Below are 124,581 nucleotides of genomic sequence, written 5' to 3'. Positions count from 1 at the left end.
TTATGTCAAAAGATACCCCTAAAAGTATCAAGTACTAAAAACTGATATAAACACATTTCACTTCATTTTTCGCTACAATATGTTCTGCTAGTCAAGAAGGTCCTAGCCCTGTAATCAATCCAGTGACTATGAAAATTATCCATTTTGAATGTACAGCTCAGTGTATGTACTACCAGAAAGTCAACACCTATGTGGTAGTAGGGAAAGAAATGGGTCACTAAGGAGAACAAAGGTTAGTATATGACATGCATTATACGTAGCTACTGCAGTTGACATAAAAGCATGTTTTAACGTCAAATGGCAACAATATCAAGTCTGTGATATTAGCAATGAGATGTGATGTCTGAAGGTGATGTGAGTAAGTTAGTTACTGAGTCAGTCAGTCAATCAAATAAAATTTTGTAATTATTTTATTACCATTAGTTAAAAGTGTTTTGGATCATTTTGAAGCTAGTTTGTATACCTAATGAATACTGTATGATGTAGCAAATGTACCCTTTATATTAACATAGTTTCTGTCAAGTATATACAGGCCTGCATCAGATATGTCAGCACAATAAATGTATAATAGGCTAGAGTGCTATTCCAGCATGATACTAGCATAATTATATAAGTGCATATTTAAACTATTAATAACATAAAAATAGATTGATACTCCCTAATAGAGCAGCCATGCAGTGGAAACTGTAAACTGCAATAGAGATTGCACATAGCTCCTTAGCTCTCTAACACTTTGTAGTGAATATTCTAGTATTCACTGAATAAATGCTCCAAAAAATGTTGCTAACCTAGGAGTATAAAACAAGCATAATGGAAACATTGAAGAGCATAGTATGTGAGTATTTTGGGAAATTCCTGAAAGAATTTTGGGCAACATTTTGAGCATATTTTACTCAGGCCTAATCAATTGTGACTTTCCTCTCATAAAATAATTATAGTTAATGACAGGTAGTGTATTTTGTATGCAATAAATTCAAACAAACATTCATTTATTCATTTAATACAGTATCCTAATTCATGTATAATGTACTTTAATTGAACTGTCATTATTATTCATAATTAGGATAATTGACCTTTAGGTAAGGTTTCAAATGATCCACTCTCTACTATCTAGAAAATTTATGGTTTTACTGCTCTATTTTATTTTACTGCAGAAAACTCTGGACTATATCTCATCAAATATTACACATAACAAATGCAACAACAAGTATAAGGGAATTCACTATTACTCACCAAACTTTTGTCATTTACAATATCAACTGATCTACACTATACTCTGTATAAAGGATGCTTTTAAATCTTCCTATTATTGTTTCTAACTATTTCTTCACCTATTTTATCCCTGAAAATTATTCCCTAAAATATCCTAAAGTGATTCCTCAAATACAGATGAATAAATCTGGTTTCTTCTGCAACTGTAGAGGCCATTACAAGTGACTAGCTTAAAATATCAAGATACTGTAATGTATTTTTGGTTGACTGCCTCATTAGGGTATAGGCGAATTCTCTGTAGGAGTATCTCAATCTCTTAATACAATTTATTGCAGCATCGCTTGAAAAGTGTCTCCAAGAGATTTTTATATTACACTGCAAGTAAAATTATTTCTGAAAATTGTTCAGAATTATTTCTGATTTTTAGCAACTACTAAATTCCAAGTCACCAATTAACAACAGATACCAATTATCAGCACCTATAAAGTATACAGACTACAGTGTATATCCACTAACACTGTGGGCTATCATACCCTTTAAAACTTTTCTTACATTTCATTCAATGATTATTGTTCCTAAACTGCTCTACAAGCTATGCTGGTTAACCATGATGTTGCACAAAAGTAATTTAATTTTGTATTGGAAACCACTATGCTTTTTCCCTCTAACCTTATTATCTCTTGAATGGTTGGCCTTATCTTCTGTGAAATCCAAGAACTGTATATCCCACAAATTTTTACAAAGAACTAATGAGGCACCAGAGAGGTATTATTACACATGAATTTGCACAGTCTACTGATAATTGGTCAGTGACTGTGCTGATCATAGGTACCTCATGTTGATAATTGGCACATGATAAGCATATGATTTCACTTATAACATGCATGGGCGATAATTAAATTTGAGACTGAAGACTGCTCTAGTGAATAGTTCAAACCACAACTTCATATGTCATTGCAAATGATGCTGATAAATGAGAACTCATGCTATTCTGGAAATTCTTCAGACATATTCTGTGGATCCATACTATGTACATGTGCTTTAATATTGTGTATGCAAAAGTTCCACACTTTGCTACTAGCTACAGTATAGTAGTTTTTGTTATTCAGGTTATCACTTTCTTGATTTACAATTAATAGTTGGTGATAAAAACACAAGTAACTATTCTCCATACCAGTACAAGTGATGTTAACAAGATCACATGATCCAGTGGCGGATCCAGGATGGGGCATTTGGGGCAAATGCCCCCCCCCCCCCCTTCAAGAAATTGCATACAAGATCGAGATACTCTAATAGAGCAGTCAATTACTCTAATAAAGCAGTCACAATATTCATGAGGCAGTGTAGCTTACCTATGAAGCTATAAATAGGATTTTATTTTACATAACAGACGTGATATAGTTGGTAAGGATAACTAGCTATTATTGTTGTGACCTTTTTTTTTTTTTTTTTTTGGTCTTCAACTGGTTTTCAGCAAGTTTTTTTGGTCTTCAACTGTTTTTCAGAAAGGTGCCCCCCTTCTTTCCAAACTCTGGATCCGCCCCTGTGATCACCTTACAATATTTACTTGATAGAACTACACATTTAGTATCCTATCTGCTCCTTGTATCACTGATGTGATTAATGGATTATAGTAAAAGAAACCACCACTATTAAATACTGATCAATTTCAATTCTAAATGTTAATTGTATCTTTGGCCATCATTAAGAAATTCTTGTACATAATACATCCATAAAATTATGGTAATGATAAAATATACAATAATGTGTGGGTAATTTCACAAAATGTTTTAAAATGATAATAATTATAATAATGTTGTGCAGTATGGTGATGAGCCATATTACTGTTGCATGGTGTCTCTTTTCATTAATAGAATAACCGGACCCCCCTTCATCATGCTGCAAGTGGCAATTCTCCTGCTGCGATCAGGATGCTACATGAATATGGAGCAGACATCAATTGTCAGAGCAACGTTAGTTGTTAGTATACTGTAAAGTGGTAAAATTTGATGAATTTGGTAATTAATAAACAGAGTTCTCATTCAACCTCCTTATTGGTTTATTATTACTATTTCCTCAACAATTAAATGTTCTCACTATTATTGGTTAATGTTAAACTGAATCTCAGTATCATATATAAATATGGTGAACATGTGATCTCTCCAATAGTTTTGTACTGGGACAACCACATTGTGTTGTTAAAATCATGTTTACATCTGAATCCTGCAGAAGCTTGTCCAGTCTTTAGCGAGGGGAAGCACCATGCTAGTAGGCATAGTATGGAGCAGGTGCTTGGCCTCCTCAGAAGCTAAAGATATTAATTTTACGCATTTCAGGGTAGAAAATTTTGGTTTATGTGCAAATAACTAAATCTTAGCAACATCTAAATCACACAAAGTTGAACATGAGATGTACAAAATCAATAACAAACGGACTCAGGCTAGGCTCAGTGTGCCCATGGGGCTACAGTTACAAGTTTTTATACTCAGCAAAAACTGTGTAGGGGATTCTTAATAGTGTTGTGGTGACTGTTCTATTAATTGTTCTACTAGAGTATCTTGATCTTGTATAAAATTGTATTTATATTTGAAATGAGATATGCACCCATGTGACCCCTGTGTATTAGCCACTGACTAATTGTATCGGATATTTTTGTAATATCAAAATCATTGGTAGCTCCAGGAATATTGTTACCTGGTTTCCAATCCATACCTTTGGTAATTTCAAGGTCAAACTACATCATTGCATAAAAAGAAAGCTGTACTTTTGTAGTGATGTACCAATAAGGATGTTTTAGTTGTACTGATTTATCTGCACCTTAAAGAACCCATACCAATTATACCAACCTGATATTTGTATTTGCACGCACAGTAAGTGTAGATAAAATAATTATTACTAAAGGTGTACTGATATGACAATTAGCATGCTCTGATATGATTTTTTTAAGAAGTGTAGTAGGAACTTTAGCTACTAAGCATATCTATACCTGGTTACCAAAGGTGGTGCGGTCATCTATTACACTACCCAGACAATTAGACAATACTAGGTTTGAACCAATATCACACTTTGAAAATAACCTGTTATGCTTTTGAGCAGTGCTAAATAAATCCAGCCTATTATGCTCAAAATTATGCTTTCAAAATCAATTTTTTATTAAAGTATATTCAACCTTTCCTGACTACTGCATTAGTGTACTAAGTGACTGCTCTATTAGAGTGTCTTAATCTTAATTCTACAAAGTGTAAATAATCATCAAAGAAACACAGGGGTGTAGGAAGATATTTAACTTATGGGTGCAGTGGTAAAGCTGAAGACCAAAACAAAAAGAAGATTTGAGCTGATAGCAATGACTGCATATTCTATTGCTGATAAGCAAATCAATATTTATAACTATGTTGACTACAATACTCTGAATAAATACTGTGACTGCTTTATTAGAGTCATTGACTGCTCTATTAGAGTATCTCGATCATTTCAGTAGTATACAGTACATTGTGATGACACCCGTTAGTTATGCCACTGGAAGTATTTATGGGTGCCCAAGCACCCATGGCACCCATGCTTCCTACACCCCTGAAACAATTGAAATAATAGCACTGCACATTTTCTTGATATACTAAGATGTAGTGTGCTCATGTTTTGCTGTCTTTTTGGTCCATGTAATGTGCATTAATTAAAAGTCTTGAAAATAGTCCTATTATGCTGGCACATATAATGTATGATACTTTTGTTAGCCTATTATGCTTGAAATTGTACTAGTATAGTAGTTAATATACTCACGGTGTGGTGCGCCAACTTCTCGGGCCACATGACACACTACCGTGTGTCTTGATTATGTTACGGAACTTCATCATTCTAACTGAGTATGACCTTATACTGCTATAGCTTTGGTGTGCAGTATTTAAGATATAGAATGCCAGTACTTTATCACCTGGGCATGCAGAATGAATCCATGCTATGCATATTTTGTAGTTGTAATGTTTTGATTGTAGGTCGTTCCAATTGTATCAGTGGATTCATGGTTCCTATATCAGTGGGATATTACTTACAGATGTCTATATATGTGTGTCTATGTGTTATTCTGTCTCAGTTTCCACTAGGTATAGTACAAGCTTCATCCCAGGGGCACATATAGCTATGCATTATAATTAATGTACTGTTGTTTGCATAAAATATAGAGTTTAGATTCATTAAAATATTGAAAGTCTCTCTCAGTGGCTGGGGGCTGTGCCCCCAGATCCCTGCTTCTGGTAACTCAGTACTGCTGTTAGAGCCCCCCTTCAAAAAAATCCTGGCTATGCCCCTGTATACAGTCATTGCATAAGAAAGAGAATCCTCCAAGTACATTCCATTTACAAAAAAGTCTTAGTATGTGGCATGTCTTTTAGTGAAGTGAATTAGCTATAAATTGTGTGTTTTAGTGATAAAAGCAACAAATTTGGCACAGAGGTATAGGATCACCTTACAAACAAATCTGGATATTGAGCCAATGCAGACCATGCCCCCTTTGATTTGTTCCACCCACTCAACTGCACTAACAAAATATCAATGTTTAATTACACAATAAACAAAGAAAATGACAAAGTGAACATGAACTCTCTACCATATGATATAGAATTACACTAATTTACCTATTTTGGTATAGCAGACATGGCCAAAACACACTCTGTGTGTAGTATTTCTACCGAGAACACTGTTGTGACAGTATAACTATGAGCAACTGCATTATTAGACTCTCATCACTTGTGAACTCATTTGGTGTTTTATGCAATCATGTAGATGCTCTCATATACTTTAATTCATTTAAGAAGTGTTAAACTCAAGAACACATACTGTATAGGAAATATCTATGCAACCATAATTGCTATATTATACTGTACATATGGCCAAGGTAAACTTTGCAGTAATGTGTTAGACTATAAGAAAACCATTGCATGTAAATGCATAGCTATACATGTAGTGATAAACATAGCTATCTGGTTAATAAGGCCATTGGGAGCCCCACCCATTTTTAGATAAATCACTAAAACCATTAATTAGAAAGGCAATACAAAAATATGATGAACCTTGTCTTTTTACGTACATGATTTGTACAGTTTACAGATTCTGTAGCCTATACACTAATATCATACCTAATTCACTGCCATACAAGTCCCTCTAACAGTGACTGCCCCATACATGGCCTCCCTAACAAGTAGGTCTCTCTGTTGTTCTAGAGCCAACCTGTATAAAAAGGGTGTGGCCTTCAAAAATCTTGGGTGAAAATGTTGTGAAATCAAAGGTGGCGGCCATGAAATGGCTGCAATGATGTTGATGACAATAAATTTTAATTTGTGCATTAATAAAATTTATTGTCATTGACAGCATTACAGCCATGAAATGGCTGCCACCTTTGATTTCACTTTTTTTACCCAGAAAGTCACACACTTTTATACAGTTTGGGAAGGTTGCACTCTTTTTATACACTTTGGCTGTTTTTGCATGGATTTACTAGTCCTGTCATACAAACCTCTGAATAATGTGAGTATCATGTTCCACTGGATAATTTGGTGTATGATACAATAGTAACAGTGTAGTTGTGAGCTCTGACAGTGCATTTCAGGTATTCCATGCTGACCACACCCACAAACCTGGAATCAGTGTCACAACCTGAATTTGAACAGCTGGGCAATGGAAAATGCTGCAGGGTTTGTGTCTTAACGTGGGTCTTTTAGATTGGGACCTTCAAATATCATGCTTGAAACAGATTCTTTCTGACAGCCCACTGCATGGAAACTCCAATCCCAAAAAAAGATTTAACTTTCCAAAGTAAATGTCCAGTTATGATCAATTTTTGCTGCACGTGCATGATGAATGACATCATTGTTTTGGCTGGTAACTAGCTACATTTGATGCAAAACAGGTATAAGTTATCTGGTGAACATAATGTATGCAAGGAAACAAGTAAAATTTATTAATATTTTGTCCCTTTCAGTATATAATGTAATTCACTGCCACAGTAGCTATAGTGTCTTCAAATCCATGTACTGATGCCAGAACTCAGAAGAAAGAAGAAATATTTTAATGCCATTTGAGGAAAATATTGGCCCTGGCGAAGGCCCACGCCAATGCCTGTGAGTGTCATAAACTAGTAACAGTGATAGAGTAAGCCAACCACCATCGGTTCAGATGCGATGTTTCTTTAAACCACCAAAGAAAATTTCTGCTCTTGCTATATGCCTTTGGAGAGGTCTAGACCATAAACTCTTGCATACAAAATTCCAGACCAGCAGCTTTCTTCGTCTGGCTGCAGGAGCTGCAAAAGTGACTGTCCGAATGTTCTCAATTCTCGGACAAAAATATGTAGCTATATTATCGGTCAAGTGGCACTCATAATACTTATATAATATTACTAATGATTGCTTTTAATGGTATAACTAAAAGTGGGTGGGGCTTCCAATGGCCTTATAAACCAAATAGCTACATATGTTACTAAATTTTGCATGCAATGTTTTCTTATAATCTAAGTCACTACTGCAATGTTTACCTTGACCATATGTTAGTACATGTAAATATTACAGGACGTTATATAGGAGACGGTTAAATAGATACGGGACCAGATTTGCAAAAGGGTACCTTTTCACACATTTTACTGCCAGCAAACAAAATGATGCAACACTTGACTCCTTAAAGTGATTAACTTGCTCTTAGTTTCAAACTGCATTAACTGCACTCATGGAAAATTTCAGGCAATTATATGCAATAATAAAAAAGTTATGAAGCTTCAAAGTTAAAAAAATGGGTCAAATTTTGTGTGCCTTTTCACAAATCTGGTTACATATTTCCTAGGATGTGTAGTATGTGTTCTTACCTTTAACATGCACTTCTTAAATAAATTAAAGTATATGAGAGCATCTACATGATTGCATAAAACATCATGATAAGATCACAGGTGATGATAGTCTAATAATGTAGTTGCTCATATTTATACTGTCACAGCAGTGTTCTCGGTAGAAATACTACACACAGAGTGTGTTTTGGCCATGTCTGCTATACCAAAATAGGTAAATTAGTGTAATTCTTTATCATTTGGTAGAGAGTTCATGTTCAGTTTGTCATTTTCTTTGTTTATTGTGTAATTAAACATTGATATTTTGTTAGTGTGGTTGAGTGGGTAGAAGGTAGAACCTATCATAGGGGGCGTGGTTGCATTGTCCAATATCCACATTTGTTTGTAAGGTGATTCTCTACCTCTGTACCAAATTTGGTGCTTTTATCACTAAATGCACAATTGTTATGTATTTTTCAGTTAATCCACCTCAATATTTGTCCTAAACAATGTTGAATTGCAATCAAATCCAGCCTGTAGTATTAGCTATAATTGAATTGTACTGGTCTGAAGGAGATATGAGAAAGTCAGTCAGTCAGTCAGTCAGTCAGTCAGTCAGTCAGTCAGTCAGTCAGTCAGTCAGTCAGTCAGTCAGTCAGTCAGTCACTATTAGTGTGTGTATTTTGTATCAGATGTGTTCCCTCTCATATTATAATTATAGTGAAGTGTTAATTATCAACTTAATATAAGGAGAATTGTGTTTGCATATAACAATTTAATCATTAATATAATTATGCAATAGATTCATATAATAGAGTGTATAAGCTCGTTCACAAAGTACTCTAATTGAACAGTCATTTTAGTATTAGACCCTTTTTGTGATGGATTTGGTGGATTTTGGAGGTGTCTAAGTTATTTAGATCCTTTTCATGTTTATTACACACACCTGCACTGGTAGTGCCGGCAATGCATCAATTAATTTTAAACCTGTGACTGTTGTTACGAGTGAAATGATGGCTTGTTTCTACTAATTGCTGTTACATTTCTCTGTTACAAGCAGCTGTCAACAGTGTTAAGGTACAACAACTACATAAAGGGTCTAAATAAGTTAGACATCAGACCACAGGGGTCTAACTTCTAAGTTATTTAGGCCCTGTAGTAGTGCCTGAGCAAAGCGAAGGCGCCACGACACAGGGCCATCGGGTTACTAAATCACTTAGACCCTGTGGTCTGAAGTCTATTATTTAGGATAGTTGACCTTTAGGTAAGGTTGAATTCAAATAATACTAATCAAATAACAGGTCATAGCTAAAATGAAGTTAAACAATAACCATGTTGCTATTCAATAACTGATAGCTGATAGATGTGCAGTGAGTAGACCTGCTTCAAATATGCCAGCATAATAAAAGCGTAATAGGCTGGTGTGCTATATCAGTATAATGCTAGCATATTAGGTGGATATTCCATGAATATAGATCGATATTCCCTAATAGGGCAGTTAGTGGAAATTGCAAAGTGCAATGGAGCATTCAAATGCATTTTAGATAGTTCCTTAGGTCAATACTCGCTAATAGAGCAGTAACTTTGTACTGAAATACTCCAATAGAGCATTCACTGATTAAATGTTCCAAGATAATTATAAGAAATGTTGCTAACCCAAGAGCATAATGCAAGTATAATGGTTACACTGAAAAGGCTAACAGGGGAAATTTGGAAAATTCCTGGAAGCATTTTTGGCAAAAATATTTTTGAGCATAATAATATTCTATATAGCAGTGAGTAATTTATAAGTCATATCGCTGTTATCATTCTTTCCTTTGATATAATACTGTAGATCGGGAAATTTCCATGTTAAAATAATTTCAAATATAGTGATGTTATACGAAATTAAATCACACGAAAAATTTTCTACTACAAAATTTTCCTACATTGTACCTAGTGTAAGCTTACAAGTTAGCAATCGTAACCAATCATAATTTAGTGCAATTGACTACATTTGTAATAAATATGATATTCCCCCAGCCAGTGTACTTTACTATTTTTATATTCCTTTCAGATAGGAATACAAGCTAGTCTCATATGCCTGGACATGCGAGACTATAAGCACAATCCAGAAATGCTGCTAGCTGGAGGTCCAGTGTAGCATATGTAGCTACACCTGCACCACTAACTAGCTATTGTTTTTAAAAGCAGTGAAGATTAGCACATATATGTGCTTGTCTGCAAATAGTGGTTGACGGTGAGGTGGACGAAGAATTGTTCTGGAGTTTGCTCGTGACTCAGTACTCTTTAATTTGCAGGAGCTAGCTATAAAGGATAGGTATACACATCACACCAACATAGCTAAACCTTGGGACTTTCCCAGAAACTTCTTATAATATGCTTGCAATTGTGTGTATGTGACAGCACGATAATAATGATAATGATATTAATAATAATTGTGTGTATCAGATATATGTATAGTGACTATGTAGCTAGCATGTAATAGCTTCAGCTGGTAGCATTAATCTTCTGGTTAATTTGTATTACGCTCCACTGACTCAAGGATCCACTGCTGATTTTAGCTGGTGGTTGTCAGTTTACCTGTGAAGGTTAGGAGAAAACAGTATGAAATACAAGTGGCAGTACATGTTATATATTTTTGTGGGTGTAGCTTTAGCAAGTAAAAGTTGTGTAACTTTGTGAAAGTAATTATGCACATTCATAAATTTTTGCATTAAAATATTTTCGTATACATCTTTACTTTTTGAAATTAAAACACTTCGGATTTTTAAACATACGGCAATTTTATTACCCAAAATTTTCCTGATCTACAGTATGTGCAGCCCTAGCAGTCATCAACTATGTTTCAAATAGAGTGTAAACATGTTGCAAGAAAATTGTTAAGGTTGAGTAAGGATCATATCATACAAGATCTATTTTAATGCTCTAAATTCTTTGATGTGATGAAAGAGATGTATGGTTAACCAATATGGCTTTGATCCTTGAAGCACACTGACAATGATTAGTGTTATCATTAATGTCTGCGTGTTCTTTTACTGCTGCCATTGATCCGTGAGCTGTCCTTATCTTACAGTCAAGCATCTTACTGTACATTTACCACACCACAATTGACCCACTAGCAAACATCTTATAACAGTGGTATCATTAATCTACAAAGAAAAGGCTTCAATGATTACAAGACCATTGGAATATGTATGGTAATGACCCACCTGTTCTATGCATATTTTAGGAGAAAGCTGATGAAAAACATGATTAGTATGTCCAGTCATCAAGTACTCCATTGGGTAAAACTAGAGTTTGAGTGAGCTTTGTTAGTGCTAGAATCTTATAAATTATAAATTTATAAAAGTAAAATGCACTAACTTTGCACATGGGTGAACAATTTTCACTGTGACAGTGCTTTATCCATTGTAAATTGTACTATATTTTTGTCGGATCTACCTGCTTCATCCTCTGAATTGTCATAAAGTAAGTATTGATAGAACATTAATATTTGGAGCCTTGTGTACACTAGTTCACTACGTAGCTATTCAGACACAAAGGATTTGTTCAGACTTCAGCTGTAACTCAGCTTCTACCACCTTTAACTTCCAACTGAAAAATATTAATTTCTTTATGTGCTACATTTTTGAAACGTACAGGTGAATTTACCGCTCTACCAAGCATACCCTCCATACTCAAAAATGCTGATCCATATCCAATAAGTAATAACCTCTGTAATTTCAAATAATTTTTATGGCAATGCAGTGCCTAGCCATTTTAGTTGCAAGGGTGTCAGAGTAGGTATGACCAATGAGGTCAGAGCTTCACCGCTTTTTGGCTGGAAACAAAAAACTTTCAAACCTGTAGCCAAAACCAAATGTAGTGAACATGCAATACTTACTAATTGTAATTGTAATTAATTGTAAATTTAATTACAATTATGACAGAAACAACATTTAACCTGTCCGTCTTTCACTCAAAATAGCTTTATGTCAACTCTGTCCATATTAAGTGCTTCTAAAAATAATTAGCATTATATTTAGGTTTGGCTTCTTTTGCAGCTACTTTGGAAACACTCCTTACAGCTTAGCTATTAATAAATCTTAAATGATAAATTGAATGAAAGTGCTTTTTGACAATGTCCAGTTTTGTCAGCAGATAGTTAACTAGCACCTTCCACACAGTGTCACAACCCAAAATTGCCTCAAAATAGCATCTCAAAATGTGCAATTTAAAAATTTTTCCTGGGGTAGGCGGCATGCCCCTAGACTGAACTTTACCACTTTCACTTTTACTCTGACACTCCTGCAGTGTGATATTTTTTACATTATGACTGAGTCATTTATGTCAAATAATAATAGCCATCAGTTACAGAAAAAAAAACATATTAAACTTTGTGGCTTCAGCTTTCGATTAATGTCATGGAATATATCTCTGTAGTTTTTCAAAGACATGTTATTCTGATGGCTGTATCAATCTTTATGGTCTATGGCAATCATTTTGAAGATAGTTATACTGAAACTATCTATCTAGCAAGATGTGCTTAGTATAGCACTAATCATGCAGCACCACTGTACTCAAGAGTTCATTATCTCCAATAAATAATATCATGGGCTCTTGATGTACTTTATTCACCAGTAAATTAATTTATCTAAGTTTTGACTTCAAGGAGTGAGTATTATCATTACTTGTAGTAGCTCATGTGGCCAGTAGTCTGATGGAGTTATATAGCTGTTCTAAGTGTTTTATTAGTCTAAAGTTTTACAGAGCTTGTTCTGCATGACCACAAAGCCAATTAATCATGTAAGGCCTTAGTTTATAAATTGGTACAAGCCTAGTACTTTGTTTTAAAGAAATATTTGTTTGTTGATGTTCTATTTGTTCTGTATGGTCCACTGTAACTGAACTTGTTACTCTATGAACAGCCACTGTTGACAATTTTCAATAAAGCTCCTATTTGGTGATTATTAGTTTCTCATCCACCGCCCGCATCCTTCTTAGGCTACCGCATGGTAAACCATTATTAACTCTGTGCATGCTTGGAAGAACACGTGATACGAAACCGTTATAATTTTTTGTTGATGAATGCTACAGTGCACTGTGTATCGCCAGGAGAACTGTTGTTTTCCTTAGCTAATTGCTGCAGTGGATCTACCCAATTGCAATCGTGTTCTCAGTATCGACTTCATCAAAGCAGGCTTTCAGTTGACTGTCAAAAAACAGTTGGCGATACGAAAAGTAGAATCAGCTGGTGAAGGAAATGTTTGTAGTAAGAAAGAAAGACAATCAGTTGGACAAGGTCTATACATCAGTGTGTTAATATTATAAAATAATGGCCTAATGGTAATACCCTCCCGCCCGCATCATAATATTTAGAAAGGCTGGATGAGAAACTAATAATCACCAAATAAGGGCCTAAAGAAGTCACTATAGTTTCATCATCCTTCAGTTGGTGTTAACTAATTTTAACTCTGTAATCTGATTAATTACACCAGCTATCATTTTAGTGTTAAGGTGAATCAACTAGATATGTAACTATTTCCAAGAGGTATTATGATATTGTAGTTGAATACACAAAAGCTTTGTGAAATAAATACAATAAACAAGAAATTATAAGCTATGTGTAGTTATAACTCAGCCAAAAGTTATCTCATTATTATTATTTTATTATTCATAGTTTTGTACCCATTACACAGTAGTGTTAAGTACTTCTAGTTTACTGTACTGTAACACAGTGTATGTTATATTAGAGTATTTTGTATGTATCTAGTGTAGCTCTACTCTTATACCAAATTTTGTTCCAAATCAGAAGTAAATATTTAAGTCATACACAAGTCATACTTTTTACAGTGATAATAAGCTACAGGCGCTTAATACAATGATCATAACGTATGAATGCAGTCTTCTACCAAGACACAAGTTGTATCATCGGATTCGCCATGAACAAGCGAATCCATTGCTGGGTAAGTTTTGTCTTCCAGGCCTGTCCTATGACCAGCAGCGAAGGCGAAAACGTGAGAAATAAAGTGACAGTGAACTGCTCGTCCAACGCAAGGCAGACTAACGCTCATATCTTCCGTCTCCTTAGGCGTACTGACACAAAACAAAGATATTGGAACTCCTCTTGCTGTGGGGATCATGATGCTACCAAGGAGTTTGGTATTATCACTTTACTTCATTGTGAAACAAGCGTTTTAAACTTTGGCCTTCTGGAGATAGCTCTTTCCCTGAATTTCCTCATGCAATAAAACGAATTAATCCTGAAAGCAGTGGTTTGGAGCTTTTAGGATCTCCTGTGTGGGGATCACCTACTTTTTTTGATTCTTTTTGGTCTAGTAAACTTGAAAAAAACTGCATCTCAGTATTCAGGAGAAGCTTGCAGAACTTGGAGATCCTCAAATTGAATTGAATTTGCTTAGGAGCTGTCTCAGTGTTTGCAAGATCACTCACATATTGCACTGTGTCCCTTCTTCATCATTAGGCTGCTTTCCATCTGTGTTTGACTCTAACCTACGCAACTGTCTTAGTAGAATTTTGTACTGTAGCATCTCTGATAATGCTTGGTCTCAAGCTACTTTGCCATTCCGGTTAGGAGGCTTGGGTTTGCGTGAGTCCCAACGCTCTTCACACCCAGCCTTTTTGGGTTCCTGTAACTCAGCCCGGATTTTGGTGTCCCGTTTAGCACCAAATTTTGATGTGACTTCCTTTTTTCCAGGTGAAAATTGTGCTATCTCCTATTTCCAAAGTCTATCCATCTTGCCTTCTAACTTTACTTCCCAAAATGACTTACAGGCTTCCCTTGATGATCAATTATTTGCAAGCATTTTCAACACCTCCACAATCTGTGACCAAGCTCGTTTACGTGCTGTTGCTCACTCCTCTGGTGTCAGCAGTGGCTGGCTGAAGGCCATCCCTCAACCAACATTGGGTTTGTCCTTTTCTCCACATGAGTTTGTTATCGCTGTCCGTTTATGGTTGGGTGTTCCTCTTTTCCCATTGTTACCACTTTGTACATGTTTGTCTGTCATAGATCAGTTTGGTGACCATCTTCTTGGCTGCTCTCATGGCCCACTACGTATCCAACGCCATGATGCTCTTGTTTCTATAGTACATCATGCTCTACTGCAAGATCACCCTGGTGTTCTCCGTGAGCAAAGCATTGCCTCTCGTCCTGGGGACATTTACCATCCTGATTTTACTCTAGGCCATCTTGCTTACTTTGACCTCTCTGTCAGGTGCACAACTCAGCCTTCCTTTATTTCCGCTGCTGCATCTAAGGCTGGGGTAGCTGCTGCTGCCAGTGAGGAGGCTAAGGATGACCATTATTTGGAAACTGTTAACAACCATGGTGGTGAATTTTTTTCCCCTGGTTTGTGAGTCGTTTGGTGTTTGGACACCCTTTGCTTTATCAACCTTATCCACGATTGCCAACCGTTCCACTGTTACAAGTGGTATTCCCAGACAGTTAGCAAGGAAACAATTGGTTCAGCGCTTACGTCAGTTACTCTCTGGCGATATAATGCCAAAATGATCCTGAGGCATTATGGCTTATGCCCAGAAGATGGCATAGACTTGTTGAACTAAGTTATTAATTAAGGTTGTTTTGTAGTTAAAGTACTTAGTTTGGTAGTTAAGCTAGTTGGAATTTTGTATTATTACTCCAGTGACGTCTCATTTTAAACTTTATGGAATTTTTTTTGATTTTGTAAACATTCCACCCATTACATCCTGTAAACATTCCACCCATTGCGTCCTGCAAATTAATCCTGCGTTTATTGCATTCTATACCAGCTGTAAAATCAAGACACACGGTAGTGTGTCGTGCGGCCCAAGAAGCCGGCGCGTAACACCCGTGAGTATATTGACAGGAAGAAAGAAAACGCAATTTTCGCACCTCCGTAGCTCTGTGCTTCCTTGATGAAACAAGACGATTTTTGCTGTGGACATTCCCTCCAACAGCAGTACTCCACATTCCAAATTTGAGCGAAATCGCTTCGCGCGTTCCCGAGATATGCGACTTCAAAAATTGGCTCAGTTTCTTCGTTTTTTTCCTCTTCTTCTTATTTTTCTTTTTCTTGTCGCACACTTACAAAAACTGCTATAAAACGCGAACGTGTTATCCGATTGCCTTGAAATTTGGCACACAGAAGGGGGATATAAAGGCGCATCTCGGTACCAACTTTGGCTGGAATACGATAAACAGGCAAAGAGTTATGAGCGATTATTGACGAAAAATAACACCAATATGTTGTCACGCCTACAGGGTAAACCGCGTATGGGAAGAAGCTGAAAATCGGTGGGTGAATAGGTTAACTATTGAACCTCAAACCTTTTGTGGTTTGAAAGAAATCGAGCTAAAAACCAGGAAGATACAACGAAAAAACCAACAGTGTGTAACAATTACGCAATCGAGATCAGCTAATAAAAAAACGACTGCTTGCCACGCCTACCAGATAAACCGCTTAGGGTAATGCTTTGAAAATCGTTGTACAGATGGAGTAATCATCTTAGAAAGGCTCATCAATGGTGTAGAAGAATCAGACTTAAAGCCACGGAGTTATAACACGAAATCCAACTTGGTGCGGCAAGTGCGAGATCGAGATACTCTAATAGAGCAGTCATCCTAATAGAGCAGTCACCCTGAAGAGAATTCAAGAGATCAGCTAGAAATAAGAAACCTGTATAGAGATCAGCTACACACAAGTCACCCTGTAGAGAGATCAGCTAGAAGAAGTTACCTTGTAGGGAGTTCATGCAACTATGGAAAGAGATAGTTCAGCTAGAAAAAATCACCTTGTAGAGTTCAGCTACAAAGAAACCACCATGTAGAGAGTTCAGCTACAAACAAATCGCCCTGTGGAGAGATCAATAGAAGAAGTTACCTTGCAGAGAGTTCAGCTACAAAGAAACCATCATGTAGAGAGTTCAGATACAAACAAATCTCCCTGTAGAGAGATTAGCTAGAAGAAGTTACCTTGTAGAGAGTTCAGCTACAAAGAAACCATCATGTAGAGAGTTCAGCTACAAACAAATCTCCCTGTAGAGAGATCAGCTAGAAGAAGTTACCTTGTAGAGAGTTCGGTTTCAAACAAATCACACTGTAGAAAGATCAGCTAGAAGAGGTCACCTTGTAGAGAGTTCAGTTACAAAAAAACCACCATGTAGAGAGCTCAGCTACAAACTAGTGACCTTGTAGAGACATCAGCTAGAAGAAGGTACCTTGTAGAGAGTTCAGCTACAAAGAAACCATTCTTTAAAGAGCTCAGCTGCAAACAAATCACCTGTAAAGAATTCAGCTACAAATAAATCACTCTGTAGAAAGATGAGCTAGAAAAAGTTACCTTGTAGAGAGTTCAGTTACAAAGAAACCACCATGTAGAGAATTCAGCTACAAACTAGTGACCCTGTAAAGACATCAGCTAGAAGAAGTTACCTTGAGAGAGTTCAGCTACAAAGAAACCATTATTTAAAGAGCTCAGCTGCAAACAAATCACCTATACAGAATTCAGCTACAAACAAATCACCATGTAGAGAGATCAGCTAGAAGAAGTTAACTTGTAGAGAGTTCAGCTACAAAGAAACCACCCTGTAGAGAGATCAGCTAGAAGAAGTTACCTTGTAGAGAGTTCAGCTACAAAGAAACCACCATGTAGAGAGTTCAGCTGCAAAGAAATCACCCTGTAGAAAATTCTGCCAAAAACAAATTGCCCTGTAGAAAGATCAGTTAGAAGAAGTTACCTTTTAGAGAGTTCAGCTACAAAGAAACCATTCTGTAAAGAGCTCAGCTGCAAACAAATCACCTGTACAGAATTCATCTACAAACAAATCACCCTGTAGAGAGATCAGCTAGAAGAAGTTAACTTGTAGAGAGTTCAGCTACAAAGAAACCATCATTTAGAAAGTTCAGCTTCAAACAAATCACCTGTAGAGAGTTCAGTTACAAACAAATCTCCCTGTAGAGAGATCAGCTAGAAGAAGTTACCTTGTAGAGAGTGAAGCTACAAACAAATCACCCTATTGAAAGATCAGCTAGAAGAAGTCAACTTGTAGAAAGTTCAGTTACAAAGAAACCACCATGTAGAGAGTTCAGCTACAAACTAGCCACCTTGTAGAGACATCAGCTAGAAAAGTTACCTTGTAGAGAGTTCAGCTACAAAGAAACCATTCTTTAAAGAGCTCAGCTGCAAACAAATCACCTGTACAGAATTCAGCTACAAACAAATCACCCTGTAGAGAGATCAGCTAGAAGAAATTACCTTGTAGATAGTTCAGCTACAAACAAATCTCCCTATAGAGAGGTCAGCTAGAAGAAATTACCTTGTAGAGAGTTCAGCTACAAAGAAACCATTCTGTAAAGAGCTCAGCTGCAAAACAAATCACCTGTACAGAATTCAGCTACAAACAAATCACCCTGTAGAGAGATCAGCTAGAAGATATTACCTTGTAGATAGTTCAGCTACAAACAAATCACCCTGTAGAAAGATCAGTTAGAAGAAGTTACCTTTTAGAGAGTTCAGCTACAAAGAAACCATTTTGTAAAGAGCTCAGCTGCAAACAAATCACCTGTACAGAATTCAGCTGCAAACAAATCACCCTGTAGAAAGATCAGCTAGAAGAAATTACCTTGTAGATAGTTCAGCTACAAACAAATCACGCTGTAGAAAGATCAGTTAGAAGAAGTTACTTTGTAGAGAGTTCAGCTACAAAGAAACCATTTTGTAAAGAGCTCAGCTGCAAACACATCGCCTGTACAGAATTCAGCTACGAACAAATCACCCTGTAGAGAGATCAGCTAGAAGAAGTTACCTTGTAGATAGTTCAGCTACAAACAAATCTCCCTGTAGAGAGATCAGCTAGAAGAAATTGCCTTGTAGAGAGTTCAGCTACAAAGAAACCATCATGTGGAGAGTTCAGCTGCAAAGAAATCACCACTGCCCAAATTTCAAGGCAATAGCTCTTTCCAATCTGAAGTTATCAATTGTCAAAGTTGGCAAATTGGATGTGTGTGGAAGGCCCCTTTTTGCAAATCCGGTCACATATGTATTATATATATAATTTGTACATTTACTGATAAAATATTTAAAGTATATCTACTTCATCTTTACTTCTTCCTGTAGTAAAGAAAAAAAACATAGGTTAAAAAAGTCCCAAAGCTGGCCATAGGCCGGCTTTGGGGTATACAAATGCAAAAAGAAATGAAATCTAATCCAAAACAGCCAAGCTGTAAAAAAAGTGTGCGGCCCTCAGAAAGGCTATGGTGAAAAAAGATGTGAAATCCAAGGTGGCGGCCAAGAAATGGCTGTGATGGTAGGTTAATGGTAAAAATTTTAATAACGACAATTCAGGTGAATTTTTGTGCCGCTTCACAAAATTTACCTGAATTGTCATTATTAAAATTTTTACCATTAACCTACCATCACAGCCATTTCTTGGCCGCCACCTTGGATTTCACATCTTTTTTCACCATAGCCTTTCTGAGGGCCGCACACTTTTTTTACAGCTTGGCTGTTTTGGATTAGATTATAGCTACTGTAGCTACTGTAGGCTTGCACAAACATATGGGATTCTTGCAGATCCGGTCACAGTTACTAAATTCAGTGGCGAGCTTCTCACATGGCTATATATATAGTGCTTATCCATGCGATATTCCACAGGTCTTGTACAGTACATTGAGAAAGAATGATCTTGTGAGAAGACACGAGCACTACTTGCATGTGTATACTCGCGACGTTACCTGTGAGCTGTACGGTATAGCCAGTAAGATGTAGAAAATGGTATAATATCAATCAAGAGTTTACTTGGTGGCTGCCCACCGGTAACTGCAGGCCAGGTAACAATATCTTAAACAGTGTGACTCATCCAAAAATGCAACAAAATATGAATACAAGATAGACATACATATTATGCTATAAAAAATCAGTCAAATACTCTAATACAACAGTTGCCATATGCAAGAAAGACTTCTCCAATAGCATTCCACTTACAAAAGATACATAGTATGCCATAGCATGATGCTGCAAAGTTTTTTGTACTGAGTAGCAACTGTCTTTTGTATATGTCATGAAAATATTATTACAGTATGGTAGTGTTGTATGTTAGGGATCATGGAGGTTTGTATTCTCTCACAAAAAAAATGTTGACCAGAAACCAGCCTCATAATGCCTCCATTATGCCTCCATGATGTCTTGGTGATATAATCAAGCCCAAGTGTTTTCAGTGCAATCGATTGCAAAATTCTTGCTATAAAGTTTTAAGTAATTTTTATTCAGTAGAATTTTCTGCTAACTGTTTAACACTTCAGATAATCATAACTCAATAATGGTAAAGGCTATGAGCTTGATGCTAGACATCACTTCAGCTTGACTGATCACTTTTAGCTTACCACAACACATACAATACATGAATCACAGAATTACCTTTGTCCTCCTTTGTGTCCCATTTATTTTTGTGGTGTTGATTCATGGTAATGTAATATGGCTTCCCTCTGCTTACTGTCACATAATACCAAGAGTTCATAATATATACTAAGGAGAGTATCCTACTTTCATATACCCCTGTAGAAAGGCGTATCGTGAAGTTATGACGTAACGACAAGATGTTGTGGTTTGTGACGTACAGGAAGCCGTAAAAGTGCAAGAATCATTAGCACCGTTTCACACTTGCGACGCTCAGGATAGCCATATTCGCGAATGGCCTAGTAAGAAACGCCTACGAAGCGGTCTTAACCCATGAAGGAACGATTGTAGTTGGGTGAGAAACGCTTAGAGCTGGAGTTAATTTGGTTGCTGGCGACGTTGGTAGGCACGCGTTCAATCGCTACCATGTTCAACTAATGACATCATTAATTATACAAAGAAAAACGGGCGAACTCAGAAGTGTTACATCATAACTTCACGATACGCCCTTCTACAGGTCTATATGAGAGTAGGATACTCTCCTTAGTATATATATATCTAATCAAAAACAGCCAAGCTGTAAAAAAAGGTGCGGCCCCCAAAAAGGCCATGGTGAAAAAAGATGTGAAATCCAAGGTGGCGGCCAAGAAATGGCTGTGATGGTAGGTTAATGGTAAAAATTTTAATAACGACAATTCAGGTGAATTTGATGCCAAGACCAAGTGGCACAAAATTCATCTGAATTGTCGGTATTAAAATTTTTACCATTAACCTACCATCACAGCCATTTCTTGGCCGCCACCTTGGATTTCACATCTTTTTTCACCATGGCCTTTTTGGGGGCCGCACCTTTTTTTACAGCTTGGCTGTTTTTGATTAGATATCACTTCTTTTTGTATTTGTATACTGCAAAGCCAGCCTATGGCTGGCTTTGGGGCTTTTTTAACCCATGTGTTTTTTTATTTACAACAGGAATAAGAAAAGAACTTATAGAAGATTTTTAATACTTCAATTACTTTTGACTTTATTAGTAATTATACAAATTATATACATATATTTTTACATGCCCATTATTCCCCACAGTATATTTTTTAGCAGCTGATCTCTCTACTGGGTGACTTAAAATATAGCTGAACTATATACAGGATGGTTTCTTTGTAGCTGAACTCTCTACAAGATAAATTCTTCTAGCTGATTTCTCTACAGGGTGATTTGTTTCTAGCTGAACTGTCTACAGGTAATTTGTTTGCAGTTAAACTTTCTACATCCATGGTGGTTTCTTTGTAGCTGAACTCTCTACATGATGGTTTCTTTGTAGCTGAACTCTCTACAAGGTGACTTCTTCTAGCTGAACTCTCTACAGGGTGATTTCTTTGTAGCTGAACTTTCCACATGATGGTTTCTTTGTAGCTGAACTCTCTACAAGGTGACCTCTTCTAGCTGATCTCTCTACAGGGTGATTTGTTTCTAGCTGAACTCTCTACAGGTGATTTGTTTGCAGCTAAACTCTCTACATGGTGCTTTCTTTGTAGCTGAACTCTCTACATGTTGGTTTTTTTGTAGCGAAACTCTCTACAAAGTGACTTCTTCTAGCTGAACTCTCTACAGGTGATTTGTTGGCAGCAAAACTCTCTACATCCATGGTGGTTTCTTTGTAGCTGAACTCTCTACAAGGTGACTTCTTCTAGCTGAACTCTCCACCTGATGGTTTCTTTGTAGCTGAACTCTCTACAAGGTGACCTCTTCTAGCTGATCTCTCTACAGGGTTATTTGTTTCTAGCTGAACTCTCTGCATGTGATTTGTTTGCAGCTAAACTCTCTACATGGTGTTTTCTTTGTAGCTGAACTCTCCACATGACGGTTTCTTTGTAGCTGAACTCTCTACAAGGTGACTTCTTCTAGCTGAACTCTCTACAGGTGATTTGTTTGTAGCTGAACTCTCTACAGGTGATTTGTTTGCAGCTAAACTCTCTACATGGTGCTTTCTTTGTAGCTGAACTCTCTACATGATGGTTTCTTTGTAGCTGAACTCTCTACAAGGTGACCTCTTCTAGCTGATTTCTCTACAGGGTGATTTGTTTCTAGCTGAACTCTCTACAGGTGATTTGTTTGCAGCTAAACTCTCTACATGGTGCTTTCTTTGTAGATGAACTCTCTACATAACGGTTTCTTTGTAGCTGAACTCTCTACAAGGTGATCTCTTCTAGCTGATTTCTCTACAGGGTGATTTGTTTCTAGCTGAACTCTCTACAGGTTATTTGTTTGCAGCTAAACTCTCTACATCTATGGTGGTTTCTTTGTAACTGAACTCTCTACATGATGGTTTCTTTGTAACTGAACTCTCTACAAGGTGACTTCTTCTAGCTGAACTCTCTACAGGGTGATTTCTTTGTAGCTGAACTCTCCACCTGATGGTTTCTTTGTAGCTGAACTCTCTACAAGGTGACCTCTTCTAGCTGATCTCTCTACAGGGTGATTTGTTTCTAGCTGAATTCTCTACAGGTGATTTGTTTGCAGCTAAACTCTCTACACGGTGCTTTCTTTGTAGCTGAACTCTCTACAAGGTGACTTCTTCTAGCTGATCTCTCTACAGGGTGATTTCTTTGTAGCTGAACTCTTTAGGTGGTGATTTTTTTGTAGCTGAACTCTCTCCAAGGTGACCTCTTCTAGCTGATCTCTCTACAGCGTGATTTGTTTCTAGCTGAACTCTCTACAGGTGATTTGTTTGCAGCTAAACTCTCTACATGGTGCTTTCTTTGTAGCTGAACTCTCTACATGATGGTTTCTTTGTAGCTGAACTCTCTACAAGGTAACTTCTTCTAGCTGATCCCTCTACAGGGCGATTTGCTTGTTGTTGAATTCTCTACACGGTAATTTGTTTGAGGCTGAACTCTCTACATGGCAGTTTCTTTGTAGCTGAACTCTCTACGAGGTGACTTTTTCTAGCTGAACTCTATACAGAGTAATTTGTTTGCAGCTGAACTCTCTACATGATGGTTTCTTTGTAGCTGAACTCTCTACAAGGTAACTTCTTCTAGCTGATCCCTCTACAGGGCGATTTGCTTGTTGTTGAATTCTCTACACGGTAATTTGTTTGAGGCTGAACTCTCTACATGGCAGTTTCTTTGTAGCTGAACTCTCTACAAGGTGACTTTTTCTAGCTGAACTCTATACAGAGTAATTTGTTTGCAGCTGAACTCTCTACATGATGGTTTCTTTGTAGCTGAACTCTCTATAAGGTGACCTCTTCTATAGCTGAACTCTTTACATGGTGTCTAGTTTCTACCTGATCTCTCTACAGGGTGATTTGTTTGCAGCTGAAATCTCTACAGGGTGATTTGCTTGTAGCTGAACTTCTTACATTGTGTCTAGTTTCTAGCTGATCTCCACAGTGTGATTTGTTTGTAGCTGATCTCTCTACAAGTTGATTTGTGTGTAGCTGATCTCTCTGCAGGTTGATTTGTTTGTAACTGATCTCTCTACAGGGCAATTTGTTTGTAGCTGAACTCTTTATAAGGTGATTTGATCTCTCTGCAGGTTGATTTGTGTATAGCTGAACTCTCTAAAGGGTGATTTGCTTGTAGCTGAACTCCTTACATTGTGTCTAGTTCCTAGCTGATCTCTCTACAGGGTGATTTGTTTGTAGTTGATCTCTCTGCACATTGATTTGTTTGTAGCTGAACTCTCTACAAGGTGATTTGTTTGTAGCTGATCTCTCTACAAGTTGATTTGTGTGTAGCTGATCTCTCTGCAAGTTGATTTGTTTGTAGTCGATCTCTCTACAGGATAATTTGTTTGTAGCTGAACTGTCTATAAGGTGATATGTTTGTAGCTGATCTCTCTGCAGGTTGATTTGTTTTAGCTGAACTCTCTACAGGGTGATTTGTTTCTAGCTGATCTCTCTACAAGTTGATCTGTGTGTAGCTGATCTCTCTGCAAGTTGATTTGTTTGTAGTCGATCTCTCTACAGGGTAATTTGTTTGTAGCTGAACTGTTTTTAAGGTAATATGTTTGTAGCTGATCTCTCTGCAGGTTGATTTGTTTTAGCTTATCTCTCTACAGGTTGATTTGTGTGTAACTGATCTCTACAAGCTGATTTGTTTGTAGCTGATCTCTCTGCAGGTTGATTTGTTTCCTACTGATCTCTCTACAAGTTGATTTGTTTGTTGCTGATCACTCTAAAGATTGATTTGTTTGTAGCTGAACTCTCTGCAAAGTGTTTTGTTTGTAGCTGATCTCTCTACAGGATAATTTGTTTGTAGCTGAGCTCTCTGCACTGTGATTTGTGTGTAGCTGAATTCTCTAGAGAATGATTTAATTGTAGGTGAACTCTCTACAGGGTGCAAGACTTGTTTATAGCTGAACTCTCTTTAGTGTGACTTGTAATGTTCTGAATCTCTACAGTGATATAATTGTAGCTTAATTCTCCACAGGGTGACTTGCTTCTTGCTTAACTGTCTATAAGATTAACTGTTTGCAGCTGAAGTCCCTACAGAATAACTTGTAATGTAATAGAATTCTATAATGGAGTAAATAAATTAGCTGAATGCTCTATTAGGGTGACTGTTCTATTAGAGTATCTCGATCTCGCATTTGCTACACAGAGTTGGCTTTCGAATCATAACTCAGTGGTTTGTAATCCAATTCTTCTATACTACTGCAAGGACTTTCTATGAAGATTATTCCAGCTATACACCGATTTTCAGCTCATTGCTCTTAGCGGTTTGCCTAGTAGGCGTAAAAACTAATACTTTTTTATTACTAAAAATCGATCGCGTAATTGTGACACCGGTTGGATTTTGTGTCATATCGCCGTGGTCTTAATCTCGATTCCTTTCAAACTACCAAAAGGCACTCCTACGATGGTTACTCCATCTACATAGCAATTTTCAGCTCATTCCATGAAGCGGTTTACCCTGTAGGCGTGACAACAAATCGATCTTGTTTTACGCGAATAATCGGTCATAACTCCTGAACCATTCATCGGATTTGCACCAAATTTGATGCTAGGATGCGGCTTTGGACTCCCTTTCTGTGTGCCAAATTTCAAGGCGATCGGAGCACGCGTTTGCGTTTTATAGCAATTTTTGCAAGTGTGCGAAAAGACGAAGAAGAAGAAGAAAAAATAAACGAAGAAAAAAAAACGAAACTTTGGCCGCTCATATGTCGGAAATGGCTTGAGTGATTTCCTTCAAATTTGGAATGTAGACTCCCCTAGCTGGCGGGCAACTCTGCAGCAAATTTGGTTTCAATCGGATAAGCCATCACCGAGATACAAAAGTGTGAAAATGACGTTTTCTTTCTTCCTGTCAATATACTCACGGTGTGGCGCGCCGGCTTCTTGGGCCGCACGACACACTACCGTGTGTCTTGATTATGAACTCTTGATAATGCCCATTGTTTTGTATAGCAAGCAAATTGCTTGTAGAGGTGCTTCTGATACTGTTCTAATCTGTAACAGTGTGTAACATTCCAGGCATAGCTGAAAAAGGAAGCAATAATGGCCACTTCACTTTTCAGTTTATTACTGATAGTTGGGGATATCATTCAGACACAAATGATTATTATATGACATTTCTGGTACCATTCTTTCCATTGATACTACATGAGCAGGTTCACCAGTCATACGTAATAATGTTACAAAAACTAAACAAATAAGTGCAAGGAATAAGAATTGTAAATTTGATTACTTTTATCAAGGCTTTACAGCTAGTGCTGAAGGTTTGTAGTACACCAGGTTGTTGTTTACAGATACTAGTGGTCATGTACAGTACTATATACCATGACTGGATTAAATCTCCACTAGTGTATCTGTAGGTGAAGGTGACCTCTCTTGTTTCCATAATTAGCTAATTTTATAATATGACACTCAAAAAGTCATAATTAACTTTTTTGTTGAGATAACTTCTCTATATCAGAAAATTTGAATATAAATTGTGTACAATATCCACTGCTATATTTAGCTTAATAGTATGCAAGTGCTGGCTAAAGAATTTACATAGGAGAACATAATTATATGACAGCTGAGAGTGACTTCTCTGTGAATTTGTGTTTTAATAGTATACTGTTTATTGTGATCTCTATAGTAACCAATTTAAGCACATGATGAATTGATCAATTAGTAAACAAATAATTTAAGGTGGAATTGAAGTAATTAGTTCATAGTATACATTTAACTATTGTTACTAAGTAACATACAAGATAGCTCAGAACAATACTCTTAGCAGTTGGTGCACATGCATAGCATTGTTTCCTTGAACCAGCTAGGACATTCTAACAATTTGTTACTTTTTTCCAGGAGCAAACTGCTTGTAGCCAAATCACTCAATTTTTTATTAATAGCAACTTTGTACATGCTAAGAGCTTCCATAGAAGTGCTTATTGTTTTATTGATGTCAAATAATTAGAACTTTTGAGGTTTCAAATATCTGCAAAATACTTTTGATGGCAAATAAAACTCAAAGCTGGTTATTCAGGGGTGGATCCAGAGTTTGGAAAGAGGGGTACAGTAGGTATATAGAGTAAGGGGTCTGCAGGATGAAGCTAAAGGATCAGAACTGAAATTTTTGAAGTAGAGCAGTGTTATATACAATTATCTAAATCATATTGCTTTCTATTAAATGATCTGCATTGATCAAGAATTGTACAGTCATGACATTGAGTAACTAGTTCAGCAAGAATGGCATACAAAGGATCATGTGCATTTCATTTGCACAATATTTCTAGCATACTAAATGTGCCCAGTGGATCGTACTGCAGATACAAGCTGTCATGCTCAGTAACTGTCGAGGGTTCTTAATAGTGGTATTTGTGGCCACCACTGCATATTGTAGAGCAAAATTTGAAGTAAGAAAATTAGAACAACTAGAACAACTGAATATTTCAGTGAGCAAATTTTTTGACAATATGTTATGTTATGGAATACACTAAACATTGAGGGAAAATGTTGGAGATCTGAAAGTGTATTGTATATTTTTGTACTCTGGAGTGATTTTGTTCTTACTTAAAAAGGACAATGCATTGGTTTTGTTTACATTTCTAAGTTTACAACAGAATAACTGGTGATGTAGAATAATAAAGTAGTAGGGGAAGTTTATAAAACACTTGTACTTCTACCTCTGTGAAAGAATAGCAAGGTACATCTGTATGAAAGTAATACTATGCAACAATTTGTGTCCTTGCATCACAACCAGGTGAATGATCAGAGTGTTACCATTATCATATCTGAGTTCTATGGAAATGGGCTAAACTATATCTCACTTGGCTAGCAATCAATGTACAACCCTGAATCTTGTAATTTCTAGTGTACTTACTGTAATAGTGCATATAATTACAGCTTTGAAAAGATTTCATTTGCAGTGAAATAGTGCATGGCTATGACATACTATACCTTTTAATAGTACTGTAACTAGCTGTATAACTAGGTAATAGTTTTTTTTACTTATAATTTACTTTATTTTAGTGCAAAATGTTATGATAAAAGTTTACATGTAAAAGTTTTTCATGTGATTTACATGAATGACTGCACTATTAGAGTATCTCAATCTCTTAATTTTTGTACAATGAAAAAAGTGAATACAGTATGTTAGGATCTCCAATTTGATTCTAATCACATGCAAAAGAATGCTTACAGCTGGATTGAAGCTGTATTATCATAGATACTATAGACTCCATACCGGTATGGTGTCTATAGTATCTATGGTATTACATGTACCACCAAGGCAACAAACTTTATGATGTAAAAGATTTTATGTATTTTCATTCAAAATTATTTCCTGATCTTAGATCAACCACTAAAACATTTTTGCTCCATATCTACAATAAAATATACACAGTTTAAGTGTGTATGACTTATAACTGGATCTTCACCTGATCAACAGGTTATTCCAGTAGATGTTCTAATGAAGTTTTGGTTACATACTGCATACTGCTAGACCTATAATAATGCATTGAAAAATATTTAACTTCAGACATTTCCTGATTATTATCAGAACATTGTGAAAGTTAAGTGGACATCTAACAATTTACCTGGACATTTAAACCTTTTGCTTTCCTACATGTGCTTCTGCCAATGTAGCTAAATGTTTGTTTCAAGCATTGAAGTCACCAATGTATTGCACTGTACTCAACTTCTCTCTAGTAGTGGCCAGGTTAAACTTAGCTTAGTGGTCCTAAAACTATAGTCAAAACAATATCTTGTTATTCTAACCTAAAATGTAAAGCGACTTTACAGGTGAATACCACAAGTAAAAGGCTAACATAGAGTGACATAGCGTGAACGTTACATCACACGTGACACAATTATGAAACTTTTCACATAAGTTGTACATCTGGTTACATATATAGTGCCATTGTAGATTTGACCTTAGATGACCTTTGCAACCATTTTGTATTGAAAACTTATCATTATTGTGTTTATCTTCCTGAGGCATTATTTTACACTGTTAAAACATAGTTTCAGATTAAAGGTCTTGCTAAAAGAAACAACCTTTGAAGTCAATAAGTAGTTACATTCCAAAGTTACAATAATTATATACTAGCCATGAAATTCAATAAAGTTTACTGCTCATTGGTGGTAATTTACACCCCAAGAGCAGCAAATTTTATTAAAGTAACATAACTTTGCAATGGAGCAAGCTATTCACTTCAAACAAAAAATCATGTTGTTTCTTAAAACCGCCCCTTTAATGGTTTGACAGTGTAGAATAATGCCTCAGGGAGATAAAGACAATAATTGTCAGTGCAAAAACAGCTGTAAAGGTTATAAAAAGCAAAATCTACAGTGGCACTATATCAACAAATAAATGTCATCAGGAGTATTATTTATGTTGTTAAAGTTTCACAATTGTATCACAAAGTGCACAAAATTACCAATCTATTTACACTTAGCTGCTCTACTAATAAGTAATTTTACTGCAGTATTAGACAAGTAGCCTAAGACTGGTACAAGGTTGGACATACCTTTGTGGTCACCACAAACCAGCAACAGAATACTTAATTACACGCCATGGCCTCCCCTAATACCACACAATAAACTCTACTACACTTAAAAACATTATTACAGTGTATATGTGACAATTTCAGACAATTATTACAACAGATATAGACTGGTAATTGTCCATTTTCCAACTATTATTTCACACACTTCTGATATTGATATAATTTGTTGAACCATTAATTTTGTGTTTAGTGTACAGATTAATTATAATTTACTGGGTAGTGTGATTTGTATAGTCACATTAGTGTATGTTATTTGTTCTCACCTACAGGAAGGTAACACTCCTCTTCATTGGGCTGCATTAAATGACCGTGTTGATGCAGTAAAAATACTACATAAATATGGAGGAAACATGTATTGTGAGAACAAGGTCAGTTGACATGTGTAGTATTGTTGTTATAGAGGTAACATATGTGTATCATAGTTATGCTATAACCAACAGTTCATAGTATGTGTTTGTACAGGACATACTGGCAGTTAGATACTATCTCCTGTACAAATATTATGAACTCTTGCTATACTAAAATTGTTGTAAAGTTATTAGTTAAGGTACATGCAATAAATAGTAATGAATCAATAGTCAGGTAGGAAATATCTACTTTAGCATTAAACAAATTGTAACAACATGCCAGTGTAGGGATTTTCCCACATTACCATTGTGTAATACCATCATATCTCTTGTTTCTATAGCTTTTATTTTATGGATCTTGTTGTATGTTATATTATTGTGACTAGTATCTTGATCATGTGACTGCTCTCACTAATAGAGATATCCCACATGATATATCAATAAGAAATGTAGTCACTAGGTATTCACCAATTATGTCAGCAGAGGAGTAACAGGTCATTGAGCATAATGCCAGCATAATAGACACAAGGTTTGTGAATTGAGTATCAGAGAAGCTGAAACTCTGAACAGTTTGCACAATATTAGTCTAATAAAACCATAAAATTAGGTATTCTCAAGAGTGTTTAATATGTTCCATGCAGGTTAAAATTTACATATGCAACCTTAAAATGCTCTAAGATTCAGCAGTTAATTTTAAAAGTCTCCTAGAGTAGATATACAATGAGAGCCCAAGTTTACCCATTTTCTTCAATAGTATGCTTAACTATAAAAAATTTCCTCTCAGAGAGAGTAATTTTGTAAAATATTCTAAGCCAAAATGACCTGCACAGCCAGCAAATATAAAAATCTCAGAAAATCTAATTTTACAAAATCCCATAACCTTGAAAACACCTTAATATTCAATTTGAAATGGCCTATAAGTTTCTTGGAAGTCATCCACCCATGCAGTCGATATTATACATGCAATGATAGTCAATACAATATCTTAGTGATCTCACACAAATTGTTTATTCACCAGATTCAACAAACACAGTGCACTACTAATAGAATAATTGTATACATGAGGTGCACATGGTTGTCCTAGATATTACATCATCATGTCATCACTATGCATCATGCTCTACCAACCATAGGATATGTCAATCCACACAAATATCAAACTCAAACACTCATGATACAGCCTTCAATGACTAACCAGTTTCACAATTATTTGGTTTAATCACAATTAGGATTTTCAAGAGGGTGGGTAGTCCTTTTTCATTTTTCACTATGAAGACGATAGCTACTATTTTTAGAGAAAAAATCAAATTAGTTTAAATATACTACAAACAGACACTTTTAGCTGCACTACATTTATGTTTTCCTAAAATAGCTATATAACTACAAGCATTCAGTATGGGGAATTGGAAACAGTGGAAATGGAAGTGGAAAGTGGAAATGGAAAATGGAAATGGTCAAATCATCATATAAATGTACCCTAGAGTAAAACCCTTGTATAGTGGCCACCTCATAAAGACCACCTTCTTATAAAGACCACCTCCATACAAAGACCACTTTGTAATTAGATCTCAAAGATGGGTAAGGCATACTAAACTTATAAGACCACTTCATCGTCACCTTTTATAAGACCACCCTTTTACAAAGACCACCCCTCCACACTGTAATTATACCTAGGTTCCAAACATCTATTTCAGGACTTATCAAAACAGCTAGGTCAGCTAAACAATACTACACTCTTAAGGTCATTGTCTCTTTCTCATTTTTTGTTGATACAGTAGGTTGTAGTGTGCTAGCCACATTTCACTTGCATGGACTAAGGACTTGACACATTCTGGTACAAACTGAGCAATAATGGTAGATGACTTAAGTGAAGTGTGGACCAAAATATGGGAGATGACATCAACTTCTTCTATGAGTCATGAAATACATGTTTGAAGCTGTTCAAATATTACCATGTGGTCTTTATAAAAGGTGATGATCATGAAGTGACTTTACCTATCTTTAGAACCTATTTACAATGTAGTCTATGTATAGAAGTGGTCTTTGTGCAGAGGTGATCTTTAAAAGTGACACTAAGTGAGGTTTTACCCTAGGACCATAAGAGCCTAGCTGTTTTGATAAAGTCATGAAATAGATGCTTGAAATCTAAGCTATTATTAAAATGTGAGAGGTGGTCTTTATAAGAGAGTGGTCTTTCAATGGACCATGAAATGATCTTATAAGGTCAGCTCAGTATCTTTGAGATCTAATTACAATGTGGTCTTTGTATGGAGGTGGTCTTTATAAGAAGGTGGTCTTTAAGAGGTGGCCACTAAACAAGGGTTTCACTCTAGGGTACGTTTATATGATGATTTGACCATTTCCGTTTTCCATTTCCACTTTCCATTTCCGGTTTCCATTTCCACTGTTTCCAATTGCCCATTCAGTTGCCCTATGATATAAGTGTAATGGCAGCTCTTGAACACTTTTCATCCTCAGTGTTGTAAGGAGAACTTTCTTTGGAATCAGTTTCATTTTCAATGAAGCCAGACTTTGTGAAGTTACTAATCATCCTTGTTCCTAGAATAGACTATTTTATCTTAAATACAGTTTAACTGTAGGATACTGCTTTAGTACCTGACTGTTTTAATGGAGGATAGTTATGACTGCTCTTTTGGAGTATATCAAATTTAGAATGCAATGCTTAAAATAAGGCTCCAGTAAAATTCAAATGTGGTTTTGGCTTGTCTCTAAAGTACCTTTTGCTACAGCTTTGCATACTTGTGCTAGATGCCGTTAGCAGAAATATTAAAAAACATGATAAAATAGTTATTAGTAGTGTAGTAACGCTAATAAATCAGTGACAATAAACAGTGGATTAACTTTGCCTGGCATTATTGTTACATGGACTTTTTCCCTTAGACACTAAAATTTAATGTTCTTTTAGTGATATGTCAATAAATTGTATTACTATCTGATACCCCTGTCCCTTATAAGGTAGAACTAAGCCAATTATATGAAGCCTTAAAATAACATTTTATAGTCTGCACATTTAATAATGAACTACTTTTGATTGACCTAAAAGAATTAATCAGTGTAACACAAAATTTGGTGATCTCCAGTGGTCTACTGTAGTTTGTGTCATTCTGTAAAATAACTGTTGATGAACAGCCAGTGATATAAACAGACCCTAACGTCCATGTTGATTTCCATTAAACACTGTGCTATTGTAGTACTTAAGCCATCCCTGCAGGGCTTTTGTGACTGATAGCCTGTAGTGTTGTAGTTTGTAAGACAAAGTTCATGAATGCTTTCATTTTGTGCCTATATAACTCCAAAGTTTTGGGCTAACAATCCACCACTGACTCACTTTAGTTTTAAACAATTTCTTACCTTGTAGAATAATTTTACACTTTCTTTTGCATAGGCAGATCTAGGAGACACTGTTAGGGAGGCCAAGGGGAGGGGGAAGTTAGGATAAAACTGTTTATTCCACTACTAAAAGAAGAATGGAATTTTACTGCACAAGTTATATTCATTTCCATAATTTTATTTGATATAGCTGATGAATGAAAGGCACACACTTTCTATGACTCTAGTTGGATAACTTCTGAGAAACGTTTTAAAATTAGACCACCTAGATTTGAATTTGGGAGCATTTTTTTATAGCTAACAAAGTGTATGCTTTGCAAAGCGTATAAAAATTTGTAAGCCCAGAACCTGTTTAGCCTATCTGAGATAAAACCTGTTTGATGGTAAAGTGTACTAAAGCAAATTAAGGTAACATTTGCATATATTATCAATTGATGACATTAGATTGTGACTGTTCTATTAGAGTAGTGACTGCTCTATTAGAGTATCTCAATCTTTGCACAAAATTTCAACTTATTTGCCTCACTTTTTTCACAGTGTATACAGTTTATAACTGTATAAAGTGCATTTATAACTATTGTCTTCCATTTGTCCATTGGCTTTCTGTATTTCTGAATATATTGTAAATGCATGATTCCTGTTTCTGGTGTCAATATAGTCCTACAAGTACAATGGGGGCAAAAGAAGGGCTGGGGGGAGGGCTATTCCCTTCCTCAGATCTGCCTATATTCCTTTGTAATGATAAAAACAAATGAAAGCAGTAAACGTGCACACCAGTGCAATTCAACAAATTGATCAAAGACAAATCTAAAGGGTAATATTGCAAAGGTATGTGTTTACCCGAAACCTACACCAAATTATATGGTAAGATTGAGATACTTTAATAAAACAGCCATACAGAATTACTATATCTTTATCACATAAGGGAAGAGCATAGATACTCTAATACCGTATAGCGGGTTATTTTCGAAACAGAAATTTTCGCACAAAAAGAAAAATCTGAATTTCGAAAGATTTTAATTTCAAACAGTGCATATTTTGAAGTCCGGATGGATTTCAAATAAATGGAAATTGGTGTCACAAATTATGAAGATGCATGAATGTTTGCCGAAAACTGACTTACTGATGAAATAATCCCCACTCCTGTGCACTGGAGAGAAGACTGAGGGAGTCTCGGGTGGAGTGAATTCACTGGCACGATCACGCTCGATCATAACTAGCTATCCTACCATAGATTCTAGAGCAGACGGCATCAATTCCCATTCTGAATCACCTGTTTTCTGGTTATTGGTACAGTAATGATACAGTTTACCCATTATCATCAGTAATACTGAACTAAAACTCGAGGAATACACAAATCAATCGCCAAAAGTTGAACGGTTGCTTTCACTTGTGGGAATTTATTTTCGAAAAACAACCGGACGTGGGAATTTATTTTCGAAGAGAAGGGCCTCTTTGAAATACCCGAAAATAAAAACCTTTCGAAAATTACCAGCTATATGGTAGAACTGTCACTTTAATTTGTGGTAAAATATTTCTATGAAGTTGAAAATCAAAACACGTGCATGATAATGTGTGATGTGGCCAAGAAATCCAGCATGCCACATTATGGATATCTTGATAGGAAGCTTGTTCATTCATGCAAAGCAGTTACAGTGCCGCACTGAGAGGTAACATTACACATGCGAGCAGTTGACACTCGTGTAGCCAATTTTCAATCTGCGATTTCTTTGGCAGGTGTGTGCTAACTAACTCACCACATGTAGGAGCTCCCTCAGGTGGCAGGCTCCAGTAACCATGCACCTTCGCACATGATGTATTCCAGTCATGCATCGTGTCTAGCTGAATTTGAGTACTCGTGAGGGATTGTAATGTTACCTCTGGGTGGTACTGTAGTTTTATGGCCCCTTTTCCAAAGCACACCAATTTTGCTTTATAGCTGTCTGTTAGGCACAGTAAGGTAGGCCACACAGAAAATTTGATTAAATTTGCATCAGCTATGTATGTTTAAAATTTAAATTTTTTTCTTCTATGATCATGGGAGTCTATTGGGGTTTCAGTTTCTTTTTGCACACTTTGTAGAAATTGTTGTTCAACATAACATTAATGTATAACTCGATTGCCATGATTTTCAGTGCAAATGAAGAGCAATATAAAGGTGAATTAATGATTTAAGTATGCTACATGTATGAATATCCACTGAAAGAGTTATGAACATTATTTTATTCATATAAAAAATCAAATTTTTGTCTTGGCTACATGGTAAACCTAGCATGTGAATAATTTGAAAATTTGTATATACATAAACTGATCATTGTAGAAGTGGTTTGGAAAACAATAGAGTTACAGTTAAAAGGCAAAAAACTAAACTAGTATAAAATTTCAGGATCAAGATTCTCTAATAGAACAGCAATCACCACAGAGTAAGAATGGTGCACAAAATCTGTCAGAAAAATACTTACCAAGGCTCAAATCACAGACCACCATACCTACAGGTAACATTCACATGTAATCATTGTTGCATCTGTATAGATAGAAGAATGTGAGTAAAAACAAACCCCCAAGTCAGCCATAAGGCTGATGTTGTGGTGTTATGACCTTATGCTTGTAAATACAAAAGAAATGAAATCTGCACAAAACAACCAAGCTGTGAAAAAATGGTGCGACCTTCATATGCTTGGATGAAAATAGTTGTAAAATCAAAAAAGATAGTGGCCAAGGAATGGCTTCATTGATGCTAATGAAAATAAGTTTTAATAATGCATTGCTTTATTTTCGCTAGCATCATTGCAGCTATTTCTTGTCCACCATGCACCCTTAATTTCACAACGTTTTCACCGAAGTTTATATGAATTACTACATGTTGAAAGAGACACATCATTTATGATATATCTCTAGCAATGGCAATTCTAAAAGCATGCAGAGAGCAAAGCAAACTTGAATGTACCACACAGGAAATTATTGACATTTCAGTCTTCTGAGATTGTACAGTAAGAATGTTGGCTTAACATTGTTGAATACACATTGTAAATAATTATGAGTGTTGAAAGGAAGCTCGTTATTTGATGCCAGTCTCTAGAAGTGGAAATTATGAATGTGAATGACATGCAATAGGACATGCATGCACAATATAAATCTATTAAGGCAGTGGATACTAAACCAAAAGTCAGTTCAACAACATATTGGCTATTTTCCTTTATCAAGACTCACGGTAGTGAGTCGCGCGGCCAGTAAAGCAGAAACGCGCGCCGCAGACAATAAATGACGCGACCACTACGTGAGGATTTTACAAGAACGAACGTTCTCAAATTTGGCCTTCCTGTAATCCACCCGTCACTTACGCTATCCCTCTGAAACTCTGGAGTTGAACTCATCATGTCACTAGTAACTACCACACAAGCAGTGAAGCAAATCCATGCCGATTGTTTCGTGATCGAGATTGCCGACATGAAAGGGGACGTTTCATTTTTTATTTTATTTTTTTTTTATCACATGCGGTTAGACGCAACCGCAGGTGTATGCCTTGCGTTCCTTTGTGCATTCCGAACATTGATCGCCCTGTTATCGCTTCAGTATTCACTCAATCACCTCAAGATTCACATCATCGATTTCACCATACATGATTACCCTACAGTCGTGATTTCAGCACCAAACGAAGTTTCAGTCGTCCTCAGTCGACCTAGAGGCCAAATACAAATCCCAGATTGTTGTTTTCCGCAATACTCGCTTGGCATGTAGGGCAATGTGTCTTTAAACTGTTCTGAAAGTTTCGTTCAGATTGAAACATTTGTTTTCGAGAATGGCTAGTTTGAAATTTGAATTTAGTCGCCCCCACGTCATTTGCTCTCTAAGAATTTTACTCGGAATTTAAAGAATGACGCAGAGCACAACTGCGGTCTCTGGGTATTGATGAACTGGCGCTCTATGTAGTTAATCAGTACATATAGCCACCAAGAAGTGTGCTGCCATAGATTATAGTCCATAGATATAGCTAATCTATGGTGCTGCATACCATCCTTCGTTTTGAAATTAGTCGCCCCCACATAATTTGTCCTCTAAGGGCGCGGCTTAAAGAATGACACAAGAGTACAACTGCGGTTACCAGTTGTTGACACAAGCTGTGAGTAATTAGCACATGTAGCTAGCTTAAAAGGAAGTGTGCAAAATCGCCTAATACAATTGTCACCATGCATTATTGCATTTTATAGCACCCCCACACAAAATTACACATGTAATTACAACATACAGAGGAGACACATGAATACCAAACACTTTTCACAACAATAATGTAAGAATTGTACAATAATGACTGTAATATAACTGCTATGCAAATGTTTTCCAGTGGCCCGCCATGGTAGCAAGTCTCACATGACGGCATGTATATTCATCCAAACACAATGGGAGTAACGAGTGAGTATGATGACAACAAGTTGGTATGACTCCATTTGTAGAATCCAGATGAGTGGGTGTGGCTCCAGTATGTCTAAACGGTTAACAAACATTCCTGTTATAAATACGTGCTAGAGTTGCAATATAATAGTATAGTATTTAAATGCAATAATACATAGTCTCCATTGCATCACTATCAAACGACACTAAGTGGAGGATATTGTTGCATCTCTAGTATGTACACTCTATCAGTACAACCTATCTTAATGGCCACTAGTATAGAAAGACAACCACTCTTGAAAAGCCAATTCCAATTGAGAATTTATACACTGTTACCTGCTGAATGAGTGAAGGTGGCAATAAACAAGTTCCACCGTAATTTATACACGTGATCTGATCCTGTATATTCTGTCAGTGGATGAGATCCACTTGGCCAGGACAAAATGTGACTCAAGTGCCCTGGATGATCCATACTCAACCAACTTATGACCCAGTGGCACAATGGAACTGACTATTTATAGAGAATACAATTACATTTATTTCTAAGATGTGTGGATGTGTGGACACATTACAACACATTACATGTACATACAAGACACGCTACGTACTGTTTTAGCATTTCAAGTCACCACATTATACACGTACCAGTCAACAATGCTTCATAGTGCCCATCAGTAAACCTGAAGAAAAGTTACGAAAAATAAAAATTCACATAAGTACAATGAAACCTCATTAATATGGCAGGCTGTGGGACCAAAAAATTTGGCCTGAATAACAAGGTGGCCTTATTAATGAGGTCATAAGTAATGCTTAGCTATATTTGGGACCTACTAGAGGTGGCCAATATAATGAGGTGGTCTTATTAAAGAGGTGGCCACTAAGTGAGGTTTCACTGTACATATAGTTCACAATATTGTGAACAATATTAATGGTTAACGATATACACTGAAACCTGCAGGTCACTTCTTGTGGAAGATTGCTCTCTACACAAAATGACACATTCAGAGATTGTATTTAGATGGATGATACAGTAACGCATTGTGACTTCAATACTCGTGATGTGTCACTGCTAGGCAGCAACCATATACACGGCACTGCCACATCGCACTTGCTCGCACACACAATTTTGCTAACGATTTTACAAATTGATAATTAAGGGGTGTGGCAACTAGCTGTTTCCCTTCTGTACAAGTGGCCACCAAGACAGGTCCACTGTGGATGAAAGCCAGGCATTAGATATTTGGTATTTCATGTGTTGAAGACATTCCAGGGCTTCTGGTAGTCTCAAATCTCACCACAGTTTAACTCAGGCAGTGTTGTGGTCACCACTAAACTACTGGAATGCTGTGTTATGTTCATCTTATGCTTGGCTACTATATTGTAGAACTGAAATGGATACTCTGAAAAATATATCCTATGGATAATGACTTCATCACTTTCTTCATCAGGAGCTTATAAGGACCAACAGTGAAACTTTTTACACTTGGGGCTGACAGTCAACTGCCTATGTCTGAAGCAGTGCTTTTGGTGCTCTAACAGATTGGCTGCCCCCTTGCTGCCAGCACTCACTGTCTCATACGCTGTCATACACTAAATCCATCTCTATAGCCAGTTAGAACAGCATGCTTCTTACCTTTTTTTAAGGCCGCATAATGCAGCCACCTCTTTAAAAGGCAAGGTTAGAAAATTTTGTCCCTACGGCCTGAATAATGACCAGTTTTCACTGTACTATTAGTGATTAGTGATCATGGGGGATTATTTATTAAGATACTAAGATATACAAACGCTACAACCTCTAAATATAGCAGTAAATTTTTTACCCTGGTCCAATGTCTCATAATAATCGTGACTTCGTGAGAGACTCTACTGTGACAAATACATGTTTATCATGATATGTGCTAATCGCCTTTTTACAATTAAGTTTTACAACACAAATACATGTATAGTTAAACTCACCAATTGCGACTAAATCCCTTCAACACGAAAAGACAAATAATGAGACAACCTTGGAGACAACAGCCACACAAGCCTATTCTGGTGCGTTTATTTAGTAGTAATATAAATTTTAAAGGCGTTTATTTACAACAGGACATAATTACGCGCCCCTCTATTGTCTCTGTACATACTTGCCTTTTCTTTACTATTCTCATTTCATTTCACAAGATCTCTTGGCAGGGGCGTAGCTTCTTCACTTGAATTAGTCAATGCTTGAAGTAGATCGAGATACTCTAATAAAACAGTCACATTTCTACAAGTGCCATATTTTTATATTGTAAAGTCTGTAAGTAGCTAGTAATTTAAACTATACAATCCGATGCTAAGCAGAAGTTGTAACTATGCTAAATATTGATTGCTGTGTTCAGCGGTGGAGCAAGTAGTTGATATGAGGGGGGCTGGGCTGACCCAGACTTATTTCTATAGTTTAGTAAGGTGAGACCAAAAAAAAAAAAAAAAAAAAAAAAAAGGTCGCAACCAACTGACAAGAGCTTCCACCTCACCAGCTACCATTTCTAGCTGATAAACTACATAAAAATCCTTACATAGCTCGCTACACACTGAATACTTTATTAGAGTGACTGCTCTATTAGAGTATCTCGATCTTTATCACGGTTTTCAGCCCCACTCCAAGAAAGATAATTTCGGTGTGATATCATTCTGAGGGGGGGCTAAGCCCCCCCCCTCCCCCCCTTTCCGCCGCCTATGGCTGTGTTACAGCTGTTTTGTGACTGCTCTAATAGAGTATCTTGATCGTTTCAATGCAGTACAAGATGAAAGGCAAAGTGTTGTTAAGGGTTTACTAGTTAAAATGGGTGTTAGTTGACTGCAGTTGCATGCCACTAACAGGGCCGTCCAGAGAAATTAGAGGGCCCAGGGAAAAGAGTTAAAGAGGGGCCCAGGGGCAAGGAAGGGTCTAGATCCTGACTGCTCTATTAGAGTATATCGATCTTTCTTTAAACAGGTATTCAAGTGGCCCCTTTCAGGCTGTGGTAGGGGGGAAAATACCCCAGTTACCCCCAATGTGGGCGGCCCTGGCCACTAAAATTACAGTTATATTTTAATATTCTGTCACTGTAATCTGGGGTTTCTGTCAAAACCATGGAAACTACTGACTCACCTACTGTTATCAACAGTGCATTGCTTATTCTAACAAAAAGTATTGAAATCCCATCCAAAAACAGCTTATAGCTGTAAAAAAAGTGCGCGTCCAAGTAAAGCAGAGTTAACTGCGACAAAAAGTAATGATATCATAATGCGGCCATGTGCGAGGTGTGCAAGTTGTAATATTAGCTAATCAGATAATACAATGTTATTGTTAAAGTGTTAATGAGAACTATGTGATGCTGCTAGTTTTGAAGTGTGTGAGCATCTTCATAAATGCCACATAAATTTAATTCTCAATAAAGCAATGTGTATAGATTCTCTGATAGTAATAAATAGTTTGAGTTTGGCCGCCTTTCCTGTATACAGCAATGCTACGAACAAAGGAAAGGTGGCCAAACTCAAACTATTTATTACTATCAGAGAATCTATACACATTGCTTTATTGAGAATTAAATTTATGTGGCATTTATGAAGATGCTCACACACTTCAAAACTAGCAGCATCACATAGTTCTCATTAACACTTTAACAATAACATTGTATTATCTGATTAGCTAATATTACAACTTGCACACCTCGCACATGGCCGCATTATGATATCATTACTTTTTGTCGCAGTTAACTCTGCTTTACTTGGACGCGCACTTTTTTTACAGCTATAAGCTGTTTTTGGATGGGATACAATTAGTGTGCTTAATACTAGAATAGTTTGTGTTATTAAAATACTATCAGTTCAGTAAACACTTCCACATATCAATGTAAATTAGACCATTTTGTGGTGGATTTTGGAGGTGTCTAAGTTACTTAGACCCTTTTCATGTTTACCATATATGGGTATCAACTCTGGTAGCACTGGCAATGTATCATCACCTGAAAATTAACCTGAAACTGTTGTTACGGGTAGAGTGATGGCTTGTTTGTATGAATTGCTACTACATTTCTCTGTTACAAGCAGCTGTCAACACTGTTAAGGTACAACAACTACATAAATGGTCTAAATAAGTTAGATTTTAGACTACAGGGATATAAGTAATATAGTAACCCTCATGTGTAGTAGTAGCACCTGGGTCATTCCATGTCATGTCAACAAGGAATTTAGGGTCACCTCTCGGATTTTGTTGAAACTTGGTGTTTTTGTAGTACCTGTGGTGCTTCTCATTCATGTCAATTTTTAGCTCCATGCACCCCATAGTTTCTGATTTATGACCACAAATATTTTCATGAAAAATTGGTCCATCTCTAAACATAATTTTTACTGATGGAAGACTGTTGATTGACCTTTCCATTGATCCCTAAATTATGGGATATCTGCTTAATTATGGTTCAAAACTACTGTATTGAAAACTTTAATCCTTTATATTTCAAAAAATGCTGCTTGAAATTCTTCAAGTTTTTCATAAATAATGATTGGATCATGGTCTATGTTTGGTAAATTTTTGTGGTGGGACCATAATGAGCACAAGAGATATAATGAATTATGTTGTGGTATGCAGTGGAATTTGGTAGCCTATAATTGCTGTATGGGGGTGTGCACCTCCAATAACCACTCGCAACAAGGCCATGCCAAATTTGTTTTACAGAGTGAAGGTGTCTAGGTACAGTGCAATCTGTGTTAGTGACCACCTGTATTGAAAGACCACCTATATGCTGCAGTTAATTTATATGGATATTAATGTAGCATTAACCCCCTTTCTAGCAAATCCAAAAAATGGTCTATATTAGGCAGGTAGACTTTACATGAGATCACCATGCATCCATAAACATGTGAATGTTGTACCATCCCATCAGAAATACTTTTATTAAGTCAAATCTCACCATAGTGCACTTACATACATAGCCTCACTCCACACTATTCGATTTACGTATGTACATGGCAACATATACAATAGATCTCCTCAAAAAGGATACCCGATCACCAGTGTTGGGAGTAACGCGCTACTTATGTAACGCGTTACGTAATATTATTACTTTTGTGGTAACAAAGTAATATAACGAAATACGCTATAAAAAACAGGTAATATAACGCAAGCTACTTTACTTACAAATGTAACGCGTTACCTAAGTAACATAGTTACTGTAACGAATCTAATATTACGTAATATTATTACTACAAGTAACGAAGTTACTAATCTCGTTAGTTATCCTCTGAGTAATGCCTAGCCACAGCGAAGTAACGAGGCCTACTGAATGAAGCTTATTCACCAGCTTCTTACTTATAACCAAAATTTGCATATTGTCCAACAGCGCAATCATGTCACGTGATAAGGTGGTAGTTTCACACGTGACAGCTTAAGGCTGTGGACACAAAGTAATATAATATGTAATATTATTACAGTTACTTTATTTTATGGGTAATATGTAACTGTAACTAAATAGTTCGGTTGCAAGTAATATGTAATATGTAACTAGTTACTTTTACAAAGTAACTTGCCCAACACTGCCGATCACATCAATAGCCAGGATATGTGTTCATGGTCTCACTTTACCATTGTACATATATTTGGACCCAAGACAAGTTTGTGGTTTCCACTTTATCAATGGTCCAGGGAATAGTTACACTATATACAGTAGATGCATTACTTGTAACAAAAGGTCACTGCTTGAAGGTTCTTAGTTTACTAATTTGTTAAGCTGCTTTACTGTAGTTGTACCCAGTTATACTGATAGTAAAATGTCAGTAACTTTAAGTATATGGGACATAATTGTTTTACTAAGTTTTAAACTTTCATTAAAACATCACTGAATGCAGGTTTACTGAAAAACTACTAAAATAACAAACAATTAACTGTTCCATATAGCTACTGGGGATATACCACTCTAGTAAATTAAGAAACTTCAAGCAGTGGGTTTTATAATTATGAACACTTACTTGTACCTCAATGTGTGATTTATAGTACTGTGTGAATAATAGTACTGTAATTACTAAATGGTTTTTCAAACTATTTTGCGTTCACATTTTGAAGATCAGTACAAGCAAATGTTAAGTAGACGTGAAAGTGTAGTTAACATGTTTACCTCCTGCATGAATATGTGCATGAATTTATGACTTGATCTTTAAAGTAGGCATAAATGTAAAATAATTTAGTAATTAATTTCACACATTGAGGTGTAAGTAATGCATGTATATGGTAAAACTCCTCCATTGCTAGGACTATAATAAAGTGCTCATATTACAAAACCACAGAAGTACAGTCATAGGGCCATCAGGTTACTGAGTTTCTTAGACCCCTGTAGTCTGAAGTTCAACTATTACATAGCAGACTAATTCTAGCAAGTGCAACCCCTTAACACCACATTAAGATAATTAGCTACTTATAATGACTATAAATTGTCACAACCAGCTATGCCAATCTATGTTCTAACTACTCTGAAAAATCTTAAACATTTATTTCATCTGTAGCTAGGCTTAAGAGAATCTCACATAATGTGTTTATTTCAGGAAATCCAGAGTTTGAAGGGGTGTGCGATGCATTTTATTTGTTCACACTGATAAAGAGCTCTATAACAGTATTAACTATACTTTCTGACACATCCAACTGTTTTATAAGAGTGATGACTGTACTTGCTGCAGCTACTAACAACTCTCTTAGAGTGACTGCAGTATTAGATTATATATATTCGATCTGGATCTCCTCATTGATGGTCTCATGGCATTGTGACTGCCTCTCAACCCTGATAGAGTTGCTGGCCATAGATTCTATAGCTCCATTGTAACCACTCAGTAACTATTATGCAGCTAAAAATTACATAGTTTCATGTTCCCACTCTGTCTGTAACTGGTTGTGGGTGCGCACACTGTTTTCAGAGGGGAGATTCAGTCTAAACCAATACACCTGTATCTGGCACTGTTTATAGTAGTCATGTGGATCAGGTTACTTTAAGTATACATGTTCGTACATAATTGATAAGCAGATATTTCTATACCTCAGCACTGTTTTGTACAGCACATTTTAACATACAGTATGTACCTTGCATGTAGTGCATTAATATGAGCATTGTGTGAGAAAAGCATCAAACTTGGCACATATACTGTAGTCCCAATGAAATTTATTTTTGCCATTGCATATTTGACCTTTGGCAACCTTTATGGCCATTTTACAACAAAAATTAATCATTTTTTTGTCTTTATCTCCCTGAGGCATTGTTTTACATCATTAAACATGGTTTCAAATTAGGGGTCTTGTTGAAAGAAACAACTTGGTTTTATTTGAATTCGATGAGTAATTTCATTCCTTAATTATGATGGTTTATACTAGCCATGAAATTCTATAAAGTTACCTACTCATTGACTTAGGTTTCAGCCTTAAATGCCTAGAACTTTTATAATTACAGCCTTACAAATAGTAACAACAATAAGATCAATTTGTATAACAAACTATAAAATGGTAGTAAAGTTACGATTGCAATGATATACAGAGTTGTGAGTTGCACCATCTTGTTTACCATGAGTAGGGGAATACATTGGTTGGTAGGTCACCTTCTTCTCCGCAGATAATGATGAAATCAGTACTGAAAGATCAATTGTGTACTATCTACTCCATCTCTTTTACATGAGATAAACAAATGTCCATAAAATGTGCATTACTGAAATGTTACTAGAATAAGATGACATCCTGGCATAGGTGGTGGAGGGCCCCCACTTTTATGGGACACTGTTTCCAAGAAAAGATCGAGATACTCTAATAGAACGGTCAGGATCTGGATATTCTAATAGAGCAGTCACAGTGTTTAGAGAAGCAGTGTAGCAAGCTAATTAACTACGTATGTGTAGTTATAAACAAGGAGAAATAATTGGTGGAGAGCAGCTATTGTCAGCAGGTAGTAACCTTTTTTGGTCTTTAACTTACAGCTAGCCTGGCCCCTTCACTCTTTGCCCTGCTCCACCGCCCCCGCATCCCGGTTTCTATAGTTAGACCCACAGAACAAATATTTACTAATGCACAGGTAATCGGTGCTTTATACTGTAAAATTAATGGTTATGCTATCGTGTCAGGGTTTTGTAAATTCAGATACAAGTATTAAATCTTTTTAAATGATTAAATTCTAGGCCTGAGTCAAATATGCTCAAAGTTTTGCCCATGATGCTTTCAGGATTTCCCAAAACTTTTCTCTTCAGTGTTCCCATTATGCTTAAATTATGCTCCTAGGTTAGCAACATTTTGTAAAATTTTCTTGGAATACTTTAATCAGTGAATGTTGTATTAGACTATTTCACTACTAAGGGACTGTTCTTACTATAGAGTATCGATCTATGGAGCTATGTTCAATGCATTTTAGTGCTCCATTGCCGTCTGCAGTTTCCACTGACTGCTCTATTAGGGAGTTTCAATCAATTTCATAGAATTAACCCCACCTAATATGCTAGCATTATGCTGACATAGCACTCAATGCCTTTTATTACCTTTTCAAACTTTCGCATCTCTATACCATTATGATAAAACAATAAAATTTTCAGCTCTTAAGTAAGCAATTAATTGACTTTATGATGCAATTTACAGAATGCAATCTTTAATATTCTGTTCCACTACTGAGATAATACCTGTTGTGTATAGTTTGTGCCCACATGCACTGTTTTCGCAGACCTGGTCACAAATTCATATTTATCTAATGTGACTGCATTATTAGAGTATCTCAATACTTTGCAGCACTGGCAATTAATTCTAAAAGCTATTCTTTGATTATCAATGTGTGTTTTAGTTTTTAAAGCTTATAGCTACAGTATTAAAGGCATGAGCAACACGAAGTTAACGTTGGGAAACTTTGTCTGGTATATAGCCATATGGTGTAATAGTTACACTTGTGCAAAAATTTCAAGTGAATAATCACAACAACAACAACAACAACGTACAGTTTCACAATATAACAGTCTCATACTGGAGCAATTCTGCAACAATACAGTAAACATTGCTAACCTGTTGATAGGTAATTGAAGTGATCATCTCCAAGTCTGATTTTCAGACACTTGATGCATACAAAAGTAGCGGTACACTACCATAATTCCTTTCCTTACTGCTTCGCCTTGTTAGTAGTACATTGAAGAATACTTATTATCAACCATCAAAAAGTGTGCGATGATATTACTCGTGATAGTTCGTGAGTGACCTGTTTATCTTGTTTCTTTTTACTTAAGAGCCTGACCACTACAGGATAAGTGCAGTGGCTACTAAAATGTACAACAGAAGTTATATACCACCTAGAAAGTGATACTAAGGGTATTTATAATTAGCTGGCATTAAATTTCACTCCTTGTAGTGTTGTACCGATATGAGAGTTTGTAATATTCCAATAGCTGGTGTATAATATTGTCCTCAAACCAATAAATGTAGCCAATTGTTATGGTAAAGCACATACCCCAGTACAATTTTGAAATATCAAGAACTAATGTGTTGGATTTGTATTGTCATTAATAACTACAACAACTGACATTGTTATCACATCTATTATGTACACTATACACATACATTAACATGTATATTTCTATATATCAAATTATATATCTGTATCTGCTGCTATTATGACATGTAGTATCAATCTGATAAAATATACAACTGATATATGACATTTCTGATAGTTAATCTAACGACTGGTACAGCTATCTGTTTGTGTAGCATGATAGCTAGTTTGCAAAATCTGTAAAACTTTCAATTTATATTATATTGTATGCCTTGTAGCAACTTATGCTACAAAGGTAAACATTTTCCCTACCAAACTAAACATAAAGTGCACAATATTACTAATATAATACAGTAATGCTGATGGTGTTTAACCTGTTATCATTACAGAGACACAAAACTCCCCTACACCAGGCTGTTGATCATAAGGAGATCAGTACAGTGAAGTGCATAGTGGAGGAGCTCAAAATGGACATCAGCAAAATTGATGAGGTATGATATTCTGTTGTATCTAGAGAAGTTTGTGATAGTGAATAATTTGTGTAGGCAGTTATTTATAAGGTAAATAATGCATTAGGCCATACCTATTTGATCTTATGTTGTGTGGGCAAAAATATTTTTAAATTTGGGTAGGTAGGTCGATTTGAAAATGAAAATGATAAAAAAATTTTAAGCAAAAGAGCATACAAAATGTAAATAATTAATTTAGCTATAGTAGTACAACTTTTACATACACAATTAAAATCTATTTTTGTTTAGGTTTTTTCATATTATTAGGCTTCCTGGTTGCAGGGCTCTTCCCACCAGCATGACATAAAAAATAAATTGGCCTCACAATCGCAAACTGTTTGCACAACTCTTTTATGGAGTCATCATTAATCAGCTCTTCATCCAAACCACAGTAGTAACAAACTTGAGGAAAAGACACTGTTGTTGCACTATATTGTAGTATTGTGCTTCTATTTTATCGCTACACAATAAAGTTGCACGCACTAAAATTGTGTCATAGTGGCATGAAGATGGTGGGAAAAGTTCTGATCCACAAGTGTACATCCTTGAATCATCAATTTCTTGTGCTAGTGCAGATTCCAGTTTGTTCAGCTTTCACAAGGCATTAATGCACCTTGGCTTAAAACATTCTCTGCATGTAATGGTGTTATGGATTTTGCCATTATTAAATAAAGGTTTCCTTCTGGTGTTAAGTTCCTTTACTTCTTGAAAGTAGGGATGCGCCAATTTTGCCAGCAATGTTTTTGGAAAAGTACGTTGGTAAAAGCAAAGAGCAAAATTCTGGAAAAATAGGTGGAAAATTTGAAAAATAAGCACCAAGGAATGGAAACTTAACACATTTCATATGAAAATGATCAAGATACTCTAATAGAACAGTCATGCATAGTGTTAGGACAGCATTTGCTATAGGAATCACAACATTTTCCTACTTAGGTGGCCTCCCCAAAGTTGGCTCTGAGTATGGCGTTTGGCTGGAATTTGGGTGGCCTGCGGATCAAGGGGCTGGCTTTTTTTCAGCCCTTCTAGGTATTTGTCCTGTTTCACTTCAAAATAATTAGCTCAAAGATTTTCGCTTAGGCTCCTAGGCTATGGGTAAACACCTTAAACAGGCTCTACCTTCTGTGTACACCCTCCAGTGCCTAACTGGTAAAGTAGATAATAAGAATGGCGACTAAAGATCGAGATACTCTAATAGGGCAGTCACTATGTACGAAATATTCTAATAGAGCAGTCACACATGCTTGTAAGCTTGAGATACTGTAATTAAATTTTATTGATGCTCAGTAATATAGAGAAATTTTAAGCAAAATGTTGAGAAAAATAGGTAAGAAAAAAAGAATTGCTGGAAAGAAAAATAGGTGGGAAAAAAAGCAAAATAGGCTCATCCCTACTTGAAAGCTATATGAACCTTTTGAAGGCTGATCTTTGTCTGACGGCTTTTGTCCATACATTTCACTGAATGGACAGTAAGAGTCTTTTTGTGAATCCAGTAAAGGAGAAGGCTAAAAACAAAGAGCTTCAAAATCTTCTAAACTCATGTGCACAGGATGATGAGCACAACGAAGGCAACTACTGTTCTGACACTTCTTTACTTGAAAAATATAATATTGCAGTGTGCTTCTATAAAATGATGAAGAGGCTTAGATTCTTTAATAATTTTTGATGTTAGATCCTTTTCGCTTTCAATGGTTTTGTTGGTTTTGGTTTTGTTGATTTTGTTGATTTCATCCGTGCTTACAGCAAAATCAACACCAACTGCTTGTTCCTTTACTTTCATTGCTTGAAATCAGTCATTTGAAAGTTTAATTGGTTGTTCCACAGAATCTCATAGAGCCTCTTGAAAACCAGGATTATTCTCCTGTAGAACTTTGTGCACATAAAGCTACAGTACATGTTGTAAGACCAAATTAAGAATTGACATAACCCTCTCAGCCAAGTTTGTCCAGCTCTGATAAGGACAGGTGTGGACTGATATCAGCATATCTAAATCAAGGGCTCAAAACAAAGCAAGAAGGCTCAGTTTGACAGACAGAAATGTAATCCTATGATCGGGACCACCATCACTAACAGTGATCAAAATAGGCTTGTGATCCTCCTTTTCTAAGGTTCAAATTAGCTCAGTTGCATCTCTTAGAGGACTGGAAGGTTGAGAAACCTTGTCTTTGAGCACCACACATGTCTTTCCTTAAAAGAAAGAGTCTTTTTCAGATAAGGGTATGTCAACCATATACAGGGCCACCCAGAGAAATTAAGGGGCCCAGGGCAAAGAGTTAAAGTGGGGCCCTTCACCCAAGTTGTAAGGTGAAGACCAAAAAAAAAAAAAAGGTCACAACCTGCTGGCAATGACAATAACTACCCAGCCCCAGCACCAACCATATCTCCTTATCTATAAGCTTGCTACACTGCTCCTCTGAAGCATACTGTGACTGCTCTATTAGAGTATTTAGATCTGACTGCTCTATTAGAGTATATCGATCTTTTAAACAGGTATTCAGGGGGCCCTTCATGGGGCCTCCTGGGGCCCCTTTCAGGCTGGGGCCCGGGGCAAAATGCCCCAGTTGTCCCCCCCCTGTGGGCGGCCCTGACCATAAACGACGCAGATAGAACAATGCCATGACTGTGAAAACAATGGTCTAGGGCATTGTTTTGTGGTCCATTTACAGTAACGAATGATTTGCTGTGGCCTCTAACTCCTGTTGATACTGGACAATGTGGCTCACCTACACGGACTATGGCTTTATCATCTAAAGACATCATCTAAAGATCTGTGCTTTACTGCAAATCCTTTCACATACTTTAGAATGGTGCAAAACATATATATCTAGCATCTGGGAGGTCTTTTCTCAACTGCCATACCTGCACACCATGCTTCACCTGAAATCATCCGGTGTACCTCAGCACTGCACTAGAATATGGATTTTATGGCCAAAACTGCAACCTTATCGATTCAGTAGAAGGAGCTGCTGGCATAGTTGTGTGCTTTTTCTGTAGATGATCTGACATCTTGCAGATGACGGATAGATATAGCTAGTGGCATATGCATCACATCCACTTGTCTCTGTTCATCAGCAGCTGTTGTGATTTTTTTCTAAATATTCCTCTAGCTCATTCCAAAATGCATCAAATTTTGTAGATTTTGGATTTCCATTCATTTCGCATAGATCTAAAGTGATTTGGGTATCATCAAGATCTAGCAAGGCAGCAGTAACACATTCATCCACCTCTTTTTCAGCAGTACAGCTGCTAGAAGATGCATGCCCAGTTAAAGTTTTGTAAATGTTCCTCAAGATAAATTTTGGAGTTTTTGACAATCGACTCTACTTATCCAAAAAATTTGTCCTCATTGCCCTTGAGGCATACTTTGATTGGTCTGATATGATTTTGGTGATAACCTGGCTGGTTTTTGTACAATTGTTGGTATTCTCCTGCGTTTTCCAGGCAAATGACGTGTTCCAATCATTAACCCATGTGCAAACTTGTATAACATTACAGGAAACTGTAAAGATAGTTGGTCAATCCAGCGATGCCTGACATACTGTATCTATCCTCAGGTGCAAAATCATTCAAAAAGACTGGCACATAATATTCAGTAGCCATTACAAGCTTTAAATTCATTTTTTGTGTTGGCTTAGGTGATGCTGGAATCAGTTTAACACTAAAGGACTCACCTACAGGATTAACAGTTGTTCTTATATGTAATTCCAGTACGTTCTCATTATGGTCCGTGAAGTAAGATTTATATTTATGTAATGCTTCAACAAGTTGCTCCACAGATGATCGAAAGTTCTGCCACTTAGATGTAGAGAACCATGGATGCATTAAATAATCAGACAGCAGGCTAATGTACTTTACTAGAGTTACTTGAGAAATCTGTGGTTTTTGTGCTTCTTTTTTATCCAATCATTGAATCTTTTAAATTCAGAGAAAATGGGTGGTATATGACATGCCATTGCTCATGATGTGGATCCAAGGTCCACAAACAATCAGAAAGCACTTTAACAAAATTTCCAACATTTGCAACAGCATCTGGGCTCCACCCTAGGTTCTCCTTATGCAATAAATCCAATAATTTGTTATAATAGCATGGTCACCTCTCAACGGCTGTTCACTACTAGTTTCATAGGGTGGTGGTAACACTACTTTATGAGCAGCTGACATAATAATTTCAAAGCATTAGGTTTGTCCCCAATAGTTATACTAGACGCAGAAGTGGTTGTACTGTCATCATCTTCCAGAGTAAAACAGACAAACTTGCAATGAAATTAGTGGTAAAGGAATACTGGTGCATCACAACTCACCTTTCAATAAAGCATAGGGATATTTCTAATGCATTTGTTCTACCATTTAATTTTACGCATGTAGAATGTTCTCTATATCACTCAGTGCTATATATTTTAAAAAATAGTATTACTAAGCTTATATATATATATATATATAGCTACTAACCTCATGAGTATTTATAAACTGGTCAGTCTGTGAAATCTCCACTTTCACTCTTCTAATACCATCAGATTTGAATGACTTTAAAAATAAATCTCCAAAGGAACTTTCCCATTTGATCTGAACTATCTTTGAATGTTGAACTATCTCCAATGGTCCTCTTTTAACTATAATACTTAACCACATGGACGATGTGGAAGCCATGCTGTGTTTAATTAAGAACACGTGATTTGCACATGGGATTTTCATTATTATTTCATCTGAAGAAAAATGCAGTATGTCAGGCCCGAGCAACATAAGATCAAATAGGTATGGCCTTAGTGCACATTGAAAATCTACAAGGCCCAATAAAGACTTTCCAATAGCAATTCTGTTAAAATTCTACACTATGTGCTATGAGTACAACACCTCAATATAACTTGTTGATGTAACACTTTGTAGTTATCAACACTTTCATAGACAGACAATGCCTACAGAAAAGAAATAGTAGCATTTAAGTGCTATGTAGCTATGTCTCAAGATATGATACATGTTGCTGCTACACTTTCAGCCATGCAGGGTTTTTGTGTACTGTATGTTCTCAGAATAAGGGCATTCTACAATTCTTCTGTACAGCTACTGCCATCATTCACATTTGGCACATCTAATTAGTGCCTTAAGAGCAACCTAGTGGTACTACAATCCAAGAGCAAGAACAGCTGGTCTGCATGTTATGGAACATTTTAAAAGCACCTATAATTACTGCATGCAGTGAGATGCATTAAGCTGCACGTCTACGTAAACTATGGTGAATTTCTAAGTTAGTCCAAGTAAGTTGTGTTATCTAGCTGAGTGTTCAATGATTGAACATAGCAACTGTAGTAATAATCCATAATTCCTAGTGATGATAATGACACTTCCTTTGTGACATAGTAGAACACCATAGGAGTCAGAGCATGTTTCCCCAAGGAAATTAGATTTTCTGAGTTGAATTTATTTCAACAGTGTATTATATTAATGGATGCTTGTCTTTTGTATTAAGGTGACTGTTCTATCAAGGTGACTGCTCTATTAGGGTGATAGCTCTATTATTGTGTTTCAATCTTCCTTGCAGTTCCTGGAAACCTCAGAAACTCCCCTGTAGCCACCCCTCCATAGGGGTGACTGTACAATCAGTGAAGTAAACTTAACATCTCTTTAATATTCCACATTTCATGACGTAAGCCTGAATTGTGTACTAAAGGTCGATGTGCACTCTTGCTTCTTGATAACCATTAATGTTAGAAAGATTTCCTGCCACCACATTATTCAACATGTACTTCCTAATAAAATGTAACTATTGATTGATGTAATAACAGAATCTTGTCTTTGAAACTGCATAAGTCTTTTTGCTTGATAAGTACGAAACTATGAAGATTCTTGTATTTTCACTTTTCAACATAAACAGTATGTCATAAATATCTGAAGTGACACAAAAGCAGCTTTTAATTGAAAAGGTTGACATGGCCATCAGGAGAAATCAAACCCAGTGTTATCTGTTTGAAGGCACTGAGGAAGCAAGCTCCTCAACAATTGTCTGAGCTGGCACCTTTGTACTCTTCAGGGGCGAATCCAGGGGGGGCACAGGGGGCACGTGCCTCCCCTCCCTTAAAAAAATGTATATAAGATCGAGATACTCTAATAGAGCAGTCAATCACCAATCACTCTAATAAAGCGGTCACAGTGTTCATGGGGAAGTGTAGCTTACTTAGGAAGCTATAAATAGGATTTTATTTTACATAACATACGTGATATAATATATTCGGTAAAGGATAACTAGCTATTATTGTTGTTACCTTTTTTTTTTTTTTTTTTTTTTGCTCTTCAACTTTTTTTCAGCAAGGTGCCCCCCCTCTTTCCAGACTCTGGATCCGCCCCTGCTCTTCATCTTATATGATTGTGCTTTTAAACTAAACACAATTTTGATCCTCTTTTGCTACTGACTGTAGTGGTATACTGCAGATAACATCAGAAATCAGTGGCTCAGTGTGAGATTAAAAACACCACTAGATTCAGGTTGAAATTACTGTTTAGTGTTGTTTTCATATACTTTTATTTAAGCAAATAACTAGAATCGTACAGTGCTGTATTACTGGAGATTTAGTGGGAATTATGGAGGTTAGACTTTTGTGCCCAAAACTTCACCCAAAAACCTGCTTCCCTTTTCCTTCATAACAGCTTAGCTGCATTAGCTATCCACAATCAACCCAAATATGTCTTCAGAACAGAGAATGATAAGTAATATGTATAGCATCTCAGTATAGCACATATCAATAGTACAGTAGCCCATGCTTTTATTTGCCCCGTGATTGATAATCATTATTACCCCGTGATTGATAATCTAGTAAGCAAATGCAAAACTATAAAATCAACATCAATTACACAGTATTGCAGAGGATATTTCAATTGGTTTTGAATATTTGCACTTGTTAATAATGTGAGCCACACACTGGGATGATGCTGTGATGAACTGTTGTGTGTTCCTTATTAAAGTAGTTGTTTGATGTATAAAAGTATCTGGAGTCTCTTCAGTTTTGTTTCTATTTTGGATTACTTTTCCCATATTAGGACTACAAGAAGAAGATTAAAGAAATGTTGGGAGGGTCATTACCAGACAATCAAACTGAATCACCTGATACACAAGGTATTATTATTGTACCATCTACCATTGTTTAGAATGTGGTGCTAATTAAATGATTGTAGTTTACTAAAATTGTATGATGCATCAGTTTGTCTTCAGCAAAAAAATGAAATAAAATAAAAGAATTTTTTTTAATTTAAAAAATAATACTAATAATAAAACAGGTACAGCTTTAAATACTAGTGTTTGAAAATCAGTTAGCTTCAACAAGTCTTAAAGAATCAGCATACCCTAATAGAACAACCACAAGATGTCAACTACTCTAATGTAATAGTCACATGTGTTTGGAATAGTTTGTGGGGTGTACCTTTAACATTAAGTGGCTCCTTGCACTTATAGCCTGGAAAGCTCATATAGAATTGCTACTGGTTTTCTCTTTAATGTCTTTATGAGATGTTACTAGTTAATTTGTTTCCTCCTAGTATGTAATGTGAGAGGAAATCAATATCTTTACAGTGAGGCTATATACTGTATGACAAGCTGCCATTGGTATAGTAAATAATTGCTATGCTATGATTATCATCATTGTAAAAGACTCTAAGCTCTGTGTTATTTAAAAGAATGTACAGCAAACTGTCTGGCTTCAAAGCCATCAAGGAAGTAAAGTATTCATATGAAGAGTAATACTTGTACAACATGTGTATGTTGTCACATGTGATAACTATCTCCCACAGTCAGGAACTATTAATGCTGTATGCACTAGTGGTCATGTATTTATTCTTTTCTGTGCGTAATTGACATTGCTGGAAAATTGAATAGTTAGCTAATCACTATTGTAATGTATGACTCGCTATGGTAGCACGTCTATAAACAGGCATGTGTTAACCATGTGAATATCTTATAGCACATGCTTCTATGTTGTATAGTTGGAAACCAATCAGCATGTTTGTAGTAGTGCATAAACACATGTAATGCATTCATTCAATGGTTCAAAGGGTCCATCATTTGAATGACATAAACAATCGATAAGTGCATACTGGCTCACATTGATAATTGAGTTTATCGCAGAAGATTGCAAAAATCGAACTATTCATCACAAGGTAAACCATTTTCACCATAGCGAGAGTTACATTCAAGACACTATATGGAAAGTAATGGAGGCTAGCAGTACACAGAGCCACTGGGTGTCTAACAATTTTAATTAGTTTGTACTACGAGTGACCACACACATCACTAATGGTGAAGTGCAGTTGGAATGCTGGCTGAACAAGCTGTAAAGGAAGAATTCTCACCTTATAAATTAACTACAGTTGTACTTGAGTAAGGTCTTGTAGCAACAGTCATACATCTTGTTTTTCTGCTGTCTTCAGCTGCCAATCTTGTTGCTACACAGATGAATTTTTGCCGTGATTTCAGTTATGTCAACAAATCGACGAATTTATTTACCAACAGAATCCAAAGTAACAAATTCAATAAACTTAAAACTCTTGTTTTTTTTTAAATATTCTCAAAATAATGCCATTACCAACTACACAATACATAATAATTGTAGCTCTATATGCAATATTCATCAAAGCTTCAAAGGTTGCATCCAAATGTTCAAAGTTAAAGATCAAAAAAATTCATTTATGCACCAATTTTAGTACTACCCTTTGCTACATTGTAAAATAACAGAATCACATTGTGCCATTGTACAGCTCTTTGAATTAATAAATGTTAACCTTGCTAGTGATACATAACTATGGGAATAATTAAATAACCAATTCTGTACCTCATTGGCTGTAGCATGAAGACTTTAAATGTCACACCATAAGATTTGGTATACTACTGTAAGTATGTAGCTAAATAAAGCAAATTACAGTTAAGCAATTGTGGGTAGTAGTGACTATCTATGTTCCTCTTAAATTCAATGAATGAATAGTGAAATTATTCTAGTGGTTAATAATTCTAATGGCAATGAAGTGTTTGTAGTTCTTAGGTTTGCATTTATAGCTTTAAGTTGTTGCTATTTGCATATATAATAAAAATGGAAGATGTTACATTCGGGAAAACCGGTCTTATCACATCACAGCAGATGATAGTTTTCACTGCAAACACAAAAGTTACATGAATAAATTATCAATTTCACAATCAAAATCAGGTATAGGCTTGAGTGGTCTGTGTTTCTCCCAAGTCCAGTGATGAGTCATAAAGGTGGTCTGGGTTTTTAATATAGTTTTGGCCAACCTGGGAATGACTATGTGGCTGTACAGCTCTGTGTGATGTTGAATAAAGACTTGTGCTGTAAAATTCCTTAGCTAATTTTGATACCAGAATGACCCATAATTTGACCTAACTGATTTATCCCCTTGCATTCCTTAAAAAACCTTGGCCTTCCCCTCTACTCTCCTCCTACCACCCCTATTGTAAAATAGTAAACTTCAAGTTGGGAACACTCAGCTGGTGTCTACTTCTCCAGTGGATGCTCTGGAAGGTAAGGAGTTAGTGTAAATTTTAAAATTGGTACACGTAACTTCAACACTTTGTAAGCTAAAATGTACTAAATCTTAAATCCAGCATTACTCGATACTTTAAGACCGGTTTTCCCAGACTAGGTAACAAATTGTGATCAGCAAAAAGAAACAATACAGTAGTTATAGATAAGTACACATGTTAATGTACTTATGATGTAACGTACTGTACATGTCAATACATTATGTAGCTAACATTATGTCAATATCTTGTGTGTGTAAAGTCAAGAATATTGTTTAATTTTCATACAGTTAGAGAGTTCTTTAAATGTGACTGAATTTTGGAAAATCATCTATATGGGAGTGTGTGAAATAATTAGAATTTTCATGTTTAGTGGGTTGCTAATAAGAGCAGTACACAATTTTGAAAATATTTCAAGAATTTTCTTGTAATCTAAGGCATTGAGAATATAGATTTGCATTATAAAGTTTGTGATTTGATCATTAAATATTTAGGTGTCAAATGCACCCATTGGGGGATTTTCCAAAATTTGGTCATAAATACAGCCAGTTTTGTTACCACTTCTTTCTATCAGCTACTGCTGTATGTAGCATTTTTGTATATGGGAGATTCTAATAACAACATCTTTTATGCATGGTCTTTTTTGTCAAAAATTGGTTAATAAATTTTGTCAATTTCTTTTTACAATTGGGCTTGACTTGAATTCTTTTGGCCTATACCAGATATTTTGATGATGTTAATATCAAGTGATTCTGGTTGAGTACTCTAATAATTCAACATTAGCATAGCTGTTCACCTTATATACCCTAGTTAACTGTTCTAGAACTCATTTCACTTGTTGATCACATTAACCTAGCAAGGTCAGAATAGTGCAATGAAATGTAGTAGAACAAGGTCTAATGCATTTTCTTATTAAATGTTTATTTAGTACATGAACAAATGTACAGCATTTGTTCAATTGTTCAAAGAGTGCATTATTCGAATGGCATAAGTGAAGCTCAAATTTCTGAATGTGCAACCTGGCTCATAATAGTGATTGAAAGTACAGCAGAAGACTGCAAGAATCTGACTGCTCATCGTTTTGTGAACCATTTTTGTCATGGATAGTTATGCTTGAGATGCTAGAAAGTAATTGAAGATGGTTGTACACATTCTTTGACAAGTCAATTAGCTCATGCCAAAATAACCATGCCCACTACAGTTGGGAATGTTGCTGAACAAGCTTTAGAGGGAGAATATTCATGAACTGTTGTACTACTGCTGTAGTAATAAGGTCTTTTAGCAGCAGCTACAACTTTGTTTTCTCCAGCTGCCTATCTTGTTACACAGGCAAATTATAGTGCCAATTCGAGAAATTCCATTTAACAAAGGGAGCCAATAGAATGGGATGACTATTGTTTAATGAATTAAGTAAATATACTTGAAAGTATGCGAATTTGCTACCAACTGTAATATTTTTTTATGTAGCTAATCATAGCTGTAGCTGCATACCATATTCATCAAAGCTTTGAATGTTGCATTCAAGCCTTCAAAGCTTAATATTGATACTTGTTTATGCACTAATGTTTAATAAAACAATATGCTACCTTCTAAATGCAGCAATTCCTAAGCAGTATATTTTTGAATCCACTGAAATATGTATTAAATCAGCCAAGAATAAAATTTTGTTGTGAGCCGTAACAGATTGTACATGGTAGTGTAGTAGGGTTTTTCACTCCACAATTTAGCTTCAAGAAATATGTACAATTCTATATATCTGTAGTCACTGAGCAAGAAAGAAAAACCTACAGACTAGCATTGAAGCATGAATTAACAGTCACCTTCTGACTACTCAGTGTTTGGCCCAGTGAACTCTGATAAAACATGCCTCATAGGAACATAGTTCAATGAGCCCTTCCAAGTAAACGCTGCCACTAAAGGTGCAGATGTCCATATCTGAACTATTTATGCCACCAACTGGTGCAAGTGGTCAGCTAAAGAAATGGCAGAGAAGTTACAAATAAAGTTTTGCCAGAACCTGAACATTGCAGCAAAGAAGCAGGATGATCCAATGTCATTTGCCCACCCTTCCAGTAGCCCATCCAGACCTGCAGCCTCGGTCAATGTCCAAAGCAGTGCTAAAATACCTGAGGTAAAAATAGAGGAGATCAACCATGCCAAGGCCTTCAAGATCACCAGTGCAGAGGAGTTCACTGCTGTTGTTTGGAGTCAGGAGAAATACATCACTACTCACACAGTTTTCATCAGAAGAAACAACCTGGTTTTTATTGTCTTCAAGGCTTCCTGTAACCTATTTGGCCCAATTGAAGCAAGACGAGGTGATCACCAATCATCACAAAAAGTTACCCACTTCAAGGTGATCCACCACTGGCTGCAGACAGTGATGTCTGTTCGCCATGAAATGGGTAGAAATGCTCATACGTCTGAATTTTTACCAACAGTAGTTCTGGATGTCACTCACATTGACAAAATCATTGGAGATATTGAGGAAGCAAAAGACGCAATCATCATCCAACTTGCTGGGGAGCTTAACGGGAAACCTTATGCCAAACACCTCATAGGAAATCGTGATGGAAAAGGCAGCTTAAGATTCATGCGAGGATTCACAGCAGCACACAAACAACCCTACTTTAATAGTGTAAAGTGTAAATGTGTACCTCATTTGTTACACCATGGCTTCAAACAAGGGATCTATATGTAGATGCATGTGCCACGTTCCTTGGCTCGGTTTAAATTTGAAATTTAAAATGGATTTGAAACGTAGTAGTCTACTATATCTAAGCCACAGCACTAGTGATAAGCCTTAGTAGGATTTAGTGTGGATAGTGCTGGCAGCAAAAGATCTTGTTTCAGTGCGATCGACTTGTCAAGTGTATTTTTGATAAGTGCCGTATAGCTATATTGTTGGTTCTTGTGGTTGATGCAATGCCCAACCATCAAATAGTGGCTAGCAATGCCCCTGTCAGCTCGAGACACTAGAAAGTAATTGAAGCTAGCAGTACACAAAACTACTGCATGGTTGCCTGAAAAGCGAATTACACAAATGACCACACCCACCACTAAAAATGCAATTGGAAGCTAAACAAGCTGTAGAGAAAGAATTCTCACATTATAATTTACTATGGTTGTACTTGAAGAAGGCCTTGTAGCAGCAGGTATATGTGAACCTATTTTGGAAAACCACACCTTTTGGCACGTTGGTAAAATTTCTTTTAATAGCTACAATGAAGCACTGAGTGGTTATCTACCTTGTGTTAAAAATTTGTGATGATACATTGAAGCATTCTAAAGATATGGCTAATTTACTGTCTAATACATAACAAACTAACTTTTCATTATCAGTTTATGATATTGTACAGTGATCTGGTATGACAAATTGCTTTGTTGACAAAGATTTCCATTTTTACAAGATAAAAGGTGGTCCTTGATGTGTTCTTTGTACTTTTCAAATAACCTGTATATATTTGCTTTTAATCACCCAATTTCTATTAGTGATGTCTCATGCATTGTGAAACTACTACATGTTCTGATATAATTGAGTATATCTCCTAGAAAAAATGAAGTTATGGGTCTAAAATTTCATAGCAAGAAGGCTGAATAGTTTTCCTATCAAAATCTACAAAAAAATAATTTTAAAGTCTCTAACATTTTCAGTTGAGTATTCTCACAAATTTTGCATGTGCCCAAATGTATGGTTTTCCAAAATATAGTCACATATACACATCTTGTTCTTTTTGTACCAACAAAATCCAAAATTATAAAATTCAAATATCAAAACCTGTAGAAATACTGTAAGTTCTAATACACTCAAAATTATGTCATTACAACCACATGATACACAGTAACTATGGCCACATGTGATATTCATCTAAGGTTTCAAGGCTGCATCTAAATCTTCAAAGCTTAAAATCAACAAACATCCATTAATGATGCGCTAATTTCTAATGCAAGTTCTTAATGTCAACTTTGCAGGTGATAAGTTTACAGAAATAATTGAATCAACAATGCCTGTACCTAACGGAATTTTCTACTGACTGATTGCCTGAATGCCTGACTGTCTGATTCCTTCAGAAAAATGTAACTTGATAATGGCTAAGGCTACGGGATTGATTTTTCACTGTTTGACATCACTTTGGCCTGAGAGGTGTCTTTTGGCATACCACAGTACGTACAAAACTTTAAATAAGTGAATGTTTTTTGAGTCCTGCTTATTACACATACTCAATTAATTACACTACTAAATAAAGCAAATATTATATGTAGTAAATTGGCATTGATAGGGTAAACAATCGTTAATCCCAGGTTTGAAAACTATCAGCCAGTGCATTAGAACATGCTACAAATGGTGTCTTTGATCAGCTCACCAAACATCAGTAGAATATACCACAGAATATTTTATTTTATTTTGTAGCAACATATCAGGGCATACATGTACTAAGGCACTTTTGGGCTTGTTTATACATTACTAATACTACCAATACTTGTGAGTAGGGCTGGGCGGTATTGGAGTTTCGCTTCACGATATATCGTGCAGAAATATATCACGATATTACGCGGTTATTAAAGATGACTGCTATATTAGAGTAACTGACTGCTTTATTAGGGTATCTCGATCCTAGCTGACTGTTCTATTAGAGTATCTCGATCTTTGTAAAAAAACCTACTTGTGAGGCTGGTTTCTGGTCAATACTTGTTTTTGTGAGAAAGTGCAAACCTTCTAATATACAGTACCACCATACTGTATGATAGAACAGCAATTATCAGACTGAGGGCAGGGTTTACAAATCAGATCCAAATACTCATAGTTGTGTTATTAGTTTTACTTATGTCACAGTTGTTACCTAATTTCTACTCGCTGTCTCTCTGAGTGTTCCCCCATGTGGTGTATTCTATGTCTAAAGAAAAAAGTTTTGTAATATAGCTTATGTATCCTTCTTATGCAGTTAAAGGAAGTATAAAATGTTACTAAAATATACTGCTGTTCTCATAAGGTGAAACAGCAAAGGAATTGCTTTAATTGGATAATTGCATTAAAATCTGTTTGTATGTTAAAGCAGCAGATATCACACTTGATCATCACTGAAATGTAACTTAGTAATGTATATGTACTGGTATAAGCATTGGTATCATTTAGAGCAATAATCACATTAACATATCAGCAAAGCAAATAGCTAAGAACAACCAACACTTTGAATAACATCACTTAGCTTTTTCAAGATATCAGTTGTATGATCAGTCAAAATTACAGGCACAAATCAATAATTAGTATTATTTAAAGAACCTAGTAATGGTTCTTTGATATAGTTGAACTGGCAAGCTAACCATGGAGCAAAATTTATTAAGGTCATTATATTGATAAATGATTATCATTACAGTACTACTGGTGTCAGCAGTAGTGGATCTGGAGGGGTTTATATGGGTATTCTGGAAATGATATCAAAATCTAATACTATTCCAGACCACCAGCAATGAATTAACATGTCAAACTAGGGAGACCTGAGTATATGTTCTTATTGAGCTCTAAGAGGCCATTTTAGTTGTATGACTACAAGTAAATATTCAGTAGCCGGAGTTTAGCAGCTGAAAACAATTATCATTACTACAGCATCAAATATTTTGGTCTGCTACTGCTACATGTGGTACCAGTATATGTAACTATAATATATAAATAGTAAACAAAATGGACCATAGAAACTTTATGTTCAATTTTGCAACATGCAGTATCATTTATACTGAATTTTGTTTATTCAATGGGTACAAGTACTGGACTGTTTGAGAGTATCTTATTTTTTAATGGATAATATTTTAAGCTATAACTAGGGAGTTATCAATTACTGATACTGTTGTGGAGCTTATAAAAACCTTGTTGGCTAAGTAGTAATGTATATATGCTCATTACTTCTGTAAGAAAACAATTCTAACAGTAGCCATACTGTAACAGGGAACCATCCATTTAGATTGTGTATAGAGTATATAAGTAGTCACAGTCATGTAGGACTTGAGACCACAATGTGTGAATATTACACTAGACATAATCATTGTATCAACTAGCAGAGGTTTTGGATGCTGAAAGGTGAAACTATCAGTTTAAGTGTTTTACTAGTTTCTTATCCTCTTAGCATGTAGTAGTACTACTGATATTAGTATTGCTGTACCATTAACTTTTGTCTGAAAGTTGTTTTAAAATAATTCTGAATTACATTTGGGGAGTACATTTGCTGGCTTGTCCTTTGTACAACCCAGTCTTTTGATTTGTAATAAATCAATACTGTACAAGTGTAGCTTAGGCCCCAGCTGATTATGCTGGCATAATATAAAGCATAATAGGTGACCAAAAGCATCAAGCTTGATGCCAGCATAATAGGGACGATATTTGAAATTTTAATTAAAATGCGGAATAAACGCGCCTGAAAGAATGCAAATATTCACTGCCAATAGTATTATTACTGTATTTCACATTTAAAAACACATAATATAACTTATTAACCATTTCTTTGTTGGTTAGTTACACTAAGCAGAAATAAGATCAAAATGCTCTAATAGAGCAGTCACTTACTCTAATACAGCAGTCAGAAAACACTAATATACTCTAATAAAACAGTCAGTTCTAGAGCATAATCGTGATTTTGAAAGCATAATTTTGAGCATAATAGGCTTAATTTTTGAGCAATGCTCAAAAGCATAATAGGTTAAATTTTGGGCATAATAGGCCGGGGCTCAGTGTAGCTGCAGCCACGAATATTGCTACAATTAGCATAAGAAGACATGAAGTATAATATGGCTGAAAAAATATGTATATTAAATGTTTCCCTATGTCGGGCACTAGATTGTAATTAGTAATTAATGAATTACAAGTTCAGTTTTAATAAATAACTCAATTAAAAATTACTGCTATAATACATACTACACATCACTTGACACAAAGACTGTTCTAGTAGTCAAGCACAAAATTTCTTATATTTCATATTAACAGGTGAATCCTTACTATTCTACAGTTGTATACTAGTGTACTTATAATGTAATGTGCTCATTTTTCACTACACTGTTCTCTATCTATGTAACTATATTATGTAGATGATACTGGAAGTAATTCTAAACCATCTTCTGAAGATAAGCCACAGACTGTAGATCAACCAACTACTGAAGATAAATCACCTGCTGAAGAATTTGATCAAAAGACTTTGAATGCATACAGAGAGGCACTTAAGAAAGGTTCCCGTTCTTCTAACCAGTTTAAACTGGTAACACTTGGTGCTGAGGGAGCAGGGAAGACCAGCACCATCAATACCCTCATGAATGAGAAGTTCCTACCTAATCAGGAGACCACTGTTGGTGCCTCCATAAGTTCCTGTAAAGTTACTCGTTCAATAGCAACTTCTAAATGGCAAAAAATAACAGCTACTGCACGAGTTGCAGAAATACCAAAACAGCGCCATGGTGAGATGAAAGCAGAAATAGCACTAATATCATTAGACCCAACCCCTCAGAGTGCTCCAGTAAATCCTGTGGTCCACCAAAAGGCAATCGAGGATCTTAAAAAGATAATGGCCACTCAGGATATCAAGAAGGATGAAACAAGAATCATAGTATTTGATATTGGTGGACAAGAGGTGTATTATGAAATTCACTTCTTGTTTTTGGCAGCAGAAGATGTGGCATTGCTAGTCTTTAAGGCATCAATTGGCTTGCATACTCAAGTGAGTCCTCGACAGCACTCAACGAAAGCCCAACAGAAGATTGCTGTCAGAGGAATGAAGACCAACCTGCAAACCATTGAAGTGTTACTTCAGTCTGTTTACAGTCGTGGAGAGGAGGCACCAAAAGGCTCAATTTCACCTCGTGTTCCAGTAGTTCTGATGATTGCTGCTCATGCTGAAGATGTCACTACAGAAGAGAAGGAGCAGATGGTACAGGAAATTAGGGATCACTTTTATGGTACACCTCTCTTGGAGCATTTGCCACGATTGCCTGAAGATTGCTTTTATTTTATTGGTAATAGCAAACCAGATCAGAAGGTAGTCAATCACCTCAGATCCACTATTTTGAAGGCTGTCGCGTGGGTTATTTGCATCCCTAGGCCTACCTCTTACCTGAGTTTTGAAGAAAAGATATTGGAGCTGAAAGAAGTCAGGATAGAGAAAGCAAAAGCTGTTGCTATTGCCAAAGAAGCAGGAATAGAAGAGTACAATGTCAATGCTGTCCTTGGTTACTACACCAAAAAAGGAATCTTACTCTACTTTCCAGAACTGGAATCCTTAAAAACTGAAGTGTTCCTGTTGCCTGAGGAGGTGTCTGACCTTGTCTGCACAGTCATCACAACGCTAGATTGTTATCCTGATACCGGTGACCTGCAGCAGTCTTATGAGCGCTATAAAAGGTATGCTCTTCTTGAGGGTAATCTTTTTGATTTTATGCTGTCACACCGCAAACGGCTGAAAGATAGGAATGTCATCTTGGCTTTACTTGAAAAGTTCAGCCTGGCAGCAAAGGTTCCTGCTGCAGCAAAATTTCCTGGTGAGATGAGTTTGTCAGAGCCTTCTGAGGTTTACATGGTGCCTTCACTTCTTGTCTATGACCAAACCAATGAATTGCGTGCAAAGCAATCCAATGATATTGCCATTGCTTACTACTTTGCAGGCAAGTTTTTGCCTGAGGCCATCTTCAACAAACTGTTGGTGAGGACAATACACTGGTGTTGTGGAAGCAAAAGTGAGAAGCACCATGAAGTCAAGTGGTAAGTACTACTGTAATTGCTGAACATCAAACTAGTCTTAAACTGAACTGCAAAATTACTTGCTTTTCATTTTGTTATTTGAAACCAGACAACTTCTCTACTTGAGAATAGTTTCTCAATTCATGATTTTCAAACTTCAAAATAAATAAATAATAAAATTTACATCTACGTTTGCTTTTATTAGTTATCAACTATCCAACAAAATCCATTTATGCTGTTGTATGCAATGGCAACAACTTAATGGAAGCTGAGGTAATGGCTTAGCTGTGTATAAAATATGTTATGCTCGAATAAAGAGAACTACATAACTCTACATTAACTACAATATGCTATAATAGAACAGTTATACTAGATTGTATACCTACACTAGCTCTGTAAAGTAGTCAAGCTTTTTTCTCGAATAATTGTAATCTAAAGCTTTGCCTATATACCTGAGCATGATTTACCACATTTTTCAGTATTATGTATGCATTGATATCTACAGCTGTCTCCATCAATGACAGTCTATGTTTTGATAATCAAACAACATCAATAGTTCTACTTACTGTATGTGCCAGTGTTTAATATACTGGCCCATAGCAGTTCCACTTTGAAATAACTGGATCCTTCCCAAACTACACATTATGCAAAACTGTTTGTTTTACATCTCGCTATGAAATGCAGAATTTAACATGCTGACTTGCCAGGCTACCAATCGTGGTGGTCATAACTTAATTATTCATTGTTGCACATAGCCTCATAATGTGATTTTCTGATAAACTAGTATGTCATTGACATGACAGTACACCTCAGAAAACTTTATTGATTTATTGGTTCTGTACTGGAATAACCATAATTCCAACTGAATATTGGACTGTTGGTTACAACAAATCTTTTGTAAAGGTGCACCATGTAGTTACAGTACTATTCAACAATTTGTTGGTTTGGACATTACTTTTGGCATCATTTTTACTGGCCTCTGTATCTGCTCATGACAAAGGGTGGACTTTCTGTAGAAACACTTTATGTATCACATTGTATGGCAGTGCTGTATAGTAGGATAAGAGATTTGGGCTTTCTTGCCTATGAATACCATCCAAACTTCACCCTCACTTTTCCTTCATAACAGCTTGGCACGCAGCATTGGGTAGAATTAAAACAAATTCTTTAAATAACTTCAGAGTATAAAACCCTTTCAATAAGTTTATATAGATTTTATTTAACTTGATTTTTTGCTGACTGACTGGCTGGCTGGCTGGCTGGGCTGGGCTGGGCTGGGCTGGGCTGGGCTGGGCTGGGCTGGGCTGGGCTGGCTGGCTCACTCACTCACTCACTCACTCACTCACTCACTAACTGAATCACTGGCTCATGGACTGATTCACTGACCGACAACCAACTGACCAACCGACCGACCAACTGACTGACTGACTGACTGAATGAATGATGCCCCCTGCCAAGCATAACTTGACTATGGCGAAGTTCATTTATATATATATATATATATCATACAGTACGATAGTAACTGGTCCCTACTATCATACAGTACGATAGTAGGGACCACAAAGGACTAGGCGTGGCCCACAAAATAATATCACCCGAAAACCAGCCTTAATTTTCCCTGATGACGATGAGGCAGTATTGGTTAGGTAAAACTAAGCCCAAACAAGCTTTCAGATCGACCCAAAATGCTTTCAACAAGTTGCTACGGATTTTGTTTTAAAAAATATTCGACGGAAATTTCTACTGACTCATACTGAATACTGGACTGAGTAAGTAACTGACTGATGCCTTCAGACAAGCGTAACTCGATAACTGGGCTAAGGCTACGGGCTCAGTTGATTTTTTCACTGTTCGACGTCGCTTTGGCCTGAGAGGTACCTTTTGGCATACTGCAGTATGTAGAATGCATTCTTCATGGACTTACCAGTGTCCTCCTTTGTGTCCCATTCATCTTTGCTGACAGCAAAAGGTGTCGATTTGGTGATAGCACGTGATGGCTTCCCTTTGCGTAACGGAAATTGTCCGCATTTTTCATAGTGGCTATTTTTATTGATTGCAAAAGTGCTTTTCAAACAGTTCTTGATTCGTACTGCTGTGTACTGAACGGGTTGAACATAGCTGACAGCAAAGTGTGATGGATACCTCACTTTTCAGACAATAATTAATATAATTGGATGCGTGGCGGTATGCATAGATTGTAAAGGTGCTTTCCGAACAGTTATTGATTCGAAATTCTGTGTAATGGGTGTAACATAGCTGACAACAAAGTGTAATGGTTACTTCACTTTTCAGACCATAATTGATATAGCTGGGGCGTATGGTGCCATTTCATATGCGGTATGCATGGGTTCACCAGTCATAATAAAATAATTTACAAAAAAAGTTAACAAACAAATACAAGAAAAAAATTTAGAATTTTTAACTAGAGTAGGAACCATAGCACATCGATAAAAAGTACTGAAACAAGTTGGAGTAGTCCATGATATTAAATCACAGTAAAACAATAAGAAGTGTTATATCCCTACTGTGCATTTCCGTTACTGTGGTATCTTGAGCACAGTAGGGATATAACACTTCTTATTGATTGTTTTACTGTGACTTAATATCATGGACTACACCAATTTGTTTCAGTACTTTTTATCGTTATGCTATGGTCCCTAATCTAGTTGAAAATCCCGTGTACTTGTATATAATATATATAGTCTAGATTTCTTCACTGTTCGACATCAGTTTGGTCTGAGACGTGCCTTTTCACCAGCTGCAGCAGCTAAATGCATGCATCATTGACATACCTTTGTCTTCCTTTGTGTACCATTTCATTCTTGATTAGCGGAACTCATGGCATGGCTTCACTTTATCTTCTAGACTAAATTAATTTCAGAGGTGCTTCTCATACTGTTCTTCATTTGTAATGCTGTATAACAGGTAGAACATAGTTGAAAATGAAGAGAAATGGCCACTTCACAATTGGTATATAGTTTGGGTGCAAGTTAAATTTTCCAATACATGGTGCTTCAACCTTTTCTTAATTTTTGTTGCTGTATAACAGGAGGAACATATTCAGTCATTGATAGTTAGGGAATATTTCCAGTCACATGGTAAATGTGCCCCAGGTGCCATTCTTTTTTGATATGGTATGCCATGACAATAAATTATGTTACTGCAAAAATGTCAAAAAACAAATGTAAATAAATATTTAAAATTTTACATTTGAGAATAGCAAGAGTTCATAATTGTGAAGTTTTGTAATTATGAACACTTGAGTATAGGAATCATAGATAAAACAATTAAGCAAGAGAGGTCATCTACATCTGCAGTGACATTTAATTTTTACTTCAGCCACTATACCATTAATAGGCTGAAGTAGGAATTAAATGTCAGCCATTATAGCTGCAGGTGTAGGTGACCCACAACTGTGTTATTGCTTTCTTATCTGTAATCCCTATACTCAAATGTAAAATATCTAATATTTTCTTACAAATAAAAAACTTTTAGGGTTTTTGCTGGGATTGTTCATTATATGGACATGACTTGCCTATCATTCTAAATCTACTGTATCAATCAACTACATAAGTCATGTCTGTTGTCAACTATAAGTAAGAAATACAACCATTAATGCTAATAAAATGTATAGGTTGGGTTGTTCCTAGACAATGTATGTTTGGATAAAATTTTATGGGTGCACTACATCTACTATCAATCATGAAGCTAACCTATGTACATCACTATAGCAAGATATTTTGTATAATTCCTTCTTTTCAGTATCAATCGTGGTTTTGGATACTTTTTGTTTGAGAGAGGAATATGGCAGTCATTTAAGCTGCAGCTTTGTCAGTCTACATACTGCATAAAGTGTTACATCACTGTTCGCCATCATGAGTCACGACAGCCTCCAAATGACCTCTTAAAACAACGCCAAGATTTGCTCAGGTTTTTGACATCATCCATCAAAGAATTGAGTAAGCCTCATATGCCTGATTCCAAACTACCAGTGACCTGTTTGGAGTGTCCATATCATGAAGATGATCTGCCACACATCCCACTGGATATTACAGTTAAGGGAGAGCTTGTGTGTAATATTGGCAAAGATGTTCAAATAATTGATCAAAAGTGCTACATGCCTTTGTATGAATCAGTCACATCAGCACCACCAAAGACAGGCAAGTGTGGTTTATACTAATGTTAATGTTGAAATTGTTGACCATGTAAAACAGTAAAAACAGTGTGGTCTTTAAAAGTTTGGGTAAAAAGTATTAATGAAGTTTAAGACCTTAAACTAAGTTAATGTGGGTAGGGCTACAGTTAAACAGTAATCCATCAGTTGAGTGAGTCAGTGTCGCTAATTGCAATTACATCACGTGCACACGTGTGTGCACTTATTGGATTTATGTGTGACAAGTAGCACCATGTGTCATAGCAGTGGCGTGGAGTGAAGACAGCTTGTAACCATTAGTCCTACTACCAACATTAATGAAATGAAAGTGGCAGCCATGATAGTTAATTACATGCAGTTTTAATAATGCAACACTGGCCATTTTAAAACTACTTGGCATCAACATCATTAAGGCCGCCACTTACTAGATTTCGTAACTTTCTCACCAAGGATTTTGAATGTCATATATACCTTTTTATAGCTTAGCTGTTTTGCATGCAGTTTCAAGTGATTTTGTAGTAAATAGAGGCACAATAAGTGGTTTACCAATAACACTTTGCAGTAGTATTTCTTAAAGTCTAAAGTGACCTTTGTTTTACTGAATTGAAAGAATTGTTACCAGCTCAACAAGTAGCATTATGGTTTCTCCAAACAGGTGGCTCTGTTGAACCCTTTGGATCCACCCCTGATAAACTGGCTTTTGCACCTATTTTACCCAATTTTATTGGAACATTGCAAACAGAAGTTACAATAATATCACATTGCGGATTTATTTGACTCATTTTTATAATAATAACTTCTTATTGCATTTGATTAGCCATTAACTAGTTTTGAGGATTATTTTTCCTTATCTACAAGAACAACGATGATATTTAAAATAGAAATTGCAGTAGCTTGAATTATTGATTATATTTGCCCATTTGTTATACTCTAATAGAGCACACGTTGTTGAGGACTCGTAACACATGGAATGTTCTAGAACATTCTAGATATTCTATTGGTATGGATCTATGAAATTGTGAACTTTTAGTATTGTGTAAATTTAAGCTAGAATTTTCATTTATAAGGTAGAAATTATAATTTAAGAGCTAACAGGTTAATCCTTTTGTAGTAAATAGGTAAGGAGGGGATCTTGGTTTAAGCTTTGTGCAACTTTTTGGTCAACGTTTTATTGAGGCCTTATTGCTACTTGATGACTGTCCCATTATTACAGTATATAATAATACGTATTTTGATCCCTATACAGTTTTGGTTTTTTCCATGCAGCTCTAGATCTGTAACTATCATTGTGCTACTTTTAAACCACAATAGGCTGGAGCTATGATGCTTATCCTACTGCTATACACACACATCACACAAATTTCAAATCATTCCCTTCAAGAATTACCCCACAGGCATGACATCAATTTTTAATGCAACCATAACGCTGTGAATATTTATCAGATTTGTACCAAACTTGGTACAAGAATTCATATTTTCTTGATGTATGCCAAGTTTTAGGTAATCAAGGTGTGCGTTTATACTGGATTTTGTAAAGTGCATGAAAAAAAGAAAATTAAATCCAGTAATATGACTTGTTTAAGTATAACTTTGAGAAATTAATGCAATTTCTTTCTTCCTATTCTGTAGCATGCCAGATTTCTTAACCATGTAACACATTACCATGTGTGTTGATTTTTGGCTCATCACCTCATTAAATTGTAGCACAAATATTACTATTATTATGAATTGGCTACTGAGCAAAAAAATGTAATTTATTGCAACGCAATAAATTGAAGTTAACATGCCTTGGTGTGGGCATAGAATGGATACAGTACAAATCTATGTACCATACCATAGTAAATGAAGCCAGCATCCTTTAGTGATAAACTAGCCTTTCGAGTAAAGTAATTAAATTCAGCAACACATAGTCCTTGAGTTGACTGTAAGGTCCATTAGAGAGGCATTGTATATTAGCAGTGCTAGCACCACAAACTGAAATCAACACTTGTTTCAGGTAAAAGTTGAACCAATCTTGTAGGATACATGAAACGTAATGATGTCATAATGATTCATTGTAATAAACTGCATGGTTTGACAGGTTTGAGATCATGAGATCATGCCATAGTGCATGGCGTGTTGGCGGACAGAAAAACTTTTTTCCCTCCCTTCCACCCAAAACCATGCATTAAGTATATGTGGCAGTGCATATGTTGTTGTATGCACTTGTACAGTTGTCCACATTATGTATGTATATCAAGACACACGATAGTGTGTCGTGCGGCCCAAGAAGCCGGCGCGCCACACCGTGAGTATATTAACAGGAAGAAAGAAAACGCAATTTTCACACCTATGTAGCTCTGTGATCCCTTATCCGATTGGAACCAAATTTGCTAGAGACGTGTCGACCAGTTAGGGGAGTCTACATACCAAATTTGAAGAAAATCGCTCCAGCTATTTCCGAGATACGAGCGAACAAAATTTCGTTTTAATTTCTTCGTTTTTTTCTTCTTCATCTTCTTCATTTCGCACATTTCGCAAAATTCGCCATAAAACACGAATGCGTGCTCGGATTGGGCTGAAATTTGGCACACTTAAAGGGCTCATTAAGGCGGAACTCCGTACCAACTTTGGTAGGAATCCGATGAACATTTGATTCACGGAGTTATTACCGATTATTTGCGTAAAATAATGTCGAAGGTCTGTCACGCCTACAGGGTAAACCCCTTGGAGGAATCAGTTGAAAATTGATATGTAGATGGAGCAACCATCGTAGGAGTGCCTTTTTGTGGTTTGAAAAGAATCGGGATAAAGACAATGGAGATATGACACAAAACCCAACCTGTGTCAAAATTACGCGATGGATTTTTATGAATAAAAAAACTATTAGTTTTCGTGTCTACCAGGCAAACCGCTTAGAGCAACGAGCTGAAAATCAGTATGTAGCTGGAATAATCATCATAGAAAGTTCTTGCAGTAGTACAGAAGAATCGGATTACAAATCACTGAGTTATGATTCGAAAGGGAACCACGTGCAGCAAATGCGAGATCGAGATACTCTAATAGAACAGTCACACTAATAAAGCATTCAGCTGCATGTATAAATTACAAAGTTATATTACATTGCAAGTTATTCTGTAGGGAATTCAGCTACAAACAAGTCACCCTGTAGTCAGATCAGCTAGAAGAAGGTACCTAATAGAGAGTTCAGCTACAAAGAAGCCATCATGTAGAGAGTTCAGCTCAAATAAATCACCCTGTAGAGAATTCAGCTACAAACAAATTGCCCTGTAGAGAGATCAGCTAGAAGAAGTTACCTTGTAGAGAGTTCAGTTACAAAGAAACAATCATGCAAAGAGTTTAGCTGCAAACAAATCACCCAGTAGAAAGTTCCGCTATGAACAGATCACACTATAGAGAGTTCAGTTAGAAACAAGTCATCCTGTAGAGAGATCAGCTAGAAGAAGTCACATTGTAGAGAGTTCAGTTACAAAGAAACTATCATGCAAAGAGTTTAGCTGTAAACAAATCACCCAGTAGAAAGTTTTGCTATGAACAGATCACACTGTAGAGAGTTCAGTTAGAAACAAGTCATCCTGTAGAGAGATCAGCTAGAAGAAGTTACCTTGTAGAGAGTTCCGTTACAAAAAAACAATCATGCAAAGAGTTTAGCTGCAAACAAATCACCCAGTAGAAAGTTCCGCTATGAACAGATAACACTGTAGAGAGTTCAGTTAGAAACAAGTCATCCTGTAGATAGATCAGCTAGAAGAAGTCACTTTGTAGAGAGTTCAGCTACAAAGAAACCACCATGTAAGAGAGTTCAGATGCAAACAAATCACCTGTAGAGAGTTCAGCTAGGAACAAGTCACCCTGTACAGAGATCAGCTAGAAACAAGTCACCCTGTAGAGAGTTCAGCTAGAAGAAGTTACATTGTAGAGAGTTCAGCTACAAAGAAACTACCATGTAGAGAGTTCAGCTGCAAACAAATCGCCCTGTAGAGAATTCAGCTACAAACAAATCACCCTGTAGAAAGATCAGCTAGGAGAAGTTACCTTGTAGAGAGTTCAGCTACAAACAAATCACCCTGTAGAGAGTTCAGCTAGAAACAAGTCACCCTGTAGAGAGATCAGCTAGAAGAAGTTACATTGTAGAGAGTTCAGCTACAAAGAAACTACCATGTAGAGAGTTCAGCTACAAACAAGTCACCCTGTAGAGAGTTCAGCTAGAAGAAGTTACATTGTAGAGAGTTCAGCTACAAAGAAACTACCATGTGGAGAGTTCAGCTGCAAACAAATTTCCCTGTAGAGACAAACAAATCACCCTGTAGAAAGATCAGCTAGAAGAAGTTACATTGTAGAGAGTTCAGCTACAAAGAAACTACCATGTGGAGAGTACAAATTTCCCTGTAGAGACAAACAAATCACCCTGTAGAAAGATCAGCTAGAAGACGTTACCTTGTAGAGAGTTCAGCTACAAACAAGTCACCCTGTAGAGAGTTCAGCTAGAAGAAGTTACATTGTAGAGAGTTCAGCTACAAAGAAACTACCATGTAGAGAGTTCAGCTGCAAACAAATTTCCCTGTAGAGACAAACAAATCACCCTGTAGAAAGATCAGCTAGAAGAAGTTACATTGTAGAGAGTTCAGCTACAAAGAAACTACCATGTGGAGAGTACAAATTTCCCTGTAGAGACAAACAAATCACCCTGTAGAAAGATCAGCTAGAAGACGTTACCTTGTAGAGAGTTCAGCTACAAACAAGTCACCCTGTAGAGAGTTCAGTTAGAAGAAGTTACATTGTAGAGAGTTCAGCTACAAAGAAACTACCATGTAGAGAGTTCAGCAGCAAACAAATTTCCCTGTAGAGAATTCAGCTACAGACAAATCACCTTGTAGAAAGATCAGCTAGAAGAAGTTACCTTGTAGAGAGTTCAGCTACAAACAAATCACACTGTAGAAAGATCAACTAGAAGAAGTTACCTTGTAGAGAGTTCAGCTACAAACAAGTCACCCTGTAGAGAGTTCAGCTAGAAGAAGTTATATTGTAGAGAGTTCAGCTACAGAGAAACTACCATGTATAGAGTTCAGCAGCAAACAAATTGCCCTGTAGAGAATTCAGCTACAGACAAATCACCTTGTAGAAAGATCAGCTAGAAGAAGTTACCTTGTAGAGAGTTCAGCTACAAAGAAATCACCCTGTAGAGAGTTCAGCTAGAAACAAGTCACCCTGTAGAGAGTTCAGCTAGAAGAAGTTACATTGTAGAGAGTTCAGCTACAAAGAAACTACCATGTAGAGAGTTCAGCTGCAAACAAATTGCCCTGTAGAGAATTCAGCTACAAACAAATCACCCTGTAGAAAGATCAGCTAGAAGAAGTTACCTTGTAGAGAGTTCAGCTAGAAACAAATCACCCTGTAGAGAGTTCAGCTAGAAACAAGCCACCCGTAGAGAGTTCAGCTAGAAGAAGTTACATTGTAGAGAGTTCTGCAGTTTAGCTGCAAACAAATTGCCCTGTAGAGAATTCAGCTACAAACAAATCACCCTGTAGAAAGATCAGCTAGAATAAATTACCCTGTAGAGAGTTCAGCTACAAACAAATCACCCTGTAGAGAGTTCAGCTACAAACAAGTCATCCGGTAGAGAGATCAGCTAGAAGGATCACCTTGCAGAGAGGTCAGCTACAAAGAAATCACCCTGCTTCATCTTTTCTTCTTCCTGTAGTAAAGAAAAAATGACAGGTTAAAAAGCCCTAAAGCCGGCCATAGGCCGTCTTTGGGGTATACAAATACAAAAAGAAGTGAAATCTAATCCAAAACAGCCAAGCTGTAAAAAAAGAGTGCGGCCCTGAGAAAGGCTATGGTGAAAAAAGATGTGAAATCCAAGGTGGCGGCCAAGAAATGGCTGTGATGGTAGGTTAATGGTAAAAATTTTAATAACAACAATTCAGGTGAATTTGGTGCCAAGACCAAGCGGCACCAAATTCACTTGAATTGTCGTTATTAAAATTTTACCATTAACCTACCATCACAGCCATTTCTTGGCCGCCACCTTGGATTTCACATCTTTTTTCACCATAGCCTTTCTCAGGGCCGCACTCTTTTTTTACAGCTTGGCTGTTTTGGATTAGATATATATATATAATAATAATAATAATAAAAATTGAACCTTTGTATGCATAACTTAGTTACATTGTTTGCTTGGTTGTTGTGCATCCAATTACTGATATTGAACTTAGATACACATATATAGTTAGATTAGATTATCGATTTTTGTCAAAAGACAAGGGTCACACAAAAGGCAAAGCCTGCAAACGTGCTCCCCTTACAAAGACATACATACATACATACATACAGTTACAAGTACAAAATAAAACATACAGTTAAATGACAACTGAGGACCAAGTGCAGGTGGATGAAGTACTAATTATCTGTGCATGGCCAAACCAAACCAATTACGCTAAATTTAACTTGTATGATTATTCATTGGTTGCTGCTATCACGTTGTGTTGCTATGCATATATGATGCGTTGCTACAATCTTGTACTAATTGGAACACATATTTGCTTCGCGGTCAACTGTAAATCCAGTTATGCCATATCCACAATGCTTGTCTGCATAGCTTGTGCAAAAGTTATTACACCCTACTCCAACAATTTCCTCAGTTGCCCTTTCCCCAAAGTACTTGTGTATAGATATCTGTATGAATGTTATTTGTGTTTTGTGCTGTTATGTATATTTATGGCAATGGTGCAATGTTATGTGGTAGATATTTGCATGAGTGTTTGTTTGTTTGGTGTTGTTGCGTACACGTTATGGCTTTGAGGAAAATGTTATTGTGGTTAGAACTAGGAAAAAGTAGGCAATAGAACTAGGTGCAGTGGAAGGGCGGTGTGTATAGCTAGGAAAACATTATATAGTCGTGTCTATTTTGCATGCACACATACTAAATACATGGTAAGTGGTGATTGCACCTCGGGGGTGTGCACTGCTCGAGTATGCCGAGTGCACACTGCCCTGGGGTGTTTCCACACCAATCAGCATGTTAATTACTTCACTTGATATTACCTAAAATGTGACTGAATTTTCTAAGACTGGTCTCCACATACATCTAATTCTATCAACGTACAGGACCATAACTTATATTTCAAGAAACATACAAGATTTAAATTTTCTCCACACATTAATCTACTGTATGCTTTGCTGACTGCTGACCAAATTTTAAGCCATTGAAATCTTCTAACCTAACATTATGAATTGTCAGAGTTGGTAAATAGAATATGCATGGAAGACCCCTTTCACTAATACGGTCACATATGGTACATATTGCACTCATTCATTCAAATTTTTATATGCTGTACAGAGTTCTGGAAACCATGTATAGCTAATCATAAGTATATGAACATTAAGAATTAAAGTTCAAATAGGAATCATATAGAAGTAATGTGTAGTGAAACAAGGAAAGATGCCTACACCTGTAGATAATATTATACTATTGGACATTTACTGTAATCCTTATACTTCAGTATATATTATTAGGAATAATATGTCCGTTAGTATATCTGCAGGTATGGAAGCCTACCTTTATTATAATCCCTAGCTGTGTTGTAATTGCATAAATTTTCCTTACACTTTTTTTCTGCTATTTTGTATAATAACATAATTACAGTATGACCAGCAAACCCATGCATACCTCATCAACGCAAAATGGTATGTAGTAGTGTATATTAGGCATGGAGGTTTGTGTTGTAGTAGTGTATATTAGGCATGGAGGTTTGTGTTGTAGTAGTGTATATTAGGCATGGAGGTTTGTGTTGTAGTAGTGTATATCAGAGGGCATGGAGGTTTGTGTTGTAGTGGTGTATATCAGAGGGCATGGAGGTTTGTGTTGTAGTAGTGTATATTAGGCATGGAGGTTTGTGTTGTAGTAGTGTATATCAGAGGGCATGGAGGTTTGTGTTGTAGTAGTGTATATTAGGCATGGAGGTTGTGTTGTAGTAGTGTATATTAGGCATGGAGGTTTGTGATGTAGTAGTGTATATTAGGCATGGAGGTTTGTGTTGTAGTAGTGTATATTAGGCATGGAGGTTGTGTTGTAGTAGTGTATATTAGGCATGGAGGTTGTGTTGTAGTAGTGTATATTAGGCATGGAGGTTGTGTTGTAGTAGTGTATATTAGGCATGGAGGTTTGTGTTGTAGTAGTGTATATTAGGCATGGAGGATTGTGTTGTAGTAGTGTATATTAGGCATGGAGGTTGTGTTGTAGTAGTGTATATTAGGCATGGAGGTTGTGTTGTAGTAGTGTATATTAGGCATGGAGGTTGTGTTGTAGTAGTGTATATTAGGCATGGAGGTTGTGTTGTAGTAGTGTATATTAGGCATGGAGGTTTGTGTTGTAGTAGTGTATATCAGAGGGCATGGAGGTTTGTGTTGTAGTAGTGTATATTAGGCATGGAGGTTGTGTTGTAGTAGTGTATATTAGGCATGGAGGTTTGTGTTGTAGTAGTGTATATTAGGCATGGAGGTTTGTGTTGTAGTAGTGTATATTAGGCATGGAGGTTTGTGTTGTAGTAGTGTATATTAGGCATGGAGGTTGTGTTGTAGTAGTGTATATTAGGCATGGAGGTTTGTGTTGTAGTAGTGTATATTAGGCATGGAGGTTGTGTTGTAGTAGTGTATATTAGGCATGGAGGTTTGTGTTGTAGTAGTGTATATTAGGCATGGAGGTTTGTGTTGTAGTAGTGTATATTAGGCATGGAGGTTGTGTTGTAGTAGTGTATATTAGGCATGGAGGTTGTGTTGTAGTAGTGTATATTAGGCATGGAGGTTTGTGTTGTAGTAGTGTATATTAGGCATGGAGGTTGTGTTGTAGTAGTGTATATTAGGCATGGAGGTTTGTGATGTAGTAGTGTATATTAGGCATGGAGGTTGTGTTGTAGTAGTGTATATTAGGCATGGAGGTTTGTGTTGTAGTAGTGTATATTAGGCATGGAGGTTTGTGTTGTAGTAGTGTATATTAGGCATGGAGGTTTGTGTTGTAGTAGTGTATATTAGGCATGGAGGTTTGTGTTGTAGTAGTGTATATTAGGCATGGAGGTTTGTGTTGTAGTAGTGTATATCAGAGGGCATGGAGGTTTGTGTTGTAGTAGTGTATATTAGGCATGGAGGTTTGTGTTGTAGTAGTGTATATTAGGCATGGAGGTTTGTGTTGTAGTAGTGTATATTAGGCATGGAGGTTTGTGTTCGTAGTAGTGTATATCAGAGGGCATGGAGGTTTGTGTTGTAGTAGTGTATATTAGGCATGGAGGTTTGTGTTGTAGTAGTGTATATTAGGCATGGAGGTTTGTGTTGTAGTAGTGTATATTAGGCATGGAGGTTTGTGTTGTAGTAGTGTATATCAGAGGGCATGGAGGTTTGTGTTGTAGTAGTGTATATTAGGCATGGAGGTTGTGTTGTAGTAGTGTATATTAGGCATGGAGGTTTGTGTAGTAGTGTATATTAGGCATGGAGGTTTGTGTTGTAGTAGTGTATATTAGGCATGGAGGTTTGTGTTGTAGTAGTGTATATTAGGCATGGAGGTTTGTGTTGTAGTAGTGTATATTAGGCATGGAGGTTTGTGTTGTAGTAGTGTATATTAGGCATGGAGGTTTGTGTTGTAGTAGTGTATATTAGGCATGGAGGTTTGTGTTGTAGTAGTGTATATTAGGCATGGAGGTTTGTGTTGTAGTAGTGTATATTAGGCATGGAGGTTTGTGTTGTAGTAGTGTATATTAGGCATGGAGGTTTGTGTTGTAGTAGTGTATATTAGGCATGGAGGTTTGTGTTGTAGTAGTGTATATTAGGCATGGAGGTTGTGTTGTAGTAGTGTATATTAGGCATGGAGGTTGTGTTGTAGTAGTGTATATTAGGCATGGAGGTTTGTGTTGTAGTAGTGTATATTAGGCATGGAGGTTTGTGTTGTAGTAGTGTATATTAGGCATGGAGGTTGTGTTGTAGTAGTGTATATTAGGCATGGAGGTTTGTGTTGTAGTAGTGTATATTAGGCATGGAGGTTTGTGTTGTAGTAGTGTATATTAGGCATGGAGGTTTGTGTTGTAGTAGTGTATATTAGGCATGGAGGTTTGTGTTGTAGTAGTGTATATTTAGGCATGGAGGTTGTGTTGTAGTAGTGTATATTAGGCATGGAGGTTGTGTTGTAGTAGTGTATATTAGGCATGGAGGTTTGTGTTGTAGTAGTGTATATTAGGCATGGAGGTTTGTGTTGTAGTAGTGTATATTAGGCATGGAGGTTTGTGTTGTAGTAGTGTATATTAGGCATGGAGGTTTGTGTTGTAGTAGTGTATATCAGAGGGCATGGAGGTTTGTGTTGTAGTAGTGTATATTAGGCATGGAGGTTGTGTTGTAGTAGTGTATATTAGGCATGGAGGTTTGTGATGTAGTAGTGTATATTAGGCATGGAGGTTTGTGTTGTAGTAGTGTATATCAGAGGGCATGGAGGTTTGTGTTGTAGTAGTGTATATTAGGCATGGAGGTTTGTGTTGTAGTAGTGTATATTAGGCATGGAGGTTTGTGATGTAGTAGTGTATATTAGGCATGGAGGTTTGTGTTGTAGTAGTGTATATTAGGCATGGAGGTTTGTGTTGTAGTAGTGTATATTAGGCATGGAGGTTTGTGTTGTAGTAGTGTATATTAGGCATGGAGGTTTGTGTTGTAGTAGTGTATATCAGAGGGCATGGAGGTTTGTGTTGTAGTAGTGTATATTAGGCATGGAGGTTTGTGTTGTAGTAGTGTATATTAGGCATGGAGGTTTGTGTTGTAGTAGTGTATATTAGGCATGGAGGTTTGTGTTGTAGTAGTGTATATTAGGCATGGAGGTTTGTGATGTAGTAGTGTATATTAGGCATGGAGGTTTGTGTTGTAGTAGTGTATATTAGGCATGGAGGTTGTGTTGTAGTAGTGTATATTAGGCATGGAGGTTTGTGTTGTAGTAGTGTATATTAGGCATGGAGGTTGTGTTGTAGTAGTGTATATTAGGCATGGAGGTTTGTGTTGTAGTAGTGTATATCAGAGGGCATGGAGGTTTGTGTTGTAGTAGTGTATATTAGGCATGGAGGTTGTGTTGTAGTAGTGTATATTAGGCATGGAGGTTTGTGATGTAGTAGTGTATATTAGGCATGGAGGTTTGTGTTGTAGTAGTGTATATTAGGCATGGAGGTTTGTGTTGTAGTAGTGTATATTAGGCATGGAGGTTTGTGTTGTAGTAGTGTATATTAGGCATGGAGGTTGTGTTGTAGTAGTGTATATTAGGCATGGAGGTTTGTGTTGTAGTAGTGTATATTAGGCATGGAGGTTGTGTTGTAGTAGTGTATATTAGGCATGGAGGTTGTGTTGTAGTAGTGTATATTAGGCATGGAGGTTTGTGTTGTAGTAGTGTATATTAGGCATGGAGGTTTGTAATGTAGTAGTGTATATTAGGCATGGAGGTTTGTGTTGTAGTAGTGTATATTAGGCATGGAGGTTGTGTTGTAGTAGTGTATATTAGGCATGGAGGTTTGTGATGTAGTAGTGTATATTAGGCATGGAGGTTTGTGTTGTAGTAGTGTATATTAGGCATGGAGGTTTGTGATGTAGTAGTGTATATTAGGCATGGAGGTTTGTGTTGTAGTAGTGTATATTAGGCATGGAGGTTGTGTTGTAGTAGTGTATATTAGGCATGGAGGTTTGTGTTGTAGTAGTGTATATTAGGCATGGAGGTTTGTGTTGTAGTAGTGTATATTAGGCATGGAGGTTGTGTTGTAGTAGTGTATATTAGGCATGGAGGTTTGTGTTGTAGTAGTGTATATTAGGCATGGAGGTTGTGTTGTAGTAGTGTATATTAGGCATGGAGGTTTGTGTTGTAGTAGTGTATATCAGAGGGCATGGAGGTTTGTGTTGTAGTAGTGTATATTAGGCATGGAGGTTGTGTTGTAGTAGTGTATATTAGGCATGGAGGTTTGTGATGTAGTAGTGTATATTAGGCATGGAGGTTTGTGTTGTAGTAGTGTATATTAGGCATGGAGGTTTGTGTTGTAGTAGTGTATATTAGGCATGGAGGTTTGTGTTGTAGTAGTGTATATTAGGCATGGAGGTTGTGTTGTAGTAGTGTATATTAGGCATGGAGGTTTGTGTTGTAGTAGTGTATATTAGGCATGGAGGTTGTGTTGTAGTAGTGTATATTAGGCATGGAGGTTGTGTTGTAGTAGTGTATATTAGGCATGGAGGTTGTGTTGTAGTAGTGTATATTAGGCATGGAGGTTTGTGATGTAGTAGTGTATATTAGGCATGGAGGTTTGTGTTGTAGTAGTGTATATTAGGCATGGAGGTTTGTGTTGTAGTAGTGTATATTAGGCATGGAGGTTGTGTTGTAGTAGTGTATATTAGGCATGGAGGTTTGTGTTGTAGTAGTGTATATTAGGCATGGAGGTTGTGTTGTAGTAGTGTATATTAGGCATGGAGGTTTGTGTTGTAGTAGTGTATATCAGAGGGCATGGAGGTTTGTGTTGTAGTAGTGTATATTAGGCATGGAGGTTGTGTTGTAGTAGTGTATATTAGGCATGGAGGTTTGTGATGTAGTAGTGTATATTAGGCATGGAGGTTTGTGTTGTAGTAGTGTATATTAGGCATGGAGGTTTGTGTTGTAGTAGTGTATATTAGGCATGGAGGTTTGTGTTGTAGTAGTGTATATTAGGCATGGAGGTTGTGTTGTAGTAGTGTATATTAGGCATGGAGGTTTGTGTTGTAGTAGTGTATATTAGGCATGGAGGTTGTGTTGTAGTAGTGTATATTAGGCATGGAGGTTGTGTTGTAGTAGTGTATATTAGGCATGGAGGTTGTGTTGTAGTAGTGTATATTAGGCATGGAGGTTTGTGTTGTAGTAGTGTATATTAGGCATGGAGGTTTGTGTTGTAGTAGTGTATATTAGGCATGGAGGTTGTGTTGTAGTAGTGTATATTAGGCATGGAGGTTTGTAATGTAGTAGTGTATATTAGGCATGGAGGTTTGTGTTGTAGTAGTGTATATTAGGCATGGAGGTTTGTGTTGTAGTAGTGTATATTAGGCATGGAGGTTTGTGTTGTAGTAGTGTATATTAGGCATGGAGGTTGTGTTGTAGTAGTGTATATTAGGCATGGAGGTTGTGTTGTAGTAGTGTATATTAGGCATGGAGGTTGTGTTGTAGTAGTGTATATTAGGCATGGAGGTTGTGTTGTAGTAGTGTATATTAGGCATGGAGGTTGTGTTGTAGTAGTGTATATTAGGCATGGAGGTTGTGTTGTAGTAGTGTATATTAGGCATGGAGGTTGTGTTGTAGTAGTGTATATTAGGCATGGAGGTTGTGTTGTAGTAGTGTATATTAGGCATGGAGGTTGTGTTGTAGTAGTGTATATTAGGCATGGAGGTTGTGTTGTAGTAGTGTATATTAGGCATGGAGGTTTGTGTTGTAGTAGTGTATATTAGGCATGGAGGTTTGTGATGTAGTAGTGTATATTAGGCATGGAGGTTGTGTTGTAGTAGTGTATATTAGGCATGGAGGTTGTGTTGTAGTAGTGTATATTAGGCATGGAGGTTGTGTTGTAGTAGTGTATATTAGGCATGGAGGTTTGTGTTGTAGTAGTGTATATTAGGCATGGAGGTTGTGTTGTAGTAGTGTATATTAGGCATGGAGGTTTGTGATGTAGTAGTGTATATTAGGCATGGAGGTTTGTGTTGTAGTAGTGTATATTAGGCATGGAGGTTTGTGTTGTAGTAGTGTATATTAGGCATGGAGGTTTGTGTTGTAGTAGTGTATATTAGGCATGGAGGTTTGTGTTATAGTAGTGTATATTAGTCATGGAGGTTTGCACTCTCTCACAGAAAATATAATATTGACCAGAAACAACACTCAAAATACCTTCACAGTGTCTTGGCATTATTGATGAGGTATAGCTATTGGTAGCTATGAAATTTTAATTTTTGTTATCTTCTATAATATGTGTGTGTGTGTGTGTGTGTGTGTGTGCGTGTGTGTGTGTGTGTGTGTGTGTGTGTGTGTGTATGTAACTGAATTTGACCAAACCAGGCTTCCGCATGCATTCAATTCTTTGATTGTAATGTGACCTGCCAGCATGTTATTGATCTGAAAATTTTACACAATGTTTCCATAACATTACAAAACTACAGATAAAGATTTGAAGCTAATAGACTGACTAACTAGCCAACTAATACGTTCAGGTACGTATAACGGCTAAGGCGATGAACTTTATTTTTCTCACTGCTAGACATTGCTTCAACCAGACTTGGGATTCTGATTTTACTTACATACAGTGGAACTTCAGTTATCACTTATCCAGATTATTGATTAACTGAACTATGGAAACGACTGCTCTATTAGACTAGTGACTGTTCTATTGGGGTGGTTAATAATAGTGATGTTTTCATAATATTCTTAAGGTTATTTATACACAGTTACAGAGAATGAACCTTTCAGAATTATGGACCACCCCTGGTCTCAGGGGGTTTGGATAACTGAGGTTCCACTACACTGCAGTATGCACAATATATGCTTTGATCCTTATGATGTATACCCTGTCCTATATGGGATAAAAAGGATAGGATGAACAAATTGGATTAAGGTGTATTGGTGGTACATGTGGGACAATCCTTTTGATGTATACCAGTAATCTTGTCCTATATGGCAGAGTGAGACATCCTATATATTTGGGGCAGTGGATATCTGATGGCAAACTTGAGCATGAGTGTTTGCAGTGTCTCTTTAAAGGCTTCCAAATTCATCTATAGTATATTGCCAATATTTATGCGGCAATTGAGTTTATTGTAAAGATGTTTTTTGCACTGTTGTAAAGGGATAAGCTTTGCTGAAAATGAAGTGTAATGGATGTTACTGACAGTTAGGACAAGCATTCAGTTGCAAAATTACTTTTATAATTAGGCTTGAGCCAACTATGCTTTGAAAATAGCCTATTATGCTTTTGAATAGTGCTCAAAAATCCTGCCTATTATTCTCAAAATTATGTTCTCAAAATCAAGATTATGCTTGAGTGCTGATTGTTTTATTAGAATATATCTACATTTCCTGTCTGCTGTATTAGAGTAAGTGACTGCTCTATTAGAGTATCTTGATTTTATTTCCATAAAGTGTGAATTATCAGTCAAGAAATAGTAAAAACAATAACACTGCAAGATTATAATGTGCAGTGTGATCATTTTGTGCAGTATTTTTGGCACGCACATTGCAGGTTTTAATTTAAATTCTTGAAAATTGTCCTATTATGCTGGCATAATGCTTAATGCTTTTGCTAGCCTCAAAATTATGCTAACATAATTGGCGCAAGCCTAATTATAATATACGTCTGGAATCATCCTTTCTTTATATGATATGTGCAGGTCCATCACTTATAATTATGTTTTTAAAGGTAAACAAACATGTACAGTGTGTTATACAAGTAAAATTGAATCTTTTAAAGTGGATTAAAAAGTATTGAAACAAGCAAGGTGGTGGCACTCCAATATATTCTGTACTCCAATCTTCATCCTTGGTCAAAATGAAAGTCAAAAGTCAAGCAAGAAATTTGCAGTGGGTCAAAAGACGAGCTTCGTTTGTAAAGTGTATACCACAATTGACACTTTTAGAGTTGCAACATAAACGTAATTTTATGAAAAATATGCAAGAATTTGGCCAAGAGTCAAGCACGGATTTTAGTGTAAGTCAAGGCTTATTTTTTGACTTTGACCACTTTGACTGAGGATGAAGATCGGAGTACAGGGTATATAGGAGTGCCACCCCCTTGAACAAGGAAGGTCTCCTACACCTGCATGTACTAGTGCATGGACGTTTAATCTCTATAATTATCAATACCTGGCTATAATAATAATTTATAGACTTAAGTAGGAATTAAATGTCATGTGGTACCATATTGTACTGTATATATAGTACTATAATTGATTATAGTACTATACTGTTTTTTAGCCCTATAATGTATATATAGCACTATACTGTATATATAGCACTATACCGTATATATAGCACTATACTGTATATAGTACCTATAGCGCATTACTTTCAAAAAATTTGAATTTTGAAGATTTTACATAAACTTTGCTTGTGGTATGATAGAAATTTCTCTTGGAGAGAGAACATAATATCTAAATACACTAATAGAGCTATTGCACTAATCTTAATGAAACCATCACCTGACCACTCCTTTAGAAAATGATACTTTAGCATAGGCGGAAGAAAGGGGAGGGGGGCTAGGGAGCTGAAGCCCCCTCAAAACACGCCAAAATTATCCTTCTTGGAGTGAGGCTGAAAACCGTGAGAAAGATTGATATACTCTAATAGAATGCTCAATTAACCCAATAGAGTAGTCCGGGCCTTCATAAAAACGTGTTCCTAAAATTACTTTAAAAAAGAAGTTGCCTACAGCAGGAGGTACCTCTTACTTTAAGGTTAATTTTGTTGTTTTACCACTGTATCAAGTGTTTCCAGGTGGCTATAGGCTGTTTGTACTGCTTATAAATGCTATACAGTACAGCTCACAGGTAACGTCGCGAGTATACACATGCGAGTAATGCTCGCATCTTCTCGCGGGATCATTCTTTTGCAATGTACTGTACAATACCTGTGGAATATCGCGTGGATATGCCGTGACTAGCTGCGCGAGAACCTCGCCACACATGAGAACACTCGCTACTGCATGAGTTTAGTAACTTCATACAACCCTTAAATCACATAAACATTTGTGATAGGTCCCATAATTATGTTTGTTCAAGCCTAGCTAGCTAATTAGCTATACAGTAGAATGCAATAAACGCACGCTGCATGGGCCCGCAGAACGCAATGGGTGGAATAATGAATATTTACGAAAACGAAAATGTCCGTAAATTCTAATGCGCTTGTTTCACAATGAAGGAAAGTGATAACACCAAAAACCTTGGTAGCATTGTGATCCCAAAAGCAAGCGGAGTTCCAAAATCTTTGTTTCGTGTCAGTACTCCCAAGGATAAAGAAGATATCAGCGTTAGTCTGCCTTGCGTTTGACGAGCGGTTCACTATCACGTTCTCACCTTCGCCGGTCCCCCCGTGGACGTAGGAAAGGCCTGGAAGACAAAACTTACCCAGCAAAGGATTTGCTTGTTCATGGAGAATTCGATGGTGCAAGTTTCATCTTGGTAGAGGACTGCATCCGTATGTTATGATCGTTTTATTAAACGCCTGTAGTTTATTGTCACTGCATGTACAAATCGATTTTTTGCTGTTAGCACTTCGTATCGCTGTATTAAACTTCGAAATTTCTTGGCTTCTGGAGTTGAAACTTCGGTTGACCATTCCTTAAACTATCTAGATAAAGAAAATACGAATTAGAAAAATTCACTAACTATCCATCTAGGTTTACAGTAGCTACTGCTAGCTACAGTACTGACTGTAGTCCGTGACAGAGTCGAGGTCAAGTCAGTAGCTAAGTTACCAAGTATTCGGTAGCTGCAACACAGGCATTGCAATAGGAGACTTCACAGCTGGCGGAACTGAGTCAGTGCCGCCTCCCAAGGCCATAGGTGAGACCTGTTGTCTGGTCTTGCGTGACGCTCTCGAGTAAAGTTAGCTATCATGGAGCATTACTGTAGCCTTGCTGCATGCACACGGGTCACTCGAGCGCACGTCACGCGCGTCATGCGTGTACATGCGACGTTCCCCGTGAGCTGTACTGTATGTTCATTAATCCTGTAGTCAACAGCTAAAAGCTTTGCCAAAAAAAATTTTAACTGACAAATAGCATGTTTCAAATATTTTTTGACTAAAAGTTAGTGTTTTAGTTAAAAGCTTTAAATTGTACCTATAAAATTGCTATAAATTAATTTGGTGAATTTTGAGACATTTTGAAAGCCAAAATGGCTGCAGCTTCTAGGGGGGCTACACCCCCAGACCCCCTGCTGCCAGAGACTCTATACTCCAGTCAGTCCCATCAACTACTTCCTCCACCACTGCACTTTAAGTTGCAGTTTTATGCTTGCTAGATAGTAACCAGAACATGAGACAGTTCTATACATTCTTTTGTATACAGGTGCCATTGATTGTGCCATTGATTGTGCCAAGACAGCACAGAAGCTTAAAGATGTCTATGATAAGCTGACCAAGCTGCCAATAAATTCTATGCTGCCACAGCTTTTCAGCAAGAAAGTGATAACAGAAGAACAAAAAAGGAGAATTAAGGCTGAAAAGTTGGAGACTGATGGGATGCAGTATTTTCTTGACAAAGTGTTGATCTATAGTCTAGAGCTTGATATGACAGAGATCTACTCTAGCTTTGTTAAGATATTGGAAAACAGTGATGATTTAATTCAGCGTGCAATGGCTAAGAAAATAGGTAAGGGTGGATGCTTATATGGTTTCATGATGTACCCTATTTGCAAATTTTTAAATTACTTTATCCCTATTTTGGATGCAGTTCAATGTACAATACAATATAGTGATGAGTAACACAAATTGCTTTACATGTTTGAATGACAGTAGGACACTGTTACAGTAGCAAGTAACAAATTCAAGTGTCATATTAAACATACAGTACCACTGACCATCATTAAATTTAGTAAACAACTTTCTTTGATTAATTTTACTTTAATTTTTTTATTTTGTATGAAGACACATCTCCACAATTTAATGACTACATCTCCAACATCTGTAGGTTAATACAGATCATTTCCCAGTCCTACAGTAATTAGCGAACACTGTTAATGTGGATAGTTTAAATAGCACATCTATATATTCCACATAATTTCCAAATGGCTCAGATCACGAAGTGATTGCATGCTATTTGGGATTATATGAAGAAGGTGAAGTCGAGCATATCAATGGTGTAAGGCCTGGTTTCCTAGAGTTACAGCTAGTTGGTCGTTAAATAGAAAAGGATACTAAGCGCGTGCGCACATACGCATGCACAAGGAATCCTTATAAAATTTGCCATGCTTTCACACCTTTGGCCTTTTGACAGTGAGCCAGATGTATGTCAGAATAGGGCATGGGTGGGTGGGACCATTGATATGCTCGACTTCACCTTCTTCATATAATTCCAAATAGCATGCAATCACTTCGTGATCTGAGCCATTTGGAAATTATATTTCAGAAGGCTCTGTCCCACATATCAATGGTGTTATTTGTAGCTCAAAAACATGGTGAAGTCAAGTAAATGTGTTAAGCATGAGCACACACCCACACAAAAATTAATATTTTAGGTCTCACTACTTGTTGACGACAGCACAGCCCGGCCATATGAAGGGTTCCAGGTAGGGCGATAATAGAATTTTCTGAACACTGACTCTGTACTCCAGTCTGCAGCCTTCAGGATGTCACTTGTTGTCACTCCAGAATCTGCAGCAGCTGATGCCGATGCACTCCTCGTAGAGTGAGCTGTAAAAATACTAACATCAATACCTGATAGTTTTAGCACTTCCTTTAGCCACCGGACAATTGTACAAGGTGCTACTGGTTTGTGAGGTTTCACTGTGGCCACAAAGAGTTGATCAAACTCCTTCCTCAAAGGAGATGTTACTGTCTGGTAGCGACGAAGAGTCTCTACTGGACACAGTTCTTTGTTCCCAGGAAAGGTAGCAAAAAATATATCAGTTAAAGGTTTACCCTGTCTAGACTGCTTTGCCAGATCAGAGGGCAAAAAGGAAACTCCCTCTGGTTTGAATTGGCACTTACTTATGGTTAGAGATGCTAGATCTGCCGAACGTGATGGCCTAACTAAAGCCATCAGCATGACTAGTTTGTATGTCAGTAACTTCAAGGAGAGTGAATGAGTGTCACCCCACTTTGAGATGCAATCTAACAGTACTTGAACATTCCAAGTAGTAGTATAACGTGGGAGAGGTGGCCTGGCATGGAAGGCTCCTTTCAGGACCCTGGCCACAAGTGGATGCTTGCCCACATCCATATCATCCACTCTGTCATGTACACTGGATATGGCAGACCTATAAGCATTTAGAGAACTTGTTTGGTAACGCTGTGCATTCAAATCAGCCAAGAAATTGGCTACATCTGAAATGGGTCCTGAAACAGGATCGAGACCCCGTTCAGTACACCAGCCCAACCATTTCTTAAAGTGTGAGTCATAGGCTTTAGATGTTTTGCTTCTCCAGGAAGCGAGTAGGAGTTCTTTAGCTGCTTCTGAAAGGTTTCCACCTCCAAACTCCTGCCGGAGATAGGCCATACGGCTAGCTGGGGTACCAGATCCATCCGACTGGCATCGGATGTCTGTTGGAATAGGCTCAATGTGCGAGGAAGTTGCTGTGGATAGTCGTACAGCATTTCCAACAGAACAGGATACCACGGCTGGCCCTTCCACACTGGGGCCACCAGTATTACCTGGGCTTGCTGTTGCTGCACTTGAGACAGAACTCTGCCTACTAAGCACCATGGAGGGTTCGCAAAGCCTTTGAATGTTTCCCATCTCTGGCTGAATGCATTCGTTGCCTCTGCCAATGGGTCTGGTCTCCAACTTAAGTAGCGAGGTAGTTGGGTGGATAGGCGAGATGCAAATAGATTCACTTGCAGTGGTCCCCACTTCTGGTTGATCTCTTGGAACAACTTTGGGTGAAGTTTCCAGTCTGTTCTGTCCTGCATTGACCTGGACTCGGCATCCGCCACAACATTCACTACCCCTGGTATGTACTCTGCAGCCAGGATGATGTCTTTGGACAGAGCCCACATCCACAGGGCTTTGGCGAGGTCCGTCAGCTGGGAGGACACTGTACCCCCCATGTTGTTGATGTATGCTACAGCTGTCTGGTTGTCCAGCTGCAATAGCACTGACATTTCCGAATGGCCCTTCAGGAATGTCTTCACTGCCAGGGTTGCAGCCAGTAGCTCTAGGCAGTTTATGTGCATCCCCTGCTCTGGTTGGCCCCATGGACCCCCTGTCCTTGTGCCATTGCAGACTGCCCCCCAGCCCTGGAGAGAGGCATTTGAGGTGATGATCATAGTCTGCTGTCTGCACAGCAGGGCTTTGCCATTCCAGTGAGTGAGCTTCTCCTGCCACCAGGTTAGCTCCTCTCTGGCCTGAGTTGGCAGCGACAGTACCATGTTGTAGTTCTGGTTGGTGTGGTTCAGGACCCTGTGTAGGTCTGCTTGTAGTGACCGGTAAAATAGAGGGGCAGGAAGGACTGCCTGTGAAGCCGCATGCAGCTTCCTTATCAGCTGAGGTACCTGTAGGGCTGTCACCTGTGACCTCTGTAGGTGCTGACTGACCTCCATCCTTATGTGATGGAGTTTCTCTCTTGGTAGGCTCAGCCGTAGCGAGGTAGGGTCTACTTTCAGGCCCAGGAACTCTATCTGCTGGGTTGGGGTGGTTACAGACTTCGGAACGTTGATGACAAACCCCAGACCTGTCAACAAGAACATCAGCACTTCCAGGTGGCTCTTCACCTGAGCTGCTGTGTCTGCCATCACTAGAATGTCGTCTATGTAGACTATCATTCTCACCCCCATGGCACGAAGAAAAATTGCCACTGGCTTCATCACTTTCGTGAATGCCCATGGTGCACATGATAGACCGAAAGGTAGGCACGTGAACTGGTAATGTTCTTGTCCTACTATAAACCTCAGGTAAGGTTGATGGTCCATGTGTATCGGAATTGTGAAGTAGGCATCTTTGAGGTCCACCTTCACCATCCAATCGTTCACCCTCAGTAGCTCCTTGAGTGTCCCCATGCCCTCCATTTTGAAGTGCTGGGGTACCACCCATTCGTTCAGCTTCTTGAGGTTTATGACTGGCCTCATCTGGCCCCCTTTCTTGGGGACAAGGAAGAGGGTTGAGTAAAAACCCTTGTTGTCTAAGGGATGTTTTAATAGGGTAATTGCCCCCTTTTCTAATAGTTTGTTCACCTCTGCTAGAATCAGTGAGCTTTGTTCTGCAGAGTATATAGGAGGGTTTGGCTGATGTTCTTGAACCGGTGGACTTGTGAATGGGATTAAGAAACCCTGTACACAGTCCAGAACCCATTTGTCTGTAGTCAACACTTTCCAATTGCTGTGAAAGTGACTTAATCTCTGTGCCACCCATAGTGACAGCTGTGCTGTCTGTGGCTTTGCGAAACCTTTTCGTAAAAGGTGAGTAATTATATGGTTGACACATTCTTTTGATGATATAAGAGTGTGTGCATGAAGTTCTAGTCATTTGTTGGTCTTCTGAAATGCTCCCTGACCTTTCCCGCCTCTGGAGTAAGGTTGGTGGCGTCTCTGGAGGTTGTAGGACCTGCCCCCTCGCTGATGGTAATGCGAGGGGGCCCTCTGAAAACCCTGTTGCTTCTGCACTACACTTGATGCCTTTGAGTCCCTCAGCGTCTTCATCTGACGGAGATGAGTTGCAGCTTTCTCTGGGAAGGCTGGTCCAAGGAGTGTTTTCATTGCTGAGGAGAACAGCTCATCAGACTCTGCAGCATAGGATACCAAATCCTTGTTGTAGTCTTGGAGGACGCCCTGCCTCCGTATTGATGTGCACCGGTGAGAGGCATTCCCCAGAAGGGTGAGGGCAGCCTTCACCGCACTGTCCACATCTTCAATGGCAAGCTGTTTGCCACCATTGATTGCCTCTATTATCCCTGTCAGGGGTCCCACAGCATCCAAGAAATGTGCTTGGATGTCGGAAAAGAGACTGTCATTGGCTTTAGTGCTCTTTGAGCATTCACCAGCAATCATCTTGTCCAGGTGGGGCTAGGTGGTAAACGGCGTATTCGGCACAATGAACTGATGCCGGAGTTGCCGACGATCCTTATTCTCCATTGGAGAGAAGGCAGTCTTTAGGAACTCCTCGGTAGATTCCAGCACCGGAGTTATGCAGATCTTGTCATAACTGGCGGTCTCCGCTGGTTTCTGAGACTAGTTGGGGTTTTCCTCCTCCGACTCGAGTTCCATTCTTTCAGACCACGTAAGTCCCGTGGTAAGAAAGTTGTCAGAGCCTCCTGGCAGCGTGGCACTTTGTGCCAGTGAGGTACTGTGTACCAGGCCAGGATTCTCATTCCCAGGCAGCTGTGCCGCCATTTGGGGATTCTTCAAATTCTCCACGTCGGCGGATACGTTAGACAACTTCTCCTCCATTCGTCGAAGCGACTCCTGCATCGAGGCGAGTATAGAAGAAGTATCGTCAGACATCACTAATAACGTAGAGATAAAAAAATCACGAAGAGCGATTAACAACAAACAACCAATACTAGCGAGCTAGAAAAAAGGCCAAAGGTGTGAAAGCATGGCAAATTTTATAAGGATTCCTTGCGCATGCGTATGTGCGCACGTGCTTAGTATCCTTTTCTATTTAACGACCAATTAGCTGTAACTCTAGGAAACCAGGCCTTACACCATTGATATGTGAGACAGAGCCTTCTGAAATATAATTCCAAACTACTAAACTGACTGGATAGTCAGAATATTGTGCTATAACACCTCAGACAGTACTATCATGTAATAAAATGAAGTATAGCCAACACATACAAAAATCTTTACTCAAAAATCAATAATTATTTTGACAGATGTAAAGTAGATACATACATATGTTTGTATTTCGATCGGTGTTATATGGCCTCAAAATCACTTGGTGCCAGTAGTAAATTAACAAAACAATTGAAGCTGTATCAACATGTTAGCCAGTTTTTCTTTGCGTGCTTTGTTGCAGATAATAATATTATTAGTGTTAGCTCAACTGTCACTGCACAAACCAGTTGCTATTCCATACATATTGCTAAAATCAGTGTTGTGACTACTTCATATTCCATTTCAGTGTTCAAAAACCAGTAACCATTAGACCAGTGCATTTCCCTAGCATATGAAATCACACATTATTGTTAACCTGTATGATAGCTGCGACCAGTGTCCTACAGACCTTCAGAACTTGTGCTGTAAAGCCTAAATAAATAAATAATAAGTTACTCATTATTGCATTTCCTATAATAGTTAATACAATATTCATTGTATCATGACTGCTGTACTCCATAGGACCATCAAGCTAGAAGACTTCACAAACACTTTATAACTAATTAGTGTAGTGCTGTTTTTATATATACTGCAACATTTTGAGTTGTGTTATACATAGTTATGTTTCTACATTAGTTTATCATACATCATTACACAACATGTATAAGCTTCAATTTATTGTGATACAATAAATTACATTTAACATGTTGGTTGCTGGGGTGGGAATAGTGGTAACCGCCACCATTTATAGAGGATTAATTTACACATATGTGCTCATATATATAATACATTTATTTACCTAGCTATCCATCCTTCCACTGCACCAAGCTCTACATTGCCTACTCTTTTTCCTAATGCTAATCACATAACATTTTCCACAAAGCCAGTAGTGTACGTGACAATACACAAGTTCAACAATCATGCAACAAGAATACAATGATATCATAATAGCAAGTAAGATCAAGACTCAAAGTTTACAGAAGACATCTCTATTGTTGATTGTGGCAGTTACAAATTAAAACCTGTGTAATAAAGTTGTAAAAGAAAGCCTAATCTTTACCATCAGAGCCTTAAAAGATGTATTGCTAGAGCTAAACAGTTATGTGGAGTTCTGCAGGGAGGTCTAATTTCAGGAGTCCTTTTTAGGCCTGAATCAAATATGCTCTAAATTTAGGGATGCGGCGATTATGCCAGCATAATTTTGTGCATAATAGGTATGTGTGAGAATCATGAATTATGCCAGCATTTTGAAGTGATTAACAGAAGGAAACACTGTTTGAAGGTTCTTAGATTACTAATTTGTTAAGCTGCTTTACTGTAGTTGTACCCAGTTATACTGATAGTAAAATGTCAGTAACTTTAAGTATATGGAACATAATTGTTTACTAAGTTAAAATTTTGGGCATAATATAAGTATGAGTGGGAATCATAAATTATGCTAGCATTTTGAGATGATTAACAGTAGGAAAATCCCACAATTCCCATTACAAAATCGAGATACTCTAATAGAGCAGTCACAAACTCTAATAGAGCAGTCACTGAGTATTATTACTCTAATAAAGCAGTCACATTGAAATTAAATACTCTAATACAGCAACCAGCTAAAGTATTCAAGTCTATTTGAAGCTTAAACATTAATGAAAATGGTCTGATACTGGCATTACCAATTATGGTGGAATAATTTTGGGAATAATGGGCAATTCTCAAAAGCATAATAGGTGATTTTTGAGCACTGCTCAAAAGCATAATAATAATGTTCAATTTTTGGAGCATAATAGCCTCTTGCCTATCCAAATTTTTACAATAGCCTCTTGCCTATCCAAATTTTTCCCAAAATGCTTTAAAGAATTTCCACCATTTTCACCTACAGTACAGTATGTAGTTTTCTCTTCAGTGTTCCCATTATGTTTGTATTATATGCTCCTAGGTTAATAACATTTCTTAATTATATTGGAACATTTTAATCAGTGAATGCTCTATTAGAGTATTTCACTACAAAGTGACTGTCCATGGCCAATTAGAGAATATCAATCTAAGGATAGGGTTGCATCAAACATTGATAGCTAATAGGCTACAATACTGGGTGGATATTTCAAACTATGGAGCATAATAAAGCAGTCAGTGAAAACTTAAAAATTCTGCAATAGAGCATTCGAATCCATTGAGCGCACATAGCTTCTTAGATTGATACTCTTTAATAGAACAGTCACTTTGTAGTAATAATACTCTACTAGAGTTTTCACTGACTAAAATGTTTAAAGATGATTAAGAAATGTTGATAACCTATACAAGCATAATGGAAACACTGAAAAGGGTAATAGGTGAAAATTTTAGGAAATCTCTGATGAAAGCATTTTTTTGACTCAGGCCTAAATCACACACATATGTGCAGCTATGAGTCATATGTTTACATTTGTGTACATCTAAACTAGTTACAAGAGATCATATTTTTTATATTATGAACATGCAAGAGTGATTGTACAAAGCGATATACACCTCAGTCTGCTCTCTGTTAAAGGTTGAGAGGTATTATTATTAATATTTATCTAATAGACATTTAATGCAAAATGATTAATAGGCCAAAGGCCCTTGACTATGTCCAAATCCAGTTTCCCTCCAGTACTGGTCCAGTGAGTGTTTGAATGATGATGTTCTTTTTGCCAGTACTACATAATATTATTTCCTTAGGTAAATCATTCCATTGCAGGATTATTCAGAAGTTTAAAAGTGTTGACCACTGCTATTAGTTTTAACATTTTATTTGTAGTAACACTGTCTTGTTGTAGTGTAAAAATATCGTTTGGGTCAATTTGGTAGTATGAATGTAATATCTTAATAAAAACACTTCAATTACAGTAGGTCTCCTCTTTGTCGTCTACAAAAAAAGTGAATACAAGTTGAGTTTTTTGAGTCAACTTTCATAAGACAGTGTAGAGATAGATGTTATCAGCCCTTCTTTCTAATACATCAATGTCCTTTGCTAAGTGAGCATTCCAGACTGGGGCACATGTACAGTATTCCAAATATGGTCAAACTAAAGTTTGTATAACACTGTAAATAATTATAGTAGAGTAGCTTAGCATCAAACTTTGATGACATCGTTACGAAGCAGATAAAAGCACCATTTTTTCTGAAGGTTTGTTGAGACATTTGACCATTTTTAGAAAGGATGCCACGCCCCCATTATAATTGGTCACTGCTTCTAGCAAAACATCTAAATACTCTAATAGAGCAGTCAAACACTAGCAGATATATTGTAATATCTTCTTTAATAAGCTGTAGCTAATAATTTATCTGTAAAAACACAATAAGAACAGTCTAAAATGTCATAACAGACCATCTATAATCCATAATATTCCTGGGGAGGATGACCCCACACCCCAGAATGGCATCCAAATCTATTCAACCTTCACTGTGAAATTTCATTTCCAAAGTTACAATACTCCCACACTGTATGTTAAGTGTATAGGGGTGAGGAAGGCAACACTTTCTTTGGCTTCTCTTAAGTTGTTTATTCAGTGTACAATAAGTCTAATTTTGACCTGTTTGCCCTCAAGCTTGCCATTCTCATTGTAGAACAGCATATCATAACAGTTTACATCTTTGGTATACTTCTAACTAACATTAATTTTATATGTGACATAATTACATTAAACCTATTATACTGGGGGAAGTTTATAAACATTTTATGTGTTATTAAAAGAACATCCAGTTACTGCATGTCATGGATAGTGTTGTAATTGATTAAAACCTCCTGGAGTTGTTATGACTACACAGAATGCAATTTTTACCACTATGCAATTTTATTTGATACGATAGTGTCACTAGAATAGTCTACAAGGCAACCCAAGATTCAAAAGATGCATACAGAAACATACAGTGTATATATCAGCAAACAAATCTACGTACTCGTATAATGGAGGTACTTGAAATGCAAAGTAGTAAACAGACCATGTGGTTACTTCAGTGCTGATGATCCTCCAAGCAAACTAGTTTACTACATAACATTGCATCAAGACAATCTATTCTAAAGTGGTGGTGGCTCTGTGTGGCACTTAATATGCCAATACAGCATGCAGACAGGAAAGGTTTGCAGACTAATGCAAAGCAAAATGTTTGAAAAGTCATAGCCATCTTATTGTAGTAGTGTTGTGCATCTAATTAGCTATGTTTAGTCAATTGTGGCTCAAACATTGATATAGAATATTAGTTTGCTTGGTGCTGGTGCTGAACACATTCTCTAAAATATTCAGGCAATTTTGAAAAAAAAACCTACAATTATCATGTTACAGACTCTTTTTGAATATTACAACCAAATATTTTTTCAAGGAAAAGGCAAGAATGTATATTTGGTGGCAAATGTAGTTATAGTAGCCATCCAAGAAAACATTCTAGATTCTAGACAATTTTGTGCATCTTTCCCAGCACCTTTTAAAGTTTTCAGCAATGTGAAATATTTAGTATTGTCTTTATGATGAGCTAGTGTAAAGTAGTCTCGCTAGCCAGCCTGTATCCAAATGTTTTCCTGACCAAATGATAAAAGAAAAAAAATACAGGCTCTAAGATTAAGGATGCAAGGATAGTTTGTTCAGCATAAATGAATTGAGCAATCCACCCTTGCATCTTTAAACTATAGCTTATCATAAAGACAATGCTAACTATAAATCTTTTTACATTGGTTGAAACTTTTAAAGGTGCTGGGAATGATATATAAAACCTAATTATGTGTGGGTTGAAAACAAAACGGCCATCAAATAGCCCCAGTATAGTACATTACTGGTATGACATACACTTGAATGTGGAGTTAGTTTCCTATTTTAATTGAATTATATTTGGCATTCAATAATCATGAACAAATTTGTCAAATGAATCAGTAAATTGTAGTGTAAGTTATCTTTTGCATGTATGCAATTTGCAATGAGTAGCATTGTCTATGGGTCTAACGTTAACAGTCATTACCAAACTGCACTGTGTGCATGAGCTATACACTGTAACTTGAGACAAACTTTGTGTATTACACTGTATTAACTAGTCCAAATTCCTGTTGATGCATTGTCCACAGCGCGGTTGTGAATGTGCATCTTAAACATTGCCACTAACTGGTCTAAGAAGGCTACTCAATGATGTACTACTTTTTGCATAAAATATAGCAATTTGCTGAGACATGTTGTGAAGGCAGACCTTCAGATAACTTGGTTATTGGATAACCTGTATAATGAAAAGATGTGCACCAGTCAATAGTAGTTTTATCAACATGAACTTGATCCTATCAACCATTACATCTCAGAACATGTACTGAGTCTGACCAACTTCAGCAGTGGACAGTATATCAGGAGGCCAACATAATAAGATTCCTTGTTACCCGTCACCTTGAGAGCACTCAGGTAGCCAGGGTGGGTGGTTATTATTATTAATAACTAAAATTTCATTGTTTTGGTGAGCCTTCAGAATGACAATGCACTGACAGCACTGTCCACTAGCCAACTTGCTTCAAGCAACAGGCTAGATCATAGGTGATTCTAAGGGGGGGCATAAAGTTGCAGTATAGATTGGCATTGTTATATTTAGCATTTTTCATGTTTTGGCATAAATTTTAGGTTGTTTTCAAACCTTTAAATTACAAAAATCCTGCAGCTTTTGGGGATTGCACCCCCAGGCCTCCTTTAAATTCTACTTTATACTACAGCCAAACAACAATAGTTATGCTGTTCCCTACTTGGCCCCCCCTGTAGGTCAGGTCTAGAATCACCACTGGGCTAGATGTTGCAAAGCAATGTGGCTTTTCATATGTGTCACAGACAACAGCAAAGTACTTTCCAAGAAATTTATTAACAGAGTAAAACTTTTTAAAGGAGTTTGAAACTAGTGAAATACCTCCCAGTAAATAAATAATGGTTTTGATTGCTTTAGTAAGATAACTGAGCGTTAGAGTTGCTGACTGCTCTACTAGAGTATCTCAACACAAAATTTATAAACAATTTAAATCTTAATTCCAATAATAATTACCAATGTGGTAGGCAAAGTGGCATGTGGGTGGGTGACGAGAAACAAGGAATTAATACAACATTTGTTAAAACCTTGCAATTGCTTCCTGTCACCCGCCTGTTTGTCACCCCATTGGTAAGTGTGTAATTGGCATTTATATATAATTGGAAATATGGAAATTATTGTATTTTCAGCATTTGTCTATAAAGTTCAGTTTTACAAGCAAAGTCAATCATTTTGCAGGTTGTTTGGCCCTATGGATGGTTCATTTCTCTTCACTGAGTCAGCCAGCTGTGTCTATCTGATGCTTGCAGTGTTTTGATGATTTTCAAAAATTTAGTTATTAATAATAATAACCGCCTGCCCACACTAGTTGAATGTTCTTTTGGGGACAGAAAACAAGGGTGTTGGCTTAACCAGCTTAGTGATCTAAGTGTGTGACAGAGAGATCACTGCAGGCAATTGAAAAACGACAAGGATTATATTATTATTATGTTTGTTGTGTCACTGTTGGATCCATAGCAAGGGAGGACTCACTGGTCAACATGGTACAGTTTCCTGATAGTAAATAGCTAATAGAGCATTCACTGATTAAAATATTCTATGATAATTGTCACAAATGTTGCTAACTTAGGAGCATACAATAGGAACACTGAAAGAACATAATGAGTGAAAAATTTGGGAAATTCCTGAAAGAATTTTGGGCAAAAGTTTGCACATATTTGACTCACTGGAAGATCAATAATATAATATTCCTAGAAAATGAGTGATGATTTTGATGATGGTATTCCAGTGTGATGTTTCTCAGAGATATAGCTTACTCACTGCTTACTTCCTGCTAGCGTATTGTAGAGGGGACTATAACTATATGTGTTTCAGTTTCATTTTTCAAATTTTGGGATATTATATATCATAATGCTCTATGATAGAGTATTTATTGTCTACCTCAGAATTTTATAGTTGGTTGTTTGGCATACACAGGGTTTTAAAACTGATAACTTAAACACTGTTTTGCAAGGGTTCTGATACATTTTAAAGAAAAATAAAATGAAGCCATCTAGTAGCATGGACCGTCTTGAAATTGTAGTTGCTTCTACTGTAGTTGCAAGTTTGTACATGCACTGAGAGTAACTTTAGAGTTTGTTTAATTTCAAGTGATCTTTGTATGTATTGTGGTGAGCAAATATGTTTCACTTAATACACACTTGTCAACACAATGGTGTACGTATATCATAGGCAAGTGGCTGTCTCAAGTTAGTAAAGTTATTGGTTGCTATAGCAATAATTTATAGAAGGTAAACAACTACAATGGAAGTGTAACAATGATGTCACAGTAGCTAAGGTGGAGTTGTATGTCATTGTTGTGCCAATTTTGAAGTGGTTTATATATTTGATTTGGTGACATGCACAATTAACAAAACATTACTTTATAGCCAAAAATTGCTAACCCATTCTATGTCTTCTGTACAACAAACTTGGTAGATTACGAGTGCACAGCCTTTAAGACAATTGCTATCCCTACTCCAACCAAGAAGGTTATCTATGTCCCATTGCAAAATTAGAATATAGTTATCAAATCTTCTAATTAGTCGATATAATTTTGTGTCATACGTGAACAGAGATAATATACTCAACACCACATCCAGAAGGTCCTTAACAAAATATAATAAAGAGAATAGGTTCCAGTGCTGCAACACAATCTCTGTGAAAGGCTATATTATTACAATAGATGTATACTGACGGCTAAAGCAGAAGCTATTTTAATGCTTAATGTTTCCTTGAATACTGTAATAACTCTCAGAATATCAACATGATAGAATCAGTGTAATGCAGAGCTGCAAAATGGATCAAAAGCACATTCTATCTATTTACTTTTCAACAGACTAGCTACATCAAGTGATGAATGTTTATGGGAACTTGGATGGCCTTTTTGAAGCTGAGACAGCTTTATATGCTATCCTATTCCCATGGTCAAGTTTTCAGATGAATAATCTTTACACTCAGTCTCGTCCTTGGCAATTCATTTACTACCCTCCTTCATTAATGCTTTTCGTTATTCATTTTGTTAATTGTGTATTTTTAAGAACTTGATTTCTTTTGATATGTTGTCAGCTTTTGCCAGTAGTTTAACTGAAACATTATTGTTTTAAAATTCTATAGCAACCTAGCTAGTAGCTATAGATAATTCTATTGTGTGTATAATAATTTTAGCGCTTGTATTTTTGTCCATTTGTTTTTGTAGCTGTATATTGTGTGTAATATCTGTGGGGGAACACCCTGTACAGGCTTATGCCATGGTGCAACCCCTAGACAAACAAAAAATGGAATGAGGTTTTGATGAAGGTAATAAGCTACTACCCCAGGCCCGTAGCCAGGAATTTTGAAAGGGGGGTTCTTTTTGACCAAAAGTGGACCTTTACTTGCATGATGATTAATAAAGGTACTGAGACTGGGTGTGCGAAGCACACCCAATCTAGGGGGGTCTGGGTTCCCCCCCCAGAAAATTTTTTGAAAACAGATACTAAAAGGTTGAATTTAGTGGCATTTCAGTCAATAAAAATAACAATTTTTTAGGTAAGCTGAAGACCAGCTGTATGAATGATATCTGGAAAAATATCTCTACTGCTACTATAATTATACCATCTGCACATGCATGTGTCTAAATATAATATATTGGAATGTCACAATGAATAAGAATGGGAAAGATTGAGCACTCTGCCATGATCAACAGGGGCAGTGTAGCAGAACAAAGGGTGTCTTAAACAATGAAATTTACACATTGCATGGAGTTGAAGCATGGATGCTATTCGTGGGCTCTGCATGGAGGGGCTTGTCCACCAAAATCTTATATTTTAATGAAAGCTCGGTTTAGACAATCTACATGTAAATTAAGTAGCTTTTAAAAGAAAATGTAATTGTGACTGTTCTATTAGAGTGATTGTTCTATTAGAGTGGTTGACTGCTCTATTAGAGTATCTCGATCTTGCATTGCATTATAATTTTAATGCAAGCACTGAATGAGTTACTCGGAGCACTTATTTTAGCTTCTTATTATAGTGGTATCTAGTAAACTGTAGCTAATGGACTTTTGCTCCTGAAAATTTGGACTTGTATACTAAAATTGTGGACCTTTTTGCTAAAATTGTGGACCTTTTACTGAAATTGTGGACCTTTTTTCCAAGAGGGCGGTTCTTCAGAACCCCCCGAACCCCCCCTGGCTACGGGCCTGCTACCCTAAGTGTTCAAATAAGTTAGCTACTCCACCCTCAACCACAATTAACCGCTACATTATGATTAGCTACGATTATACGTAGCTAATTAGAATTGTAAACACCCACGCAAGGGAGTGACCAACTGTATCCTAAATGGCGGGGGTCGCTAAAACAAAGGGGAGGAAGCCTACTGAGGTACGTGAAGTAATATGAATGTTGTCTGCATTACTAATGGAGCTAGTGTGTGGAGCAATATAATAGCTACCATAATGTATATTCATCACCACTATAGTCGCGGGGTGGGTCATAAAGCCTTTCTCGGTTTTGAATTGAAGTACTTGCCCTGCCCTTTGTATGTAGCGGCTACCGCATTTGTCCTATGATTCTCCATGCAGTATAGCAGCAGCGCATGCGCACCTATTGGTACTTCATTCACCGGCCAAGTAAAAAAAAGTTAAATGAATTATATATATATATATATTTTTAACCGGCCGGTCAGTGTGCGTAGACGGCGTAAACTAGCCGGCGTGGCCACACTTTTTACTAAGAACTGAAACATTATTATTGAATAATGGATAAAAGTACACAAATGAGTCCTCGCATGGTCACATGACCACCAAACAGAGTTAGTGAACCAACACATGTGTGGGCATGGCAAGGAAGAGTTGAAGAGAGTATAAAAATAGTATGCATGCATGTACATTAAACTACAAAGAAAGTCAGTCTCGGAAGAGGAACCACTCGCAGCAATTCTAAACCATAAATAATACTCTTTGGGAAGCCGTAATACACTGCCATGAAGTGTCACCCAGAATTTTCCTTAGTCAGTGCTGTTTTTGACACTTGGTGTATAAATATAACAGGTTCCATAAGTTCTTTGCACTAAAATGGTGATAGTGGCCCAAAACACTAACTTCAAGAGTTTTATAATAGCTATAGTTGCCGCAAATGTTCAAGCAATCAAATTTTGCTGATACTCTATCTTGCTCTGTTTACGTGACCTGGCTGACTGAAGATGGTCTTCTGAATCCAATGGACAGGCCAGGAGATTTAACAGTGGCAGTATTGTGAATAACAAGGTGTGTATGATAAGGATTCACCATCACAGCTGATGGAATTATGGCTGGAGTGACTCACTGGCTTGTAGGTTTGGAAGGTTTCCAAAAATTCAAATAAACGGTAGATTTTCAAAAATGTTGATAAAGTGGGATGCCATACACTGTAACACCAAAATTATGCTGCTAAGTGTATCTATTCTGTGACACAGCCACTGGGCAGCCATTCAAAACATGGGCAGTAGTGGGACGTGGGGAATCACATAATACACACTGTGCACTGAACTGGACATTGTCTAGTCTTGGGCTGTAACTCCATGCACAACTCTTGTGCTTCTATTATGAAGTTGTATTTTTAAGTATTAAATAATGATCATTATCCTGCTAAGTATATAGTTCACGTAATTTTTTTGTGATTGTACTTGAATGGCTACCTGTTAGCTCTGGTGTACCACAGCATTGTTTTTAGGACCTTTACTATTATTAATGACATTCAGGAAGTTGTGCAATATGTTCCACTGTTAAGATCTCCACTGATGATGCAGCCCTATATAAGCAGGTTCATTTCATAAGTGTATGATTGTGATGTTTTCATTAACTCTGCCTTGTCATAGTCAGGACACCGCAAATCTCTCTGACTGAGGTTATGTACTGTAAGTCCATAACACTAAATTATTTAAAGCATTCTCTGTAGGGTGCAACTCACTCTGTTAAAGCTGCTGCTTATGCAAGTTTAGTGCAACCTCTACTGTAATATGTATGTTCTATTTGGAATCTACACACTTCAGGATCAGATAATTCTGGCGTGAGAGCAGCAAAAGGCTACTTGATGGTTATGTGGTAGTCACTGGAATCTAACCTGGCATCAGAAAATGGTCAGAGTCACCTGCTGAGTGTAAGACCTACAGTAGCTTGGCCAGACCTTTCTACTCACCACAATTATTTATTGGTCTGCCTACTTTACGATCTAGTTAATAAGCACCAGTCTAGAACTTAATAATTTACCCACTAGAAGCCACTTACTTTGCTTGTTTCAACTGAGTTCAACTAATAATTGTTACAGATTTATTTCATTTTTAGTGAACACTATCTTCCTTTGGAACCATATCCCGTATTCTATTTTATCTCTCTCCCATGTCCCATTGTTTCACTGGACTCTTTACCATCACCTATGTAATTAATGTCTTTTTCATCATCTTTGTAATATGTCACTGTGTTTTACCTGTACTGTTTTAGTGCACTTGTTTTCTTGTAAGTGTATATTATACAGTATCTGTAATCTGGGAAACACCCTCATGCACGTCTCAAGTCTTTTGGCGGAAGCCTGCCTTTGACAAATGAGATACAGGTGTAGCAATAATAACTGAATGGTATGAAGCCACTGTCAATGTTTAACTCACATGGAAATGCTGCAATATCTGATTGGTACTACAGTGGTTTAGTGTCAGTACAAAATCAGTAAACTATAGCTAAGTAATGAATGAAACATAACTGCTGCTAAAACAAATAAACAAAAAAAAGCATAGTCACATATAGCAAAAAGCATAGCCCGCTATACACATACTGGTCTAGTGTTAGTCACAGTTTCTACAAAACTACTTGCCATTCACTTTATCATTACTAGGTATGCTGACACAAATATAGTAATACCATTTACGACAACTGGAACACTGCACCATCTTATCTCCACTGTCTGGCAATCAACAAACACAATAAATCTGGTAACTCTCTGTCAAGGATGAAGCCAGGGGTCTTTGACAAAGTGATAATGGAAATGGTTTAATTTTTCCAGAATCAATGCAAACTTTAGATGTTTACGAAGCTTTGCTTGGTTGTATGTTAAACTGGATGGCTCTTCTCCACTACACGTTGTGTCCAGTGAAAACAATCCACAATCACATGATTCATAAAATTTTTGTTGAGTGACACTAGGGAATACCAATTGAATAGAGTGACGTGAGGTGTGCAAAATAGAAGCAATTGTCTCTCTTAAATCATTACAAGCAGTACCTGTATGCATACTGTCAAAAACCTTGACAATACCTGGCTTACATCCCACATTGGAAATACAAATCCAATGGTTTCTGTTGCAGTGTAAAATCTGAATGAACTCTCCAGTTTCTTTTTCAAAAGATATAAAGTGTCTACTGCCTTGTTTAGTTACATCTTGTAAACCTCCAACATTTGGGAAATATAATTCTAATAGTCTCTGACCAGCAATGATTAAATGGGCATTTAGCCAAGTATTTCTTCCTGTGTAGGATACTAGAACTTTTTTGTCGGTTCGTAACAAACCAAGTTCATCATATCTCTTTGAAGAATCTGACTCTATATCATTATGATCAATCTGTATTAGTCTAGTATTGATGCAGTTTAACTCTTTTAGATGAGATCCTTGTTTACGGTACAAAACGAAGGAGTTCCTTGAGTCATAGCTAATTTTTTCTATGATTGAGGCAATTTTCAGGAAGGTTGGGTGTATGATCATCAGTGTTGGGAGTAACGCGTTACATAAGTAACGTGTTATGTAATATTATTACTTTTGTGGTAACTAAGTAATATAACGAAATACGCTATAAAAACAGGTAATATAACTCAAGTTACTTTACTTACAAATGTAACGCGTTACCTAAGTAATATAGTTACTGTAACGAATCTAATATTATGTAATATTATTACTACAAGTAACAAAGTTACTAATCTCGTTAGTAATCCACTGAGTAACGCCTAGCCACAACGAAGTAATGAAGACTACTGAATGAGGCTTATTCACCAGCTTCTTACTTATAACCAAGATTTGCACATTGTCCAACAACGCAATCGTGTCACGTGATAAGGTGGTAGTTTCAAACGTGACAGCTTAAGGCTGTGGGCACAAAGTAATATAATATGTAATATTATTACAGTTACTTTATTTTATTGGTAATATGTAACTGTAACTAAATAGTTCAGCTGCAAGTAATATGTAATATGTAACTAGTTACTTTTAAAAAGTAACTTGCCCATCACTGATGATCATACACTACTATCATAGTGTATGATTATAGCTCATGTGATTATTATTATTATTATATTTTATAATTGCAAGAACTCATATAGTGCATGAGTGTTGTGCAATGTCATAACAAATTAGAAAACGATTTAACAATCTCTGCTCCTATGACTTTAGCTGATAAATTGTTCTATTTGGAATGGTGTCTGTATGAAACTGTGTTTGTAAGTATTAATTCTTGAAAATGGGATGAACAGTCTATGTTCATGACGTCTTGTGGTGCTAGTATTGTATGTTATATAGCTTAGCTCAAGTAAGTTGTGTAGGATTTTAAATAGCATTGTATTTGAATGTAGGCTTGCGCCAATTATGCCGGCATAATTTCAAGCATAATAGGCTATAGCAAAAGTATCAGGCACTATGATTTTCAAGATTGTAATTAATTTTGTAATGTGGGCACCAAACATATTGTACAGCAAAACATGAACACATTAGCTACACTTTATTACTGCATTTCATATCAAGAAAATGTGCAATGTTATTGTTTTTATTGTTCTTGGCTGATTATTCACACTTCAGCAGTAATGGGCTGCTTGATGGGTATGTGGTAGTTACTGGAATCTAACTGTCAGGAAATGGTCAAAGTCATCTGCTGAATGTAATTGAAGACCTAGCTAGCTTGGCCAGACCTTTCTACTCACCACAATTACTTATTGATCTGCCTACGATGTGCAGTAGTTAATAAGCACCAGTCCAGAACCTAGTAATTTTCCCACTAACTCTGCTTGATAATTACCTACCCACTTACCCACCCACTCACCTATCTTTGTTTGTCTGTACGCACCCATGTGAGCAAAACGTTAAAAATTATAAAGCAGCCAGCATGTAAGAATTGAAAGCTAAATTAGTGTAAGTCTGTGTTAACTTCCACACACACAAACTTTGCTTTGAGGTGGTTTCTTCTCAGCGATCTAAAATACGGGTATGACGACTCTTCATATACTTCTTGAGCGGTCTTTGATTGAGGCAATTTTTTCTTTGATTAAGGCAATTTCTAGAAAGCTTGAGTTTCTTAGCTTGGCTCTCTTCTGAAATCTTGGACACTGCATCAATCTGACATTTGCAAGTCTTTAAAACCCAAAACTTTCCAGAATTCTTTGGTCTTCCTTGAGGTTTTACATGAGGTTTTAACTTCAACTTGTCAAGCAGAACAGCCACATTGTCCTAAAAGCAGTACCACATTAATTAATGACTGACAGCAAATTACATATCACTCTTGATATACATGTGTGTTCATATATCTATTTGCAGTATGCCAAAACATTTTGAGGAGGGGTAGGGGTTACAGATTATCAGCGTATATGACAAATTTTCATATGGATGGCTCTATATGTGCTCTCCATCAAGTAAAAACACAAACCTTGAAATTGGTAAATTTCCCTCAAACAATTCAGACATATATATGGTACGTACAGGTTATCTTATAACACACAATGCAATATCACATATGCTTAATAATACACAATTCAGTAACTTTTATAATGCATAAATTTTCATATAATGTTGGAAATGACACAATTTTTTGTACCACAATATAAAATATGTAGTAAACCACATCTGCCTTGTTGGTGGAGACTTAATAATTGGGATCAAATACATTAAATTGCTTATTATATTCTCCAACATTGTGAAATGGAAATACAATTGCAGAATAATGCTTCTATCAGCACAGTATCATACACAATGAACTATTTTTGTACAATCATTATAATTCTGTAATCTTGCATCTAGTGTTGTAAAGTGTTAATAAATAAATTAAATAAAATAAGCACATGAATTTACAAATACAATTAGCACTATGTTGTTCTTGAAGCTGTCCTTCCATATTGTCATCTAAATATCCCATGGTTGCCTCATTTCATCATTACAGTTGCCATTTTAGCTGTAGTTTTTCACATTTTATTCTGTTTAATAGAACTAAGTTGAATTGCAAGGTCACAACTGTTTATATTAGGTACATATAACCAGATCAAACCAGACCCACATTCCTAGCAGGTCCACTCCAGAACGGTTCAACATGGTTCAGTTCAATACGACACATTTACACCAATGGAAAATCGTTAGAGGATGTTCTTTGTGGTGGGTGTGCAGGGAATATCCCAGAGGTTTTATGGTTCCTATGGCTTGAAGGGAAAGGCAGTTGCCTTTCTTTGGCATGCGGAAATTCTTGTGGCTTCAGAGAATGTTAGAACACCCAAGCATTACTATCTCCAAGCCTTTGTAATAAAACATGCTTACATCATGTAAAATTTTTTAAAAGGGGCCTATTTGAAAATTAATAGGAGAATCCATGGGACCCTGCACACCTACCAAAATAAGCACCATCTATTGATGGCACTGTTGATGGTGGCAATCCACTCGCAACAGGGTAAGCCCTGCCCACTGGGTTAAACTGACAAGCAACATTAAATGGAGTTTAACTAGGTTAATGTTGCAGTTGAGCATGCATCAGTGTATTATGACAGTGACTAACCTGAAGCTCCACCATGACTGGAGGGAAGATTGGGCAGGCGCACACATGAGAAGAGTTGGCAATAATTGGAGAGTAGCATTGCGCATGCGTTACAAGAAAAAGGCATGTAGAGAGGTGTTAGAACACATGGTGCTGAGTGGCATAGTGAATCTTGTCCCACCCACACCACTCCCCTCCACCAACTATCTCATCTTAGTATTTTAGAAGATGATAATGACAAAGAGATTGTTGGATGGGGTTTAATGTAATATATTGGCCAGGAAAAAATATAACGGGGTGTGGGAAGGTGAAGCATGCACCACAGGCAGTCCCAGCAGGTAAGCTTAGTAAATACCTTTTTTCCCCTTGTCTTTTCCATGTTGAGGCTAGCTCAGGGTGTGACAGTGCAGGGTTTTTATTAGGAACATTGTGGCATGCAGAAATTCTTGTGGCTTCTGAGAATGTTAGAACCCCCAAGCATTACTACCTCCAAGCTTTTGTAGTAAAACATGCTGTATACATCATGTAAAATTGTTGGAAAGGGGCCTATTTGAGAATTAATTTCATTTCATTTTATTAATTAGCAAAGCCCCTAAAGGGGTAAAACGCTAATGCAAAAATTAAGTTAGTTATTAGTTAATACAAGTTTAAAATCTGCAAGGGATAGGTTATTAATGTAATTGATTTGGAGACTGTTCCATTCAGGCATCGTTCTGGGGAAGAAGGAGAATTTGTAAGAATCACAAGAGGTTTGAAAGTGGTAAAATTTACAAGGATGATTTTATCTAGTTGATGTCAGTCTTGCAGGCGAGGGTAAATATTGTTCAGGTATTAATTGGAGATGATTTACAACTATAAATAGTAGGATCAATTTAAGATATTTACGATGACTTTGGAGGGTTGGCCATTTCAAATCATTTAGCATCACAGTTACACTGTCCAAATTATTATTCCATGGTTTATTGAGAATAAATCTTGCTGCTCTGCATTGCACTGACTCTAGTTTGTTGATGTCTGTTTGATGGTGAGGGTCCCAAATAGGAGCACAATATTCAAGTAGTGGAAGCACTAGTTGTTTGTATGCTTGTTCTTTCAAGTAAGTAATAGGAGAATCCATGGAACCCTGCACACCTACCAAAACAACTACCATCTGTTGATGGTGGCAACCCGCTCGCAACAGGGTAAGTCCTGCTGACCAGGTTCAACATTAAACAAAATTGACTATTTTGTACAATCATTTTAATTCTGTAATCTTGCATCTATAACATACAGTGTTGTAAAGCGATAATAAATAAGTTAAAAATAAGCACATGAATTTACAAATACAATTAATTGTGTTGCCTTGAATTATAGCTGGTCCAGTTAAAGGTTTAATTTTCCAATTTTTACCATCATGCAGAACATCACGATGGCTGCAGGTTCGAGGCTGCCCAGGTCCAGTCATGGATTTTTTCTTCTTTCTCCTATACTACTTTTCAAACATATTTAGTAAAGTTAATTTAAACATCTTAGGCCTTTATAAGGCCTTCTGGTATACAGGCTCTGCCTTTACCAAGTACGTTAATCATAATAAATCATAATCACTATAGTATGTTCACGTTGAGCTGAATCCTGAAAAACAGCTAAAAATTAAAAGTGGATTTTTCTCAACAGAGTTAACATTTCAGCTAACCAGATGATTATTGGTAACAGCAAAGGTGTCAACAACAGACACATACGATTTGGCTCCATTACAAGTTTGGGAAAGGGCTGTAATGGACACTGTACTTATATGGCTTCCCCATAGGAAATGTATTGTGAAAATTTTGAGTGGTCGTAAATATTATGTCAAACATTTGAACAACAAGATTTAAAAATATTTTTAGCAGGTCAAGCAGTACTACAAATGAGCCAAATTTCAAGATCATGTGTAATTGCATCCATGAGTTATTAAATGTTTTTGAGGATTCAGCTCAACGTGAACATACTATAAAATAAGAGTGCATTATACTAAGTGAAGATGGCGACCACGAGTAAATAGTACAATTTAGTTGAGAGTCATTATATGTTATTTATAAAGAAATATGGACCATTCCACTTCACTTGGATATACAGTTTGTTTTGCCGAAGGAAACAAATAGCTAGTCCTCACGATTGATTTGCTGTTATCAGTGTTTACACACAAAGGTACATCTCATATCCCAGACCTAAGTGGTGAAACATTATCTAGTATTCCACAGATTGTAGTGCATTCAGATGGTGTAGCCCAGCTATTATCTAACATCAAAGTGAACAAAGCACCTGGACCTGATAACCTTTAAGCACGTTTCCTACAAGAAGTTGCATATGAGATTGCACCAATCCTTACTGTTATCTTTCAAGCGTCATTAGACCAAGGTGTTTTACCAAGCATTTGGAAAACAGCAGCAGTTGTCCCAATTTTTAAAAAAGGTGCCAGATCCGATCCAGGCAATTATAGGCCAGTATCCTTAACTTGTATTTGCTGTAAAATCTTAGAACATATTGTATATTCCAGCATTACCAAACACTTACAGCACCATGAAGTTTTATGTGAGGGGCAACATGGATTTCGACAGAAACGAAGCTGTGAATCACAACTGATCACCACCATTAATGATTTTGCCAAGTGCCTTAATGAGAAGAGTCAATGTGATGTCCTCCTGTTAGACTTTCGTAAGGCCTTTGACAAGGTACCTCAGGCTCGTCTTTTCCAAAAACGTCACCATTATGGAATTCATGACAAGGTACCTCAGGCTCGTCTTTTCCAAAAACGTCACCATTATGGAATTCCAAAAACGTCACCATTATGGAATTCATGGAGCACTACTACTTTGGCTTAAATCTTTCTTAACCGATAGATCACAATATGTCATACTAGATAACCAAAAGAACCAACCAACCCCAGTATCATCAGGAGTTCCTCAAGGCACGGTGCTAGCCCCACTGCTCTTTCTATTGTATATAAATGATTTACCTTCTCGAGTACGCTGTAAAGTAAAGTTGTATGCCGATGATGTATTATTCTACTCCTACATTAAATCTGAATCTGATTTTCATGCATTACAAGAAGACCTAGATGCTCTCGCACAATGGACACGTATTTGGCAGATGGAGTTTAACCCCAGCAAATGTGAATTCTTGAGAGTTACCAATAAGAAAAACCCCATTGTCTTTAATTACTGCATTGAAGCTGTATCTATTGCCCAAGTTGCTCATACCAAATACCTCGGCGTAACAATTTCAAGCAGCCTTTCATGGAATGAGCATGTCCAAAGGATTACCAACAAGGCCAAACAAGTAAACAACTTTTTGTATTGTAACTTACGCGAATGTCCTACTCACATTAAATGTAATTGTTTCAAGATTATGGCTCGTCCAATCATTGAATATGCTGCGTCTGCTTGGGATCCCCACACCTTGTTGAATATAAACAAGCTAGAGTCAATCCAGAGAACTGCTGCTAGATTTTGCTTTTAATGATTTTTCAAGATATTCAAGTGTTACTAACATGTTGTCTTCTCTTAATCTACCATTGTTACAGGCAAGAAGAACCCAAGCTAAATTAAGTACTTTTATAAAATAATTAACGGATATTTGATTGTGCCTACAGATGATCTTACCCCTAAACTTTCAAGTTTAAGGAGTGGCTACTATCACCAACCAATGACTCTATTTGATGCATACAAATTTTCCTTTTTCCCATCAACCATCAAATTATGGAACCAACTCCCTGCTGATGTAATTAATTCCTCTACCCCTAATGAGTTTTGTAATAACTTAAGTAACTTTTATGACCACACCTGTACGTTATAATCTTTTGATTGCTGCACAGTAATAAATATAATAATAATATAATATCAAACAAGTTGATGTTGTGCTACTGCTAAAAACCAGGCGCCATGCAACTAGCTAACTCATCTGGAATTAACTATAGACAGTATATGCTACTATGAATTAACCAACTATGTATTACTATTTTACAATAGGGTAGTTTTGGGTTGTGCAATAATATATTATTATTGCACAACCCAAAACTACCCTAATTGCACAACCCAAAACTACCCTATTGTAAAATAGTAATACATAGTTGGTTAATTCATAGTAGCATATATTATTAGCCAACTCTCGTATTTCGTAATTCATGAAATTTACGTATTTCGTTCAACGCACTGCTAAGGAAGCGTTTGTTAAACAAACCGCTTTTACCAACAAATCACGTACAGAAGTATTTTTAGTGTGGCTAACGTGTTTTTTCCCACAAATTCTCTCGACAAAGCCTCAAAGCTGCTCTTCATTTTCGTTCGCGTACGTAAGCAAGGGGTGTTACTCAGGCTCTTGCTGTAGGTCGATCTGCGACCGCGGTCAAACTCTAAGTCAACGGTCAAGGCTACAAAATAGCTCTTACAGTGGGTCAAGACGGTACAGAAGGTTCGAAACCCACAATCGAAAACTACATGTAGCTATTATCAAGTTTACGGGATTATACGCGCAAATATTGCATAAGATACACTACCAACAGTTATCACTCCAAATTCCTCATTATTACTTACCAAAAACACGACCAACAAGACAATACCACCATCTTCACTATATTTTACCTACCTCATCCACCACGGCATACCAAAACAGCTATTTCTCAAGAACAATAAACGAGTGGAACATACTACCAATTGCAGATACTGATCTATTTACAGCTAGACTCCAATCATATTATTGTACCTAATGTATTTGTTTATGTGATTCCTGAGCACACCAGCAGGGCTGACTGCTCAGTAAACAACAATAATAATAATAATAATAATACGTAACTCACTAGAAGTAAGGATCTCCAAGAAGATGTTTTAAAGCTCCAACAGGCATTTCGCCGTAATTATAATGATTTTTCTCTCCCAGCTGCTGGTAGCACGCACTAAGAAAATATTATACTAGGTTACAAGCGCAGGTGCGTATAGGAAAATAGAGAAATAAGTGGTCAAAAGTTCGCAAGAAACGCTCAAGTCACAGGTCAAATACGATAAACGCAGCAAGTCAAAGTTGATATGAGGCGTGTTTGATCGTGTTCGTAGCTCCAAGAAACTCCTCTTGATTCTTCGGTCCTGGTATTCGCTTCCTGGCTCTGTGCACGGCGCTAAGTAGGTTGAGTTTACCTTTTCTTTAATTTTTTTCCCGGGGGTAACCAGCACCCCTTGCCACCACCCCTAGCACTAGATGTTGAAGTGCTAGACAAAAATTGGACTGAGATTAAAGGGAGCAATTTAAATAATTAGGGGGAAGGCACCCGACCCTCTCATAGTACAAGGTTAAGTGCCCTATGGCTGATGGGACAACCACTGTGGGAGCGCGCCCCCCTAAGGCACGCAATCGCTGAGCGGAGGAACGAGAAGCTGATGCGACAACGTAGCCAAGACATCACGCTGCTGTAGGGAACTTCTCTCTTCAGGGACAGTAAGTAGGCTAGACGTTTGTAAAAGATGCTGGTACATCCACTGATTCCACCAAACGTTGAAAAGACTAATGGGGTAAATGAGCCCATCTCAACCTCCCTAATCCTCTGCTCATATTTCCTACGTTTCTCCTTTTCAAATCTCCGATACAATGAAGCCACTGGTGTAGCACGGTATGACGAAGCAGTTGGATTAAACACCTTAACGTCAAAGAAAGCCCGTTGGTGGTGACCACCCCAGAACCCAACAGCTGAAACATCCAATCGTGCTCCATCCTCACGATTTGCAGTAGCGTATGTGAGTGTTTCACCAGAGAGAGAGACTGTAAAGGGGGCTCAACACACACATCAGTACAGACTTCTGACAGGATGGCAGCAGTAAAATCCCTAAGTTCGTTGTGCCGAAGGGTGGGGTAGCCACCTGTAGGGCAGTTCATGGAGTGGTCCACAGAGAATCCTTGACCACAAACACACTGGGTTGGTAATCCAGATGGGAGCCACCCATAGCGTAAGCAGAGAGCATCACGGAAGGCACTCTTATGCAGAGCAAAACCATGTTCCTCTACAGGCAAAGCGGAAAGCCAAGAGGAGGCCCCTTTCTCGCTAGACAGTGCCACAATCCTCTGCAGACCAACTGGTAATGATTGACACAAAGTGGCAGCGACCTCATCATGCGCTCGATGCTTCATTCGCACAACTTCACACTTAGCCGAGCGTTGGGCCTCCAAGGTGTCAATGCTAAATGTTAGCTCCTGCTGAACGATCAAAGCAACAAGCGCAGAGGTAATCTTCACAGAAGAATCAAACTCAGCATCAGAATGAGATTTGGGATCACAGATACCAAGACCACCCAGTCTAACAGGTAAGGAAAAAAGATCCCTCTCCACATCACTAATAGATCTCCCAGTCAGTGCGGGCAAAAGTTGAAGCGAGATGATGTCTTCCAGTGGTCCGAGAAGGGAGGAGATTACTGGGATGGTACGCACAAAATAGGTCCACTTGCTACACCAGCCAGGTGGGGTCTATTCTACGGAACGGAACGGAACGGAACGGAACGGAATGATGGACTAAACTGCGGAACGGAATGCTTTCTCAGATTGAAGCTTGCAGCTTACCATTGCTGTACAAGTTATCAGTGGCACTTCCAGCAGGTAATCAAACGTACCCCAAGAAAGATAAAACGAATTTAAGGATCGATTGTGGGTTCTTGTTGGTTGTCATTAGTAACGAAATACTAATTGTGGGAATAGCTGACTCAGTGTGTTCATCTTCGGATATATCAAGTAGGGAACTTAATGCATGACTTGTTTTTACTAGTATGTGAGTTATTTTTACTTACTTGACTTTAGAATGTACAGTCTGAGGCCCAGCTTTTCTAATCGGCATAAATCAGTATGTGTATAGCTACACTACAAAGGAAACAAGTATGGTGACAAGCTGAATCAACTCAGTCTAAGCAGAATCTAAAGGAATTTTGTGCAGTGTGCGAGGAGCAAACATTCAGATACCTCAAGGAGGCTATATTGTGTGAACATCAATGATTCATTAACAGAGTAGTGGACTATTGTCAGATATCTCAGCTTGAGTACTGAGTTGAATTCTGGATGGGGTCTATTTTACAGAATGGAATGCTTTCTGAATCAACTTGCAGCTTGGCTAACTGCTATCATTGCTGAAATTGCATTTTATCAGTGGAACCTCCAGGAAAATGGAATAGGATAATTATAAAACATTAATTAAGTGATTGTTTAGGTAATCATGACTTTATTCAGTCTAATAAACAGAATATATGGTTGATTGAGTGAGGTATCACTTTCAGAATGTTCAGACGACCAGTGATGAGATGCATGGATTCATCGAATTTTTGTTGTGGTTGGAGACATTAAATATCCAAAAGCAAACTGACTGTATAATATTAATTCACTTTCTTCAATTTTGAGCCTGTATACAAATAATTGAATTTTCCTTGTCAATAGAAATCCTAGAATAAGATGGGAGAGAAACTTATCTTTGTTTACCTATACTGTACAACCAAGAGTTCGTAATACTGATTTGTATGGGAGAGAGTGTCTAACTCTCAGTATGGCCTGTACAAACACCCTGCGTAAAGTTCACCTTTCATCAAATCAACACCTTTACTGGGGGATAGAAAACTGTTGATTAGTGTTGCTGAAGAAGGTAAAGCCTTTGTTCTGAAATAAGGCCGAGGTGTTACTTTAAGCAGGGTGTTTGGTGAATGCATTCAAGTTAGACACTCTCCACCTTATTATGAACTCTTGGTACAACTTCAAAAGAAAATGAAGAAAACATACAGATGAATCAATAAAATCACTACAGTAAGGTGAATTAGACTAGTGAGATCTTGGTTAATTAATGACAGTGGTTGGAAATTAAGTGTGGTAGCTTCTTGTTCTTGAATATGTTGCAAAGTGGAAGTACAAATCAAAATGGGATATCAATTTCATTATGAAAAATTTGTATACATAAATAATCTAGCATTACTATTTCATTTGTCCTCCACTTAAACATGCTACAACAGTACTAGTGTCAGTACATTGGCAGTGAGTCTACCTTGAAATTTCAACTCTAGAGTAGATCCAACACAGGACAGCCCGCACTGTAACAAATACATGTGATCCCATTGTAATTTCATGGACCAGCTGGACTGGGAATCACTTGAAAATAGACGAACAAATTTAACCTGTTTTGTTTGAAGTGAAGCATGTGAAATGTTACACTTAAGAAATCCTAGGATTCTTAGGTGGTATGTAATTAATGTGAGTGTTCCATTTCAGGTCTGACTAGATACATTGAAATTACACACACATCCTGGTCCAAATCACGTTTGCCTGGTGGCTACGGGCATGGTTTCACATGCGGCTTATAATAGAGATTTGGCTGATCTTGGAGTTTTGGCATTTAGCCTGATTCAAGGCTAGCAGCCAGACACATCCTTGAATTGTGCAACAGATATAATCAGCTCACTATTGAATACGGCATTAGTCCACTGCACCAGCTGTTAATATATAAATAACTCCATGCATACACTTCAGTGATGTTTGCAGAGTATACCCTCCTTGCGGTCTGCCAAAATATTTGCTCCTCACACACTGCACAAAATTCTTCAAGTTTTAATTCAGCTGGCTCTTTCCTGTTACCAGTGTCTTCCTGCTTGCTTTATTTATACACTGACTTATGACTTGAAAGACCAGCCCAGACTGTTTTCTGAAGTCTAAATAAGAAAAACAGCTCACATAAAGTTCCCTTCCGTATGGATGAACATCACTGATACAGCTCATCCCACAATAATACTTCGTTACTAATGACAACCAACAAAAACCCACAATCGATCCGTTAATTCTTTTTATCTTATGTTTAATCACCCACTGGAGATGCCACTGCTAACTTATAAGGGAAGTTTCAGCAATGGTAAGTTGCAAGCTTCAATTTGAGAAAGCGTTCCGTTCCGTGGTTTAGTCCATCATTCCGTTCCGTTCCGTTCCGTTCCGTTCCGTAGAATAGTCCCCACCCACAAGCCATGCGTAAACGCAGCATGAGGGTGAGTTTTTGCAATATTAACCAGCCGGCGAACACAACGGGACCATGACTCGACTTTCTCAGTAATGTATACCTCAGTAAAGGCGCGGGAACCAAGAGCAGCTCCAAGATGACGTTTGCCCTCTACAGTAATGCTCACTCCTGTGCCAGCAAACTGTTGTTTGGCTTCATCTAAACGTTCTGGTTTAACTATCAACCATGTCTTCGCAGCATTAGGAAAATACCCATACATGAAGCCAAGGTCCTTGAGCTTACACCACCAGCCATGCAGGCCCGCAGAGTGCCCCCAGCCGTCGCATCATCGGCAAACCAGACTTGTGCCACATGGGGATCCTGCAGTGAGGCAATTAATGGTGTAACGCTGATGGAGTACATAGTCATGGCTAAAGGATCGCCTTGTGTGGTTCCCTCAGAAGAAAGTATATGGCGACCATCAATGAACAGGGGATGTCTTTCCGGTAAGTTTTAATGAGAATGTTGGCAAGAGGAGGGCACAATGACTGCATATTATGGAGTGACACCTGACGATTAAGACAATTGAATGCATTTGAAGCATCCACTAACAACACCCCTTCTGTTGATGGATCAGAATAGATGGATCTCATGGCATGGACAGCTGCCTCACAGCCCGCATCCTGCCCCGCACACAGCTGAAGTGACCCAGCTGCCTCCAAAATGTCCAGCTTAATGATCAGCAAAACAGCCTTAGCAATGATCCGTCTCACCACTTCGCCTATTCCAATAGGACGTACTCCGGGGCATTTGTTGAGGGCAATGAGACGACATGCTACCAAAGCATCGATACCACCAGGATCAACACAGGAGATGCACAAACGGCGAGCAACCAGTGCCAGAGAGTTACACAGATCATCAGATGCCCGCTGGAATGAGGTACAAAGGCGTCTCCATCCATAGGCATCCAGTCCAGATGGGCCTGCAGAGCCCTGAGTTCGAAGGGCAGCACGACGAATCACAGTCCCATCTAGGGCATCAAAAATCACTGGATGAACAACCCTAGTCCCATCTAGGGCAACACGGTAACAAATGGTTGAGTTTACCATTTGTTACCGTGTTATTCTCTCACTCTGCTTCTTGAGTTCTGATCCTTTGATGCGCACTTATTGGAATGCCCGGAAGGCGTAAGAAGAGCCGTCGAAAACAACCAGTTGATCTGTCTAATAATGACGTCGATGTTGATGATGATGACCCTGACCGTGTGTGGTGCTCTTGTGGGCGGCCTTTTGGTACTGATGGGTTTATGATTTTTTTCCCCGGGCTGGATGGACTGCCCTTGCCTACCACCCCCAGCACAAAGAAAGCACGTGCTGGACAACTGAATAAAAAGGACCAGATTGCTAAAAGTTTAAAAGTCCCTGTGCTCATCAATGCGGCCCATCTCAGGAGAGGCATCAGAGGAGCGATGCGAGATGGACCTACTTCCACGTATGCACATTGTAGCTGACCGAAGTAGAGAAAAGGACAATGTGCATCGGATAAAAGCCAGAGTCTGACTGTAACTAGTAGAGCCGCGGCGAGATAGATGGTCAGCCAAACGACGGTAGAAAACTATTGCCTCCCTTCCCATACCTCCAGTGGTTGCAAACACAAGGGGAGTGAAGGAGGCCTGCTCAACCTCTCTGACACGGTCACCATACTCACGTTTCTTCTGTGCCTCGTGACGTCGATACAAAGAGGGGACACTGGTGTTGCAGTAGCTCGGTGCATTAGGATGAAACACCCTTACGTCAAAAAAGGCACTTTGCCGCTGCCCCCGGAATCCCCTAGCATGTATGTCTGCCCTAGCCTCATCCTGACGGTTGGCAGTCTTAGGTGCAATGATCTCCCCAGTAAGTGGCTGTAAAGGTGGCTCAAGGGCCACATCATGACATGTCTTGGAAAGCCACTCTGCAGTGATGTTTCGCAAAGCATTGTGGCGAACAAATGTGAGGCCTCCATGTCTGCAAATCATAGCATGATCCGCAGAAAATGGGATCCCACAAACACAGTGACTGGGTATATTCAGGAGCTTCCAGCCGTATCTAAGATGCAAGGCATCCCAAAATTCTTGCTTCATCAGATGGAATATCCCTGCTCTGCTAAAGGCAATGCTGTCAGCCAGGCAGAAGCACCCGGTTCACTGTTCAGGTCTAAAACTCTTTGGGATTGTGACGAAAGATTAGATTTGATCGTAGAAGCCCTCCCCCTCAAAGTAGAGCGACGATCCTGATGAATCTGAGCCTTGATAGAACTAACGTCGGGTAGAGGGGCTAGTAGATTCTGAGCAACAATCAAAGATCTCAGAGAGTGTGTGATTTTGATAGATGCAGTAAACTGAGAATCGGCAATGTCTACAGGATTGACAATACCCAAGCCACCTAGGCGGCAGGGTAGAGAGAGCACATCACGCTCTAAGGCAGAACAAGCACCATGGCCAGTGAGAGCAGGGATCAGCTTCAAACGGATGGCATCCTCTAGAGGCTGAAACAGGGGCCCGACATTGGGGATGGTCCTCATGATGTATACCCACCGGCCTATCATCCCATGAGTGAAAGCACAAAAAGCCGCATGAGGACGATTTGTAGCAATCTCAGCCAAAGCAAGCACTTCACTAGACCAAGAACAAACCTTCTTGGCCACAAACCCCTCTGCAAATTCTCGAGAGCCCAATGCAGCCCCAAGATGGCGCTGGCCCTGATCAGTAATCTGCATACCAGTGTCAGCAAAGATAGATTTTGCAATAGTTAACAAATGAGGCTTTACAATCAACACTGTATTAGATGCATTAGAAGAATACCCGAAATTAGGTCCCAAAGAGGATGGTATCTGCCACCATTTATGCAAAAGTTTCAGTTTCCCCACCGCAGTGGCGTCATCTGCAAACCATACCTGCCCAACACTGGGGACTGCCACACGGAGTCTTTTATTTAAGGGAACCACAGCCAGGGCATACATTGCCATTGCGAGAGGATCTCCTTGAGTTGTTCCTTCACAAGATGGGATTTCACCCTCTCCAACTACAAACAATCGGACTGGCTGAGCATAAGTGTTGTTCAGGATAGTAGAAAATGCAGGACAAAGGATGGATATTATGTAGGGCAACTTGGCGATTCACACAATTGAATGCATTAGTAGCATCCACTAAGAGTGCAGCTTCACAATCACTGTCATCAAACATATTCTTCATAGCATGTACAGCAGCCTCAGAGCCAGCTGATTTTCCCGCACAGGTCTGTAATGGGCCAGCATCCAGTGCAATATCATTACCTATAACATAAAGGATCGCCTTATCAACAATTCTACGGGGCACGTTACCAATACCTATTGGTCTCACACCTGGGCGTTTGTCGAGAGGTATCAGCCTGCAAGCAACAAAAAGCATCAAAATTGCAGGTTCAACTGTAGTTATGGATAAGCAGCGGGCAACAGAGGCCAAGGCTTGGCACAGTTCAACAAAAGCCTCATTAAAAGAGGTGCACAGACGCTTCCACCCATAAGCATCCACACCAGACAAACCGGCAGCACCATGAGTATTAAGTGCTGCACGCTTGATAAGATCGCCTGTGAGAGAGTCAAAGATTATCGGATCAAACTGGGGAGTGATTGGATCACCAGTAGGATTTAGAAGAACGTCAGGGGTAGCAAACTTTGCTGATGGATGTTTCTCTAATAGAATGTCTCTAGCAGTTCGATATACAGGATTTCCCGACGGATCCACACCACAAGGAATCATTGAGTCTAGTGACAACACTCCACCTTATGATTAAGTGTGATGGCCACAGTGAGAACTGCTGCCAGTGGTATCATGGCCATTGTGTCGGAATCACTACTGCTGAAGGTAGAATACTTGATGTTGATAAGAGATTGGCCAACCTTTTGAGTGCAAAGCACAGTCTTTCCTATGGAATAGTGATGGGATGGCTGAGATGTAAATTGAGCTTCTCTTTGTTGAGGTCTGCAATTATGTGCATTCGCGGTGCCAGGTCCAGTTTGCGCTGTCCCATTGCTGAGGCACCGATTGCTGTGCAGGTCGCTGAGGCCCATTATTATATTATATTATATTTATTACTGTGCAGCAATCAAAAGATTATAACGCACGGGTGTGATCATAAAAGTTACTTAAGTTATTACAAAACTCATTAGGGGTAGAGGAATTAATTACATCAGCAGGGAGTTGGTTCCATAATTTGATGGTTGATGGGGAAAAGGAAAATTTGTAAGCATCAATTAGAGTCAATGGTTGGTGATAGTAGCCACTCCTTAAACTTGAAAGTTTAGGGGTAAGATCATCTGTAGGCACAATCAAATATCCGTTAATTATTTTGTATGTAAGATAATTTGTTTTTGTTTATTATGTACTGTTTTATCTTGTCATTAATTTGTAAAAAAAAAAAAAGCAAGTCAAAGGTCAAGGTGATATCTTCCCCCGTCAAGACTTTGACCGCGGTCGCAGATCTACCTACAGCGTGAGCCGAGGTGACACCCCCTTTTCGTAAGGGATACGCCCCCTTTCAAATAGTTATTTTTCAAAAACAATTAATGATTGGAACTCTTTACCAGTAGATCTTATTGAAGTTGCAGATGCTGACATTTTTAGAACCCGACTACAATCATTGTAATTGTGTTGCATGTATTTGGGCAAATCTGAGCACACCAGCAGGGCTGACTGCTCAGTAATAATAATAATAATAATAATAATAATGATAACTCGAAGCGATAGGCTATTCCTGGCAGTGTACGAGGCCTACACCATTGTTTTTCAGTTGCTAAACGCCTGAAAACCTCAAGGGGAAGGTAGTCTGAGGAAAGTCGCCACACCCATATTTCAGTCCGCCGAAAAGAAATCACCTCAGAGCAAAGTTCACCTGTGCAGAAGTTTAATACAGACTTCATTTCGCTTTTACTTCTTACGTAAAAGCTGCTTTTACCATTATTTAACGATTTTACTCACGTGGGTGCGCACGGACAAACATAGGTTTTTTTGTTGTTTTTTTTAACCCGGGCTTGATGGACTGCCCTTGCCTACCACCCCCAGCACATAAATGGCCTGTGCTGGACAAACCGGGACTTTCTTAGTCCACGGCAAACTGAGACTCTGCCCGAATCAGCTCCACAATTGGGGGAGTCTTAACATAGTGACCGATGGATGAGCGGGCTCAGCGGATGCATTGTATGGAGTAGCGGATGCATTGTATGGAGTACCGCAAGAGAGAAAAATATAGACAGCACCTTAACCACCCCATGACAACAGAGTAATCATCGCCCCACTTATTTGAAAGTTGATGAGCCAAGCGTTGATAAAAAACAGAAGCCTCATGAGCCAGACCACCAGAGGCAGACATTACCAGGGGGGTAAAAGAGGCATGCTCCTCCTCACGAATTCTCTGAGCATACGCGCGTTTCTTAATGTTCTCGTGCCTCCGATAACAGGAGGCCAGTGATGAGGACGCATTAGAAGCAGCCAGAGGGTTGAACACCCGCACATCCACAAAACATCTTTCACTTCTTCCACCCCAAAAACCATTCATGGCGATGTCAAGACGGGCACCATCTTGGATATTGGCAAAAGCAGGGTAGTCCTGCAGTGAAACCGGCTGGAGCTCTGGTTCAACAGCTACCTGAGAGCATACTTCAGTCAACAGGGTAGCAGTTAGATCTCTGATCTCATTGTGTCGGATACACTGTTAAAATTCAGGTGTACCAAAAGCACCTTTAGGGGTGTCCAGTTGTATGTTTAAAAACAACTCCCTTCAGGTGTTAGAAAAGGGTGCTGTGGTGACACTTAGAGGGTGTGAAAGAAGAGTGCTTAGGTGCTGCAAGAAATATAACACCAGAGTGTAAAAGTGCTAAAAGAGGTGTAAATCCATGGTGTGCGGTGGGGTGCACTGTTAATTTCCAGCACTTTCGTGGGGGTGGATCTCCTCCTATACCTTCATTTTCATTGATGATATATTTAGGAAACACATATTATGACCTGTGAAATACAGTAATTCAACATGATTACAAGTACACTTACTTCCTTGTCTTTCTACACTTTATATGTAAGTTGCAATTTGTACTTATAACATAACTACCAAAGAAACTTTTAATTGTGGGATTTCATTCACGGAAACACCCTTGTAGGTGCAAAGGTGTTCCCATTACACCTCATCAATGAAATATAGTTGTATTGATTATCATAATTATATAGAAGTGCAGCATTTCATGCATAGTAAACAAATTTCCTTTAGCACAATGTAAAAGCATTTATGCAGCTATTGTTTGGAAAACCAATCCACATATGACCGAATTTGACAAAATAAGGCTTACACACACATCCACTTTATGACTTTGAAGTACCATAACTCATTCATTATGTAGGAGTATGCCATTAGTTTCCAATTTTGAACTGGTATTTTACTATGCTATGGAAGGACTTCGTGCAAATTTTAGGCCAATAGCTTGCTGAGTAGTCAAGTTACAGCTGGTTAAAGTCAGAAAATTGGAT

The 124,581-nt window shown here is 37.5% G+C and overlaps 1 protein-coding gene, 1 long non-coding RNA gene and 1 pseudogene across 2 annotated transcripts; 1 reads left to right on the top strand and 2 right to left on the bottom strand.

The window, feature by feature from the left end:
• The first annotated feature begins 3,091 nt into the window (after positions 1-3,091).
• On the top strand, positions 3,092-94,043 carry LOC136258543 (uncharacterized). Its single transcript, XM_066051858.1, has 8 exons — positions 3,092-3,185; positions 29,670-29,768; positions 47,371-47,472; positions 54,517-54,592; positions 64,076-65,735; positions 69,477-69,874; positions 87,939-88,241; positions 93,863-94,043. Exons 1-8 carry the CDS (start codon positions 3,144-3,146, stop codon positions 93,874-93,876), a joined length of 2,694 nt encoding a protein of 897 aa, XP_065907930.1. The 5' UTR covers positions 3,092-3,143; the 3' UTR covers positions 93,877-94,043.
• On the bottom strand, positions 37,278-40,754 carry LOC136257899 (uncharacterized). The gene is made up of 3 exons (XR_010702292.1): positions 39,444-40,754; positions 38,096-38,167; positions 37,278-37,581 (listed from the first exon to the last, which is right to left on the bottom strand). It is a non-coding gene; the product is annotated as an uncharacterized lncRNA (long non-coding RNA).
• Positions 94,044-114,383: 20,340 nt separating the features above from the next.
• On the bottom strand, positions 114,384-118,329 carry LOC136258416 (uncharacterized; annotated as a pseudogene).
• Between the last annotated feature and the right edge of the window lie 6,252 nt (positions 118,330-124,581).

Source organism: Dysidea avara, chromosome 6 (genome assembly GCF_963678975.1).
Source record: "Dysidea avara chromosome 6, odDysAvar1.4, whole genome shotgun sequence".
Lineage (NCBI taxonomy): Eukaryota > Metazoa > Porifera > Demospongiae > Dictyoceratida > Dysideidae > Dysidea > Dysidea avara.
Note: the sequence above shows the minus strand (reverse complement) of the source record. Positions and strands in the feature narration are given on the sequence as shown.

Coding starts and splice junctions, on each gene's coding strand:
- LOC136258543 (XM_066051858.1), top strand. CDS start 3,144: ATGCTACATGAATATGGAGCAGACATCAATTGTCAGAGCAAC. Junction 3,186..29,669: donor ACATCAATTGTCAGAGCAAC/GTTAGTTGTTAG, acceptor TCTCACCTACAG/GAAGGTAACACTCCTCTTCA. Junction 47,473..54,516: donor ACATCAGCAAAATTGATGAG/GTATGATATTCT, acceptor TTCCCATATTAG/GACTACAAGAAGAAGATTAA.